At 41.1% G+C, this 144179-nt stretch overlaps 5 protein-coding genes and 6 non-coding genes across 13 annotated transcripts in view; 5 read left to right on the top strand and 6 right to left on the bottom strand.

Moving 5' to 3' along the window:
* The first annotated feature begins 41420 nt into the window (after positions 1-41420).
* Positions 41421-41539, top strand: LOC148098336 (5S ribosomal RNA). The gene has a single exon (XR_015716626.1). It is a non-coding gene; the product is annotated as a 5S ribosomal RNA (ribosomal RNA).
* A 1467-nt stretch (positions 41540-43006) lies between these two features.
* Positions 43007-43125, bottom strand: LOC148098335 (5S ribosomal RNA). Its single transcript, XR_015716628.1, has one exon. It is a non-coding gene; the product is annotated as a 5S ribosomal RNA (ribosomal RNA).
* A 305-nt stretch (positions 43126-43430) lies between these two features.
* Positions 43431-43549, top strand: LOC148098334 (5S ribosomal RNA). The gene has a single exon (XR_015716627.1). It is a non-coding gene; the product is annotated as a 5S ribosomal RNA (ribosomal RNA).
* A 964-nt stretch (positions 43550-44513) lies between these two features.
* Positions 44514-44623, bottom strand: trnal-caa (transfer RNA leucine (anticodon CAA)). The gene is made up of 2 exons: positions 44586-44623; positions 44514-44559 (listed from the first exon to the last, which is right to left on the bottom strand). It is a non-coding gene; the product is annotated as a tRNA-Leu (tRNA).
* Positions 44624-45030: 407 nt separating this feature from the next.
* On the top strand, positions 45031-45149 carry LOC118454802 (5S ribosomal RNA). Its single transcript, XR_004843902.2, has one exon. It is a non-coding gene; the product is annotated as a 5S ribosomal RNA (ribosomal RNA).
* A 2372-nt stretch (positions 45150-47521) lies between these two features.
* On the bottom strand, positions 47522-47630 carry trnal-caa (transfer RNA leucine (anticodon CAA)). Its single transcript has 2 exons — positions 47593-47630; positions 47522-47567 (listed from the first exon to the last, which is right to left on the bottom strand). It is a non-coding gene; the product is annotated as a tRNA-Leu (tRNA).
* Positions 47631-47899: 269 nt separating this feature from the next.
* dhrs12 (dehydrogenase/reductase (SDR family) member 12) lies at positions 47900-53381 on the top strand. The gene is made up of 10 exons (XM_006799147.3): positions 47900-48084; positions 48608-48741; positions 48837-48919; positions 49224-49316; positions 49406-49487; positions 49865-49926; positions 50015-50119; positions 50206-50296; positions 51043-51180; positions 53157-53381. The coding sequence occupies exons 1-10, from the start codon at positions 48029-48031 to the stop codon at positions 53267-53269; spliced, it is 957 nt and encodes a 318-aa protein (XP_006799210.1). The 5' UTR covers positions 47900-48028; the 3' UTR covers positions 53270-53381.
* Positions 53382-54499: 1118 nt separating this feature from the next.
* Positions 54500-81888, bottom strand: wdfy2 (WD repeat and FYVE domain containing 2). 2 transcript variants are annotated; one of them, XM_087830193.1, is made up of 12 exons: positions 81601-81888; positions 79982-80049; positions 73860-73933; positions 72754-72808; positions 70568-70718; positions 67255-67367; positions 65111-65237; positions 63904-64009; positions 61953-62054; positions 59148-59278; positions 58937-59045; positions 54500-57081 (listed from the first exon to the last, which is right to left on the bottom strand). In XM_087830193.1, the coding sequence occupies exons 1-12, from the start codon at positions 81735-81737 to the stop codon at positions 57052-57054; spliced, it is 1203 nt and encodes a 400-aa protein (XP_087686319.1). In that variant the 5' UTR covers positions 81738-81888; the 3' UTR covers positions 54500-57051. The 2 variants fall into 2 exon arrangements, with proteins under 2 accessions (XP_087686319.1, XP_087686318.1); XM_087830192.1 differs by lacking the exon at positions 54500-57081 and having other exon boundaries at positions 57779-59045.
* Positions 81889-84778: 2890 nt separating this feature from the next.
* On the top strand, positions 84779-111136 carry ints6 (integrator complex subunit 6). The gene is made up of 18 exons (XM_087829558.1): positions 84779-85204; positions 85343-85420; positions 86034-86183; positions 90304-90393; positions 91742-91925; positions 95652-95777; positions 96088-96239; positions 97882-98034; positions 99814-99946; positions 100150-100244; positions 100336-100446; positions 104432-104647; positions 104970-105096; positions 105238-105380; positions 105459-105645; positions 107123-107494; positions 108987-109080; positions 109354-111136. The coding sequence occupies exons 1-18, from the start codon at positions 85094-85096 to the stop codon at positions 109445-109447; spliced, it is 2616 nt and encodes an 871-aa protein (XP_087685684.1). The 5' UTR covers positions 84779-85093; the 3' UTR covers positions 109448-111136.
* Positions 111137-111809: 673 nt separating this feature from the next.
* Positions 111810-116980, bottom strand: serpine3 (serpin peptidase inhibitor, clade E (nexin, plasminogen activator inhibitor type 1), member 3). The gene is made up of 8 exons (XM_006799146.3): positions 116716-116980; positions 115776-116003; positions 115065-115307; positions 114276-114474; positions 114068-114168; positions 113893-113979; positions 113726-113809; positions 111810-111965 (listed from the first exon to the last, which is right to left on the bottom strand). Exons 1-8 carry the CDS (start codon positions 116978-116980, stop codon positions 111913-111915), a joined length of 1260 nt encoding a protein of 419 aa, XP_006799209.1. The 3' UTR covers positions 111810-111912.
* Positions 116981-129500: 12520 nt separating this feature from the next.
* Positions 129501-144179, bottom strand: part of fam124a (family with sequence similarity 124 member A) — a 28118-nt gene continuing 13439 nt past the window's right edge. For both annotated transcript variants that reach the window (XM_087830113.1, XM_006799144.3), the window contains 2 exons: positions 139151-139911; positions 129501-130602 (listed from right to left, as the gene is read on the bottom strand). In XM_087830113.1, coding sequence (XP_087686239.1) covers positions 129796-130602; positions 139151-139900 — 1557 coding nt within the window. In that variant the 5' untranslated portion in view covers positions 139901-139911 and the 3' untranslated portion in view covers positions 129501-129795. The remainder of the gene's footprint in view (positions 130603-139150; positions 139912-144179) is intronic.

Genomic DNA, 144179 nt, shown 5'->3' with positions numbered 1-144179 from the left:
ACTTTCATTCACCATGTCAAACAGGCAGTGATTTAGATTAAAGAAGCGTCGAGTTAACCAGTCCAGGACTGTTTGGCAATAAAAATGTCAGTCATCACGTTGAACCTCTTACTCTTGTCCGTTTGAGTGTTCCAAGTCAGATTCAGCAAACTCTCTTAAAGCCACAAACTCGTCATTATGCTTATTTCAGCCTGATGCATGGCACCTCTTCACGAGCAGGTGTTCGTTTGTGAGATTTGCATAAATTAACATAAATATTGACCCTAAATATGCTATACGGGGCTACCTGCTCTGCTCCTTTTCAGACAACTTTAATTCAGAAGGTTGTTACTAGAAATGAACAAGAAGGACTTCACAATGAGGAGGTTCAAGCCCTGCTGTTTTTGCAGTGCCAGTGATAATTCTAGGAGGCAATTATAAAACATAAGAGTTATCATATATTGAAAAGGGAGTGGTGGGATTATGAGCAAAGTCTAGAGAGTTTAAATCTGATGTTGTAGGAAAACCAGAGGCAGCTGTTAGAAAAGTTTTTTTTACCCAACAGCTTACATGTATTATAAGTACGTATTCTCATTATGTCATAAAATTGAATCATAAACTCTGGAAAAACATGGAGCAAATCCTGTGCCCCCCTTGTATCCCGCTACTAGCCTAGCATCCACCTGTGGGCTCATTCACCGCTCCCCAATTTCTTTGTGTGCCACACTGCAGGGAGTGATCAGTCCAAAGCCTCTATACTAAACTAACTCTATTTTCTTACTATCTTGCATATTTCTAATGATCCAGAAGACAGCACGCTCCTGCTTTATTTTTTGTTTGTTTCAGTTCTAATCTTTTCTTTATCATAGATAATATTCATGCATTTAGGACTATTGCGATTCTTAAATCAAATACTGTAAGAAAAATATTGTATGTGTGCTTCCCATTGTCTAAAAAGAGATACAGAAAAACTCATCAACAAGTTGTTTAAGACCACGATCTTAAAGAAGAAAACCTGTAGCATGTTCTTTAGCCTGTTTAAGACGATTCGCAACAACATTTGCAGATGATTATCAGTGCATAATGTTCGTCTAGCTACAGCCTTTGATTAATTCTGCAATCATCTTTTTCACTGGATCACTTTGTTTACATAAAAAAGAGAGTCTGCAGCCATGCTAGCATGTTGTGAGGGGCTTTATTATATTGTTATTTAAGTGCTGATGTTTTTATTCTTCTTGGTCTTAAATAAATAAAGGAACAAAACTTTAATCTGATAGTAGTCTTTACTATTTAACTGCAAACTTCCTCGTGGCTCTACTCATTCAGTCAGTAGGTTTTATTTGATTCAGGCCGGGAATGTGTATAGAGCATGTCATGGGAATCCATCTGATAGCAGACATCCTGGACTGCTAACCCAGACTCACACTAGGTGGTGTAGGTGCTGAAAACGCAAACAGATACACGAGAAAGTCACCAAAGTGCTACTGCACCTCTGTACAGATGTGTAGAGACACATGAGGGCGAAAGGTCACGTCAGTAACATATACTGAATCGTGTGTACCTTGGCTGCCGAAGGAGTCTTCGGGCCCGTGTGTCTCAGGGGCTGGACAGCGCTGGGTTTTGCTGGCCGGGGGCTTTATCTCTACAACAGCTATTAGGAGGTAATTAAGTCCTAACACTGCAGAGCCTCCCATGGTTACTATAACATAACTGCAAATGGGAAGCTTACAAGCTCCTTTAGACGGCATGACAAATTGAATGGAACTCATTGGGCTTCAGCTATTATTCCAGCGGCCCCATCTGGCTGGGAAAAGATAAAGGGGATTTGCTGGAGGTTGTGAGGGGTTGAGCCTCCGTGCTCGGCGTGTTAGTGTGTGTGCGTGAGGGATAAGTAACAAGAAGGGGGTCCCGGACCAGCGTAGGGAGTGTTTTGAGGGTTCCAGGGGGATTTTTTTTCTCTACTCTTTGGTGTGAGCTTCAATTCAACAGGCAGCCTGAGATTTGCTTTGGCCAAATGTTACAAATGTTTCGACAACCTGGTCTCTGATCCTCCGGGGTCACCCAGGAGGGCACGGGGGTACAACAGCTTTACGCCCAGAGATTTAACAAAGCAGCATGGGGATGAATATATTCACACTTGTATTCACTGCCCGAGCCTCCAGATGCTTGTTTTAGGGAGCCAGAGACTAGACTGTGTCGCACTATGCTCAAAGCAGGCCAGCTGGCTATTTGTGTCCATCGTGCATCCATGGCCAAACTTGAGAGGACAAAAAAAAAAGTGTCACGTTCACTGGAGTGAAGCTGTCAATTGTTTATGGGCGGAAAAGCCGGTGAGATTATTCTAAGACTGATTAAAGCATATTTTAAAGCGATTAGAGCATTTTAAATTTGCACAAGTGTTCCATATAATAGTGTAAACATAAATGCATCTCAATGATGCAAATCATCTCAGGACCCTTGAAGCAACTGAGCAAGAAGAGTACAAGATAAAAGACACTGAAGACAAAGTTTATACTAACTCATGTTATTAATTTTAATCTTTTATCCATCATATTTATAACTTTTTACAGGTAGGCTCAATAACAAAAATAGGTCATTGTACAAAGCAATAATGCGAACAGTGTGCAGCTGGAATAAGTGTATCTAACTGAAAACAACTCGTATATGTAAATATATGAATGCGCACATTTCTGGAAATCCTGTGGTTTTATCCATATTATATTAATATTTCCACATTTTTCTGAAATATGTCATTTTTAACCACAGAAACAGCCCACGAATGCTCTCAATGGACTTTCACTTGCTTGCTAGGAGAAGAGAAGGAAATTCAGATTCCATAAAAGCGACCAAGATCAAACAGTTTTAGATCAAGTTATTTGAAGGTTTGGTGTGAATGGACAACCGAAACAAAAAGAAACAAAGAACGTATCTGTGGTTATTGTGGATTTGTCCTCAGTCCTGCTGAAAGCCACTGATAGCCCTACAGTATCCTCCGTGCCGCATCACAATGGGTGTAAAGGGGTCTAATGACGGGGATCTGCCAAGCTTAACAGGCTCTCATTCAGATGGCGATTGTCAGAAGGCAGGAGACAATAGGCTGAGGAATAACAATAGTGTACACAAGCAGACCAGGCCATCCCCGTTCTGTTGCAATTAGCGTCATATGTAGGGACTGAGAGGGCTGGGCTGCATTCCTTCATTCTCCCTACCAGCCTCCTGATCCCATCACACACAAGCTCATCATCCCTAACAAGGGGGTGGAGTACTTTATTGCTACCTCACTACTAACCAGCTGGCAAACCCCCAGCACACACACAGACATGCACTCAACACTGTTGTTTCTTTCTCTAGTGGTTATGTTGAACCAGTGTTGGCCATACCTGAGTCAAAAATATATATGTGTGGTGAAAATTTGACAGAGCACTCAATTGTTGAGCTGCAGACTTTTCCAGATGATGAAGTTAAGAATGTATTCACCAACATGAATATTGATGGAGACATATTCATGATGGGTACATGATTTGTTTCTCTGATGTTTTGCTACACCGAGTATGAACACAGCCTAAAGCTTGATGAGCACGCCTGCATAAGCCTTGGTTCCACCACAGGAACTTTACCCAGGGATCTTGCAGCGGTCTCTGCAGCCTGTGAAAACATCGTTCGATTTTTTGGAGAATACTCCAAATAGTAGTATCACGTACATTAACATTTAATTGCATCAGGTAATTTCCCACAAGCACATTCAATTCAATTCAGTTCAATTTTATTTATATAGCGCCAAATCACAACAAAAGTCGCCTCAAGGCGCTTCATAGATACAGAGAAAAACCCAACAATCATATGACCCCCTATGAGCAGCACTTTGGCGACAGTGGGAAGGAAAAACTCCCTTTTAACAGGAAGAAACCTCCAGCAGAACCAGGCTCAGGGAGGGGCGGGGCCATCTGCTGCGACCGGTTGGGGTGAGAGAAGGAAGACAGGATAAAGACATGCTGTGGAAGAGAGACAGAGGTTAATAACAGATATGATTCAATGCAGAGAGGTCTGTTAATACATAGTGAGTGAGAAAGGTGACTGGAAAGGAAAAACTCAATGCATCATGGGAATCCCCCGGCAGCCTACGTCTATTGCAGCATAACTAAGGGAGGATTCAGGGTCTCCTGGTCCAGCCCTAACTATATGCTTTAGCAAAAAGGAAAGTTTTAAGCCTAATCTTGAAAGTAGAGATAGTGTCTGTCTCCTGAATCCAAACTGGAAGCTGGTTCCACAGAAGAGGGGCCTGAAAACTGAAGGCTCTGCCTCCCATTCTACTTTTAAATACTCTAGGAACAACAAGTAGGCCTGCAGTGTGAGAGCGAAGTGCTCTAATAGGGTGATATGGTACTACAAGGTCATTAAGATAAGATGGGGCCTGATTATTTAAGACCTTGTATGTGAGGAGCAGGATTTTGAATTCAATTCACAATTCACATGCTCACTATTCCAAATCCAGAAGATGGATCTCTCCATGTAGAGCACCCTTTTTAAAGTAAAATTTAATAAGCATGGTAAAGTGATGTATTGCGACTCTTTGTTAGGTATTAACATCAAAGTGACCTGAATTTCAATGACCGAATGGGAGTCACTTCATTATCACAGAATATCCCAATTAGTTTGCATATCTGGAAGACAAGTTTTTTGGTGTGGAAGATGCCTAAAACATAATTTCTCCCTTATAGGTTAAAAGAGTTTTTCCACACTCATTATTCATTAAGAGTCGTGTTGTGTACTGAGGCGACGTGAACAGACTTGGAGGGCCTAGAGAATGGACAGGTCTTCAAGGAGAGGGGCACCGGGCCTATGGGGTAGAAAAGCAGAGAGGTGGGGGTGATTTGGACCCACTTGGCAGCTTACCATACTAGCTCTCCTTCAATTCTTCAGCAATTATGCTGTCATCAAGCCATTTTGCCTTTTTTGAGAATGAAGAGAGCAACACAAATAAGGGCCACGCTGATTTAATTAAACTAATACCAATTCATGTTCGAGCGAGATGCTTGAGGCGTCATTAGGAGGAGACGGACAGAAAGGGTCTGTTCCTGTGTGTTTGTGTGTGTTTGTGCGCACCCGTGAGTCTATGCATGGATGCCCATTATGTATGTGAGAAATTCTGAGCATTTGTGCATGTGAGTGTGTGTGCGTGGGCGTGTGTCCCCTCACTTCCAGTCCATTGAGCTGCTGCGGTGCTGGTGCATGCTCTCTGCTGTCCTGGTTTTGGTCCAACAGAACATAATGTGTGGAGTGAAGGAGAGAGGCGATGGGAGAAAGCAGAAAGGGGGGCGGGGGGTGCACGGAGGGGGCTGTTTGTCACTGTGAATCGGCTCAGGGTGGTTCACATCATCTGGCCATTGATGGCTGCCCCTCCCCTGTTGTAAAACAAGCTCCTGTGGGCCTGCCTGAACACTGGGGGCATTGTGTCCCACCCTTGCAAGAAACATACCACCCAAAGTGCTGCTACCCCCCACCACCACCGTCCACCCACAGCATCTCCAGTCCTTTGCCCTCTCCATCTCGCTCCATCCTTTCCACCCTTGCTCCAGCGCAGCCTTGCGTCAACCTCAAGCTGGCGGCGAAGGCAACAAGACATAATGGTGTAGCACGATCATTTGAATGCAACAGGTAGGACTAAAGAGGATGGAGGGAGAGACGGAGCGAGCAGCGAGTGGAGGAGCCTGAGGGAGGTGCAGGGAGAATGACAGATTTGAAGGGCTGGTGTAAAGGGGGCGTTCCCCGCGGTTTCCGTAAGATGGAGGGCTAATGGGAAGATTGATGGATTGAGACAGCAAAACAAAACAAGGGGTGGTGATAAAATGTAAAGTGGGGGATAAAGCAAGTAGGGCTTGGGCTGAATTGTGTCTTAAAGCCTCGATTCTGAGGTTGTGTGAGTGTGTGTGTCACAAGGCCAGGAGAAGGAGGAAAATTTACTGCCTTTGGGGGCAGGGAGTAGGTGCGACTCGTTCCCTAATTGCCAGGGAGGTCTCGGGATCTTTGGGTACAAGACAAGTGTGAAGGGTGGGAGAATAAGACAGGATACAAGGGGTTAGTGCAGGTCAATGCTGACCACCTAAGATGCCCCTCGCAAAAGGCGCACACCCTCCCCCCATTGCATTTCACCCCTCACCAAGTGCCCTGGCTGAATGCTATAAATAAATATCGTGTCTTCCCCACTAAAAGCTGATAATTTACTGCCCACCCATCCCGTTCTGCCCATCTCTTCTCCATTTCTCAGCTCCGTTGCCAGGCTGTGAATGAAGCTCGTCCTTTGAGATTGGAGAGCCGGGCCTGTGTTTTCTGGAGGGGCCGTCCTCAAAGTTTGGAGCACTCTGGAGTGGACACACACAAACACACATATGCTTATATGTTGAATGCCACACATGCTCCTTTTATCAGCCACCTCTATAACAGCTACCCTCGTGGCAAGAATTTAAGGTTTGTTCAATGCAGGTGAAGAGAGCTAACTCTTTTCTTTTCTAATTAAATGTGAGGCTAACAGGTGCTTCAGGTTGATGATTCTTAACTCTGTGTCAGAGTGAAAGGCAGACTTGCACTCTCTTAATTCACCTGCGTTGTCTGTCTGCACTTTCTTTGCAAAGACTTCACTAGTAAAGTTAGTAAAACTTGTTAACCTAAAAATGTTAATGTGTATGTTATACATGCATGCTTAGAGATGCTTGCAGGTGTTTTATGCAGGTTTAACATGGACAGTGTGTACACCTATTGGTACATTTCTACAAATATGCCCTAAAAGCCCCAGAAACAAGCATGAGAAAGAAAAAAAGGAGATGTTAAACCGCACTAGAGTACCAAGCCTGATCAGGCTACTTAGTCGGTCACTGTTAAGTGCAGTTTTTGAAAATGGACTTTGCATCGGTTGCAGTTACTTGAAGCCTGGTTTCAGCAATACACATTCATGTGAATGCACATTTGACTGGCTTTTTCCTAGCAGCATACACTGTCTTGCTAATTTGAAATTTCTGATTTGTGGAAACTACGGAGCATCAAAGTTAAAGAAAAAGAAATCTCACTATCATTAACACAGGAAAAACACTAGAGTTGAACGTTCAGCATAACTTCAGGTCAGTTTTTTTCATTTTTACCCGCCTTTACCGCTTCCTCCTTCTGCGTGCACTTTGTGGTTCAACCATAATGTAGTAAATACAGGATGACACCCTCCTTGCGACTGGGAAAATTGGTGGTTTGTCCATTGATTGCATTTGATTTTTTTTTACCTTTGGTGAAGGATTGTAAGTAGTTGCAGCAGCCAACTACTTACAACTGAACTACTGATGGCCCAGAGGCTGAGTGTGCAACACCCTCAATCTCTGAGTGTCAACTTTTGATTGATTCGACTCAACTGGTTGTGTTCTGGTATTATTGCTTCATAAAAGCAGGGTTGCCAAGCATTTTTCAGTTGAATTGTCATCCTGCAGTAACTACATCACTATTTGTGAAATTTCAGTTTCACGTCAGTTTCAAATTTCTGTCGTTCAGTGTCTAAGTGTCTCTGAACGAAAGTAGCTAATGTGAATTTCTATCTATGTTGTTGTCTGTTGCGACAGATTTGCAATTTTTAACAACTGATCACAGTTAACTGGTAGTTACCAACCCGACCCCGTTCAATCACAAACCGAGGTCAGACTGACCCTGTCTTATTGCTGTTTTATCACTGTCGTGATCAGAGATGGGCAGTAACGCGTTACTGTTATCCGATTACTTTTTTCAAGTAACAAGTAAAGTAAGGGATTACTATTGCAAAAACAGTAATTAGATTACCGTTACTTTCCCGTAGGAACGCTGCGTTACTGCGTTACTAAAACCGTGATTTTTTTGCGAGAATGTCTCATGACAGTGACGTAAGCGAGTGCGATGTTCGTGACAACAGCTGTGTGCAGATCAACAATGGATCATATATTGATTGCGGGAGAGAGTATGAGCGTGCAGCGTTTAAAGCGTGGAAGTACTGACCTTACTTTGAGTTTGATTCCATAAAAAGTGACAAAAACATTAGTGTCCGTTGTGCGTGGGAAGAAAACTTCTTTTTACAGCGAAAAAACCCTAAACTTCCAAACAAGCACCGAGTAGCTACGACGTAATGGGAAACTCACAGAGAAACTCGCGGATTCTTCCACTGACCGCTGCACACCTGCACCAGGGTAAACCTCCGCCTACCCCACTCCTGCTTTACAGGTGAAAATAGAGCAACAGGACCGCTAGTCTTTGACTTTATTTATTTTCTGCTGTGTTTTACTTGCATCTATTTGAAAGACTGAGTGTAAACACACAAAATATTTTGTTTTATGTGCTGGAATCTGCAGAAAATAGGTTTAAATATTAAACAAATTTCTTCCAGTCAGAGAATGTTGCATATAATTAAATTTTTGCTTGATGCATAAAGTTAAAAGATTAAAACTAATAAAACAAGTTTTAAAAAGAGACTTTTCTATTTGATTACATTTTGTATGATGGATTATGCAGAAAAAGTAGAATTGGGCTGAAAGATCTATCACTTTATCACCTATTCAGGTTGTAAATCGTGTTTTTAAAAAGTAACTAAGTAATTAATTACTTTTAAAAATAAGTAATCAGTAAAGTAACTGGATTACTTTTTGGGGGAAGTAATCAGTAATTAGTTACTGATTACTTTTTTCAAGTAACTTGACCAACACTGGTCGTGACGCACCAAAGTTGCTTTGAAGGTAGCAACTGAATACGAGTGGTCACCAGCTTTGAAACAATCATTTTGAAGGCAACACGACTGCAAGTTCACCGTTTTGCCAAGTGTGACTGTAGCATCCATTTGCTTCCACTTATCCTTTTCAGGATCCCGGGGAGCGCTGGAGCCTATCCCAGCTGTCATAGGGCGAGAGGCGGGGTATACCCTGGACAGGTCGCCAGTCTGTCGCAGGGCTAACACATAGAGACACAGAGAACCATTCGCGCTCACATTCACTCGCACATTCACACCTAGTGGCAATTTGGATTATCCAATCAACCTATCCCCACAATAGGTGGGGATGTCTTTGGCTGCATGTCTTTGGACGGTGGGAGGAAGACGGAGTACCCGGAGGGAACCCACACAAACACGGGGAGAACATGCAAACTCCACACAGAAAGACCCCGGCCTGATGGTGGAAGTGAACTCAGGACCTTCTTGCTGTGCGGCAACAGTGCTAACCACCATGCCACCGTGACTGTAGCAATAACCGTGAAATAAAAGACACCACTGATAAACTAAAAAAAACAAAAGGAAAAATCAAAATCAAGGTAGCCAAGATATTGTTATGTGTCCTTTGAATTCCATGCTAGAGGATGAGGTAAATATTGGCAATTTTAAAGATGAGAACATGAAGGCAAACAATGTTGACAGCTACAAGAATGTGCCCCAGATTAATGTTTGCTAATCATTTTGGCATAAATGTAATTTTAGATCACTTTTGATATTTGGAACATGAGGACCTGTTGCTTTATCCTATATAGTGTTTAGCAATTTCCACAGGATTTCTCCAATAAATTGCTTTAATTGCTTTTTCTTTGGCACTTTTGCTTCCTATTTCTTTCTTGCAGCCATCTGCTTCCCTGGCGCCCTTGCCTGCCTGGCATCCACCTGGAAAGAAAAAAACAAGAAAGAACAACAAAGACGACAAAGACAGATACAAGTATGAAACTGCCAGGGCTGCCATGGAGTCGTTCACTGACCTACTGTAGCTCAAAAGAGGACAGAGTGAAAGAATAAGAGGGAAAAAAGAATCAAAGAGGAGGAGAGTGCGCTGGCAGCCTCTCCCTGCCTCTGCTGCCATGCCAGAGTCAAACAGGCACAACTAAGAAATTGTTACCCTAACAGGGGGCACAGGGAGGGCAGAGAGGGATGGAAGAGGGTCTATTGAGGGAAAAAATAGTGCATGTATTCCCCAGTAAATCAGTGTTGTTGAGAAGATTGGCCTTGCCAATGAAGTGAAGAAACGACAGTGGCAGCTGCACCCAGTTCAGTTCCTGCTGACAGAGATGAGGCTTTTGTTTGGGACACAGTGAACGACATAGGGTGGCAATGCGACGTTACTGTTTTTTTAATAGAGATGGGGTCAAAATGGGGCACACTCAGGGAGCAACTGGGAACCAGATTTTGTTTGTGTGTCGTTATAATACATGTGTGCCATTTATAGCAAGTTCAGTCATAAAGCAAACGCTCCTACTTTAAATTTAAGCTAAAAATAAGCTTTTTTAATGTTGAATGTAAAGTCAGTGTCAATTTCTTAATTTTGAACTGAACTCATCTTGTTGTTGAGTTCCAAGAGAAAGCACAAAAGGAGACACTAAGGCTGCGTTCACACTGCAGGCGAAAGCGCATCAAATCCGATTTTTTTTGACCCTATGCGACCCATATCGATCATGGTGTGACAGTGTGAACGGCACAAATCCGATATTTTCAAATCCGATCTGGGTCACCTTCGTATGTGGTCCTGAAAACGATACATATCTGATGTTTCAGAAAGCGACTGCTGTTTGATGGTCATGTCGCATTAAATCCGTCTTTTACGTCACCGACACAAGACAGACGCCAATTATCAGCTCCGGAGAAGACATCGCGAACGCTTCCTGGCCATCCGGTGAAACTGTTGGGACGACAACGTTGGAGAAACGTTAACATTTTATTTGTACTGTATAATCTGCAGATTCTGACAGAAATCTGCAACTATCCTTTGAAGCAGCGCTCCTCTAAAACAGCAATAAGGATCATTATTAGGTTATTTACATTATTATGTAAATAACAAAATAACTTAAAGCAAAATTTGGGAAACGTAAAGTCCAAAGTCTTTATATTAAGGGCCATCAGTCAAACAATACTGTTGTTCTGGGTCTAAACAGAGCGCGTTGTGTGTGACGTCTTCTTTTGCGCATGTGGGCCGCTTTGAGCGTTCACACTAGAGCGCGTTTGCTGTCGCATTTTATTTGTAGTGTGAACGAGCAGACAAAAAAATCGGATTTGATCAAAAAATCGGAATTGAGCATCAAGACCTGCAGTGTGAACGTAGCCTAACAGGCAAAGTAAAACATGGTTTGGATCCAGAGCTCATCTTAGAGGAAGGGGCCGCTGCAACTCGATTCAAGAGAAACATTTCTATCCTGGCAGGAGGGATCTTTTCTAGCATAATGGTGCCCCCATCCACAGGGCTAGAGATCACTTCTGTTGTAGAAATGCAAGCGTGAAAAATAAAAGCAAAATGTTTGTCTTGTTGCAAGCAATTCAAGTTATTAGAACTTGACTAATATTACATGATGCATTGAACATACAGCCTCTTTACCCTGACGACAGTCAGCAAGTCAACGCGTGACTTCGTTCTCACTGCACCTGCAGTGTGCTTGAGTGTTTTTGCATGTGTGTGTGCAAGTGTGTGTCCCTGCATGGATGCAAGTGTGTGAATTTAACAGGCAGGTGGTAATGAGGCAGACCGAGCTGTGCTGGCTTCTCTAATGAGGAGGCAGGCAGTGAGGGGCAGGGCCAATGCTACTAATGGGCCCCTATAGCCTTTAATAAGCAGTAATTATAGTGTGTCTTTACCAAGTGGCTCCAACCTGGTTGAAAATGGTTACCTTCACTCGTAGCTACTTCACTGCTGGCCCTCCCACCCAGGAATACAACAGAACAATGCTGCACAAAGCTTTTTGTGCACTGCATGTGTGTTGGAATTAGCATGTATGCTAAAGTCCTGCCTTTTGGCGCACTACCATCTAAAGGGTTTTTTTTTTGTATCATTTGTTGAAACGCTGTAATATGTTTGTGCATGATTTTCAGTTTCAGGGAATACCAAAGCATCCACGTTCAAACAGAGCAGGGACTAGCATTCCAGTGTGTATGAACGCACCTGAAGCAGATTTACTCAGACTTCATTCTCATGCTGCGTATTACAATGTAAAAATTGATGTAGTACTTTAATACTTTGTGTCTCCCCTTTGGTTGCACTTTGACCTCTACCCAACCTCTGGCTGACCCTGTGGAGACACTCGGCGATTTGGGGAAGCCCTCTCAGTGACCTCATCAATCACAACACCAGCAGCCAGGCTCCAGGTTCTCCCTCTTTCTCTAGCGGCTGCTGCATTGTCTTCTTTCCGTCTCCTTCTCTACGCTGATGTAACACTCTCTTTCTCTTGTTCTACTTTTCTTCCTATTCTCTCATCACACCCTCAAACCTCACTGTGACTTTGATTAGGGTTCAACTGTCAGACGTTCAAATTAATATCATTCCTGCCTGTCATGCACTCAACCCCTCGGTTTACTAAAACTTCCTTCCACATCGTCTCAACATTTTCTTCTCTCCTTCATTTTCCCCTTAATTTTTAAAAGGATGGAAGTTAGCTAAGGAAAGGCTTGTTCTTGTTTCAGAAGCTATTGAGTTAGGATGATTAACAGGTCGAGCTCTCTCTGAGACACACATACTGTGCTGAAAAAAAGTATTAAACCGCCACCCAGTGTGAGGTTTATCCCACTGCTGTCCAAAATTAACAGTAACAGCTCGTTAACCCTTTAAGACCTACCATAGAACCAAGTCCGCCAGAGCTTATATTATATTTTTACATGCTGTGGAGCCATTTTTGGGAGCATTTCAAGTTGCTATACATCAATACAACCATTACAGCCCATATTTTAATAATATGTCTGCATTAAGTGCATAGTAATTACATAAATTGCAAAAAAGTGCAATAAACTACAAAAAAATGTAAAATCGTTTTTGTTTTTTTAACATATATTTCTAGTTAGAGAAATTTAAGAGGCTTATCCCTCAAAACTGTAAATACAAAAAAGTTGCACAAAATAGTTTCCCACCACAGGAAATTTATTTTGAGTGCCTTCATAGTTTTATTTTTGAAATACACCAATTTTTATATACTGCAGGAAAAACGAAAATAAATATTATAGTGCAAATTTGCAAAAAAGCAGCATATGCATCAAAATAAACTATTTCCAGCAGTGCAATATGAGTCCTAAGCATCCCAGAAACGACACAGAAAGTCATAAAGTCAAAGATAACTTTTAAAAACACCAGTATAGGCTCATGAGGCCCTGATGGTAAAAAAAAACAACTACATTTCTGTAAAAATGACGTCACTTCCGGTTTCTGGCAGGTCATGGCTGACATGTGAAAGTTTGTGCTGACGTCTATTCCAACGTAGGAAGTGTTATGAACAGCTGATCGGATCGGCAAAACGTGTTTCTGGAATATTATGTTTTTGTTGCTGCAAGCGCTTTTTATGCAGTTTTTGCAAAGCTATATGTGGAAGGAAACTGTGACCGAGGACAAGCTGATGGCATAAGATGTAAGTACAACTCCTCCGGTTTCATATGCAAAAAAAATTATTGCGCTAGCTTACGCGGTTGCAGAGCTACCGGGATTTAAAAATAGTTACGCAAAACAGAGCGTGCCCGCTCTGACCGGCTTTAAAGGGTTAATCAACATGATATTTTTTAAATACTAAAATATAATAATATAGTTGCTATGTTGTTACATATTTGTTACTATTTTTACACCAAAATCAGAAAAATGTAGTGAAGCAATTTATTTGCTTTCATTCCTGAACATAAGAAACAGTTTGATGCTTCTCAGAGAAATCCAGTGTGCCGGCTCAATCAGTTTGTAATTTGCCTAATAATTAACAATCTTTTTTTTTTTTAGTTACAAACAAGTTTTTGATAGATTTCTAAAACATGTCATAGCAGGTTTCCACAGCTCGGCTGGTTCATCCAGTTTGATGTCCGACAACGATAACTTTTCTAAACCCTTGCTCATTAAAGCATGGTTACAGATGAAGAGAGATTAAAGCTTTCGTTAGTAAAACGTGAAGATTTTGCATCCTTGCACAACCAAATGATTCTCCTCATTATTTGCATATGATTTGAAGCCTTTTCTCACTGAATGACTTGCCTGGATTTGTTGCTCTGACAGTTCCTTCAGTGAAAACAATACTTTTAAAATATTTGAAGCAGGGAAAATGTTACTATGATTAGTATACATCGGTATATGTGGTCTGTACACAGTGCTCAGCCCTTTGAGAATGAACTTGAACACCTCACCACCACAACACTAGCTCGCTATGGCCGTTATAGAAGCTGATTAAAGCCCACGGTTTTAACTGACAGGCTCTATGGGTGTAATGCTTGGGTGTTGACGTACTTTTATCCATATGGCCTTTATCAATGGGCTGTGTTATGTGTTCAGCTAAACCGAAAAATAAAACACTGAAGTGATTACAAAAAGTTCAAAGGCACCGCAGCGGTTTAATGAGCACAAAGAGGTGGATTTAACGTGATTTTCACACATCAGTCTGCTTTTGTCTGACAAAGATAAGCTTGAATACTTCATTATGTGAGAGAGAGAGGGAGACAAAACTGCCAGCCGGCTTAACAGCAGCCTGATCAGATATCAACCTTCACTCATAAACACACACAAACACAAACACTTGCTGTTTTCTGCTTTTGGACGTCTGATTCAGTAGCAGCAGGGCCTTCGCTCACTTTCAGGGTGGTATTTCTCTGACGGTTGGGCTCATCTTTGATGTGCAGATGAATGCGTAGGATAAAGTTGGTCCACTATCTCAGTGGCCATTCACACGTCATGAGAACAGCAATCCAGTAAAATAACTGGGTTTCTAATCTGGTGCCCATGCTGGGACAGAACCACAAGTTTGCTCACGCCACAGTTTGTGTTCTTTCTGTCTCGCTCTGTCTGTTTCAGTGTGTGTGTGGTGTTCATAGTGCAAGAAGCACCCAAACACCCAAAGGAAACCTGCCATAATGAAAGGTAACATTAAAAATTGCATTGTAGGACCCAAATTTTAGCAGATGACTGTTAAAAAGGCGTAAATTTGGAGGGTAAAACTCAATGTTCCTAGAGTATTTAAAAGTAGAATGGGAGGGAGAGCCTTCAGTTTTCAGGCCCCTCTTCTGTGGAACCAGCTTCCAGTTTGGATTCAGGAGACAGACACTATCTCTACTTTTAAGATTAGGCTTAAAACTTTCCTTTTTGCTAAAGCATATAGTTAGGGCTGGACCAGGTGACCCTGAATCCTCCCTTAGTTATGCTGCAATAGACGTAGGCTGCCGGGGGATTCCCATGATGCATTGAGTTTTTCCTTTCCAGTCACCTTTCTCACTCACTATGTATTAACAGACCTCTCTGCATTGAATCATATCTGTTATTAACCTCTGTCTCTCTTCCACAGCATGTCTTTTATCCTGTCTTCCTTCTCTCACCCCAACCAATCACAGCAGATGGCCCCGCCCCTCCCTGAGCCTGGTTCTGCCGGAGGTTTCTTCCTGTTAAAAGGGAGTTTTTCCTTCCCACTGTCGCCAAAGTGCTTGCTCATAGGGGGTCATATGATTGTTGGGCTTTTCTCTGTATCTATGAAGCGCCTTGAGGAGACTTTTGTTGTGATTTGGCGCTATATAAATAAAATTGAATTGAATTGAATTAGCCTGATTAGTTTTGCACATTCGCTTAATAAGTGAGGGATTCGTGCTGGTTCAAGCTCGGGAGGAGACCCGTTGGGGTTGCGTCAGGGATATTCATTCATGGAAGTGGAAGCCAGAGAATTGTTTTTGAGCAATTAGCAGTGGAGACGAGGACGAGGAAGTATTTTACATTCTGGCTTTTTGTGGAGAAACAGCTGTTAAGTGTAAATCTGTATCTGCAGTAGAAGGTGGTGTAGGATCACTTTTAACTACAGCTGGCAGCATCTCCCCACAAGATTCCCAAAGTAAGACACTCAGGTTATATAAATAAAAGTCAAAGTAATTTTAAATTTGACCGAAATCTCAAGGTTTTAAGAACAATAATCATATCAGAATTATATTTTATGAATTAGTAAATTAACCTCTTTTTCTCACACTACATTCATTTGAGGATTGCACTTCTTTAGTAACTTTTGCACACATCCTGCCTCCACCACTGAGAGAGAAATAGGCCACGTTTGAGTAGCTGCGTTATCATTTGGCCCATCACTGTTTTTCCATGACAATGAAAACAAATCCAGCTTACACTCATTTCTGTTTTCTCTCAGACTCTATGTGTGAGAGAAAGCCTCCCTCTGTCCTCACTCTATAAAGGCTTGATCTCTGCCTCTGTTGAATATGTTAATCCATCTGCTGGTCCCCCTGCTCTTTCTCTCTGCCCACGAGACCCCCACTACCCCACTCTCCCTTCCCAAGTAGGGGAAAGGGAATCTGGGATACTTCAGCAGAGGCTTGGTGGGCCAGGACTTCATCCCCTGGATGATTATTTGTGGTGAAGAGAAGAGGGAGAAGGAGAGGTGCAGGACATAATCCTATTGACCATCCCTGTCCCATATGGTGAACGCACTGGCCTCTCCAGTGGTACAGTCAGTGGAGTGGCAGGGACAGCTTGCCTCTCCAGTCGGGGCACATTTTCACTAAGGCCCACCATCTCACGCTCTCATGCAGGATCACTGAAAAGACAAGGATTTATTTTGTTAGTCTGTCACAGAGATGGGAGTCTAATGCTGCCTGATCACAGTTTAATTACACGTGTACGCGTCTGTTTATCATCATCATCATCAACTTTATTTATAAAGCACTTTAAAACAACCACAGCTGACACAAAGTGCTGTACATTGGAACTGTAAAATAAAATTACATGAGATATAAATAAAAACCAAATAAAAGAAGAGTGAAATCATTAATTAAATAACTACTTCAATTAAAAGAGAAACTAAGTCTCACTGAGGTTAAAAGCCAAGGAATAAAAGTGGGTTTTAAGACGTGATTTAAAAGTGTTTACTACTTTTAAGTTTTAAGTTTACTACTTATATGGTTTCTAGCCATCTTGCTAATAATCGGATAACATATAACTAGAACAGAGGGAGGCTAAAACACACACACACACACACACATATATATATATATATATATATATATATATATATATATATATATATATATATACACACACATACATATACACCTGGTTAAAAATAAAGGCTGAAAAGACAAATATTAGTAGTAAGCTTTTTGTATAGGTATATTTAGATAAATACAGATGTATGAAATTGTCTGTGTGCATCTTTTTTTTTCTTGGCATGAAAAAAATGAATTCAATAACAATTTCTAATCAATATTTATTAATTAATTTGCCAAAACTGGGGGGAAAGAACCTGAAACTACACAAATATAGTTCTCTGCAATTTTGCATTTCTCCCCAAATTTTAATGGCATGCTGGGAAAAGTTGTAAGAACTGCAAAGAAATAAAAAGTCTAAAGACAGTAAAGTGTACAATATTGAGTTTACTCATTTTGTTGATGCATAATTAAAGCTCAACAGCATCATCTGTGAAATCTGCATTAAAATCACTGCAATATCATACCAAAAACTTTTGTGTGTGCGTTTGCGTGTGTGTCTACGTCTCAGTGTCGGTGGGGGGATCTGGCCTTGTGTCAGCGGCAGGCTGAACGTCTGTTCAGCTCTGGTGGAGGTGTGGGAGCCCGCAGGGGGGCTTTTTGTCCGAGGACCACTGTTACAATCCACGTTAGCCATTCAGCCCGAGCCATGTCAATTGGCATATGGTTGATCCAACCCCAATGTGTTCATGTAACCAGAAAATGCTGCCTTTCAGGGACCTGCATTCTCCATCAAGCAAGTGAGATTAAGATGTAATGTTGCTCTCTCCCTCCACAACAGGGGGTCAGTGGAAGTGACGGGGAGAGGGAGACGATTAGGGCGCATGAGCCTGCAGAAGATGCCCCCGGGGCAAAGGAGAATGAAGCCGGAGGGAGCATGGGACACGATGGTGATGGTTTCATGTTACCCACAGCACAAAGAATGGAAATCATATAATTACACTTGGTTGCTTTGAAACGTTAGCAAACAGTGTTGTCAAGGGAATAAGTGAATATAAAAGATTACGAAACACGGAGAACAGTGGAAACTGCCAAACCAATCTTAATTTGAGGTCCATCAAACTCACAGAGTCCTCCAACTAACCAAATTTGTCACCTATGTTTTTAGTGCAGCTTTCAGCTGTGCTAAACTGATTAACTAGCCTTTTGACATGATAAACTTGCATTAGGTAACACGGTGTGCCACTGGAACACTGTTGTTTTCACTTGGCTGTTGAAAACAAATTAAATTACAGTTCATAGAAGCAATTCAATCTAGCTATCGAAAAGCATATATATGTAGATTATTATGAAATGTTTTGCTCGATACATTTTTAACTGCGACATTGCAAGTGTGAATAATTTCACATCTTCTGGCACTAGGTGGTCCATTTGTTTCTTTAAAGGTCTGTTTACGGAACAATATTACTTTATGTGTCTGTGTTCTAGAAATATATTTTGATTTCTATAATCTCCGCGTTAACTCGCCAGACAACCTATAGCGAGTGGTTCCGTGTGCGCCTGCCTATTTTTAGAAGCCTGCCTAATGGGGGGAAACGAAGGGGCTTAAAGAAAACTGCAGAGGAAGGTCACAACTGTGTTGAGATGAGCTTCCACAACGACTCAAAGTGACGGAATAAAAAGTAGCAGAAGTAACGGCGCTTCCCTGCTACTCGACCTAACTTTGAGTTACACGCAGTGGCCGCTAGAGAAGTTTCCGTGCAGCACAATGGCTGCCCAGTGCGACGCTTTAAGCGGATACTTGCAGCAGTCGGACCAGGGCTCCAACAGCGAGCGGAGCACAGACTCTCCTCTGCCGGGCTCAGAGGAGGATCTCAGCGGCCCTCACTCGCTGCCAGACCCGGAGTGGACTGAGGAGAGGTTTCGGGTGGACCGTAAAAAGCTGGAAGTCATGGGGCAGCACGGTGGCCCGGTGGTTAGCACTGTTGCTGCACAGCAAGAAGGTCCTGAGTTCAATGCCTTTCTGTGTGGAGTTTGCATGTTCTCCCCGTGTTTGCGTGGGTTCCCTCCGGGTACTCCGGCTTCCTCCCACCGTCCAAAGACATGCAGCTTGTGGGGATAGGTTAATTGGATAATCCAAATTGCCACTAGGTGTGAATGTGCGAGTGAATGTGAGTGCGAATGGTTGTCTGTCCCTGTGTGTTGGCCCTGCGACAGACTGGCAACAGACAAGTATTAGCTATAAATGAGGAAAAGGCATCGCCCATTCATTTTTGTAGATTCTTATCTAACTTGTAGTGGGGGGGTGGAGCCAGCAGTCGAAGGGTTAACCCTGGGCAGGTCCTGACAACCACAGGCTCACATCCACAACTGAAGCCCGTTGACTGGCTCTGACTCCGAGTTACTCTGATAAGTGCTCCGACACCCTGGTTGTTTCTATTTCTCTTTGAACCTTGCTCTTGTTCTCTCTGCTTTAGTTTTTAGTTCCCACAGTTCAGTGTTCTGAGTCTGATTCCCACCAACTGAGCCACTATTAAGAGTAGCTTATCAGGAAGCCACATTCCCAAAGTAATTCCATTGTTCACCTTATGCGCAACAGCTTCTTACCAAAAACGATTTTGAGTGACATGCCCATACACACAAACACACACTCTCAAATACACACAAATGCACAGAACTTGTCTCTCCTCTGTCAGCTTAATTTGGCTCCAACATGGAGAATAGACACGCCCTCCTCTAATGAGAACAAATCTCTGCCTTTCTCTGCTGTCGCTCAGCTTCCTTTTCCTTCCTTCACTCTCTCCATCTCCTCACCCCTCTGGTCCCACCAGCCTTTGCTTCCTGCCTTTTGATATTGTAGCCATCTTACTAATGCCACCAATTAGCAGCATAATAGACCAGCATGCTGCTGACTGCTTGGACCTCAGTGATCCACTGCTGCTGAAGGGCCACAGGCCAGATGTAAAGTCAAGAGAGAGGTTTTGTACATTTGGCAGGGCAGACAGGAACAGAGGAAAAGAATGGGTGTAATCAAAAAAGTCCCCATGATGCACTTCACTTCTTCACAGTCATTTTTTTTCCTTCATTTTTACATCAATGGAAAACAAAATGAATTAGGAAAACCCCAAAATGTAGTAGGAGGCTATGGTATAATAGAAAATTCAAGCTAACTAAAGAAAAATGATCATAACTCTAATGGAGAACCTTTACAGGGACGTGCTTCAGTGTTGCTCAGATAGTCATTGGCTATTGTTGTCTGTCTACCCTGATTGCTCTACAAGTCAACGCCATCTTTGAAAAAAATCAGTAAATAAAAATAAGGACTAGAACTAATTTGGAAATATTATTCTTTAGCTCTAAAGCTCCCTTTGTGTAAAATGTTTTATATTGTGTGCAGTATACATTCATCTGGGCCATACTACTATGTGATTACACACAGTGCTATTAATTTTTATTGTATTGCTCTATATGTAGGGGGTGCAGAGAATTGTGTGTCAGAAACCTCTGTCTCTCTTCCACAGCATGTCTTTTATCCTGTCTTCCTTCTCTCACCCCAACCGGTCGCAGCAGATGGCCGCCCCTCCCTGAGCCTGGTTCTGCTGGAGGTTTCTTCCTGTTAAAAGGGAGTTTTTCCTTCCCACTGTCGCCAAAGTGCTGCTCATAGGGGGTCATATGATTGTTGGGTTTTTCTCTGTATCTATGAAGCGCCTTGAGGCGGCACCACATAGAGGTATTTTTCCTACACAGATATATTTATTGTGATCTTAATATAAGCGCCTTGTTTATCTTTAACACATGGCCATAACTGCCATAGTTAAATATTAATATTTAGCACTGTGCAAAAATTTAAGCTATCACAATTTCTTTATCCTTTTCTAGGAAAAAATGAAAATTTATTGAATTGAAACATGCAAACAAATATGGCAAAACAGAGTCTGAACTATGGTTCTGTCTGAGGTTTGTTCCTGGTCAAAGGGAGGTTTTTCTTTCCACTTTCACCAAAGTGCTTGCTCATAGTGTCGTTTGATTGTTGGGTTTTCTCTGTTGTCTCTGTAATATTGTACGATCTTTACTTTACAATATAAAGTACGCAGCTGGCAACTGTGACTGACAGGATATAAATAAAATTGAATTGAATTGCATGCTGGATCAAAATCTGATAGTATCTCAGACCCAAAAAATAATATCCCCCCCCCCCCCCCCCCCCCCCCCCCCCACAATGAAATTATGAATTATCTTGCATAAATAGGCTGTTGATTTTCTTTATTAATTTCAGTTATTACCAGCAAAATAGTTGCATGTTTAATCATCTGGGAATTTACCCAGATCTACTTATTTATTTAGACAGAGATCTTGACCCCCCAATGTTCAGCACAAAGTTACGATGATTGGATTTATCCCTTCATAAGACCTGTTAGCAATTATTTTCTGTGCAGTTCTTTTGTAATTTGGCACACTTGAATGACTTCTTTACAGCCACCCTTCCACTGAGACCATTTCTGATGATTCTTCAGTGAAGAGTCGCTGGATCAACTGAAGGACCAGGTTATGTGTCAGGTCTTTGCTGAATTTGACTCTACTTCTTAAGGGCGTGAATTTCAGATACGTTTCATCTACTGTAGAAAGTTGTTGTAGGCCTGCCGCTTGTCCAGCTTCCTTTATTATATTTTAAGAACACAATGCATACAGTGACAAGATATTCGAAGTTTTTTGCTAATGGCCCCCTGAATCATCTTGTTGGTGCAAAAGTACTGTTTTATACATTCAGGTCAGGTACAAGGACTGGACTAAAATGAGTGAAAGCAACATTTTGAGAGATTTTTAGAGAACCATTGCTCAAAACATTTTACATTCCCAGATTGAAGACCTGTCCAGGGTGTAATCTGCCTCTAATCCTTTGGTAGCTGGGATAGCCCCTCCACCACCCTGATAAGGATAAGTGGAAGAGAATGAATGGATGGATAACTCAGCCTAAAACCTTTGTTGTAGATCGTGGGAAGATATGAACTTTACTTTCATTTTTATTGTGCTAAGGGACATGACGGTAAAGTTCTAAGTGCACATAGCCTAGAACCAACTATCTGCTGCTAACACAACATCAGCTCTTTGAAAGAGTTTCCAAAGAGGGTAGCAATATCAGTGACCAGCTGCCAGGCTTTATTTCTACTGTAGCCTTTATTTCTATCAATTTCTATTTCTAACTTTATGGCCACAAAAATGGTCTTTGCAATTGTTTTTGGTTTTGTGTCGTTAGGATAGATATCTGTGTCAGATTGTGAGCATGAAGCCTTTATTAAGGTTTTTATTACAGCACTGTAAATTACAAAAGCATTTGAATAAGTAATGTTTACTTTATAAGATAAGATAAGATAAAGATAAGATAAGATAACGCTTTATTGTCATTGCACAGTCATACATACTACAGTAGTACAATGAAATTGGAAAAGTGTCCTACGTCGGCACTACATATAACACAACACGACACAATATGACACATAACAACGCAACACAAACAACACGACACAGTATAATAACTTAGTAATAAAAAAAGAAGAAGAAGTGTATTGCACACTATTATTGCACATTAATTATTATTGCACCTTGTTATAAATATAAATATTATTATTGTTATTGTTTTAAACATTGTTACCTCCCCCCTAAAAAAGTCCAGGGAGGTAGCCAGTCAGGTCAGCTGTTTGCATTGATCAGGGCTGTAAAAGCTGTCCTTGAGTCTATTTGTTCGGGACCTCAGCAGCCTGAACCTCCTGCCGGACGGCAGCAGCTTAAACACCCGGTGTCCTGGGTGTGTGCCGTCCTGTAGGATGCTGCGTGCCCTCCTGAGACAGCGAGTGCTGTACAGGTCCTTCAGGGAGGGAAGAGGATGTCCAATGATTTTTTGGGCCATGTATATGTTTATGTATACTTTATTGATCCCCATGGGGAAATCCCTCTCTGCATTTAACCCATTCACTCTGTGAAGTAGTATTTTGTTACGTTTTTTAGGAAATGTAACAAAGCATCAAGTAATGAGTAACACATTTCTTTTTTGAGCAACAGTGTCTAAGACTTCCTCTTCCATGCACTGGCTGTTGTTTCAAGCCCAACTATTATTGCAAGTAGAAAAGCCCAAGTGAATATTTTAGTTTTGGAGATTACATTTTAGCTAGTGTGCTCCTCTGTTACTCTGTTTACCTTCATGCAGAAACCAGAAATCCAGCTCTTTGCTTGCAGATAAGCACATACGTATATGTTTACATAGATTAAGCACTCAACAGTCTATAACATATGGATCTGTGTGCTGACACATGTAGGTAGGAGCGTGTTACTCTTAACTGTTTTTGTTGTCAAAATGTCCCATATGCATCTAGGTTGGTTCCCATCAGCCTTGAGCTGAGATCTGTTTAATGTAGGTTAATAACCAACGCTGCAAAACAGCTTTTTCAGACAAAACAGTCCAAACGGTGCGTCTGGCTGCAGGCCTTTTGAATTAGTTCGTTGGGATTCATGTGTCTAAACTTTTTTTTCTCATTAAAACCGAACCAGTGTTTGTAACACTCAACGTAATATTCAGTAATCTGTTAAACCTTATGATTAATAATTGTTTTACATTAGACCATATCACACACGTACACTATTCGCCGCCGCTAACGGCAGCTAGCGTGTCATTAAAAGGAGGCCATTGTTGTCGATTAATTAATGAGTATTTTTTTGTTCATGCTAAACTGGGATTAGCATATTCATAAGGGTAGACATCTTTCAGACAGCTTTGAGCGAATCTGGCAGGTCTGTTTTCTCACTGTGTTCTTGTTTGCGCCCATACATAACCCCGTTTGTTGACCGCGGTCCTACCCCATTAACTCCCATGATCCTCGATGTCAGAGACACAGCGATCCAAATGCACCAGAGAGAAAAAAGCAAGACACACGGCCCCGTTTTCACACTTGAGAGAGCACGCTCCCAGGATTACAGACTAAATTGGTCCGGGTTACAAACTGATTACCATGTCGTGTTACATCTTTATTCTCATACATAATAAACAATGAGAGACTATTAAAACATGTTGCACTCAATGCCCTCTTACCTCCATCCCCACTAGACTAATGAAATCAAAGGAAAAACCGATTAAGAAAAATTAATCACATACTGTAACCACGTAATCTAAAATCCTAGTTGCCAAATACAGCGATAGGTCTAACGTTTTACTTTAAACTGACGTTTTATATCAATAAAATCTTTGTAGTCACAGAATTGCCCTCTATTTGTGTCAGTATCATCTTTGTATTTAATACATTATTTTGTCTTTTTTATGGATGGTATACTTATTTATTTATGTATCTATTTATTAATTTAGGATGTCTAATTGCATCTAACACTCAAAATTGAGTTAATGAAATCCCATTAATGCAAGTGCACAAGAAATATATACCGAAAGTCAAAGTTTTGGAAATGAATGGGGGGAAAAAACTACATAATTTTCACAATACAATTTCTTTAAAAACAATAGTGCTATTATTTATAATTAAATCATGATGGCTAGCCAAGTCCTCCACCATAAACTACCACATACGATGTCCCTGTATATGGTCCGCAAAGGTGTTGCAGTGACCACAGATTTATAAATATATAAAACTTATATAATAATTTATTATATAAACTCATTTTACATCCAGGGACACACACAGCCCACTTTGACCTTACTTGATGAGTGAAGCTCATCTTTCTGTTTAACAACACATTTAATCTCTGAGATATTTTAAAATAATATAAAGAAACGCAAACTGTAAAACTATAAAACTATAAAAAGTCCTAAAATTTGTGCCCTCCTTCAAGGTATGAAGCGCCTTGAGGCGACTTTTGTTGTGATTTGGCGCTAAAATCAATTCAATCAATCAATTTTATGGCGATAAATAAAATTTAATTTAATTTAATTTAATTTTCCAAAGCTGGATTGGAGTCTTTGGAGCCAATTCTGGTCCCCGGGTCTTATGATTGCTTTATATCAGCGGTCCCCAACCCCCGGGCCTCGGACCGGTACCGGTCCGTGAGTCGTTTGGTACCGGGCCGCGAGAGTTGAGGCTCAGGTGTGAAATGTATAGTTTTCAGGGTTTTACTCGGTTTTCAGCGTTATTTTGTTATTGTTTTTATCATTAACTCGGTTTTCCTGGGTCTTTTCACGTGTGTTATGAATAAATCTTCTTTTTTTCGGTACCGGTACTAGTTTTATTTTGTTGTATTTATCCGCGACACCGTAAAGGCCGGTCCATGAAAATATTGTCGAGCATAAACCGGTCCGTGGCGCAAAAAAGGTTGGAGACCGCTGCTTTACATGGTGTGACCACAACCGCGACCTTAAACCTCATGGTTACAGGAACAAACATGACCATAGCTACAGCCGTCGTCTAACACGTCTCGGATGTTGTAACAACGTTACAAAATCTCCTTTCCCTTTGCTACAATAAATGCAACGCCTGCAGTCACTGTCACTTTGTCACATAGCAAGTTTTGGAGAATTTGTGGTGCTCAACAGTGAAATGCAAAAGTGCCTCAAAAACCTGCTCGCAAACACAAAAGGTTATTTTTATGGGACAGTAGTCACCTGTTGCCATAACAACGTAGGGTTACGTGGTAGTGATCGAGGTCACTGTGTCCCAGCATGGGGATTGAGATGCTTATTGTTATTTAATTTAACTTCATTTATTTCAGTTTTTTTCTTATAAACTACAAAATGTTGGTAATATGTTTGAGTTGGCTGTTTCTTTGTGATTTTTTTTCTTTGTACACACAAACTACATCCAAATAACTCAGAATATCGGAATACAGAGCTTTCAATTGAGCCTTTTTGGAATTTTGATTGTTTTTCCCACAATAATTGGAGCATCACTGTGTTCTGGGCCAGTTAATGATGTAGTTAACTTCGCTGCTTGCAGCCTGATGTGGCAGTAAAAGGCCAAGTTTGAGTGACTTATTTTTCCTCCATCACATTTTCTCCCCGCCTCTCATCTTATCTGATCTCTAAGCTGCATCGCTGCCTTATTAGTAACGTCCATCTAACTTTCTCTGACTCGCTATTTCAAGCTCTGGCCACACACAGACACACTCATGTCGGGCTGCACTCGAATACATGCGCACACACACAGACACGTACGAAGAAATGCATACGCACACGCATGCCCCTGTGCGCGGGCAGACTGACACACTTCCCTACTCACCAGCAATTTGTTGCCTGTGACATCACATTGTGTGTTAAAGCCGTACTGGCACCGGGCTGCAGCTTCGTTAACTTCCCTCTTTAATGAGCAGTTTAATTGAGCTGTCTACCAGGCCACCTGTCGGCCCGCAGCCTCATTACCATACTAATGGACTGGGATTGTTGCTGCTCTGACAGCTCGGGCTGCATGGCCCTAACAGAAGCTGAGGAGAGGGAGGGGACAGAGAGAGGGAGGCCAAGTAGGAAAAGGGGGACTGAGGGCCACACTGGAAGAGAGGGATTACCAGACCACGAGATTTAAAAAAGAGGGGAACCTAAACTGGTTTTGAACACTATAAAGGAAACAATATAAAAAAAAAAAAAAATTAATTGTTCTTTCAAGCAAATATTGCCTGTGTAATAAATTTGGTTTAATCCTGATAAATGTTTCCTCATAGTTAAAGCTAAAAACTTTTAAACCCACACTAAACACTAAGCCCAGGTTTGTTTTAATCAATATAACAAGAAAAAGTTTCAATGCTCAATCTAGTTTTTGCCAGCACTTATCAGCAGTTATTCCAGCCATTAAGTATGATTAACATGGAAGTTTTTCTGGTTTTGTTTATATCCCGGCAACTTCACTGTACCATCATTAGTTCAAAATAAAAAATAACATGACCCATAAAAATAGCCTCAGTGATAGTCTGTGGTATCCCCTAAACCAGCGGTCTCCAACCTTTTTTGCGCCATGGACCGGTTTATGGCCAACAATATTTTCACAGACTGGCCAACAAAATAAAACTAGTACTGGTACCGAAAAAAAGAAAATTTATTCATAACACACGTGAAAAAAACCCAGGAAAACCGAGTTAACGATAAAAACGATAACAAAATAACGCTGAAAACCGATAAAAACCCTGAAAACCATACATTTCACACCTGAGCCTCAACTCTCGCGGCCCGGTACCAAACGACTCACAGAGCGGTACCGGTCCGAGGCCCGTGGGTTGGGGACCGCTGCCCTAAACAGCTGGCATCAGGGTGCTAAAACTATACACAGAGTGCATATAAAAGATCGGCATGGGGCAACCACTTTTATAATGAATTCATGATATTGATCATTACTTTCAAGATTTATTGAATGGAAAACAAGGTTCAGATTTTAAGTTACAGTCGAGAAGAAGATGGGATCAGGGTATGTTCTGGGGCAAGCACATGTTGCAGTTGACACACTACTGCCATATAAGCAATCCATATCATTTCTATACATTCTGTGGTCTAATATTGCTAATGTTATCACTTAGATCAGGGGTGTCAACCATAAGGTCCAGGGACCAGAGTCCGCCTGGCAGAGACGTCAGTCTGGGCCCTGTGGACAATTTCAGAAAATATGAAGGAGTGCATAGATTTTGAACGTTTAAAGTTTTACAGCTTTTCTTATTGGTGAAGATTCTCCCCACCCACCACAACCCCCATGGTAATTCTGTGAGTAACTTTCGTAAATATCAAAATACAACCTTTGCTAATAAGCCTTCCAGGACATTCAGTGAAATACTTCAAACCCAGAGTGTCCCTGGAGGATATAAAAAGATTTTTTAATGCAAGTAAAGTTAGATCGTTTCTTACCTGCAAAAGGTTATTCTGTAAGTTTCCGCTTCATAAAAAAATAAGGTATTGAATTAGATCCAGGGTTACCTAATATAAAACACAAAATGAGCTACATCAGTAAAAAAAATCTTCACTGCAGACTGTTGGAACTTGAAATGCTCATGAATTCAGTGCTCATGACTTCAGTCACTTAAATGTAATCAATGACCAATGTTAAATGGGATTTACATGCAAAACATACTTTCTACAGCACAAAATATAAAACTTCAAAGACTGCGGCAAATAAGGACAAACCCAAAGAACCGTGCAGGTTGTGTGCAGCTCACTGTGTTGATGAGCGCTAATGTGACAGGGGAAAGCTGGCATGAGGCGATCTCGGCACAATGGCGGAAAAGGCACCACACTGGGCCTGCTACTTTGCTCTTTTCCAGGCTCATATAGCAGAGACAACAAGCTGAGTGAAAGTCAGCCCGAACAGAAGCTGTGGTAGTCTTCAACAAAATGAAAGAATAATTCAAGTTAAAACGAGTTTCAAATATGGCCTCACAGACCGTGTAGGAGCTGCTGAGTAACATCCGCAGTTTCTGGTCAGTTATTCTCGATACAGTATCAAATTTTTATTGTGACACTGGAAAGATAAGCTTAGAGTGTTAGCAGTGTTGAGCCTACCAACTAGTATGTGACATTTCATTTGTTCCTACATCTAATTAACCAGCTTAATTTGTTTTGATTTAGGATTCCAGGGAGCCTATTCCAGGCAGAATGATGGCATAAAAACCACAAAAGCGACAGAAAAGCTGTAGAAACTGAATGAAAAAGGAGACCAAACAGGGTGATTACAAGTGAAAGGTGGCCATGGGAATGATGGACAGGCTAAGGGGAAGAGAGGTGGGGGTATGGCCGTAGTACTGAAGTAATATGCATTCAAGGAGCCAGTGAATGCACCCCAACTCTACAGAGCCACATGCTAATGATGGCCACTATTTAATGTGTCAAATTCACAACTCCCTTCGTTTTTTTTCCCCTCTTTCTCTCTCCTCCGTGGGGCTAATTGCTCCATCCCCTCCTTTTTGACAGAGAGGCTGTTGGTCTGAATTAAAGCCCATATTGTGCCGTGCGTGCCCAACCTGAGACTCTAAAAGCAGGAGCACATGCAAACAGACACACACAGTGCTGGACAATCAACTGGTCCACCTTTCACATGTCTTCAGCCATGTGCGCATTAATAGACAAAGATTTTTCAGATCACCAGAAAGCTTATTGGACAAGCTGAAATTACTGCTGAAATCTCTAAAATAAAAAACAATGCTTTATGTTTTTACTGCTTAGGTTGGTATGAGAGAAAGCTTGCATCATTTATAAAGGCTGAAGTATAAAATGCAAAAAACAGGGTCAGGAATTGGGAAAATACTCAGTTGCCTTTTTTACATAAAAGATGGAAAAACACAAAAATTAAGGAGCCTAATTTTCTGTTAAATAAAGATTAGAATAACACTGGTCTGTGTAAACGTATTCTGCTACAGCCGTGGTTATTTCTCTTTCCCTCTGATGACTACTTGATAGCAAGATTTTCATTTCTGATCAAATATTTGTCCTGTTTTCTCAACTTCAGGGAATTTAAGAAAAGGATAAGAAACACAAATAACTGCATTAGCTTGTTAAATTAACACTGTTATTAACATTACAGAAGGACTGATAGTGTTTGCTACCTAGCTCCAACATTATCATTTCAGTTTTATTAGTAGCCATAGGCAGTAGCCAGTACCTTAGTGATAACCTTACAATGTCTAATGTGGGTAATTGCTAATTGTTAAATGGTTAAAGTTAACATGTATGCTGGAAAGATTGATATTTAGAATCACTGTTTAACACTTCAATATTGTTGAAACAATAGCTTTACTGAACTCACAAAATTCCCCATAAAAACAGAAATCTCTTTAAGATGCTTCACCAAGTTTGTTGTCTTGCTGTCCACCTGTTTAGCTGCTAGTGAGGGGAGGGGCTGTGCTGATTCAATTTAGGTGCTAGCTGAGGTAGGCAAACACAGCACTGCTGGTATCAATGCTGTTGCAAATGAGCAAATAAAATCTAGTAGTAGTTATTATTATCCAAGTAACAATTTTTTTTACAACCCTACTTTGTACATATGCTGCCTTCGGCGTCTATGGTAGTCAAAAGAAAAGATATTTGGGAGTTTTGGTACCATAAGTATCCGTTCTGGGGAAAAATAAGAGGTACTGCTGTAAGTTTGTCCTCTTTTATTATGACATGGCAGCACATTTATGAGTTCATTTCAGTTTTATTAGTAGCCATAGGCAGTAGCCAGTACCTTAGTGATAACCTTGTAATGTCTAATGTGGGTAATTGCTAATTGTTAAATGGCTAAAGTTAATATGTATGCTGGAAAGATTGATATTTAGAATAACTGTTTAACACTTCAATATTGTTGAAACAATAGCTTTACTGAACTCACAAAATTCCCCATAAAAACAGAAATCTCTTTAAGATGCTTCACCAAGTTTGTTGTCTTGCTGTCCACCTGTTTAGCTGCTAGTGGGGGGAGGGGCTGGTTATGTGCTAGCTGAGGTAGGCAAACACAGCACTGCTGGTATCAATGCTGTTGCAAATGAGTATCTAATCTAGTAGTAGTTATTATTATCCAAGTAACAATCTTTTTTTACAACCCTACTTTGTACATATGCTGCCTTCGGCATCTATGGTAGTCAAAAGAAAAGATATTTGGGAATTTTGGTACCATAAGTATCCGTTCTGGTGAAAAATAAGAGGTACTGCTCTATGTTTTTCCTCTTTTATTATGACATGGCAGCACATTTATGAGTTCATTTCAGTTTTATTTATAAAGCACCAATTCACAACAGCTGTCGCCTTGAGTCGCTTTATATTGTACACTCAAAAAAATCTGTTGTTGGATGAACACAATTTTATCGTGGCACCTATTTCCACGTGATTTAACCAAGTACAATAATCCATTTTTGACCATGTCAAACCAACACATTTGGCATTTGGTGGTTTAATGTAATCCGATTACGTTGGATCAACATAGTATACTTGAATTGACTTGAAGTGATTTATTTAAGTATGTAGAGTGAAATTGGTTTTAATTCATTCCACACAAGTTAAAAACTTTAGGAAAACAGAAATCTTGTTGTTTGAACAACTACTTTATTAATCAAGGACATTACTGCTAGTCTTGCTTAATGTACCAATATGGGGGTGATGATTTCATAGTGACAAACAACCATTTGCACTTACATTCATGGGTAATTTGGAATCGCCAACTCTAAGTACACACTGCAAACCAGCCAGATGGTGGATTTGAACCCAGGCCCTTCTTGCTGTGAGGCAACAACACTAACCCCCACCAACCTGTCAATCCAGGCTTCATAAAACTAGGAAAGCTATGATTACAAGGGTTGATGCAGACTCCAGCGATTTTCCTGCAGTTTGACATCTAATGTGATCTTGTGAATTTCATGGGTCCAGGCAACTAACCACTCTTACTAGATTGTAAGATAGATTGGGGCGATTGTGGCTCAAGAGTTGGGAGTTCGCCTTGTAATCGGAAGATTGCCGGTTCGAGCCCCGGCTTGGACAGTCTCGGTCGTTGTGTCCTTGGGCAAGACGCTTCACCCGTTGCCTACTGGTGGTGGTCAGAAGGCCCGGTGGTGCCAGTGTCCGGCAGCCTCGCCTCTGTCAGTGCGCCCCAGGGTGGCTGTGGCTATAATGTAGCTGCCATCACCAGTGTGTGAATGGGTAAAGCGCTTTGGGGTCCTTAGAGACTATAAAAGCGCTATACAAATACAGGCCATTACCATTGTATCATGTCATCTCAACAAGAACAAATTAAGTTGCTGAATTTCATACAGATGCTACATGATTTAATTACGTTGACCATAGAAACATGAAGTTACAGTTTGAATGCTGTACATGCAACAACCACCCAGTTTCTTTTTTTTTTTTTTTTTTTTTTTTTTGAGTGTAGGTTGCAGACCCTGCGATATTAAACAAGAAATCAGAAGAAAAATGACAAATCAGATCAATCAGAAAGTATCTGGTGATAAAGGGAAGGAAGAAGCCTCTGCAGAAGAAGTCGAGAGAGTGTATGTCTCCAAACTGGGAGCTGGTTCCACAGAAGAGGGGCCTGAAAGCTGAAGGTTACGCCTTCCATTATACTGTTAAATATCCTAGGAAACACAATTAAGCCAGCAGTCGGAGAGTGATGAGCTCAGTTTGGATAATATGGTACTATGGGGTCTGTAAGATATGATACCTTGTATGTGAGGAGAAGGATTTTAAATAAAATGTTTAACTTGACATGTACTGAAGAGATGCTAATATAGGAGAAATGTGATATCTCTTTCTAGTCCCTTTCAGTACACTCGCTGGATTAACTGGAAACGATGGGAATGAAGATCCTGTTAACATTGAATTAAAATAGTTCAGTCTATAAATGCATGAAGTAGTTTTTCAGCATCAGTCTGAGATCAAATGTTTCCAATTTTAACAATATTGAGCAAGTGAAAGAAGGCAGTCCAACATGTTTGTTGAAGGTGTTATGGGAGGCCAAAGTAATGTCATCCAGAGTACATATCTGGTAAGATGTCATATTTCTAAGGCTTTTAATTAATTAAAAAAAAAACAACATTTAGAATACAACCACAAAGTCATATTTGACACTTATGTATGAGCTTTAACCTTAAAGGCTGACCACACTAAACACAAGAAATACCACAGATGAAATTATGCATCTGTTTAATCATTTAAACATCACAGAGTGAATTCGCCAGTTTTATAAAATCTAACATTAAGGGTGGTATTTACTTCTTTTTGGGTGGCTGTAGCTCAGGAGGTAGACCAGGTCATCTGCTAATCAGAAGGTTGATGGTTCGATCCCTGGCTCCTCCAGTCTGCATACCAGGTATCCTTATCATATCTAAGATACTAACCCCAAGTTGCTCTCTGATGCATCCATTGGAGTGTGAATGTTAGACAGAAAGCACTTGCAATGGGTGCTTAGGAGAATGAAGCAAGTTGTATAAAGCCCTGTGAGGTATCGGGTAGAGTAGAAAAGCACAATATAAGAACCAGTCCATTTAGTTTACTGGTAACGGTCAGATGAATGAGTGTTCAGAACATTATCTTATCACCAGATGTAAATTATTGTTATACTTTCTATAAGTGTCCACATTACTGCGGACACAAACTTGCTTTGAGCACCAGGAGTATGCAGTGTACAGACTCTGCTTTATGTGTTACTGTCCTGCTGCTTTCCCTTTATTCACACAGAGGGCCCCCCATGGCCAACACAAGAAGAGCCAGCGACCCCTTCCCGAGCAAGGTCGGTGGTAGCTATGGGCCGGGGTGTGCTCAGCCCACCCAAAAGTGCATCCTGCCCAGCCAATCAAGTTAAGAACTTTTTTCTGTTCAGCCAACAGAAAAATTGCATAGAAAACATCAGCGCCAGCTTTAACCTCTGACTAGGGGGGACAGCCAACGTCCTGCTTTGAAAGCGCCTACTAGGACCGTCATTGACTAAAGAAATCTCTACTGAAATCGGGCCTCTTCAACAAATCATTTAGTTGTGGAGGTTGTGTGGTGGGGGTGGGTGAATTTGTGTGCATGCAAGTTATCGTCGCTCTACCTGCGAGCTTTAGGAGCCTAATTGAAATAAGTAGACATTTCAGCTCATTATTTTATATCAAACTTAGAAATATTCAAGGTCCAATATCAGTGAAACAGGCTTCATGACATAAACAGTCGTGGTATAATTTTTCAGCTTAGACATGAAAGCTGCTTAAAGGTGAGCTGGTAAAGCCCTCATTGGAGGTGCTTGTAGAGTGTAAAAAGATTATTACACAAAACACATTAAACGACATTCTGGTGTGTTAGTATTCAGTGCATCAAGCACAGAAAACAAGCTAACTTAGCTTACAATTCGCTTACAGTTTTTAGATATGTGTTGTTGTTTGTAGAGCTGTGATATGCAGACTGCTACAAAGTTAACACTTGGGCTTTTCTGGTCATCCATTTGAACAAAATGACCATGTGCCAATTAATGTAGAGCTGTCTCTGAGAAAAAGTTCAGAAAATGCAAAAAGGTAAATTAGTTAGACTTCACAGTCTCCCCTAAGAAAGCATATCAGCATAATAATCAACCAGTTGCCACACTATTTTTCTACAATCCTACCCTAACATAGCGTATTAAAACCAGTCTTGTTCGAGAGTCTAATAAACTGTCCAAAGACTGTGTGTGTTTCAGGGCTCTAGATGGTCAGATGTGGGGTTAGGGATAGGATGTGGCCCGCCCAGAAAGAGGCCACACTTTCTTTGCTTCGCATTAACAGAACATTTTGAGCCCTTCTGACCACCTGCTTCCTGATTGATGGGCTGAACCAAAAACACAAAACACGAGAAGCTTCAATGAGAGTCAGAATGTCGGGAGCATTTCTTCTATGACTCTGTAGAAACTTGTGTTAGTGTGTGTTAGTGTGTGTTAGTGTGTGCGTGTTCCTGTACACTGAGTGTGTAATGTGAGAAAAAATGTAGTGTGTTATTTTATCACTATATGTGCCGTTGGACTGTTTTAATGTTTACCTGAAAACTGAGCCCCAGTGTGCAGAGTGATATTTCTTTGTAAGGCAACACAAAATAATTCACAGTTTCAAAATGAAATCAAAACTGAAATTCAGCTTTAACTCAAGATGTTAGGAAAAGACAACATTTTGAAAAACTTGGAACTTCAAGGTGAGGTAAATTGCTTTTAGATTGCAATGTTGTATTAATGAGCTTCCCCCAAAGCACTTAAATAAAAATAAATACAAAATATTCTATAAAATTGTATTCATTTTGTCTAAATGTAAAAATATAAATATGCAAATTATAATAATTTAATTAATTAATTTGAAAAATAAAATAAATGTAGGCATTTAAAAATGTTATTTTAAGGTTTTCTTTTTATATATATGGATTTGTATTTTATTATGATAGTTTATGGGTGTAATTAGGTCAGATTTGTTGATTTTTGTTTAACTCACAGGGGGGTCATTAGTATAGTTTTTAAGTAGTTAGTTTGTGTTATTTTGTTCATTCTTTATGCACAAGAAAGAAAGTAAAAAGTAAATTTTTGTGTCGTTTACTCCTTTTTGTGTACAGTGGTTTCAGAGCTCCGTAGTGAAAAAGTAACTTGTTTCCATGAATGTGCATGCGTTTACGTGCATGTGCACAGAGGCAAGCTTTGGCTTCCATCTGTTGCATCCACCTCCTGATCTGTGTTTCTTCCACTCTAACAAATAGTGTTAATGTCATAATGGGGTCCAAATGGTGGGTGGATGTACAGAGAGGAAAACATTTTGGAACCCAGCCACTCAGTTCACTGTGCCAACACTTTTCATTTCAAGTAGAAAAGCCAGGGACAAATGGTTGGAACGAAACACGGCAGTGTGTGGAGGTTTAAAAAAAATCTTAGCTGAGTTTGTGACTAGATTTGATTTCTCGGGCTTAAACGAGATTTGTGAATGTTGAAGTTATCGATATGCGCCAGAAATAAGAACATTTTTCCGCCCTGTAAGGAGAGGTAGATTGTAGATTCTGCAGCAACTATTTTTTGGCTAATTTCTTTCATCTGTTAATTTTTTTGTAACTTCTCATGTCAGCATGTTCAGATGTCTTAAACTCATGACAACGTACCCCAGTGTACCCACATTTAACATAGTGGGTACATTGTTAAATGTATAAACTGTTATAATTATCTTTATCTTCAAGTATAGCGATGTCATAGTATAATGATTTTAACATTTAGCTAAGAAGCAAAAAAGTGTTGAAACTACAGAAGAGGATTAGGGCCACCGAAATAAAAAAGGTAGGCACGTCTTTTTGTTCCTTTCCCAGAATTCTGAGATTAATGTCAGAATTCTTTTTTTCTCAGAATTCTACGATTAATGTCAGAATTCTGAGAAAAAAAAGAATTCTGACATTAATCCTCTGGGGTTAGGGTATAATTGGCCGTTTTTGACTACTTTTGATTTTACTTCTATATTTCACCTTTAAAATCTGTTTATCTTGCCTTGTTTGGTATCATTATTTTCAGCACAACCTCATATATCTGAAATTGGATTTTTTTTTTCATTTTGACATACTATATTAGCACAATTGATCTAAATTCAGAGAAAAAAATGTAAAATCCGAGTAGAATAAAGTTGTATTTTTTACTGAAAAAACCACAAACATGCTTAACGAATCATTTTCATAACTTGAAATGCAAATAGAAATTGTACATTTCTAAAAATTATGCACAAATTTTGCAAACAACAAAGTTATATGGTACTATTTACCTAAAAATGCAGCCAAGGCCTCAGGCGTTTTTTATAGAATGGCCTGCATTTGTACAGCGCTTTACACTACATTCAGTCATTCACACACACTGGTGATGGCAGCTACATTGTAGCCACAGCTGCCCTGGGACGTACTGACAGAGGCAAGGCTGCTGGACACTGGCGCCACCGGGCCCTCTGACCACCACCAGTAGGCCAACATTATCTTGGGTGAGTATCTTGCCCAAGGATATTTGGCATGCAGCCAGGAGGCAGCCTGGGATCGAACCACCAACCTTCTGATTAGTGGCTGACCTGCTCTGCCACCTGAGCTACAGCCACTAGAACCATTTAAAACTATTTACAGAACAATCAGGTGTGCCGCATCAAATAAGTAGGCACACAAATTATTTGCGCCACTCAAAAACTATAGTTTCTGTCCACTATAAGACAGAGGGGGCAAACTCCTCAAGATGGGTGGTGGTGGTGATGGGTGTATCCATATAAATGGCCCACCCTGTACATCTCCTTCTCATTCTCACACATGTATTCTGCCTTGCTTGTACTAACTTTCATTCCTCTTCTCTCCAGAGCATACCTCCACCTCTGCAGGGTCCACCTGCTCCATACTCCCATGTTGTCTGCAAAACTTGTAGTCCCACCCCAACCTAAACCCATCTCTCACTCCTACCGTACACCTCAGCCCTGCCTTGCTGTCCTGATAGATCTCCCGCACCACCCTCACATACTTCTCTGCCACTCCTGACTTCCTCGTGCAATACCACAGTTCCTTTCTCGGCTCCCTATCATTTGCTTTCTCCAGAGCCACAAAAACACAGTGCACTTCCTTCTGACCTTCTTTATACTTCTCCAACCTTCTCCATCAACACTCTCAAAGCAAACACCACATCTTTGCTGCTCTTTCTTGACATACTGTTCAATTCAATTTTATTTATATAGCGCCAAATCACAACAAAAGTCGCCTCAAGGTGCTTCATAGATACAGAGAAAAACCCAACAATCATATGACCCCCTATGAGCAGCACTTTGGTGACAGTGGGAAGGAAAAACTCCCTTTTAACAGGAAGAAACCTCCAGCAGAACCAGGCTCAGGGAGGGGCGGGGCCATCTGCTGTGATTGGTTGGGGTGAGAGAAGGAAGACAGGATAAAGACATGCTGTGGAAGAGAGACAGAGGTTAATAACAGATATGATTCAATGCAGAGAGGTCTATTAATACATAGTAAGTGATGCTGCTGCTCACTGATCGTCACCTCACTTCTTAACCTCGCCTTAGTAGCTCTTATCCATATCGTCATGATATGGCTCATCAACTTTATCACTCTGTAGTTACTGCAGCTCTGCACGTCACCCTTATTCTTGAAAACTGGTACCAGTACACATTTTCTCTATTCTTAAGACATTGTGTTAAAGTCCACTGCCCTCTCTCCTGGAAATACCTCAACAAATATGTCATCTTTCCAGTCTTCATCCTCTTCATAACACCCTAACTTCCTCCTTTCTAATCATCTGCACTTCCTAATACACTTTCCTTTTTTCCTCTATCCTCCTCCTATTTATTTAGTGTCTATGTATTTGGTTTTTATTTGATTTTTTATATATATACATAGATGCCTGTACAAACATTGCACAACAGAATCGTGGTACCCTCTGCCGACAAGTTGTCAGAAGTACAGGAAGTGTGGTGTGGTCCTTCTTATACCCGTCTGCTTGCCTTCTTGTGTGGGTGCGTGTGAAACTGTCTTGAAACTCGTGTTCCCTGCATGCCTTTCCCTTTCTTCAACGTGCTCTTGACTCGATGCTGCCGCTGCAACCTAATCCTCTGATCAGCATGCTGAGAAGAGCACAGACGGGCTGACTGGGCCAGTGGAGAACAGGGGACTGAGGTGCTGCGTTGCTCCAGCCACTTTCTCAGATTGTTTCAGCCACTTGTGCTGATGCAGTAGGAACTTCGCTCATTGTTGACCAGGGGTGGAGGTGTAAGGGGGGGCACACACCCCACCCCATCTGCTCAGCATCTATCGCCCTACTGTGATCTCTTCTTCCACAGAGGTGAGAGCTGGGTGAAAGAGAACAAGTTGTCCAACCAAATGTTTAGAAAATGCTAATTTGGTACCTGGACACCGCACACAGATCTTTCCAAAGACAGAATTAAAACATAAACAAGGGCAAGAAAGAACTTTTCCTTAGTTCAGTGTGTCAGGTTCAAGATAAACCAGACAAAGACTGGGGTGAATAGAGTGACTTAAGAGACCAAGGGATTGAGGGGAGTTACTTGGCACACAAACAAAAAGCACTCATCCCTGCGTAGCTTGCAGTGGTCCCAAATCCCCACATTTGTCCGGACAAATTGACTGGACCCCAGGTCTTGTTTGTGTAGCTCCGCTGGTCTGCTGGAGAGGACTTGAGGACAGTGGGGGATACCCCTCCAGCAGGCTTGGCTCATGGGAACAGAACAAATAAGATGTTCAGACCGAGTTTGGCAACAGTCTTTAATTCTTTCTATGGTAAAATCAAGAAACTAACCACCAGGGATACAATGTTTAGGTTGTGCCTTAAACGCTTATATGCAGTCTATAGTACCATCCCAATATCAGGAATCTTTAAGGCGGCTGAAAGAAATTTAATGCAACATTTTACAGCCTCTCAGCTTGTTGTTATCTCAGCAGTGTTAGCACACAGTTGGAGTAACCTGTTATTGGGCTCCAAGTGGTACAAAAAGAAGTTTGTGGGATCTGGTCTGCTTGTAGTTGTGTTCATGGAATCATGGGTAAAACAAATGAGTTTTTAACGTTTCAGAATCTACAAAAAAGCAAGTTCAATTATTACAATTATGTTAATTCAAGAATAATTTGATGTTATAATAATGACTGCAGATTGTGCCTATCCTAAGCTGTTATTTGAAGCTCAAGCGCTTAGTGTTTTGGGGTTTTTTCATATACAAAAATGATCATTTTACAGAAATGGAAAGATATCTGATGTAGCTATTAGCCAGGTTTAATATGCAATCCCAAGCCAAGCAAACACAGCTGTCTTTGTAGCGTTAAAATACATTTTCAGAGTAATAGATACAAGTAGGGTGTTATCAAGCATGCATATTTTGATCCACACCGTTCAATCTGCAGATTACTCCATTTCAATATAAACATACATAAAAATCCTACAAAATATATGGACATTTTTTAGAATCACGAGGAAACAATATGAAGACTGCAGCTGTTTTCAGATTATTTTTTGGCCATCTGTTCAGGTAAGTTGTGCAAAACCTTTCAGCAGTGAAGCACTTCGAGCGTATCGGGTTTTTCAAACTTTTCATCTTTTATTTAACAAGTGCAGCACAGTCATCATACTCCTGTGGATAGTGTGAGATGAAGCTGTGGATTGGAGAAACCATCACTGCAGTGACCTTAAAGTTACACTGCTTTGTGTCGTTGGAAGGCTTATGGAAGACTGCCATCTAGTGCACACTGTAGGGTTATAAAACAAGTTTATTTCTGTATAATATAAGTGAGCCTATCTTTTTTTTTTAAGAATCAGAGTAAATCACTTTTAATTGTCATGTTAAAACTATGTCACCTACCCAAGAGTGTAAGGTTGGAAAAAACAGAAGAAGCCAGACAAGCCAAGTCAGAGTCATTGTGTACCTACTAGCGTAAATGCTGCTGCTTACCACCAAACATGCTCAATTTTCAGGAGCTAAGCAGGGTCAGGTCTCATTAGCGCTTGGATGGGAGAATGTGTGCAAATGTGTGTGTATTTATGCACACAGGATACATTTAAGTTCTCATTGACATAGTTTAAAAGACAAGAAAAGCGAAAGAAAAGGTAAAAATCATTGCCCGTGTAACAGGGCCATAAATCACATCTTGTTATAATTACACAAAATGTGTCCTAAACCCCCAAACCGTTCCTTTTATACCTGACTTTCAGGACCTCCAAGCCTGTAGTTATGTTCATTATCAGTTAGAGCCCCTCCTCATTGTTCTTCTTCTTTGGTGCAACCCTATAAATACAGTGTACCCCTCTGGCCTCTTCCCTTTTCTACCATTCCCCTGTGGGAGAGGTTGGTGTCATTTCTTTCCAACACTGTAAAACACACATATAATTCATATTTAGCCACCCTGATGTTTCTGATTGCAATTTTAGTTCAGTTATTGTCATTATTATGCCTGTTTTTTGTTAGATGCTGTAAATGTGTAGTATGTGTGTGCCACATATGTGTTCTAGGGAACGTGAACGCTAGCATGAATAGATAATTCTTGCTAGCTTGGAAGTTGTGGTGGGTTGAGCTAACCCTCTTCCCCACTGTTTGTATTTGGTCATAGGAGCTGGAGTGGGCAAGCTATTTATTTGGAGGTCTTTCTTTCTTTTACCTTTTATCGTCAGGTATGTCGGATTTCGTGTTGTTGGGGTTTTTTTTAATCGTATGTCAAATATGTTACGTGTAAATTCATATTTTATGTTTAATATAAAAAATAAATGCCACCTCTTTTCTACAATTCCCCTGTGGGAGAGGAGCTGGAGTGGGCAAGCTATTTATTTAGAGGTCTTTCTTTCTTTTACCTTTTATCGCAGAACCACACCGGTTACACTCTGACTACTTGAAAACAAAAGCTGTGCCCTTTTTGTTATGTCACCATATTATTTAGTAATTTAAACCATATTTATGCATGCAAACGTCAAGGGGTGCTAGCTTCCCACTTGGATTTGGATTTATCTTTGCCCACACAAAGATGGTAATGGCGTGGCAGTACTAATTCTTCATATATTCTTATCACGTTTGGTTAGAACTCTCAGTCCTGTAAATTAAAAACATTTCAATCCAGTAGAAAACTTCTAATAATAAATATATTTTCAGTTTGAGCCCAGCTGAAATATATTTATCTTAACCTCCTAGGACCTGGCATCCACATATGTGGACATTACATTTTGGGTTATTTAGACCAAAATACTAAATTTTGCTCTACAAGGGCCTGATATCCACTTACAAGGACATTATACTGACTCTGTTCTATCAAAATTTTAAAGGAATATCCTCATTTGTGGCTCTCATTTGTCTTAGAAACAAAAATCAGGTAAAAAAAATAATAAAAATCTGGTAATTCTTTGTTTTTACATTCATCGGGCCCCAATGTGCCCAAATATCAAAGAGAAATTAAAAATGCATGCTGTGGAAGAGTTCGGGTCTTAGGAGGTTAAATAACCTAAACTTTTGGACCAGAAAAAAAAATTAAAACAAAGGACAATACTCATCCAGGTTTCAAAAAACTAAAAACATATAGCACGGAATAGGTGTTTTAGCTCCTCTACGAATCCCAAGTTGATAAAATCTGATTCATTTCAGAAATAAATCAAAATACGCCAACATAGTTCGTGTTTTCTACCATATAAAAGGCCATCTTGTGATGTTAGCAACCGCTTACGGCCATACCACCCTGAACACGCCCGATCTCGTCTGATCTCGGAAGCTAAGCAGGGTCGGGCCTGGTCAGTACTTGGATGGGAGACCGCCTGGGAATACCAGGTGCTGTAAGCTTTTTCATTCATACACCAGGGGGCGCTGTTGCTCTTCATGACAGTACACAGCGTTTTTTTAAAGTGAGACTTAATAAATTTTCATCTTTTCTCTATTGTTTTTTAATTTAGCGGGTAATATTTATTATTACTATATCAGTTATGGGGGTTTTATATTTTCAAACAAAATACACGTCTCACCGGCAAGTAATACTGCCTCCAACCTCTTCACATAGACACATACTGTGCACACACAGCATGCTCAGTTGTTTCAGTTCATCAGCTGCCACAAGACAACTTAACAACGTGTGCATAATAATACTCTTAACCCTCCTGTGTGCTAAAGACTATACACCCTACTTACTGGTTTTTGTTACATCAGTCTGCCACTCAATTCATTTGTGTGTTTGTTCTGCAGCTCCACATCGCCCAGGCTGCAAAACACGTGTGTGCTCTTAATGAGCTCGTTCTCATCTCTCTGCCATCAAGAGTGAGCATTGGTTAATGGTCATCATGTGACCAATGCATGCCAGCTTCTTTTACTTAGCAAAATTGTGATTAAACGTTTTGTTAGGGGGCACGGCAAGACCATACACACACATTTTTTAAAAAATTAACAAAAATGCCTGAAGAAAAGGGCACTTTGGATACCTTAGAAGAAAGGGACAGGTGCTCATGCCCCCTCCCCCCCTGCACATGCATTACTGTTACTAATATTAATATTGATGCATGTTCACGGTGGTATGGCCATAACACCGGGATATTTTTATGTCATGCTGATTTGATTTTTGTTGTTGTTGTTGTTGTTGTTGATTAAAAAAATGGATCCAACCTAAAGGTCTTCTATGTTTTGAAACTCATGACACTCTATAGTCTTCTGTTGGATTTGAACACTTTTAATTTATAGCATTATAACACTGTTATAATCCTGTCATCACTGTCTTTAATTGAATTGAACAGAAGTTAGCAAGCATTATACTTTGATACATAAACAGCCTTTTCATGAGTTCTGCTGTACCTTATACAGTAAGACAACCACCGAAGGACCCAGTCCCTTCTGATCTTGGAAGGTAATTGGAATTAGGCCCTCTACTTGCGTGACAAGCTCCAGTGGGTGTTGTTGCATCTTTTACTGGAGACAATTTTGAAAAGCAGGGATGTCAAAAATCACCAAGGATCGAAATTCACTTATTCACTTAATTTCAGTTATGAATAGTATTTTTAAAAAAAGCAATGATTTTAAAAAACCATCTTTGACAAATATTATCGTTGTCAATATTGTTGTCTTTTAATAGATGGATAAGCACCTCGAGTCAACTGTTGTGATTTACAGTTGATTTGAATTGAACTGAATGTCTCCATTATCACACGTTAACTTTATTTCTTTTTGTTATTTCACCATATTATTTAGTAAAGCAGCAAATATGAAGCACAAAAATTCGGAAAGTACCACTATATTACAGCAGCGCCCCCTGGTGCAGAAAGCAAAAGCTTACAGCACCTGGTATTCCCAGGCGGTCTCCCATCCAAGTACTGACCAGGCCCGACCCTGCTTAGCTTCCGAGATCAGACGAGATCGGGCGTGTTCAGGGTGGTATGGCCGTAAGCGACAGTTTCACCCACGTGAAGTCTATTTATGCATCTCAGTGTTCGTTGCGTTTAGTTTTAGATTGCCACAGTAATCGAATTGTGAATTAAAAACGTGCAAAACTGATTGGAAAAAAAAGATATACAGGTTGAGTCCCTTTTAACAATGAAATGTAGCAGTCAATAGACTTCTCGGGTTTCCCAAAATAAGAATATGGCGGAAAGAACAAAATAATAAACTACAAATGTACATTAAATTTGTTTTAGTTTCCAATTCATAGCCTGTGTTGTTACATATAAATATGTTTCCTGTTACTATGATAGTTGCTTACGGCCATACCACCCTGAACACGCCCGATCTCGTCTGATCTCGGAAGCTAAGCAGGGTCGGGCCTGGTCAGTACTTGGATGGGAGACCGCCTGGGAATACCAGGTGCTGTAAGCTTTTGCTTTCATACACCAGGGGGCGCTGCTGCTCCTCACAGGGACACAGCTATGGGGGAAAAGACTGAGAGGTGAAATTGTATATATTTATCCAAAATGGCTGTTTGTGTGGGTTTTACTTGCACTAAGTTTAACATTTCATTGTACCTCTGATCACATTAAGATCATGAGAGGTGGGAGAGTTTTTCTTTTTTGGGTGGACGTGTTGGGCTGCACATAGCTAGAACCTGCCTCAGTGTAAGTTATCATGTTCAGAAGTAATGATCTGGTATCATTGCTGAAAATATACAGCAATCAAATTACAAATTACATCAAGGGCCACTGTCCTGCAGGTTTTAGATGTGTCCTTGATCCAACACGGATGATTTAAATGGCTAAAAAAAAGCCTCCTCGGCATGTCTTGAAGTTCTCCAAAGGCCTGGTGATGAACTAATCATTTGACTCAGGTGTGTTGGCCCAGGGTGAGATCTAAAACCTGCAGGACACTGGCCCTTGAGGCCTGGAGTTCCCCACCCCTGTCGTAGATGATGACAGAGGAGTGGATAAAAAACTCAACTATCAGCAATGTGGAGGTGAAAAAAGAGTGATTAGAAGAGTGGGAAGATGGTTTTATTGAGGGGGCAGGCCTAAGGAATGAGAAGTGAGGTGAGGGTAAAGTGGTGTGGAGATGGGAGGAGACAGATAAGTAAAATAATCAGTATTTCCACTACAAGAACACTGAATTGTAGAAATGTTAATGTGTGCCTATTTGAGGAAGTCCTTGTTGAAAGAATTTTTCATGTCACATTTACACATTTTTTGTCCTATCCTATCCTATTTGTCCTATCCTATTTTTCAGCTTTAAAAAGGTTTTGATTCGTATACAAAGCAGGATTTGTAAAGTGGTCGTTATTAAGGTACTTAACTAAAGCTAAACTGAATAATAGTTTTTATTAATAATTTTTAAAACGAACAAAAAAAATTATTGTCAGAAGTGGGATTCGAACCCACGCCTCCATTTGGAGACCAGAAGTCCCGTGTTGAGGAAGGTTTGTCACCTTGAGTCTGGCGCCTTAGACCGCTCGGCCATCCTGACAACTGCGATCCCCGGCCGTCAGAAAGCTGTTTCACTGCTGCTAACCAAAGTTTGCAGCTGAGACTTTGTATCACTTTGAAAAGACAAGCGGCATTTTTTTATAAAGAGTTTAGCGTAGATTTCATTAAAAACCTTAAGTTTGTTTGGGTTACGGCTCACTTTTATTTTCTGTTTTTATTTCGTCTTTCCGTTAATAAGAAAAACATAAAGGCACCGCCAGGAAGAGAAAAAACAATACTCAACTAGCCGACCTGTGTTGAGAATTGGACTAAATAGCTATAAATATGCTTCATGTTAGCGCCACACTCGCTTACGACCATACCACCCTGAACACGTTGCATTACATTTGTTTTAGCGTCCAGCCTTTGTTGTTACATATAAATATGTTTCCCGTTACTATGACAGTCGCTTACGGCCATACCACCCTGAACACGCCCGATCTCGTCTGATCTCGGAAGCTAAGCAGGGTCGGGCCTGGTCAGTACTTGGATGGGAGACCGCCTGGGAATACCAGGTGCTGTAAGCTTTTTTTCATTTATACACCAGGCGGCGCTGTTGCTTCGTTACAACAAAGCTTTCAAAGCAATAACAGTACTTGACAATGTTCGTTTTTATCCTTTTTTTCTGTCACAGGATATCACGAGAGCACTTCCTTTTGTACACCAGGGGGAGCTGCTGCTACACCATTGTAGACGACTTTGACAAAACATTTGGCAAGAAGTCTGAAAGAAGGAAATTCATTTATTCATCATTAAATAAATAGTAGAAAAAAATAAAGAAAATCTCGATTGACGAATAAAGATTTGAACGAGAAAAATTTCGTATAAAATGGGTTGTGACCCATGCAAAATCAAGATATTGATTAATAGGTGAAAATTGGTAAACTGAAGTCTTTTTGGGTGGGGGGTTCCTGTTTATTTATAGAATTTTTACATGTAGTTTGATATATCAGGCCTAATAAAACAAGTACCAAGTGATTTTTGAGAACTACTAAACAGCACATAACTAATACCCATCCCAAGGTCCAATCCAATAACAGAAATAAATAAATAAGTAAATAAAACACACAAAGAGAGACCGCCCCTCAATTAAAAAAACAACAACAACAAAAAAAAAACCAAGGTACTCAAAATGATATAAATGATAAATTGCTGCCACAGCTGTGAAAACCTATTAGCATTTCCTCTGAGTCTGAATTTTATTTTCTCCATTTTTAAAAAGAACATAAAATCTTTCAGGGTGAGAAGTTTTTCAAGACCGCAAAATTCTACGTTGTGCCAGCATTGAAGTGAAAGCTATAACGGCTAAGGTTTAGGGTGGAATCGTCAGAAACACAAAAAAGGCAACTAGTGGACAAGGATTGTGTAACACTCAAAACATGAGAGAGCACTTCAAAATAAAAGGTCCAATATAACTGAAGTGTTGGGCAGGTAAAAAACAAACAAACATATGAGTTAATTAACAGGTAGGAGGTTTTGCATCTGTTGCACAGGTCAGGAATGCCGGCGTATATTTTAGATGTGTAATCTGTATACTGTCTTAAACTGAATGTGCACATGAAAATGAGGTATGAATTCTGTTCATTACTTTGTCCCAGTAATCTTCGCCAGACCTAAGAAGTTCCTGCTCCCAGGTGGAAACAATTTTTTTGGTTGAGTAATTACCCGATGCTGTAATTAAAGTATATATTTGTGATATAAGAGCCTTCCTGTGAGGCCTCAGCTCAAATAAGTCTTCCCACCAATGATTGGGGGGCTGACTCGGAAACTCCGGCAAGATAGAAGATGCACAGTGTCTTATTTGGAAATAGCGCAACAAACGATAGCAGGGCAAATCGTACAAAGAATTCAGGGCACGAAAGCTGAGAAACTTTAATACCCTTTCTTGCCCATATACAGAAGGAGGAGTCCACCATGGATGGGGGGAAGAGGTGGTTGTTACAGATTGGGGCCAGAGCAGAGGCAGAGACTGAACTGAAGTGAAGTGACACTGGAATTGTTACCATATTTTTAGAGATGCAATTACAACATTGTTATCTGTAAACTGTAACAGGGAAACAGGAAGGGATGAAAATAATAGTGCTGAAAGTGAGGTAGAGAGACATGATTGAGCCTCGAGGCAACAACAAGTAGCCTGAGGATCATTCAGCGAATAAGTATTCAAATGCTTTTGAATGTTGGCTGCCCAATAATAAAACATCAAGTTGGGTAGAGCTGGACCACCACCTGTTGTAGTGAGGTCATACTAATCCTGGGGGTCTTGTTTGCCCATATAAATGATGAAATCAGTGGGAAAAAACAGTGGGATACACTGAAAAAGAAATTTGAAGAAATTAATATGGGTAGAATATTCATTTTTATAATATTAATCCTACCAAGAAGTTATACAGGAAGGTTTGCTGACCTTTGAAAAGCCAGCCTTACATAGGTTAGCAATGATTAAATGAGCTGGTAATATGTACTCCTGGATATATGAGACCAGAAGACGGTAAACTCAAGTTTTTAAGCGTATATTATAAATTATCAGTTCAAGACCGAGACGGAGATCTAAGTAAGTAAAATACATAACAGTTTTTGAAGCACAGACTCGACTTTTTATTTATTTATTTATGGTCTCTGGTAGCACTTTACATGTAGTTAAACTGACATGTGATTATGAATAAATTACCCTGAAGGAGAAATGTGCGGATTATAAACTACGATTCTATTTCCGTATTTTATTTTTAAACGTAAACACGGTTTATTAGTAGTATTAAAAATGCATAGTAGTCTGTCGTGTTTTTTCATTTGCGGAGAAGGGACGATAATGTGTCCTGTAAGGTAACATGTTATGTAAACGTAGTAGGCGAAGAACGACGAAAGAAAGCAGCATAGCCCACAGTAAGAAAGAAAAAAGTATTGTCAGAAGTGGGATTCGAACCCACGCCTCCAGTCGGAGACCAGAAGTCCCGTTTCACAGGAAGGTTTAACCTTGAGTCTGGCGCCTTAGACCACTCGGCCATCCTGACAACTCTGTCAAACGAGCCGAAACAAACACTCATATAATTACAACTCACTGTGTCACGATTGCGACTGCCAGAGATGCATCGAACAGCCATTTCTCCTTTAGGTTCTTTAGCATCAGTTCAAACTGAGCTTAAATTAGTTTGTTTAAATGAAAGGATGGTTTGTTTCGCAGCTGTTTACGGAACAGCAGTAAGCGAACATTCCCGCCAGGGGCAGTATACATACGTTATGAAATATACTTCCGGTGCTTATACACGTGATTCTCCGCCCATCTCTCGCTACAGACCTTTGCTTACTACATAACAAGCTGCAGTCATCCTTATGAAACGCAAATACTGGACTGTGTCCACTGTTAGGGCGACTAAAGAGCCAATTGTGTAGAGAAGCTGCGCGTATTAAAATGTCCTTTTACAGGAATACTGTGTGGCTCGTCAAAGGACTCCAGGAGTATACAAAGTAAGTGGACAGTTTCCTTTTCTAATAGCACTCTATTATGTAGTCAAATGACTTGTAGTCTTAATTGTTTGCGGTACATATAGGCTACATAACCTTCCGACACGCCGCCCAAAGTTTAACCACATGTTTGCTTTGTTAGTGTAGCACTCGGCTACTGCGCGTTTGTGTCGGACAGCATGCTACAGGTAAACGATTACACAATGCTGCAAGCTTACCGTATAATCAAGACTACAACCTCTTTAAAAGATGTTTGAAACAGTGAAAGTGCTTCTTACATATGTTTACCAAATTAACACAGTGGATAAAGACAAGCAGGAGAGTGTCATATGGAGGAAAACTGTTTTACTTGATAAATTGATAAATTACCCAAATTATTAGTCCGTTATATTTTGTGATTTGCTTATGGTATGCTTATTGTATCCTAGTAACCACACCCAATAGTGATGACACTGTTACATCAGTGCATGTAGAAATATGGGTGACAGTGTAATGTGCTCACTGGATTCCTCTTTGCTCATACCAGGAGTGGCTATGAAGCAGCAGCAAAGCATTTTGTTCCAGCTGACCTGGATGTAAACCTGAATGGAAGGTCCTTCATGGTGACAGGTGCCAACAGCGGGATAGGGAAAGCTGCAGCGCAGGAAATCGCTAAGAGAGGTGAGAGTCTCGCAGCTGACAGAAGGCAGTTTTCCTGCTTCCTGCTGGTATTTGTGTGTGTCAATTGTTGATCATGTTTTCGTTTGTGTCTGTAGGGGGAACGGTTCACATGGTGTGTCGAAACAAGGGGCGAGCAGAAGCAGCCAAAGGTGAAATTGTTGAAAGCAGTAAAAATGAGGTGAGACTTTAACTGTTCATCTGTCTGAGTTATTTCTTTTTTATACAGGAATTCTCTTGTAGTCGCTTTCACCTTGTGCAAATTGAGGTCCCTGAAATAAAGTGAAGCTTTTTCTTTAATAAAAATATGCTCACATGCTTGTTTTTTTCCATCAGATTTTTAAAATGTTCCGTCAAGAAACGTGAATGAAAATAAAGCAATCAAACAAAAACAAAATAGATGAGAATATTCATACCTGCTTTTCCACCCAATTAGATTAAACTTAAAACTAACCCACACCTTTAATTTTCCTGTCTGTTCCCAGAATGTTCACGTCCACATTGTTGACATGTCGAGCGCCAGGCAAGTGTGGGAGTTTGCGCAGAGCTTCTCGCAGAACAACACACTGCATGTGTTGGTGGGTAATTGCAGATATGTTGTGGCTCCTCTGCAGTAAACATATTTTAACGTTAACGTTAATCTCAATCTGTTTATGGTGGTTCTCAGATCAACAATGCGGGCTGTATGGTCAACCAGAGAGAACTAACTGAGGAGGGTTTGGAGAAGAACTTTGCCACAAATACGTTGGGTAAGACGAGAACACATATTTCTGATGGATGTTTTAACAACAAAAAGGAAGCCGGAGTTTTTAAATCGTAACTTTGTGTAAAATTATAGTTTTCAACATTTTCTTTCCTGCAAAAATGAATTCTCAGGACTGACTGTAATTAAGATGGTCTTAAAAAAAACTTCCAAAACAGGCAAAATGTAAGATATTAACATTAAAATAAGCATTTTGTATTTAAATTTAGGGGAGGTGACTGTAACGATCACTGGTTTTGGCCTTATTTGGCAAATTATGTTGTTATTTAATGTAGTTTCTGCAAATTTGCAACAAAAAAAGTATGTGAAAGACTAATATTGGCTATAAATAAAAACTCTTTTGTGCGTAACTTTGTTTTTCAGGTACATACATCCTTACCACTGCACTGATACCTGCACTGAAGAAGGTCGAAGACCCCAGAGTGGTGGGTTGAATTACAACAGCACAAAAAAATAACCAGGATGTACAATTGCATGACTGAAAATGAACGATTTCTTCTGTTTCCACTCCAGATTACTGTGTCTTCAGGTGGCATGCTCACACAGAAATTGGACGTGGACGACCTCCAATTTGAGAAGGGGACATTTGACGGGACCATGGCCTATGCTCAGAATAAAGTAGAGTGACTGAAAGACGTAGCGGTCTACAGAGGAATTGTTGTGGTATTTATATTGATATGCATTTTTTTTTCTTTGTCTGGCAGAGGCAGCAGGTGATCCTGACAGAAAGATGGGCTGCTCAGCACAAAGAGATCCACTTCTCCAGCATGCACCCTGGCTGGGCAGACACACCAGGTAAAGAAAAGAAAGATACTTAAAACTTAAGAATTTAACTGGAAGACAAAGGTTTTTCATGGAATAACACAACCTTTGTGCCGTTATGGGTGCATGTCTGATGCAGGGGCGTTAACACCTTTCTTATATCACCACTCTGAAGACCGATGAGCGTTGTCAACAGGTTTACTGACATTCAAAAGGGTAAAACTAAAAACATACATATGTGCAGCATAATATACATTTATATACCACAATGCTACTACATAGCATATGTCTAATTATGTAAACTTTTTAAACTACTACTGATGCTATCCCAGACGACCTCCAAAATCGCGGGTAGCTAGCTTAACAAAAGGACTAGCTTTACAGCCAAATACTGCATTAGCGGGCAACATATTGTAAAAAAAAAAAAAGAAATTTGCAATTTATACTTTAAGTACATACCGGCGATACAACCATAAACCGAAGATGAGAACAGTATTTTTTCCAACAGGACACCATAAACTGTGTGCCGATATGTTTCCCTTCTTTTTGCCTTTCTTGCGCCGACTTCCTGTTCAATAAAGTTGTTTCAAAATAAAACCGTTTCTAAAGCGCATTACTTGGAGCAACCACAGAGGGCGCTGTAAACACATAATAAATAACAACTGACTGAGAATGATATTTTAGTGATACAACATTTTACAACTTTTAGTGATAACAGAACAACCTTTAACAAGAGAATGTTGTCTCTGCGACTCAAGTTTTGAATTGTCTCTCTGTAGCGGTCCAGACCTCCATGCCTTCATTCCACGCTAGGATGAAGTCCAAGCTGAGGACGGAGGCCATGGGAGCTGACACCGTGGTGTGGCTCGCCGTATCCGCAGCAGCCGCCAAGCAACCGAGCGGGCTCTTCTTTCAAGGTCAGAAAAAAACTTGCAAATATCTAACATGGTTTTCTCTGTAATCACAGAGAGAAACTAAGGAACTTGAAGGGTAGCAAAAGATATAAATTATGTATTAAGCACTTGCTAATACTTTGCTAATGCTTCATTTGAATGACATCTGTGTCAGTTTCAACTGGATTCAACCAGCAGCAGCATTGACTGTTCCCACAGCTGGGACTTGAATATTGAGGCCACAGAAACGTTGTTTCGTAGTAACATGTCTAGAATTAAACTACGCTTTCAATCACATATAGGGAAATCCCTCCATATTTCTTCTTAACACTCAGATTAAATTCGATGGATAGCCTATGATGAGGGTTTTACACCCGGTTCTATGGACCAAAGATTTAAACAGTGGATTCCTACTGGATTAACAGCGATGTGTACACTAATTAAAGATGGGAATTTTATGAGTTTCCAGGAGATTAAACAAAAATATGACCTAAGTAATCAAGATCGCTACAGATATTTACAGATTAGGGACTTTTTAAATAAAGAAGTAAAACATAGTGTAGATCTGTATAAAAATTCGATAATTAAAACCATAACTTAAGTTTACAAAGCAAAAAAAAATAGAGTAATCTCTACAATTTACGAGCATATAATGGAGGCAAGAGGGTGTACAACAAAATATGTAAAACTGAAGTGGCAGAGAGAGTTGGGAGTGAACATATCTGATGAGGAATGGTCACAAACCTGGAAAATACAGCAGTCAACAACATCATCACGTGCCTGGAGACTGCACTGCTGGAAAAATGTAATTAGATTTTTTTATAACACCCAAAATTAAGAACAAACATACCTCATTACCACAACCGTGTTGGAGGGGCTGTGGAGAGGTAAATGTGAATCATTCCCACGTGTTCTGGTTCTGTCCCAAGATTACAAAATTTGGGGAAGATATTCATTTAGTTATAGGTAAAATTCTGGGTTATGCTGTAACTAAGACTTGTACATTATTATACTTTGGTGTCATTACGGGAAATGTGATGAAAGAAGATAGATACATAATGAAAATTATGCTTGCTGCCTGTAAAAAGGCAATTACAAGAAAATGGAACAAGATAGACCCACCATCACAGGACGAATGGATCAAAAATAGATGAAATACAAACCATGGAACAACTGACCTACAGAATAAGGACTCAGGAAGATCAACACCATAAAAAGTGGGAGAAATGGACTGAGTACATAAACCCAACAGGATAAAGACCAACACATTGATAATGAGAAATGATCAAACTGTTGAAACAAAGAGATCCAACATGTTTTTGTTTGTTTGTTTGTTTGTCTGTTTGTTTTTTGTTATCCTACTTGTTGTATTTATCTTTTTGTTGTTGTTGTTTTGTTGTATAGTGTTTAAAGAAAAACAATAAAAAGAAAGTTTAAAAAAAAAAACCACTCAGACTAATGGACTTTTTTGGGTCCCTGTCCACCCAAAAAAGTCTGGGAATTATGAGTCTGTCATAATCTCGCTGTAACGAGACTGGCGCCTTACAGCTCACCAGACTCATCCATACTGTTGTCCAAACACCTCACGTTTCCCGTGATGATCAAGATGATTGCTGGAAAAAGCTCCAGCATTGAAATTCAGTTGTTTCCTCTCTAGCTCCTCCACGATAGCGGACGTTACTGCAGGCAGTAAAACTGTCTGCGCTCTATCAGCAGGTAGAGACTGTCTGTTGCCAAGATTGTAACATGCAGAAAAACCAAGTGAAATCAACTCTGTCATTTTTACAGTCATAAATGACATTTTTAATCACAGGTTATTTAGTTTGTTGCAAAAGTTTAATCTTCAATAAAGTGATTCATGAGCGTAATTGTAGCTTAATAGTATTGATCAAAGATGTTCATGTTTTTGTGATGCTGCAAAACTCATTTTTATAATCGATCACTTAAATGAAACACAGTTTTGCGTTATGTCTCATGTATTCGCATAAAATGTCTTTCAGATCGTAAAGGAGTGGCGACACACTTGCCCCTCGCCGCCTCCCGGTCAACACCGCAAGAGGAGGAGAAGCTTCTGGCAGCGCTGGAGGAGTTTGCCCAAAAGTTCAAACCTTAATACCTCAAAAATAGTTTCTGTAAAAGGAAAAAAAACAAGCACTCCTCACAGATTACTAATGTTTACACAATCTTTTTTTAATATGCAAAAAAGCTTCAACCTCCAAAAACAACCTTTAGTTAAAATAAACAAAAAAAACAAACATGTCCACACGTACCGGGTATTTTTGAAAACGCAGATTTTTCTATGCGTTTGCACCTTTCGTCCACACGTAAACGGCGTTTTCGGTCACTGAAAACGGAGATTTCTAAAAACTCCGGCCAGGGTGGATATTTTCTAAACCTCCGTTTTTGCTTTTACGTGTGGACGAGAAAAACGGAGAAAACGCAGCGTCAAAGATGTGCGCCTTTTTTTGACGTCACACTGTGCGCCACGTTATTGTTTCGGTGAAATGAATTTCTACAATACTGTTACTGTTAATTGTCTCTGCAGTGTTTAAATGCTTACATATACACACACAGTTACTGTCCCTCCACACATACAACTCGGTTCTGCTTCTATGCCCCAACTTTGTTTACTTTTTCCCACCGAGGCTTCCAGACTTCTGATTGGCCAACATTTCTACACGGTTAGGAATATAGCGCCACCTGCTGCTTTGGCATGTTCCTAGCAGCGTTTTCCTTCATTTCTGCCTTTACGTGTGGACGGGATTATTTTTTAAAACGAAAACGGAAAATCTCCGTTTTCAAAAATACCCGTGTACGTGTGGACGCAGCCCTAGTGAAGTAAATATGGTTGTTTATGGAAAGATGACTTGTACTTTATTTTTGCTCCTTGGTTAATCCAAAAAAAAATTATATACTTCCTATTTGTAAAGCTTATGAACATTTATACACATATGTACACACTAACAATTATGCATTTTAATTTATGTTGAATTTCTTATCTGATTTCATTAAATAAGAATTTTACCTGTTTACTTGCAGTTTATTCATAAGGGGTTGTGTGCACCTGTGTTTCTGGTGTATTTTGGCTACTTTCAAATGTAATTTTTAAAAACGTTTCTTCCTGGGTGGATCGTCTCCTTTTGCATGTGTCATGTGTTGCAATACCTGGGAAAAAGGAGAAAGTCTGTGTTGCCGAGCAAAGTCCGATGAAGCTGCTGAAACGAAGACTCCAGTTAAAGTCGTCGAATATCTGCCGGTTTCAGTTTGCAGTTAAAGAACTCAACACTGCAGCAAGAGCCCCAAAATCACAGCTGCGATCCAATAAACAAACACTGAACTCAAATATAGTTGAGCAGGTGAATACCTCCTCTTTTAATATGTAATTTATACACATAATTACATTGAAGGACACAACAACAATTGTTTTCTTTCCTGGGACAGAAACACAGACCACTGGCCAAAGACGGATTTATTGCATCCATTCATTTTGAATGCAGAAATCCTGTATTAGTATCTAGAAAGACGTGCATCTCCTGTGCAGTCTGGGTTCTCACATCATTGTGAAAACCCAGACTGCACCAATTATCACTTCCACGTGCACTTCACATGATGCCAGCAAAGAAAAAAGCTGCTTTGTTGCAGTTCTTTGGATGTTTTTGTACTCCTGTTCCACGCAGGCACCACATTACATTAGATTCAATACAGAGTGACAATAAATGAGCTTGCTGTGCATTCGAAATGACACCATTTCTATAACGGAGCTGAAACACTGGTAAGGACCTTTAAAGTCTTAGTACCCAAAGTTTCACATTCACAAGTAAACAGCTGCTATACTTTTATTCGTGGCTGTAAAGTGATCGTCTGTAGTTGTAGAAAATCTCATCTTTGGGCTTGAACTGTACGAACATTAATAGTTATCGGCTGAGCAGATCATTAAAGCACAAGTGTAACGATAACTAAAGACATACTTAGTCTTCACAGCATGAACTTGAGATGTTTTTGCTTGTTGATTCCAGTGCATCGACAGTAAAGTCAGTCAGTATTGAGACGTTTAAAAAACAGTAACAATGGGGACAAATCAACGCCGTGTTCGTTAGCTTACTTTCTATTCTGGTACACGTGCATGCTGCCACTGACGAGCTTGATGATATGTGCTTTTGAATGTCAAAAACGTTTAAACCACACTTACAATAATAAATAATCTCAGAAAACAGTTCTGCTGTAAAGGACAGGAAGTAGAAAATGTCAGCTGGCTTCATGCTAGATTACACAATCTGAAAGGTGCGCTCTGCACATCAGTGGGTTGAGATAAACACTGTGTGGGCTTACACTACAACAAGAGTCTGCAGTATCATTAGTATCCTTGAAAACTTCCCAACCTTGTAAACTTTGGATTTCTTGCTCATACTGTCAATTTGTTACAAATTTGCTTGTTCTGACATGATACAGAAGCGCGGTGAGGTTGCAAACCAAAGAGCATCACCAGTATGAAAACGCCACGAGGTCTGCATGATATCCAGTCTTTGAACACTCAGTGGACTGAGCGCATCTACATCTGAGGCCTCCGTGTGTTTGCACACCAGCATTACAGAGAGTACAGACGACATAAAGCTCCTAATGTAGGTAATGTAGTTTATGCAGGGTTTTTTAAGCGTTTTATGCTACTTCTTCCCTCTAGTGCTTGATATCGGGTGTTGCAGCCTAAGAAAAAGTCTCCCTCGGATGATACTGTCAGGTCAGACCAGACGAAAAACAAAAACAAAACATGATTTGTATAATAAGCGCACACAGTGTGAGTGATGTGAAGCACCTGAGAAACAGCACACCTGCAGACATTAATGCTCACGAGCAGCATTTACAGGCAAGAACTAGAACATCTACACGAGTGACACATGTTTTATTTATTTTTGCTGCTCGAGGCTATTTAAACCTGTAAAACACCCAAATGTTCAGTGCTTACTATGAACATGTTGTATTTTCTGCTCTTAGGACACATGTGAGTGCCATGCTGCGTTGATGATTATACGAAAACAATAAAATAAATGAAATAGTTGGGAAAACCTAAAAGAAACTAAGTTTGTGAGAGAACTGGGCAGTTTGGAGGCTCACGCTTTGCTGCTATTTCAACTACAAACATTTTTTGTATTATCAGCCTGTATATACAGACAACAAAGCCTAGTGTCTGAGGGTTGTGTCAGTATGTTATGCCAAAAAGACGACATTTGGTGTTAAACAGGTCAGTTTAGGTTGTCACTATAACAGGTGGCAGGTACCTAATGTTGAATGGAATATAATAAAAGCAGCGTCACGTTTAAATTCTGTCTGCAGAAGGTAAAAAACAACACGTGCAGGTCTGAACAGCTGCTGGTGCAAATGAAAATCACAAGCTCCTGTTTTGTTAAGGATCTGCAGCCAGTTCAGTAGGAACGCACGTTTGATTTCGCCGGTCTGTTTAACAAGGTGCTTCACATCTACAGAAAGTAAAGTCTGGGTTTGACAAGTTCCCGCAGTGCAAGCAGGTTTCATAAGACTGTTTCATGAATTTCCAGTTTGAAACTGGAAAGGAATGCGTGGAAATTAAGTAAATGAGGTGTGTCGATAACTTACAAAGGGAAATGCCTCAACCTTTCGCACACTGTACAGACACACATGCACAGAGAGAGACCCGCAATCCACCGGCAAACAAAGCCTGTATGGTTCTCAGGCTTCACTGGCCTGCAGTGTCCTCGCTGTAAATGTTCAACAGCCACCGCTGCACGTTAAAAAACTGCTAAATATTATCCAGATGACATCGATCCTGCTGGAGCTCTCACCCCGTTTCTCTTCCCAGTGGCACTGGCACCTCGACAGTTTGTCAAACAGAGATTTCTGCTGACTGCTTGTTATCCACAGATCTCAGGACACCACAGGAGTCATGTCCCAGAGCTGCAGACAAAACACAAGTAACCATCAGTCCGTTTAAGCAGAAACAGTTAAAGCTGTGTTTCTGTGAACCCCCCTATAGCTCAGACATGTGCAACACTATCATCATCTGTTTGAATCAGATACTCCATGTAATTTGTCGACTTTAACTAATGCAATTTTTAAAAGACAGTAATTTAAACGCGTTTTTGACTAAATTAACATTAAAAATAGGAGAACAATATTTGACCCAGTAGCTAGAACTGGTAATCAGCAGAGAGGCAGTTACACAGTCAACAGGGTGGGTCAAAGAAGAAATACTGTGACGTACATTATCACTTTGTTTTAGAATATGATTACTGACACACTGGGGTCAAATATAAATGTTTTTATGAAGGAACATGCGGGCTCTAAATCGACTTTCCAGAGTGGCTACTTAATGACTCTCTATGGTGGAGCTCAACAAATAAATGACAAAAGGGCAGAAAGCAAATTAGTTAACTGAACTGCATGAAATGCATTGAGTTTTTCCTTTCCAGTCACCTTTCTCACTCACTATGTGTTAACAGACCTCTCTGTGTTGAATCATATCTGTTATTAATCTCTGTCTCTCTTCCACAGCATGTCTTTATCCTGTCTTCCTTCTCTCATCCCAACCAATCACAGCAGATGGCCCCGCCCCTCCCTGAGCCTGGTTCTGCTGGAGGTTTCTTCCTGTTAAAAGGGAGTTTTTCCTTCCCACTGTCGCCAAAGTGCTGCTCATAGGGGGTCATATGATTGTTGGGTTTTTCTCTGTATCTATGAAGCGCCTTGAGGCGACTTTTGTTGTGATTTGGCGCTATATAAATAAAATTGAATTGAATTGAACTGACACGTTATTAAAACCGAGACCAGAACGGAGAAAACCTGATTTTTGCTATTTTTGATTATATTCGTGCAATGTATCGAGTACTGCAGAATAACTCGGTTGTGATTACAGTTACTCTGCTAGTCATATATAAAAATAGACAGTTTAATTCTTCTAATTAAATCTTTTTCACTGTGTATTATTTTACTAAAGGGGAAATTACATTAGTGCACAGCGCAAAGAACTACCTGTTCACATACCAGCCAAACGCAGTGTGAAAGCTCAGTAGTCACCACTTTAGTAGCTCCCTGTAAGAGGCGTCTGACTCTTAAGTAGCAAATATTCTCCAGCTCACTCTTCACCAGCCAGTCTCCAACGTTTGCTGCCCGAGAGGCTCAAAACAAATGTGTTCCCTCTGAGTGACTTCGATTCTCCAAGCATTTAATCTAAATACGCAACACATCCTGATGTAAGGTTTATTAACGGGTGTTAGACTGACAGTCGCAGTGTAGCACACCGTTTCCAGCTACCTGCAGTGTTTTATAATAATAATAATAATGGATTGGATTTCTATAACGCTTTTTAAGGCACCCAAAGCGCTTTACAATTCCACTATTCATTCACTCTCACATTCACACACTGGTGGAGGCAGCTACAGTTGTAGCCACAGCTGCCCTGGGGCAGACTGACAGAAGCGAGGCTGCAATATCGCGCCATCGGCCCCTCTGGCCATCACCAGTAGGCGGTAGGTGAAGTGTCTTGCCCAAGGACACAACGACCAGGACAGAGAGGCCGGGAATCGAACCGGTGACCTTCCGGTTACAGATACGCTTCCCAACCCCCTGAGACACGGTCACGGTTATAGGCTTTCACATGCTCTGGATTTCCTTAAAATAAATAAATACTTGAAAAAAGACTTGACTACGACCTCGGACACTGGGGCAGCCCCCCCTAAAAGAGCAGTTATTTTAAGAGCAGGGATTGTAGCATAAACAAGCACACGCAACAGACACTCGTTGTATTTTTCCAGACCTTGACGAGCTTGTCAGTGCCAGAGGTGAGCAGATTCCCAGTGGTGGGCTCGTAGTGCATGTAAACAATGCTGTGCTTGCTGTCGTGGAAGGTGGCTGTGGGTGCTCGACTGCAAGACACAAAGGCAGCGCCAGCGGTTATAGTGTGCGAATCACTGGGAAAGCTACAAAGGCTCAGTATATGACAACAACAGAAGCTGATTGTTACTCACTCCTCGTCACTGATGGACTCGTGGCAGCTGTCACACACGCGCACCTCGAACTCGAATCCCATGAGGGGGATGGTGGAGCGTTTGGACGAACATTTGCCGCACACTGCCTGGCCGCACTTCCTGCAGTGGTGCTGAGCACACAGGAGGACATGAACACATCAGCTTTAATTTAACATCTTATTTCTCATCAAAGAAATGGAGGTGGTGTTTTGTTTTGTTTTGTCTTACGATGAAATTAGCAAATTTATACGCCGAGTCAAGGCCAAGTTTTGAACTTTGTGTTTCGAAAGCTACAAGAAGATACTGGTTGTGATGCATTTTGATAATTCCTATCCAGCAGACAATCTCTCTCTCTCTAGGAGACGGTGTGAGTCTGCAGACAGCTGCAGCACACACACTTCATCACAGCTGTAAGTCTGGATGAGACTTTGAGGAACGTTAACATAACACTGACCCGTGTCCAAATAACAGAATCAAACTAGCAATGTTAACTAGGGATGCAACGATACCAATTTTTTCAAACCGATACGATACCGATACTTGGATTTGAGTACTTGCCGATACAGAGTACAAAAAACGATACTTCTACCACACACACACAAATGCAATGAATTGGAAGACAGGTTTTATTTTATTCTCTGCCGATAAAAAATAAAATCTTAATAAAAATGACCACAAAAAAATTTCAAGTGAAAAATAAGCACTTCTGTTAAATTATTGCAGAGTCTCCACATTGTAATTTTACAAAATATCACTGAACTATTGGCACTGTCTCGAGCTTTCAGAATAATAAATAAACACTTCTGTTTGGAATAAAATAAATACAAATTAGGTTTGAGAATAAAATAAACTTTTAAATTATTGCAGAGTGTCCATATTGTAAACAAACAAACAAAATAATTATTATTAAATAAATAATAAATAAAATAATAATTGGCCCCCTAGTGGCCAATCTAAAAAACTACAACAGAAATGACAAGCCACCCTCTGATTAATGAAATAAGTTGGTATCGGTTAACTTTTACGAGTATGAGTACACACACATTTTACAGTATCGGCCCCGATACCCGATACCAGTATCGGCATCGGTGCATCCCTAATGTTAACCATCCAACGTCTGAAACCGGCTTAAATCAGACCACTTCAATTCATTTCCAAGAGTCCACACACGCGTTGAAACTTCAGGTAAAATGTTCTCGACTTCTCTTTTTATCATAACATCTGTATCTGCATTCAGCATTAAAATGCGAGACCACCAACCTGCTAAATTTTCTTGTTTTGACACTGAAGTTTTATTTCATCGGCTGCATACAGCTTGAAGCAGTCTATACACATTCCTCAGTGATGCTGAAACATTTTTGTGTACAGTCAAAAATCTGTGTTTTTCCCCCCTCCAGTGCAGTGAAATAGAAACACCAACATTACAGCGCTTTGTGTTTGGTTCTCGCTACACGATGTTTCAAAAGACTGCTGTGCAGTCAAAAAAAACGCCCATTGCTGTATCTTTGAACTGTGATTCGCACACACACTTGGAATGAGTAACCACAACATAAAGCAGTTTCTGAAATTGAGGCAATAAAACAGCCACAGGATGTTTGCTTGCCATTAGCGTGGCAGAAGTGAAGAGTTATAGAGACTTGTTTGTTAGAAAGCTGTTTGGGATACGTTTGGAGTGCGGCTGAGCTACACATCACTGAATCTGCTGCAGCAGAGAAGCTGAGTTATGATTAGGGATGGGTATCGTTTAGGTTTTATCCGATACCGGTGCCAAACCGGTACTTTTGAAACGGTGCCGGTGCTTAAAGAATGGAGAACACAAAATTGGTCCAAAAACCTCTCATGTTCAGCTGTTTTTTTTTGTAAAAAGATAACAATGTTAGCCTTTTCTGCAGCTATGGGGCATATATGGTATCACTCTTGGCTGGAAGCAGCTTAAACAATGGAAAAAACACAAACTTTGTCCAAAAACCTCTCATGTTTAACTGTTTTCCACTTTTTCTTTGGTCATTTTAGCCTTTTTGTCCAGGGTGAAGGGAGTATCTGCCATCAAACAAGAAGACAGCTGCATGTAGCTATGATGATGTTTGCTAGTTCACCTTACATGCATTAATGTAATAACGTGGTTAGCCTACTCAACGTAAATTACACACGAACAACATTAAGCTACTCACGCAGAGAAGAACGGCTGCTGCTGCATCATCATCCTCATCATTTCTGCTACACTGGCAGGGCTAGGGGCCAGGACTCTCCTCTTCGGGTTTTTTGGGGATGTTGCTAACTCCGGGTCTGATAACAGGCACCACACCCGCAGTAGATGTGCTCGGTGTGAGGTCTCGCAGCAAGCTATCAAATACGGCGCATTTCCCGGCTTTAACAAAATGCTATACGTTGCCAGGTGTTTCATCAGATTTGAGGTGTTACCTCCTTTGACAGTATCACAGTATCAGCTTAAAGCACTTGTTGCAGCTGCTGAGTTTGCATCTTTTGCTGTGAAGTACAGCCAGACTTTTGATCGCTTCGCCTTGGGCACTTTTAATCTGTAGCTCTGCTCTAAAAGAACGTACGTACCTGGACCCGCCTACTATCCTCGGAAACGTAAAATGATTGGCTAGAATCCAAAGTGTATCACAGCTCAGGAAAAAAAAAGCACCGAAATGTGCGCTGCTTTTCGGTCTGGTTACTACCGTTTATGTCAGAACCCACCGGTACCCATCCCTAGTTATGATATATTTGATATATAATAACTTGTATTTTTAAAGAAGAGTGGAAATAAAACTGCTCGGCTAACAGGCGCGCGCTCAGTACCTGTCGTAGGCCGATCTTCTTACTGTCCCACATCTGTTTGAAGTTCCAGAAGAAAGGCTGCTCACACTTCTGACAGGAGTCGCTGTCCAGCCATTCTGGGGTCTGTGGAAACGCACATTTCAAAACTCAACATAAACACTGGAGAAATATTTAAACCTGCCAAATGAATTATTTTTTCTTATATTGCTGACCGAAGAGAGACTGAAGCATCTTTCTACAAATTGAGGGTCAGAAGATGGTTTAGCCCAGTTTAAATGTCGTGTTTATTCAATAGATCCCAGTTACTTCCGTTCCTACATAAATAAAAGTGTAAAAGGATCAATTATACTCAGGGAGGGATGGAGCTGTTTATATGTTTTGCTGTACAGCAGAAATAAATCCAAATTCACTCTGACAACATGACATCAGGAATCAGGATACTGTTATTACATGAACCTTAGTCTGTGTAAAACATGTACCGTAAATCCCGGACTACAGAGCGCACCTGATTAAAAGCCGCATGCTCTAATTGTAGAAAGGAAATTAATTTTGTACTTGTACAGGCCGCACCGGATTTTTACACAGAAATACTAAGGTAAGGTAACATAAACTTTATGGTAACATACAAAAATAAATACTGCAAATGCTTTTTTCCCCTCGAACAGCGCCTGTAACACGGCTACCTGTAAGTATACGTACGTATCGGTAACACACAAATTACGTTGCTTGTGGTTTTTTACGGAAAAGTGCACAAACAACATTACAACGTCTCTTAACAACCGATAAAAATATATACCTACTTAACATTTTGATTGGTCTACTGTTACCAGGCAAAATGTTTTTGGCCGCATGAAAAAAATATGCATTAGCTGCACGTCAGTATAAGCCGCAATGTTCACAGTGTGGGAAAAAAGTAGCGGCTAATGACCCGAAAACTACAACGTATTGCACATTCACCCAATGTATATACTATATATATATATATATATATATATAATGTTCTTCCTCTACCCCCCCATTTTTGCACATGTCGAAGAGCGTGTCAGGCTACATTTCACTGTGTGTTATACTTGTATAACTATGCATGTGACAAATGAAGAACCTTGAAGAACCAGTTATTTATTTGTAAAAAATGTCATGTATGATTTTGGTTCCACTTCTCACGTGTGCACCACTTTGTGTTGGTCTTTCACGTGGAATTCCAATAAAATTGATTCATGTTTGTGGCTGTAATGTGACAAAATGTGGGAAAGTTCAAGGGGGCCGAATACTTTTGCAAGCCACTGTATATATATATATATGTAATATGAAAACTGAGCTTTTTACTGAGCCACTGCATGAACCTCTGCTGTACAATGATGTGCTTTAACTGAACGTAACATAAACACAGCCCCCCATGCATTTACAAAGTTATCACAGTGTGTCAATAACTGGAGAGAGAAGTATTATCAAGAAATGTAAGGAGAGCCACACAGTCAGAACAAGCCTGGCAGAGGGAGGAAGTCAGAGATTTCAAAGACTCTCCAAAGAAAACTAAAGACCCCAGCACAACTGCCAAGACTCCGGTGAACGACTTAGTCGAGCTGTTATTTTAAAGACGAAAATTTGGAGCAAATTACAGAGACTGTGGCACAACAGAGCAGCGAGGCAGAGTGAAAGTGGCTCTGATTGAATATAGAAGCAATTAAAGCCTGAGCAAAGAGGGAGACGCCGAATCTAGACTGTGTGAGCATCTGAACGACAGAAAATCAAAGAAAACTCTGCTAATCAGGCGACCTTTAATGGAGCTCTAAAGAGAACTTTTTGCCCCCGAAGGATCTGAGAGAGCAAACATCAGCAGTTTATCCTCTGAGCCGTGCTTCCCTGTAAAACATGCAGGGAAGCACTAAGGGAAACTGTTGCAGTTCACACATCAAACACAAGCTTGTGTTTGTGCGCCGACGTCACGCTGCTTCAGTCTGCTCTCTCTCACCTCTTGCCGTGTTACATCCATGTTCCAGATGACGATGCTTCCATCTGAGCTGCAGGAGATGAGCTGCCGGGTGTGTGAGGCGTAACACAGGCCCTGAACTTTGTCACTGTGGGGAGAGCACAGCGGTGAAGTGGGTGTCCCGGTATGCTGACATAACCAGAAGTGCTTTGCATTAAAATTCAAGAAACAACAAGTTAAAATACAAGGCAGCAGCTACACTGAGTGGGTCCTCCAAGCTTTCAGTGGCTGAAAAGCTTGTTTCAAAGTCAAACAACTTTCTAACAAAGTGGAACAATTGTCAGAAAAATGCATTGACTTGGAAGGGCGCTCAAAGAGGAACAATATAAGGATAGCCGGGGTACCTGAAGGCAGAGAAAATGGTCAGCGTGTTAGAGATTTTGTGGCAAAGCTGTTACGAGATCTATTGGACCTGGATGAAACTCCGCTGTTGGACCGAGCACACAGAGCCCTGCGAGCAACCCCAGAAGATGAAGCCCCGCCACGACACTTGATTGCGAGGATACATTACTACCACACCATGGAAGAAATACTACGAAAAGTCTCTACCAGAAAGAATCTGAAGCTTGGAGATATTCGCGTTCAGATTTTCCACGATCTACCTCAGGCAGTGTAAGTAAGAAACCTGCTTCGAGACCAACCCGGAGTCAAATATGGACTTCTATACCCCGCTAAACTCAGGGTGACATACAATGGAACGGAGCTGGTGTTTATGGATCCTAACGAAGCACGCCGCTACGCACAAGAAAAATTTGGATCTTAAAAAGGACGGCATAAGGTAGACAAATCAGAGCTCAGCCTCTGGCCTAGTGACACATATTTACTTTGATGTAAAGAGACTATAACTTGTTATGGAGCTACGTTGGATAGAGGAAGTTTTGAGATAAAGTATTTTGGTAAGCTTTTAACTTTTGAGAGTCAATAAATGTCTTTGTTCAAAAAAAGTGTGAGATTCCAGAATCTGTTTATCGTCCTTTATGAAGTCAGAACACTGTTTTTCTTTTACTGAAGTCTGCTCTCCTGCAGCCTTTATGTTAACTTCATAACATTTGAAATAGTCGTTCAAGCTTGAAGTGAGTGCGATGAAATGAATGAAACTGAGTAAACACGACAAAAAACACAATTACAATTCCATCAATACAAAACAGCTGAGCGTATGTATAACTTATTGGCTAACGGAGATCCTTACTTGTGTCCTTGCAGTTCGATAGCGGTGCCTTTGCGTCCGCCGATGTCCCACATGATGATTGAGTGGTCCGAGCTTCCGGAGAACAACACCCTTGTGACCGGGTCCCAACACAGCGCCGTCACATTACCTGACAAAATTACAACGGAGACAAAAGTGCCTCCGTCAGCTTCGCCACATTATCCTGCAAGGTTCACTGAACTTTAATGAAAACCAATTAATTAAAACCAACTTTCACTGGCTTGAAGTCACTGTTGTTGGACCTCTCTCATCTTTAAACTCATTTGGATGTCTCTTTATTGTTAAATGGTAAAAACACATTTTTCTTTGGCCTTCTCTGTTGAAGCAGACTGCATCATGACAAGTTCCAAAGATTTTCTCGAACATTTAAAACCACCGGGGACGCGCAACTCTGTAAAAATCGATGCTGAGCTGCGTCAATAAATCTGCAACCTGCTGGAGGACAACAGGCGAAGACAAACGAGGATACTGTGTGAACACCAGTGTTGGTCAAGTTACTTGAAAAAAGTAATCAGTAACTAATTACTGATTACTTCCCCCAAAAAGTAATCCCGTTACTTTACTGATTACTTATTTTCAAAAGTAATAAATTACTTAGTTACTTTTTAAAAACACGATTTACAACCTGAATAGGTGATAAAGTGATAGATCTTTCAGCCCAATTCTACTTTTTCTGCATAATCATCATACAAAATGTAATCAAAGGAAAAAGTCTCTTTTTAAAACTTGTTTTATTAGTTTTAATCTTTTAACTTTATGCATCAAGCAAACATTAAATTATCTGCAACATTCTCTGACTGGAAGAAATTAGTTTAACATTTAAACCTATTTTCTGCACATTCCAGCACATAAAATAAAATATTTTTGTGTTTACACTCAGTCTTTCAAATAGATGCAAGTAAAACACAGCAGAAAATAAATAAAGTCAAAGACTAGCGGTCCTGTTGCTCTATTTTCACCTGTAAAGCAGGAGTGGGGTAGGCGGAGGGTTACCCTGGTGCAGGTGTGCAGCGGTCAGTGGAAGAATCCGCGAGTTTCTCTGTGAGTTTCCCATTACGTCGTAGCTACTCGGTGCTTGTTTGGAAGTTTAGGGTTTTTCTTCGCTGTAAAAAGAAGTTTTCTTCCCACGCACAACGGACACTAATGTTTTTGTCACTTTTTATGGAATCAAACTCAAAGTAAGGTCAGTACTTCCACGCTTTAAACGCTGCACGCTCATACTCTCTCTGCACTCGATATATGATCCATTGTTGATCTGCACACAGCTGTTGTCACGAACGTCGCACTCGCTTACGTCACTGTCATGAGACATTCTGGCAAATAAAATCACGGTTTCAGTAATGCAGTAACGCAGTAACGCAGCGTTCCTTCGGGAAAGTAACGGTAATCTAATTACGTTTTTGCAATAGCAATCCCTTACTTTACTCGTTACTTGAAAAAAGTAATCGGATTACAGCCCATCTCTGGTGAACACACATTTATGATAACGCTCCCCCAAATACAACTGAATTCTAAAATAAAGATTTAATCATCATACAAAGAAAAGCTGTGACTCAACTGCTACATAATCGTTTTAAAGTGGGTTTTGTTTAAAGTTTACAGATCAGAAAGTAATCACCAAATATTGAAAATATCTGCTGCTGTGATCCACTGTAGAGGCTCCTCTCTCTCAGATCAGTGAAGAAATAAGAAAACCACACAAGCAAAAGATGCTGGCTTTTTCTCATAAGCTAATATTCAGAGTCGGGAGCGAACTGAAAGCAGAAAACTGAGCGAAAATGATCCGAAACATCGCTGGGAGACAATTTGTAGAGACAAAATTGGAATAAATATTTAACAATGTTGTGGCGCAGGCAGAGCCGGCAAGAGTTCAGAGCTTCATCACGATGCTAGGACTGCCACCAAAAATTATTTTCATTTTTGATCAATCAGTTGAACATTTTATCAATAAATTATTGAATTATTTATTTAATGCTGGTAAATGTTAACAAAAATCCCTCTAAGCTCCATGTCATCTGTTAAAAATCACTCAAACTAACAGTGACACTATCAGAGACCTGATCAGCTGACCGATTAATTAATCATTTGTGCTTCAATTAGGACACTAGGTGCTTGTGTGTGGGTACCAGTGTGTCCTTTGAAGGTGGTGACCAGGCTGCAGACGTCCTGCTCCAGCTTCAGGATGGTCACCTGACCAGACTGATCCCCTACGAAGGCGTGTCTGGTCTCCACGTCGAACCTGGGTCAAAATTAAGGTCATGCTTTCCTGCTAAATGTGCACTCACTCAGATCCTGTCACACAGACCAAACAGATTCACAACAGAGCTGTAAAGTTCACTGCTCACCAAAATGCAGAGCCAACTCTGTAAACTACTACATGAAAGCTTTGAATGAATTCGTGCAGAGGCAGCACCACAGCGACTGTCAGCGGAGGACTCTCAGCTGTTTCACCGGCTTCCTTCAAAGCCCTCGTCTGACCCGATTAAGTCACGACTGAACCAAATCATTACGTCGGGATACAAAGACGACGAGGAAACCCAACAGTGGAAACAATAACCTAAAGATCCACTTCCACTGATTTGTCCTTTTCTTTCTGGAAATCTGAGATTTCACGTTGTGCATAACTCCCAGTAAGAACAGAAAAGATGATTTTAAAGTGAAAGGATATTACAACACACCACAGAAAACCAATGAAATCTTTATTAAACATTAAAAAGGGCTGTAGCAGTTTTTAAAACTCCCCTGACTGTCTGTTTAACCATTTTTCAGCCTTAATGTTGCTACAGCCAGTTAGCCACATCGAGCTGCGGTGGTTAATGCCTGTTTAAAGTATGCTGAGCTGGTGAGAAATGAAACAGTTACACGCTGTTAAAAAGTGAACAGGAAACACGTGAAAATAATCTGATTCTAGGAAACTTAAGTGATCAAGTCATATTCTTATTCATTACCCTAAAAGGAAAAACTAAAGTACAAACTGTGCATCTAAAGAATCACTGCACACTTGACTATTAGGGGTGGGGGAAAAAATCGATACTGTGTAGTATGGTGATATTTTGTTTGCTAATAATGTATGGATACAGGGACAGCAGAAATCGATATTTTGTTACAAAAAAGGTTTTTGTGCTCTGACTTCAGAGCATGTTGATCCTTTTTCTGAGCAAGAATCCTGACATTCCTTCACTGTCCAAATGTGTTTAACTTGTTTTTGGCAGCAATAAACATGACAGTTTACTTATTTTAATTTAAGACATGTTTTATTTTAATTAAGTTTAAAACTTTTTTATTTAATGTAAAATTATATTTTGTTTTAATTTACTTTCAAATTCTTCAGTTGCTGAAGGGGCTGCATAGTTTTCATAAACTGCATAGTTCAGAATAGCTATAATTGTACCAGATGGTTGATTCAGTTAAGTTGGACTAGACTGTAATACAAACCGTTCAGTTTGTCAACAATAAAACTGAAATGAGAGAAAGACTGAGTGTGAGACTTTGATATTAGATAAAATGAATATTGATAAAGTTTACCTTTATGTACAGAATCTGAATATCGCAAAATATTTTAAAAAATTGCAATAATATCGTATCGTGGGATGTATGGTGATTCCCACCTCTAATGACTATTAACCATATTTTCAAAGTTTGTTGAGTAAAGTAGATCCTCTACATGAAACATTATAATTTCTTTTGCTGCTCTTAGGTTTATTTTCAGCGTAGCACCGTTTTTGTTTAATGATGGCTTTTGTACTTTAATGATAAAAAGAAAACACTTTGTCAGCTCCAGAGTTTAGCATAAAAAATCTGCTCCTCAGCAAGTCTTAAAATTAGGCAAACACAATCTCAGGTGAACAATACATGTCATATTACATCGTCATTATTTATTTAATATCTACTAAGAACAACATGTAGAAGCAGTGTATGAAAAACTGATTCAGCAGCTTGTAGAAACACTTTTAGCAGCACTAACTGTTTGACTTTATCAGTCTCTCTCTGTGGTTGTGGAGACGTATTGGCCCACTTTTCTTCACACCTCCTTTTTTAGGCTACGCTGAAAATAAAACTGGGAGCAAGATAAGATGCCTCTTTTTATCTTACTTCATATTTATCAGAGCTACAGCAAAAACACGTATAACTAATGGTAAACAGCATGAGGCACTTTTTATTTGTTCCATCCATCTTCATCCGCTTTATCCGAGGCCGGGTCGAGGGGGCAGCAGCCTAAGCAGACCTCCCTCTCCCCAGCCACCTCCTCCAGCTTATCCAGGGGAACACCAAGGCGTTCCCAGGCCAGCCGAGAGATATAATCTCTCCAGTATGTCGCGGGTCTGCCCCGGGGCCTCCTCCCGGTGGGACATGCCTGGAACACCTCACCCAGGAGGCGCCCAGGAGGCATCCTTGTCAGATGCCCAAACCACCTCAGCTGGCTCCTTTCGATATGGAGCAGCGGCGGCTCTACTCTGAGCCCCTACCGGATGGCCGAACTTCTCACCCTATCTCTAAGGGAGATGCCAGCCACCCTTCGGAGGAAGCTCATTTCCGCCGCTTGTATCCGCGATCTCGTTCTTTCGGTCACTACCCACAGCTCGTGGCCATAGGTGAGGGTAGGGACGTAGATCGACTGGTAAATTGAGAGCTCAGCTCCCTCTTCACCACGACAGACCGGTGCAGTGTCCGCATTACTGCAGCTGCAGCCCCAATCCGTCTGTCGATCTCCGGCTCCCTTCTCCCATCACTCGCGAACAAGACCCCGAGATACTTGAACTCCTCCACTTGGGGCAGGAACTCATCCCCGACCCGGAGTGGGCACTCCACCCTTTTCCGGCTGAGAAGCATGGCCTCAGATTTTTTATTTGTTGTTTCCAAATAAAAAGCTTTCAGCCACCTGCACAGTATCAAAAGGGTTGCTTTAGTTCAAATAAGCGCAGATTTGGCCATTTGAACAACAATTTTTTTGAACAATTTTTCAAAAAAAACTTTTAAATTTAGACTTTTCATTTTCCACACGGTTCCTTTTTCATTATGTCTAAAATCCCTGAACAAATAAACGCCGCTGCTGCCGCTGCTCTGAATCTCCTCTGGCCATGTTATGTAGACAGGTTAGCATGTTGATGCTAAGAGGATACCAGCAGTGCGATGACCTAATAGCAGGCTCATTGGTATGGATCAGTGCCGCTGCTGAGCACTCACACAGCCTTTCATGTGGCCATTACAGAAACCTACTCAGACCGTTTCCTTGACAACAGCATGACTGATGCCTATTGTTAGCCCTTCCCATTAGTAGAAACTAACTGGAGGCTAATTTCAATTGCCCTGTCTTATGTTGCACTGACCTAAAAATAGACGGTGTCATCAAAATAAAAAGACAAAGGCTAAAGAATCAAAGTTGGCTCGTCACTTCACACTCGATCCACTCCAAAGACAAAGCTGGGTGCAGAAGGATACTGTAGTCCTGAGACCCAGGCTGCGGTGCGATATGTCCCCAGCTGCTGGCCGCTCTCTGAGCAGTGCCACGTGAAGCTTTTATCCTGCCCCGTGCTCAGCAGCCACTCCATCTCCAGCACAAACAGCACCACTGTCACCCTGCCCTGATGAGCTGCACACATAAAAAAACAAATTAATTAAAACGAGAGTAGTCTACAAGAAATCGTGGTTATCATGAAAGAAGACGATCAAGCACTACCGCCTCCTTCAAAGAAAGCAGACAAATGAAGAGGAAGTTTGTGCTCGACACTGATGAAGATGAATTTTTATACATTTGCACTGTTGCACAATACACTTAGCCTTACGTGACACAAAGATACATCTTCACATATGATCAGAGAAACATTTCATAAAGGTCAACTATAAATATTTCTCTATATCCATGAAATAAATAAATAAATCTTCTAAGGGTTGTTTTGGACACCCACGCAATAAAAAACATGCAGTATAGTGGAATCTGTGGAGGATACATATAGAGATTTATCACTGGTGCTCTGATCCACACTTAGTGAGTTATGCTCCACAGAGAGGCATGAATTATGAACACAGCCAGAGAGCAAATACTCCTCAGGCTACAAAGCCTAAAGTACAAGGATGTGAGTGGACTTTATTAACTTTGAACTGCCCAGAATTGGCAAAAGTAACAATAAATAACAAGTAACAATAAATGATAGTAGAAACAAAGCTTAAAAAATTCACTTTTAAAGTGTTAGACTTATATTTTTAAGGCATTCTAACACCGACTGCAATAATAATAATAACTTTTTTTCTTTTTCTTTTTTAAATGGGGCAAATCATAATTTATTTATAGAGAAAGAAAAGCCCCTTGTCAGTCTTTTCTGGAGCAGTGGGGAAGCTTTAGTCGGGGTATTAGTCTGGGTACAAGGCATTAAGAATTTTGCCTTCTGAATGCAAGTTTCAGCTAAACCCCATTCGCTGTCAAAATAAAAGACACGCACCAGATAAGAAGTTGCAACGCGCGTTTGGGTACATACGATTTTCTGGAGGAGGACAGACATCTGTTTAGAAGATGTCGAAAGAAGGAAGCTCCTTTAACCCTTTAAGACCTACCATAGAACCAAGTCCGCCAGAGCTTATATTATATGTTTACATGCTGTGGAGCCATTTTTGGGAGCATTTCAAGTTGCTATACATCAATACAACCATTAAAGCCTAAATTTTAATAATATGTCTGCATTAAGTGCATAGTAATGACATAAATTGCAAAAAAGTCCAATAAACTTCAAAATAATTGAAAATCGTTTTTGTTTTTTTAACATATATTTCTAGTTAGAGAAATTTAAGAGGCTTATCCCTCAAAACTGCAAATACAAAAAAGTTGCACAAAATAGTTTCCCACCACAGAAAACTTATTTTGAGTGTCTTCATACTTTTATTTTTGAAATACACCAATTTTTATATACTGCAGGAAAAACGAAAATAAATATTATAATGCAAATTTGCAAAAAAGCAGCATATGCATCAAAATAAACTATTTCCAGCAGTGCAATATGAGTCCTAAGCATCCCAGAAACAACACAGAAAGTCATAAAGTCAAAGATAACTTTTAAAAACACCAGTATAGGCTCATGAGGCCCTGATGGTAAAAACTACATTTCCGCAAAATGACGTCACTTCCGGTTTCGGCCAGGTCATGGCGAACATGCGATAGTTCGCGCTGATGGACGTGGAAGTTTTATGAACAGCTGATCGGATCAGCAAAGCGTGTTTCTGGAATATTATGTTTTTGTTGCTGCAAGCGCTTTTTATGCAGTTTTTGCAAAGCTTTATGTGGAAGGAAACTGTGACCAAGGACAAGCTGATGGCATAAGATGTAAGTACAACTCCTCCGGTTTTATATGCAAAAAAAATTATTGCGCTAGCTCACGCGGTTGCAGAGCTACAGGGATTTAAAAATAGTTACGCAAAACGGAGCGTGCCCGCTCCGACCGGCTTTAAAGGGTTAAGTAATTTCTTTGGTGTTCCTCCACCTCCAAAGAAGCGCGTATTCTCAGAAAAGTGGTAGCAGGATTCGAGCTGGCTGCAAACAAATGATGAACGCACAGAGATGTGGTGCAGAATGTGCACCTGCGGACCACTTATGTGCACCCCTGAATATAACAGCATTCTTGCTCTTTCTGTCTCACCCTGGTAGGTGCGTGCTGGGGTTATCTTGTTGTAGTCTTCTGACAGAACAAACTCCTGAAAGAGAGGAAGTGGAGATAATTGGTCACTGACGAAAGTTTCCAGCAACTTGGTAAACATCGAAAAAAAATTATGTTGCTGTGTTTAAAATTACATTTGGCTCAGTTCTCTGCACATCAGAGGATGCATGCAAAATGTGCTCTGCATAGCATGTATAGGTGAGAAATAAGTACTACTTCCTCAAAAACGTAAAGACAAATGACTCATAGATCAATAAATACAAGAAAGGTTCTTGTTCTGAAGTTTCAGCTGAGGTCAACACCCTTAATAAAACACTTATGGGAACTTATGGTAAGTTATGCTGGCTTTATTTTAGGACAGCAACAAAACAAGAAGTGCACAGCAAATAATGCTACATCTAAAAATAGAGTGACCTGCACTGCGTCCGGTCAGAAATGAAACTGCTGTGTTGCTGTTTATAAAAAAATAATGGTCACTTTTTTAGAGCTTTAACTGTACGGAGTAGACCAAAAGGAAAGTCTGGTAAAGAGGTGTTGCCCTCTGGAAACAAAGAATCATATTAATAAATTGCATTATGAGCTGCGTGACGCACTATAGGAAGGATTATTAAGTGACCAAGATCACAAGGATTCTTCCTCTGATGAGCATGAATAAAATAAGTAGATATGGTACTGTGTGAGAAAAGCAAATAAAAATGAGATTTATTCTCTGGAGAGCTTTGCCACAGTTTGTCACAAACGAAAGCTATTTGTTGCCACTGTAAGAAAGATCAGAGGGGACAAAATTGCTATAATGATGATGATTTACTGGAAGAGATGAATTCACATTTAAAAAGAAAAACATCTCGGCTGAGTGGCTAGATAGTGTGCTTCAGGTGACATGAAATGACTTCAAAACACAATCAAAGCAGATCAGGTTTGTGAACTAGGGCGCTGACATTTCCACTAAAACAAAAGAAATACAACTACTCCATTCATTTGATTATAACATCACCGGCAAAAAAAAGGAAATCGTTTGTCACAGAGGAAGGAGTGAAAAAACCAGAGGTCTGCATTTAAAAGGGAAGCAGGATGTTGGCTGGACTTACACAGATACTCCCAGTGTCCATCCCCACAGATAGTCTCCTGGTCTCCGGGTTAAAGGACATACAGGAGCTTGATGCTGGAGACACAAAAACACACAACAACAAAGGTTACAATTATTACTGACCTAACAGATTTCTGTGAGGCAATCTGTAAGACATCGGTAAAATCATAAGGATACTCGTGCCTTCTTTCTTAACATTGATGACATTTGTTTGACATTGTAGCAAGTGTCAAGGTTAAACCACAAGCTTTTTTTAGCCTATCAACTGCATCTCACAGTCCTTTCTCAGCTGACTGGGTCATGTGACGAGATGCAACTTAAAGGTACAGAAAGCTGATGACTTTCTTCGGCACTGTTAGCCAACAAACCCTCAAATACACTGGAAAAATCCTGACAATGGTTACAGCAGCTATCGATACATGTGAGAGAAACTTGTGCCATCTAACACTGAGATTACAGACTGTCATCAGCTCTATTCGCTCGCGTCAGAGTCCTGCGTGTAGTGTGTCGGTGAACCTCAGCGGCTGCCACCTCATTTTAAAAATCCAAACCATTCCAGTCTATAAAGCTGAGCTGGCAAACTTCACTGAACAGAAGTCTCTCTGTAGGGAATCGAACCTAACACAAATAATGGACACTTAGCTTATTGTGCCATGTTTTTCTTATTTTTTATTTGAATACAGCATGAGGTTCATAAGGTCTGATTTCGGCCTCATCAATTGTTAATATGCATCTCATGTCTGATCCAATCTACACCAGGAAACATTGTTAAATCATGTCCTCAAGCTATTAAGCTAGACTCTGGTGCTGTACTGAATCATTTCCATTGTGTTCAAAGGCTTTCAAACTACCATAGGCTTCTCTCTGAAATGAACAACACGTCGACATTCAGAGCTGAACAATGGTTGCTGCACAAAATACAAATCACCAGTTTCAGAGGTTTTCATCTCCCGTGTTCTTTTCTCGTCTCATCGTCGGCATAACAATTAAAATGAAATAAACAATTGTATTCTCGTTTATATGGCTTTCAAAAACAGCAATTTTTACATTTAAATATGACAGAGCAGAATAAAATGCAAGATGCCAGCTGCATCAGATTAAAAAGAAAAACTGAATCTTTGTATTGTCAAGAACGACAATACTACTGTCAAGACATCAAGCCGCAGTTTATTTATTATAAAAAACAGAACATTGCGAGTTTGAGTGAAACAATGTTTATTTTATGTTCTGTCTATCCACCCATCTATATTCTTAACTGCTTGTCTAACCCAGGGTTTGGAAAGGGCTGGAGCCTTTCCTGCAGGAGGGTACACTCTGAACAAGTTAGCAGTTTTATTTGCTTAATTTCTGAGAAATTACCATTTTAAATCTAAATATTTAAAACCCACAGTGTGTTATTTAACCCAGGGAAAATGAATCCAGAATTTATGTATTGTAGATACTTTATAATGACTGTCTAACTACTTTGGAAAACTGTTTGTTGCAATTTCCTGGAAGAGCTGGCTGAAAGTTTTAAAAGCCAAAAAAAGAAGAACGAAAGAAAGAAAGAAAGTGCAAACAAAGTCCCTGCAAAACTACCCAATTTAGGTTTCCAGAAAGCACTGGAAATATCAAAGTGTTGGAAAGCAACATAGGGATGCATAGATGCAATCAGTTTATTCTACCTTTTTGCACTTTAGCCAATAGTCGCTTTCCTTTGCAGTGATTACTGACCAGTTTGAAAAAACTCATGTCAGGGTTGGTAACCACAAATATTTAACTAGTGCAGCCTCTGGCACTGCTATTGTTAGTGACACATCTTGCTGATCACAGCATGAGAGTTCCTTCAGTTGCACAACTAAAGAAAAAAAAAAGGGACCAACCGTCACAGTCATGCACAGAACAGAAACCGAATATTGGCAATCAATAAGCAATACTGTGTGTAATAAAAATGAAAAGAATGCTGTTATTGTATGCTTTATCAATCTATCATAAGGTAATAAGTGATTTTTGAAATTAAGCAGAAGCCACTAACCACAGACTGTATATAAAAGATGGTCATAGGCATTGCACCATCACTCATTGATTTGTGTACCCTAAATTTTGAAGCCTAAACATTAGTGGTTTGGCTACTGCCATGTTGTATTTTGCCATAAATGATTAAGTTTGGACAGAAGGGTAAACTACGAAATTATCAGCTAAAGCTAGTATGGTTAGCGTGCTGTGTTCATAAACCGCATTCAACAACGACAGAGAGTATAAAACAAGGATTTTCCTTTCCAGTCACCTTTCTCACTCACTATGTGTTAACAGACCTCTCTGCATTGAATCATATCTGTTATTAACCTCTGTCTCTCTTCCACAGCATGTCTTTATCCTGTCTTCCTTCTCTCACCCCAACCAATCACAGCAGATGGCCCCGCCCCTCCCTGAGCCTGGTTCTGCCGGAGGTTTCTTCCTGTTAAAAGGGAGTTTTTCCTTCCCACTGTCGCCAAAGTGCTGCTCATAGGGGGTCATATGATTGTTGGGTTTTTCTCTGTATCTATGAAGCGCCTTGAGGCGACTTTTGTTGTGATTTGGCGCTATATAAATAAAATTGAATTGAATTGGATGTAGCATTCGAGTCAGAAAAATTAAGCCAATAAGGAAGCACCTAAAAACCTGCATTCTGTCTGGAGGCCACCAGATGGCGATAGTTGTGGTCGCAAAAAGACTTCAGTCCTGTAGAAGTTTATGGGAAAACTGCTTTCTGACTTGATCTCTGTAAACACTTTCATTATGAGTTTATGGGCACAGTCACTCATTTTGGGTCATACAAAATAAAAACTGTTTTGTAAAATACACCATAAGTCATATCCATGTGTTATATACAGTCTATGGGCGCAACACATAGGAACAGATACCCTGTTAATTCGTGCCAAGTAAGAGATGAATAAAATCACCAAAACTGGTAATAGCAAAACCTCTTGTAACATTTTTTGTCATGATGTTATTTATCAATAATTCTACTAAAAATGCTCCAAATGCACCACAGACGTGCACTTCAGTGAGGCTGCGCTAACAGCTGGAGGCTACAGCTGGCAATGTTGGCAGACCCATTAATCAAAGCAGCCACTCACTAACTGTAAGCCACAACAAAAGGGGGGAGTTAGAAGAAGAAGAAAAAGACTCAACACCTACACAACTGCAAACCCATCTCCAATAATGCTGAGATGCTGTTTAAAGTGTAAATAAAAAACAATACAACGAGCTGCAAATCTCATAAACACATATTTTATTCACAATAGAACATTACTAAACATCAAATGTTTAAATCGATACATTTTTAGAATTTCATGAAACGTATTAGCTCATTTTGAATTGACGGCAGCAAAATGTGACAAAAAAAGTCGGAACAGGGGAAACAAAAGGCCGGAAGTGTAAAAGGGAACGTTTTGGTGGAGGAACATTTTGCAACTAATTAGGTAAAGTGGCAACAGGTCACTGAGAAAAAGAGTTTCTCTGAAGTAAAGATAAGCAGAGGTTCACCAGTCTTTAAAAAAAATTGCAAATTTGCACATTTTGAACCAATTTCAGAATGTTTGTCATAAAATCATTAAACGATTTAGTGAATGTGGAGAAATCTAGCAAGGAACATGGCCCAGAATCAATACCGGATGCCTCTGATCTTCAGGCCATCAGGCGGCACTGCATTAAATACAGACATAATTCTGTCATGGAAATCACTGCATGAGGTCAGGAACACTTCCACAAATCACTCTTGAGAGCACAGCTCACCAATCCATCCACTAACGCAGGTTAAAGCTCAATCATGCAAAGACGAAACACTGCAGTCTTCTCTGGGCCAAAATACATTTAAAATGGATAAAGTGAGGCAAAGTGAAAAACTGTTTTGTGATCAGATGAGTTGAAAACACTGACACCATAGCCTCATAAGTATATTAGCGCCTAATACTGAAAACTATATACAGCAATTGAAAACTATATAAAACCTGTATATACAGGTTTTAGAGCAACATATGCTTCCATCAGGATGACATCTTTTTCAGGGAAGGGCTTGCATATTTTAGCAAGACAATCCTACCCAGCATACTGCAACTATTACAACAGCATGGCTTCATAGTAGAAGAGTGTGGGTACTGAACTGGCCATCCTGCCATTTCACCAAATGAAAACCTTTAGGGCAGACTGGAAAAACCCAAAGACTTCCTAACAGCTAAAATCCTGTAAAAGACAAGAATTTGCCAAGATTCCTCTGCCCACGATCCAGCAGTTACTCTCCACGGCAGACTGTTGTTTAAAGAAGAAGGAATGCTGCACAGTGGTCCTGTCTCAACTTTTCTGAGACGTGCTGCTGCCATCAAATTCAAAATAACAGAGGATTTTTCTTAAAATGGTATATTTTTCTCAGCTTAAACATTTGGTATGTTTTCCATGTTTTATTATCATATGAAATATGACATTTGAAAATCAGTGCGTTGTGTTTTTGTTAATATTTTTTACAGTGTCCCAACATTTTTGGAAAAGGACTAGTAGGGCTGGGCCATATCATACCGTTCATGGTAATACCGGTATAATGTCGGGCAACGATTAGAAAATGAAATATCGCAATAGAATATGGGTAAAATTCCGTCAGATACACAACAAAACACTATTTTTGGTAGAGCATGCTAGCGGGCCGTCGTTATTACTGTGTGTTTTGGAAAATACGGCACACTTAAAATCAATCTTTTGATTTTTCTGAAAATCGACAGAGCCCCTTATAATCCCGTGTGCCTTATGTATGAATTCTGGTTGTGTTTACTGACATCGAAACGATTTTATGTACACGGCGCTCGAAAATCTGTCAAATGTTTCAGTACGACTTTGCTAAGCTACGAAGCCACACCGCTTGATGGATTGACGGAGCATTACGGCTATCGTAGGCAGGAGCCTCGTGGAGTGATACGTACTGTGCTTCAACATAATATTACGGTATTGTGTGTGTTTAACCTCTTTTTAAGTTTTGTGGATATTATACATGGTTATGCTGAGGATATGTCGGCCAGTTTCCACTGGAAATGCCTTTTGGTTAAACTGTCAGCAAGGAATTTGCATTTGCACTGTTGCACAATACATTGATGTTTTGGGTTTTTTGCACTAATAAAGTTGTGGAGTTGTAAAGTATTTTGTCTAGTGTCAATTATATCGTCAGTTATATCGTTATCGCAAATTTTCAAATGTATATCGTGATAAATATTTTAGGTCATATCGCCCTGCTCTAAGGACTAGTGTTATGAAAAAATAAATTAGATAAAGAGATTTGTTTTAAAACACAACAACAACAACAACAATCTGTTGTACCAGCCTGTCAAAATATTAATTTCACTGCTGGTATTGAACATTTTTACATGGAAGTCTAATGGGATTGATTCTGTTTTGGACAGCGCCTCAAGTGGCCACTATTGGAACTGTCTCTCTCTTCTTCTTTTTTTAGCACTTCCATGTTGGCTTCACTTTTCAGCGTCAGAGCTTGCCACTTTCTGCTGCCTTTACCTTTGAAACACAGCTCCACCCACTCATCCAGGCCGCTCCAGTCAGCACATGTGGTCATCTGTGCATTAAGTGTTGATAGGCTGTTACTCGTGAAGCATAACAAATATAATAGTGCCTGACACCTCAGGGTGATGACAGCTGCCAGAGAGAGGTAGCTTTTTACAGTAACGCATTTTACAGCTAATCTGTTTTATCGAGACTCGGTGGAAACAAGAATGTTCCGATAATCTGAAAAATGTTGAGCATCAAGTCTGGTTGATCCCAAGAACAGAGTGACCTCCACATTTTCATCGGTCTCTGAAAGGAGGGGTGTGTGATTCATTGTGTCCATCATGTTGAGTCAGTACACTCACAGGGGAAGCATGTACAGAAACGGGAGTGAACACGGGCCTTTCACAGAAGAATGTGTCAGCTGAATAACTGCTGACAAAAGTGCCATTCTTGTGCTATTTATGATTTCTTTAATTATACTAAACAAGCCAGTCAACCAGCTTATTCATAAATAAATATTGCCTTTTTTAAGCATACAGCATACTGACAATTTACTGATAAGTACTGTTATTCAAAAGAAATGTGCCAGTAGACATAAAAAAAGGAAGGAATACCTACATGGCATTGTGTGGTAGATGCTGGGCCAGTACTGACCACTGTCTCTCTTCAACCATACCCGAATAGTCCTGTGGGATGAAACCAACAGAGATTAGTCCTCAATGCATTTGAAGCGAGTTACATTCTTGGTGTCAACTTTATTACACTGCAGGTAATCAACTCTAGTTTGCCAGAATTTCTGAGAAAACGGAAATATATGTGACGTATTCGTAGGTCTCACTACCACTGATAAGGAAATCAGCCTGTTCTCCAGCAGATGCAACTGCCACTTCCACCAGAGGAAGTACTGACATTTCCCCCAAAAGGATACATGCATTCATTATCCCCAAAATATCATCACCACCCATCCTTAAAATGCTGCTTAAACCTCACCAGATCCGTTAACTCCGGTAAGTTGCACCTGCTGCATATCCAGCAGCTTCATCCTGTCACTGGTTTGTGGTTTGACTCTTGTCAGCCCAGTGTTAGTAGGCCTCTCACAAGGAAGAGGTGCTAACTTCGTTATCTGACCACAAAAATCTGGATCTTATCAGACTTGCTCAGGTCTTTACGCCTGACAGTCTGCACAGCCCAGATATGAGACAAACAATGGTTCTAATGTTTTGTCTCTGCTGTGAATGCAGGTAAAAACTTTCTCCTGTGACGCTGAACAACAGCCCGAGTTCTGAGATGACTGACAATCAACTCACTGATGTACTTTGAATTTTTACTACACCACTCAACACTTCAATTTACAGCAATTATTCTTCACTGTTCTCTTTAGGGGTGAAATGTAATGGGAATAAAATCATCTGTGCTTTAAACTCAATCACAGAATCCACTGAAAGGCTCATTTCCCTCGCAAATCCGCATGGCCACTGGCACAAAGACTTAAGACGCTTCTATTTCACCACCTCCTTTTCCATTTCGGTGGGTACTTAAACGCGGTTTGTTCTAGCAAATTCCATATATCTTATTTTAAGCATATCCCCTGCTTAAACACCCCAGTAAATAGCCATCTAGGACTACAATAGGTAAGTCGCCATGGATCAGGGATATGCATCATATAGCTTAGGTGGCATATAGGACTAAATTTGCAATTGGTGCAATAAGTTACAAGGACATTTCAGAACATGCCGCCTCAGCATACACAGGCTCACCATCACCCTCACATAGATCTAAGTGGGATAGACGCACACTCTTGGTACCCCAAAACAGACTACAGCAGCTTTAATGCCTCAAAGCTGAGACATTCTGTTATATATAGCAACTCCTGGTGCCATAATATGCGAGAAACACTCTAATAACACCAGTGTTTACGCTGGGTCTTTTTTTAGTTATGTCTAGCTAACGTTAGCACAACTAAACTACGTGCTACTGGCTTGGAGCTAACACAAAAAGAGTATAATTTACAGCCGTTAACTAGCATGTAATGGTGTGACTGTGTCAGCTGACACTTTTGTAAAAATGTTATTGAACCCTTGGACTGTTTCAACATGTTTGGAAACGTTACATGACACGGGGGTGGGGGTCCACTCAATGAGTCCAATCAACAGCAGCAGATTAAGTGGCATTCTTGTGTCGAATGTTATTTCTGGGGGTTAATTTGTGCTTTAGCCAGCGTGCAGAGCGCAGCTTACCTGTCTTCAGACACGCTGATAACGCCGTCTTCTTTGGGAATTATCACCGCTGTGCTCACCACCTCCTGGAAAGCATCGATTTTGCTCAGGAGGCAAGGCTTCCGAGCCTGAGGTTGAGGCTGAATTTCAGCCGCCATGAGCTGGTGGTGCACAAACCTCCGACTACGGTCCTGGCTCCGAGAAACATAACACACGGCGGTCCGACAGCAGAACCTCGGCTGCTAGCTAGCTGTCAGGCAGGCAGCTCTCTGTTGTGACGGCGGGCAGAGGCGGTGCCAGTCAGCTGACAACAGATACGCCACCTACACTCCTACACATACAGCACTTCCTTTGAACAAAATAAAAGTCCTTAGTTGAGTTCCGCTTTTGGATTTTCACAACAAAATATCATAGATATTAGATAGATATGCTTTTATTAAAATATAAAACGATACGATGACAATATCTCAAGTCTTGTAAGCAAAAATAATAAAATAATATCAACAAAACGTTTTCTAATGAGGCCCTCTGCAAAGTGTGGCTACACTACTACAACGTCTGCCATACAAGAAAGAGTTAATCATTTTGAAGCAAAAAGAGCAAATAAATCAGTTTTAATTGGCCGTGATGAAATATATAGAGCAAATACTGTTATGTTAAAAAGTGCAAATTATGACATGTCAATTTCCCTTTACCAAAGGTTTATAAAATGTGACAAATGTCTTTATTAAAAGGGTGCCACAGTGAGGTCGACAAAAGACGTTATCCCGACTTTTAGACACCGGTATTGGATCAGGGTGAGCTATACTTTATTATTAGTCGCATTATTTTCCATAATGCGACTTTTTTCAAACTAGTTTCGTATTTTTTATACGCCATAGATATGGTAGTATATGTATAATGTTATTGGTTACTATAAATAGCCAGTTTGGACATGAGTAGAGCTAATCTTGATGACTGAACTGGACTTTAGAAATAAAACCAGATTAATAGTTGGGTCACTGATAACTTCAGAGAAGAAAAACTCTACCAACATTACTTTTTTCACGAACCACTTACTTTCCAGGAAAGAGCTGCAGGACTGCCTAGATCAAAAATGCAATTATAGGTCGTTTATTTGAACCTCAGAAAATACTCATAACACTAAATCTACAACTTTCTAAAATCTATTGAGTGGAAGGCTATACCACATTTCCATTGCATTTAATAATAATGTCAATGATAATAATAATAATAATCGTATATCTAACTATCTAAGGCGATGCTTTTGGATTTTAACATGCAGCACTAATACTAATAGAGCAACAACTTCCTGTATGAAGCAGCTCAGACATGGACCGGAAATTTGTGTTTGGCTTGTCCAAGTAACTTCACATATGTTCTTGACTCACCATAGATTGTGATCAAGATTCCTTCATAGTAAAATGTAGCATTTCCGGTTCTGACTTTCACAGTAAAACTACAAACTATGGAGGGGGGGGGGGGGGGGGGGGGAGAGAGAGACTTTCATAAGTGGAGAATTACCACTACCCTAATAATCAATATCCATTATGTTTGGAAATGACGCTTTGTGCTAAAATCAACCAACACAAGAATGTGTTACATATAATATATAAGTCTGGGAAACTGTTTCGGAGAAGCAGTAAAACCTGTAATATAACAGTTGAACAATAATGTGTGTTTTAAGTGTACACTTAATACATTTTTAGTTACATAATCTTTGAGCAAATGAAAAAACACTGCAATAGTGGGATGACAAAAAGAAAGTTGCGTCAGTTAAACCTGCATCAGTCACAAGATAGTTGAGTGTTTTGCTTGTTAAATTGGGTCTCTTAATTGTGAAAGAGGAAGAATGAATGAATGAATCTGTGGAAAGTAAATTAATCCGTCAAATAACAAAGTCAGAGAGGCCCAAACAGAACAGAAGTGTCTCAGATTGGTGCTTAACCAGTTACTGTGCTGCTGTGCAAGCTGCAATAAATAGCTGGTTTATAATGGCAATAAATGTTATTGCAGCTGCAACTACAGTTTATCACACCTTGCACAGTTTCGTCGTTAAGATCGCCAAGCCACATGAAAGATTTTATTGTGAAAAACGTCAGTGACACACCGGAAGTTAAATTGTGTGTGTGTGCGCGCGCGCGCGTGTTGCTTCACATCAAATAAGAAGCACACAGACGTTCCTCCGCTTTGCTATCGCAAGCCACCGGATGGTTTCGTCTTGTTTTTGCGGAAGTGATGATATTTTCCAGTCAACTACATTATGTAAATTGTATTGCACAATCGTGCGCGTGTGGCTGGGTGTCATGTAGCATTAAGAGTGAACTCTAATCTGTCAAAAGGCTTATGTGTAGCACGTTTGATGATATTCTCTGTGCAGTAACAGTTGAGGCATTATCTCACATAACTACAGATCAACAATAGCAACAATAGAAGTGTGATTCTTATTAGCGACATCTCTCTTTGTGTTTGTTTGATTGTTTCTGTGTCTTTTTCCTTCCTTTTACCAGCAAGTATGTCGTTCTTTGGCTATGGAAAATAAAGACAAAGTACAGACATTTCAGAGCTGCAGGGTGTGTGAGTGCGTGTGCGCGCATGTCAATCCCAGCGACTATTCAGCTAAACCTGTTTTCCTACAGAGAAAACGGGAGTCTTTATTTGGTCATCACATGAAAACTGAGTGCCATAACACCCGCGAGTAGTTTCTGTTTGCCCTAGGTGCATTCCTTGGTTGATATTTTACAGTTGTTTTTATATGATAGTGCCTCCAGTTCTCTCTCTATAGTCTTGAAGGGTTGTCTTTCACACTAGCCCACGCCCGCGCATAGGATGAAGTAAATGTTGATTATGTAATCAGATCTAAGAGCAGACACATGCCTGTTCCTGAATAACATCACCTCAATAAACTGCGGTAAGGCTCCGATAAAAGAGTGCATCGCCACATATGCTGTATTCTTTATCACACAATGTATGTACAGAATATTTTCCTTGCATTCCTGCCTCTCGGGCAAGCAAGCATGCGCATGAGACGGTCTGCTTTGGCCTTATTTGGATATGGTAATGAGGAGCCTGAGACCGCCAATAAGAAGAGAGTGTATATACACGTGACACTGCAAGACCGCTTGGGAGGCGGGGTCAGGCGCGGAGCTTAGGTTAAAACCAGTGGACAAGACACAGCGCATTCAGTGTAGGGAGAAGCAGGGACTCACTGTGAGGGGGAACTTTGTTACTATGAAACTTAGGAATATTTACAAAATATTGTAAAAATTATCAAAATCCCTCGTGAATCCATAACCTGCCCCTAGGGTTTGAGGTTTTTAGTTTAGTTCGCCCGGAAAGGGCTTCTACACTCACTATTCTTACACTTTTTTGAAAGAATGTGTGAGACAGACAGTTAGCCAGCTAGCTAGCTAGCTGAGAGGTGATACAGGCGGCAGGAGAACAAAAGATTTTTTTCCGTTTTGGCCGGTTGTACTGACACCAAGTCCATGCAGAACGTGTCATTACCATCACAATGCCCGTTTTACTTTTTCTGATAGACACGTCCGCTTCAATGAACCAGCGCACCCATCTGGGCACTACCTATCTGGACATAGCAAAAGGCGCTGTTGAGACTTTTATGAAGGTACTGTAACCACGGGACACATTAATATTGAGAGATCCCGAGCGGGAATGCAGTTCAGTTCATCGTTTTGCTGTTGCAAGCTCGCCTGTCAAAGCTGATCTCTCGATAACCGTAAATAATTCTCTACTATTTCCACAGCTCAGAGGGAGAGATCCGGCGAGCCGAGGGGACCGGTATATGTTGGTAAATTTTGAAGATGTTCCGTTCGGGATAAAGGTAGAGTTTGTTTTCGGGTCATGTCCGGCTTTACATTGCGCAGATTGACTGTCCTTCCATCGCTGCACCACGTTGTGATCACTACATCAACTGTGTAGAGAAAAATCTTCAGGAGGAGCTTTCATACCCCTTTTAAAACATGGCCGACATTTTGTTTCAATGTGAGCAGCAAGGAACTCTGGGTGTTATTTATACAGCGAGGTGATATCTAGGAGGGAGGGAGAGTAGAGGAGGAGGAGGAGAAGCGGGGATGACAGACTAGCCTACTTTACTTCTTTAGACCAAATTGCCACTTTAGTCACTGCACACATTGCGACTTTGCTACTTTGCAATTTTCTGATCTGGAGCCGAGCGCAGCAGCCTGGTAGAAACGGATCAACGTCCTGTGGCTGCAGTGCTGTCAAATTATTAGTCTGTGCAGATAGAGAGGAAGCGACCTATTTAGATATTTATTAGCTCAGACTCTCAATAAAACCACTAAAGTTAACCACTAGTTTCCTTAGAAGTTGCCTGCTGGTCACAACAGTGGGGTAGTTATTTAGCTTTGTGCATGTTATTAACCAGCTGCTATGTTGTGTTTGTTTGGGTTTGTTTTTGTTTTTTTTATATAAAGGCTGGATGGAAAGAGAGCCATGCCACATTCATGACAGAGTTGAGGAACCTCCAAGCAACTGGACTCACAACTATTGGCCAATCCTTGAGGAACGCTTTTGATTTACTCAATCTCAATAGATTAGTGACTGGGATAGACAACTATGGACAGGTATGTAGCAATGAAACAGGTGGAGAAGAAATCAGGCTCATAAAGTGCTAAATGCCCAAACAGACCCACTTCACCCACCCCCCCTCACCCCTTTCTGCTATCTCCCAGTCTTACAAGCATCAACCACTTTCATACTGTGGACCCACACATCCTCAGCCATACGACACAATCATGACAGCAAGTCCAAGCAGCAGGAGCAACGTAGCTTTCTTATTTTCTTTCTCCCCCCCGTCATTGATTAGTAACTTTAGTTTGTGTTACATATGTCACTGCTCTCATCAAGGACATGGAATTATTACACCTGAAAATGAGCTTTTAAGCAAGAAAATGCGTTATGTTTTGAAACTCTAAGGATCTATTGCAGGCTCTGTCTGCACAAATATGCACTGAAAGCTAGCTGCTTTTTAAAAATATATAGTTTAGTTGTATTTAAACTAAGCTTTATGGCCAGTTAAAATGCACTGGATTATTATGAGAGGTGGTGCTAATATTTATATCCATTATTTAGTCCATAAATGGTCTGGCCACTCTGGTGTGTGTGTACGTAAACACAAAGCTAAACATAATTTTAATCAAGCTGGGATTTATTTTAGAGCTTTGGAATAAGAAGTTTTAACCAGGTCAGTCTAAATTATGTCGCTTCAAGCCTGTCAGAGGACTTTTGTGCTTTCATGATGAATCACCGGGCGAGGCGGTAGAGCGGGTCATCTACCGATCGAAAGGTCGACGGATCAATCCTCCCGTCTATGTGTCAAAGTATCCTTCGGCAAGATCTTGAACCCTGTTGCCCCCGATGCATCCGTCAGAGTGGGTGTGCGTGAATGTTTGGTGGAAGTGCTTAGCTGTAGATAAAAGCACTGTATGAATGCATGTTTCTGATTGGGTGATTGACAGATGTAGTGAAAAGTACTTTGAGTGCTCAAAAGTGAGGTGACAGCTGTCATCTGTACCATGATGAACACACTCTTTTGTTTTCATCTTTTGGTTAATGTGAAAGCTCACTGATGCTGAGGTTGAAGACTGTCGCCCTTTTCTTTGTTTCGCTCAAGTCTGCTTCAAAAATGGGGATCCATCTAACAAGACCACAGATGTGAGGATATTGAAAAAAGCTCCTGGATACACGCTGACGGAAAAATGTGGTTTACTTTAAAATGATCGATGTTATTCCAGTTCCAGCTTAGAAAGATTTCCATACTGCAGCTTTACGACACAGTGGGCCTAATTTACAGCTGTAAGCTATTCACATAAAACTCATTCAGACTCAGTATTGCTAAGAAATCTCCAAGCCCACAAAGTCTGGAGCTAGTACAGCGTGATGCTGGCCAAGTTCCCTCTTCAATTTAAATCCAGTATTAGTAGCTAAACGTATATTTGCACGATAAAGCCCACTGACTCATGTGTAACAGATGTTCGGATCTGCCTTTAGCTGTGCAGGGTTACACAAAGTGACCAGAGAAACTTGACTTTTCTTTTTCTAATGAGACTAAACCAAAGCTGAAGCCAACAGAAAGCATATTGCTTGCGATTCAGCATCTCCCCTTCTTGAGATTTTCTCATCTCCTGGCCAGCGTTGAAACTGAAATGCAATTTTTTTTTTTGCATATGAAACAAAGTGGTCATTAACGTAAGCTGTGAAGTCTAGCCCATACCCAGTTAGAGTGGTAGGTGAATCTGCACGCTTGTGGTTGATACAGAATCTGGACATCTGTTTTCCTGTGCGGAGGTAAGTGGGGGAGTATGGGAGCAGTAATGAATGTTTAATTAGGCATTTCCTGAGTAATAAACAGAAGATCCCTACCAGCCCAGGTAATGCATACATGCAGCATGCATAATGCATGTCAGACACTCTTTGGTCGTTTGGAAAAAAAAAATACCAGCGACACGGTCGGACTGTCCGATTTTAAACAAACAAGCCAAGGTCGAGGTTAGTGCGTCCCGCGCTGTCACTGCTGACCTCTAATTACAGGTTGATTTGACAGCGGCTATAATTTAATGACTAGTTCTCCTTCTTCTGCCTATTTCCAGCAGGAGGCTTGGCAATTACTAGTATGTAGTTTATATATGCTTATTACAAAAGTGGAGTTATTGTGAACATTTAAAATGTGAGCTGGTGTCCCAATAGCCCAACACAAGTGTTTGGTGCTCCTAGAGGATATTTTAACGTAACAAATGTGTGTGGGCAGGAAATGCTGGTAACACTGAAAGCTAGAGGAGTGAATGAACTCGAGTCAAAATCTAAAAACCTTTCAGTACATCATCTAACTGATTACACAAGTGTAGTGGTGCTTAATAACTCCCGTAAGCTGTTTCTGCTGTCTTCTGTTTAGTTACCGTTTCCTTTTCAGTGAGCGTTTACCATTTAACCAGAGAAGCATTTCAAGGAACTAGGAAGAGGGCGCTTCCGCATGAAAACACATCTAAAATGACTGTGCGTGCGCTTTTCTTCTGTTTTCTTATTTAAAGGGCCCTTTGTATCATAAGTCAGCGCTCCACGTCGTCCAGCGGGTGGAGCCCCGGGGGGGAGATGGGGGAGTTAATATTGCCCCGGAGTGCTTCGGTCTACAGTAACAAAGAGCGCTCCAGGTTGCCAGGCATCTGAAACAACTCTCCCCTGGGAGATGAAGAAGGGTATGGGGGTAGAGGGGGGAGACGGCCGGCGGGTAATCCTGACACTGATCAGTTTCATTAAGAGCAGAAGAAAGGATGAACGTGAAGAAATGATATGGCCGGTGTTGTTTGGTGGTAAGTTAGGGTGTCAGCTGGAGTGATGGCCGGCGCTTTAATGGATCTCCATTATCATGGCATTGTGGGAAGCACATCAGAGTAGCGGGAGCTGACTGCATAGACGGGTCTTAAACATGATGAATTACCGATTATTTCTCCGTTTACTAATGTAATATCTCATTATCATCATTAACCAGTTATAAGAAATGCTCACTGTGTTTTCTTCTCTTTGAAAGCACAAAGATGTCTTCAGATTACTTGTTTTTATCTTTCAAATTACCCAAAATATATAGATACTGTCTTGTCTTTTACACGAAAAGCAGCTGGGCACATTTTGAGAAGTTGTCAAAAGGCTTTATTCTTACACCGGCTCTCCTGATAGGCTGTCGTCATGCGTCATCTATTTTTAATAGTCGCATTTGGCTTTATTTAAGCTCAGGCAGCTGATATGACAGGGATAAATTCATGTCAAGTCAGCATGCCAGCAAAGTGCTCGATATCATGAAGGAATTTTTGAGGTGGGGGGGTTGCCAGGTTGTCATGGATACCTGCAGCACAGTGGGGTCTTGGTAGTATCCTGCTCTGTTTACTTTGGGCCGTTTATGTGACCGGACAGATCCATCATTCAGCAGAAAGCGCAGCCTACAGGTAGAGCCCAAACAGTGTGGCTCCACGTCCATTAATAACGGCTCTGGAGGCCCTTATGGAGTCACTGTGACTCTGCAGCGAAGTCCGGTTTGCTGGCAGCACTTGTCAGTCTTTGAGGGGGTTTTTTTTGTTTTCTTTTACGCTGTTACCTCACCTAGTGGCTCCGTGGAGATCCCACAAGGCTGATGCACAGTGATAAATGCAGCGCTGCTCCAGTTTAATTTCATCAGAGCGGAGCGCTGATGTCAGGAAATATCACGGGGTCCAGCAGGAAAGAGGTTTTCGTGTAGCTCCTCGGATAATGAGCTCTGCTGTTGTGGAGTATAGAGTGAAGATATGCTGCAGACACTAAAGACTGAACTCTTACTGTTTGTTTTCCCTTTGAGTCAAGGTTTTCTATTTCACACACGCTCCTTAAATATGTCCCGTGTCATTTATCTGCTGTTTGTAACGATGCGTTCACGGTGCTTATTTATGCGTCGGATCGCAGAAGGCCATAAAGCCACACTTTCTAAATACAGGTATTAATGGTGATCACGTCTTTTGTAAGCACAGTTTTAACACATGTGAGAGCAGCCCCGCTATTTTTTGTCTTGTTTTTTATAGCTTGTTTGTGTCTTTCTCATTTCTTTGTGCAGCGTGACCCTAAGTTGCCTCTGAGAGTCTGAATGCTGAATTAATTCGGCATGGTTTCTTTTTCATTTAGTCTTTAATATGTCCTATTTTTTTCTTTTGTTTTGTTTTTTAGGGAAGGAATCCTTTTTTCCTTGAACCTGCCATCATCATCGCAATTACAGACGGCAACAAGTTGACCAGCAGCGGCGGTGTCCAAGATGAGGTCAGCCTGCATCTCCGACCAGTAGAGCGTTCTGATTGGTTGGGTGATACTTTAGGAGTGTAACCGCACCACGTCAAACTTTACCAAACCCGTCCTTTAACTGTGATTAAGATGGCTAAAGTTTAAACCTCAGAAGCTCTACTGTGAAGTGCTTTATCATATTGTCCACTCACATAATAACAAAGCTACTTTTCATGCTTAGAAGTGTTATCAGTAGCTTTGTTATTGTCTTAGAAACAGAGAAGTTTGATGTACTTACTTATTGATTAATCATTTGGTCCTAAAACATCAAGGAAGACAACTTCCCCAGCTGACACATTCAGCAGAAAAAAAACAAAAACCTTAATTTATTCTCATCAAAATCTAAAAATACCAATGAAGAGTCTCATTTGAGTCCAACACCAGTAATGTTTTTGGCGTTTTTATTAAAACGGCTACTTTTTAATCATTGATTGCGCTTCCTGTTTCGACTGATTAAACACTTGATCTTGAAAATGTAGAAAATAAAGAAAAATCATTGCTCAGTATGAAAATGCACTATTTTTTTCAGTCATGTTTTCAACTTATGCAAACAAAAATTATAGAGGCAATTACTTTTAAATTCCTTTAGCCCAAATTATGACAAAGGGTATAACTGCAAGGTTAGAAGTGCGAGCTGAGCCCTCCGTGCCACTTTAATACCCTGTAAATGAAGACACTTTATCAATACTGCTGTAAAATTGTTGTTCATTTATTCCCCAAGTTTCCCCGCAGTAGCCTAAAACAAACGGCAATATTAAAGAGAACAGCAACGCAGTAAATCTGTTTTTTGTTTTTGTTTTTTTTGTTTGTTTTTTTTTTTTTTGCCTGTCCCATTTGGTTCTTTAGCCGTCAGAATTGTTGTCTGAAGACCAACAAGGATACCCAATGGATTTATTTTTCCAAATGGATCATCATGGCATTGCCGTATTGGTCCATTTGATCGACCTTTGTTTTTATTATTTATTTTATTTTATTTTCAGTTGTTACAGACGGGACAGACATGAGTGAGGGATAGGAAAGGGAGAAAGAAAGAGGAAGGAAAAGAAAAACAGAAGGGGAGAGGGACAGTGAGAAAGGGGGGGAAAAATATCTCCGGGATCACCTGTTGAGAGAAAAAGAATAGAAAACAAGCAAAAAAAACAAAAAGACAAAACAAAGCAACATACTATACACAACACCATCGCATTAATCTAGCTAAGTGTAAACAGCAGTAAATACTAAATATTGAATGTTGTTGTGCAGCACGCACAGCAAGAGAACAGCAACGCAGTAAATCTGTTCTAACGCAGGTCTGTCATCTCATCCTGTCATCTGTTTCCTTGTCCAGCTACATCTACCTCTGACCACGCCGCTGCCGGGCAGCGAGCTGACGAAGGAGCCGTTTCGCTGGGACCAGCGTCTGTTTGCTTTGGTGCTACGTATCTCCGGCAACGCTTCGGTGGAGCCCGAGCCCCTCGGCGGCGTCCCGTCGGACGATTCTCCAATCACCCCCATGTGCGAGGTCACTGGAGGTAAGCGGACTGATACGAGCTGCTGGTTGTTGTGTACTTACAGATCAGCTCTGATGGGCATTTCTCAGCTTTTAAGTGCACTCGGTTTGCCTTTTGTAGCTCTGGAGTTTATGTACTGATTTATATGCCGAAGAGCATTTAAAGGCAGGACAAGTTTTATGGAAGAGCTGCACCATGGGTAATGCAGTCTGAAGTGCTTGTCGGCAGCCTCCCTTCTGCCTCTGCTTCAGCATATCTCGTACATAGCTCAGTGGTTTATGGAGGTTCACTTGCTTTATGTGTATTGCTTAGTGTCTTTAAATGAAGAGCAATATTTTCACTTTAAGTTGGTGATGTTAAGGAGTTGTTGATTGAATTATTATTATTGTATCACGCATGGAAACACGACCAGCATACAGCACTGTCTTCCTTCTCTCACCCCAACCGGTCGCAGCAGATGGCCCCGCCCCTCACTGAGCCTGGTTCTGCCGGAGGTTTCTTCCTGTTAAAAGGGAGTTTTTCCTTCCCACTGTCGCCAAAGTGCTGCTCATAGGGGGTCATATGATTGTTGGGTTTTTCTCTGTATCTATGAAGCGCCTTGAGGCAACTTTTGTTGTGATTTGGCGCTATATAAATAAAACTGAATTGAATTGAATACAAGGAATTACGCAATTAAACAAAATAACATAAGCCAGGTAGAGCAGGCTGTAGACATATTTTAAATGACCGCATGAACAGCCTAAGATTAAGAAAACCATTTTACTGCTTCGGTTTAGTCTACAGAAGTAAAAGCTCCTTATTTTGAGTGAAAAATAAACAGATCAGAAGTTTTCCTCTTGGAAGTGTCAGAAGCCTAAATTTTAAAGCAGAGCCCACTTCAACAGGGGACAGCCCTGAGCGGTGTCGAGGCACTGTCATGCTCAATATTCAGAGTTGTGCTTAAGGATTGCCAGAGAGGCACCTTTAACAGCCCAATGCAACTACACTGTGCTCTTATTTTAACCCCTGCTGGAGCTATTGCGGAAGGGTTAAGTGCTTTGTTTGAGTATACTTGGGTAGTAATTGCTGATTAAGGTTAGAATGACTAGATTTTCCCACCTGGTCCATAATCGGACTGCCTTTGTCCTGCCTAAGTCCTGTCAAGAGACTTCCTAGCCAGCGATTTTGATCTGTAATCCCCCCATCTCCAGAATAAGCCAAAGTCCGGCTGCCAGAACATTCACTTATAGAAGCAGACTTTTATCCCCTCTGTCTCCATTCCTCACGTAGCTTTGTTTTGGAAGCAGCTGGCAGGAGGAACGAACTAGAATGATGCTGATGGCAGGTTAAGATTAACCCATGCACACGTATAGAGAACAGAGGACTCCAAAGCTGCGCGTCGCAGCCGGTGGTGCTGAATGCAGAACATGACACAGGTCCATTGTCAGCGGCAGTCTACAGTACATGCTGCCTGTCCATTACTGCTGATGGCAGACCTGACACAAAGCCACAGCCTATTGAAATGAGCGAGTGAATGGGTGCACAACAAGGTCACTCGAGGTGAAGTTGAGTGACAGGAAGGCTAAGTTAGACCAGTCAGTTGTAGCTTTGAAAGATGGTTTTTCTGACTTTTTTTAATTTTACACATGCGATTGAAAGCTCAAAATCTCTCTTTGCTGTTTTTGTCACGCCATCAGAGTCACATTTCATGCAAATGCACTATTTGCATGTAGTGTAAAGGGCTGATATGGCTGCACAAAGACGAGCAATGTGTAAAGAAGAGAGCTCTTGAAGTTGCACTGCACCAGTAGCAAAGCGCTTCATAAACAGTGTAATGTAGTGATCCTTCTTAACCTCTTTTATTCTCGTTCATTTGATTTCTCTGACATTTAGGTGCATTACATAAACACCAAACTGCTGCTGCTGCAGTTTTTGGTCTTTAAACACAAGTTTTAGTGGGAACTTTTAATCCTCTGTGTGTCTATCTGTAAGATTAAATCTAGTCCTAGAATGAGGGAAGAATTCGATGAAGCTCTTCATTGGAAAAAGAGCTGAGAAATCTCAGCTCAAGTTATTTATAATTTTTGGTTAATTGTGCTACAGTCACACCAGAGAAATCAGTTAGTGGAGACTCCGGCATGACTAAACGTATTGCATGCAATGAACTTGAGATTGTGTCTGAAAAGACGAGGACGAGGTGTACAAACACTTCAAAGAGACTATGCTGTGTCAACGTAGAGATAAAATGTAATAAGATGGAGTCGGTCTGCTATGAGTTTGTGATTCAAGGGGTTGAAGTTAAAAAAAGAGAGACACACTGCAGACAAGTTGCGTTCATTGTTGCAGACTGACTCGGATTGATGCAGTCTGTCTGCATCGATATTATTTCCAAACCTTTGGCAATCTCTCTGAGATTAATTGCAGTCAGTCCGAGTCGGAGAGCAATTGTTTGGAGACAAGTTGCATCCCACTAGGTAACCTGTGCGATCACCATGTGTTTGAAAGTCATCACCCAGAGACTGAGGGTGGTGCATGTTCGACCTCTGGACGAGTTGGTCGCCAAATGCAAACATTTCAATGAGATGACCCAGCAAGTAGCAATTTCTTTTTCCCCCTAGTTTCGGTTAGATTGTTTTCCTATTTTTACCCAGGCACCAATCAACAGAATTATCTAGGGAATCACCGATACCGATACTGGTATCGGGTATACCGATACTGTAAAATGTGTGTGTACTCATACTCGTAAAAGTTAACCGATACCATGAACCGATACCAACTTATTTCATTAATCAGAGGGTGGATTGTCATTTCTGTTGTTAGTTTTTTAGATTGACCACTAGGGGGACATCTCGCGCTAAACAGGCACAGGGTTAGACGAGTGAGACTGGCAGCTCCAGATAAAAAAGAGAAACTGGAGGCTGCTGTAGCTAGGCTAAACAAAATGTCAGCAGTGTGGACCGGAACAGCCAACTTTAACTCAGGTTTTGGAAAAGCGATGAAAAATGTCAAGAGAAAATCCACTGGCAGTTTAAATAACAGAGGCTTGTGTGTGTGTGTGTGTGTGTGTGTGTGTGTGTGTGTGTGTGGGTGTGTGTGTGGTAGACGTATCGGTTTTTGTACTCAGTATCGGCAAGTACTCAGATCCAAGTATCGGTCTCGTATCGGTTTGAAAAAATTGGTATCGTTGCATCCCTAGAATTATCAGACTTCTGTATTTTCCCTCTTCTGACTCGTTATTTTTTTATGGCTCATTTACTCTGCGATTCAGTCTTAACCCTGTTCCAGCAGCAGCATGCAACTTTTAGCAAACAAGCTCTAATAGACCCACCGTACACTGTCTGACCTGCACCAAACAAAGCAAAGAAGACACAATTAGAAACTAGCTTACGAAAAACGTGGAACATTTAAGCCAGATGTTATTTTTTTAATTTGGTTTCTAGTATCTGCTCTAAAAAGTACAACAAATTATTATTAATTAGGAGGGAAAAAATCACATTATAATGTCAGGATCTAAGTGGAAGGGTCTAAATAGACAGCTTTTTGCTAGGAAATGGATAAAATGTGAAAGCATGGTGAAAATGCATCCTGTGTTGTTTCTGCTGCTTCCAGTTGGCCCACAAATTCTATTAATTAAGCTTTTAAACGACTAAACCAAAAAGCATTTGAAATGATCCACAGTCAACCAAGGAAAAACATTTAATTTTAGCAACACCACTGACTCGCTCGTGTTTTGGGATCTTTATACTTACAGACATGTCTTTGTTGCAGGTCGTTCTTACAGCGTGTTCTCCCAGCGTATGTTGAATCAGTGTCTGGAGTCTTTGGTGCAGAAAATCCAGAGTGGAGTAGTGATAAACTTCGAGAAGACGGGACCTGACCCTCCTCCGCTAGAAGGTAAGAGACACCTCTGTTTGTTTGTTTTTGGGTTTTCTCAAGTTGAATTGTCTTTTATTATAAAAGGAGCTTTTTGACATGTGCGTGCGTTTGATTAGTAGAGGAGCTCTTTGCTCTCTCCCACTTGGTGTTTGTTTGAATCCATTCTGAGGTTTTCTTTCCTGTTTTTCATAAATGTCTGGTGGGTGTCACTGTTTAAACTCCTGCTTTCATATTTAACTGCTGACACACTTGTCTGATGCGTTTTGTTTCATGCTGCATTTCATAAACCCCTTGTTTTTTGTTTTGCTTTGCTTATATTCCTGCACAGACACTCCAGCTGAAGTGGTGAAGTCTGGTCCGCAGCCTTGGCACTGCTGTCACAAGCTGATTTACGTACGACCTAACCCTAAAACTGGTGTTCCCATCGGGCACTGGCCCATCCCCGAAGCCTTCTGGCCAGACCAGAACTCCCCCACATTGGTAAGAAAGTATGGTGGAACACATAATCTGTGTTACTGCAGCAGATTAATGAAATGACAACCTAGCTTAGTAAAATAAATACAATGTCACAGAACAAAAGAGCCCAAAAAGGTAAAAATAATATTAAAGAAGCGACTTTAAAGCCCTATAGTTCCTTTCTTATATTTATATTTTGGACAGTTTTACTCTTGACAGCAGAATACACTTATAATTCTATAAAACTTAACAAAGATGTACTTTATTCCTAATTATTTTTTAATAATATGAGTCTTAATAGCCAAAAAGTGACCATATTTACAAGACTGGTATAGTGTTATTAGCTACGGCTAGCATGCTTGCTTAGCATGTTAGCCTTAGTGGTGCGCTAACCAGTGTCTGGCTAGTTTTATGGCTAATTGGTGCTAAGTAACAGACTAATAAGTTTTCAACATTTCACTCTCTAAAGCTGAAGTACAAACTTCCTGATAAATAAAATACTCCCTGAGCCTGGTTCTGCCGGAGGTTTCTTCCTGTTAAAAGGGAGTTTTTCCTTCCCACTGTCGCCAAAGTGCTTGCTCATAGGGGGTCATATGATTGTTGGGTTTTTCTCTGTATCTATGAAGCGCCTTGAGGCGACTTTTGTTGTGATTTGGCGCTATATAAATAAAATTGAATTGAATTGAATTTAAAAATGTTCTTAAGGTCTCCAACAACAGAAAACATCACCCAGAGGTTCAGTTCATTGACTTATATTAGCTGAGGTGAGGCCTAGCAAACAAGCAAGTACTCGGTAATTTTGTTATGAAGGGGATAAATGGCTACAGGGTTTGTTCTGTTTGTTTTTTTGTTTTAATTTTGTATCAGGCTTTTGTAGATGTGATAATTTAATTGCTAACACTGGTTATTTTAGTGGGAGTCAGTGGGGACTGACTCTTTTAGAAGCAGCCTGCAGCGATACAAAGTAACCGTATGCTCGATTATGACTCTTAAAATAGAAAAAATGTGAGAACAATAAAAAGAAAGGCACTTACTAAGTTTATTTTTTCATGTTTATTAAAAGGCAAAACAAATCCGTTATAGCTGTAATGTGCCTTCAGTGGCCATTAGATGATAACTCCTCTACAGGAGTTACAGGATTCAGCCCCACACGTTGTCACTTTCATTAAACAGCTTTTCTTCTTCCTGTTTGTTTAACAAGAATAATCAGTCACACTCATGTAACAGTAACTCTTATTAACTTTAACCATTTATTCCATAGCAAACAATGACTAACTCGTGGTAACAAAGGGATGACGTCAAACCGGCTGCTGTGATGTCACAGCTACACGACTGTGCAACAGCCCAAGCACAGATGAGCTGTAATCAAAATTAAGCAAACAAAGAAGTACTCGTTATGATAGGTCATGCATTGCATGTTAGCTATCATTCATAAGCTTTTCCTCTGCACACACACATACTCTACACTTTCAGTAGAAATAGAAGCATCAGCAGCCAGACGTGATTCTTTTTCCCCGAACTCTATTCAGACGGTCAACTTTGCGCATTGCTTAAACTTAGCTTAGATTAACAACACCTACTGGTGTTATTAGGCGCCAGCAGGTGTTGTTGATCTTCTTTAATATTTACCATAACATCGTGTATCTCTTTCTGTGTACCTTCCCAGCCTCCCCGCTCAGCCCACCCCCACGTCCGTTTCTCCTGCGTGGATGCTGAACCCATGGTGATAGACAAGGTGCCCTTTGATAAGTATGAGCTGGAGCCGTCGCCCCTCACACAGTACATTTTGGAGAGGAAATCACCGCACACCTGCTGGCAGGTACAGCACCATCACAGAAACCACAGAAAATACCAGCTGTTGAGAAGAAAGTTTGACATTAAAGCAGAAATCTGTGTTTTTAATCTTTACAGCCAGGTAGACAAAGAGGATTTTAATCTCTCACACATGTGATAAGTACTTGATTAGCTGTTCAGACATATTGAGACATTGATGTGTGGTTTCAGGTTTTCAGTGTACCAAAAAAATAAGGGTGGCAGCAAATGAAGCGATGATTCTAGGGATACACCGATACCACTTTTTTGGAAACGAGTACGAGTACTTGCATTTCAGTACTCGCCGATACCAAGTACTTAATAAAAACATGATTTAAATTTACAGGTAACAGCTTTAGTCCTATAATTTAACAAAAAAAACACTAGTTTGGAATTAAGAACATTTATTTAAAATGAAAAGCATGTTGTATGCAACATAGTACAGAATAAATAATTATAAAAAACAACATTTAATTTTAAATTTGTTCGTCTGTTTCTCTGTTTAGAAGTCTCACTAGCACAGTCACAGCTGGGATGACATCAGAGGCTAGTGCGTCGTAGCTGCTCACTTTTTTAGTTAGTTCCTCAAAGGGGGCGAGGATGGCAACAGTCGTCTCCATAAGAGCCCATTGGTGAGCGGTGAGATAGTCAGGGCGGTCGTGCTCGGACACGCCCAGCACTCGCTTTTGCTCGATGAGGGACTGGAGCATGTAATACGTGCTGTTCCAGCACGTCTGTACGTCCTGCTGCAGTCTCTTTATTGGCTGGTTGAGCTGTCCCTGAATGTCCTCGAGGCGGGAGTAGGCTAAGGCGGAATGTTTAAAATGCCCAACTATTTTCCGTCCCACTGCTACAGCATCATCTATGCTCCTCTGTGCTAATAAGCGTGGGTAAATAAGCGTGGGTAAATAAGCGTGGGTAAACTCTTTGTACTCGTTGTCGTGTTGGGATTTTGGTGCTTGATTAAATTACTTGTGTTAAATGCGCTACCTTTAGAGCCTCTGGACAATTTCGCTGAGCACAATTTGCAGTCCGCCTTTGTTTTCGCGTCTTCGTTCACTTTGAAATAGTTCCACACGCTGAGTTGTCTCGCCTGCCCTTCTCTCAGCTCTGAGCTGCAGCCGGGGCCTGTGATTAACCCCTTACATGCCGCTCAAACATGGACAGGTCTCAGACCGTGGTATCGGTCCCCGGTATCGGGGGACTTTTAACGAGTACGAGTACTTTAGAAAATGTGGTATCGAGGCCGATATCTGTATCGGTGCATCCCTAGATGATTCGATAGCACATCGGCATGCACAGACTGAGCTTTCGCACATGTGATTAGATCGAAACATCTTGTCTGTGCTGGTACCCGCACACCAAGCTTTACCTGGTTTGTAGCAGGAACCTGAAAGTAAAGGTTGTCTCTGTATTCATCACTCGTATATTGATTTTGGCGTTTTTTTCCCCCGTGTTTGGCATGAGTCATCATCAGAGATGAGGTGGCAGACTTTCAGAATGACTTTTATATCAGCAATTACAAGAATCACGCTGTGAAAATATTTTCCTGACACTGACCAGATGCAGCGTTATGATATTGAAGGGCTAATAGTAAGTGGTAAACAAGGAAGTGAGATTTACTTCTGCAGGATATTTAAAACCAAAGCGGCTTTAGACTAAAATAAAATGAAACCGACTCCTAAAAACAATCCAGACAGCATCAGCTGGTTCTGTTTTGGTTTGCTGATTGAAAAGTTCAAATGTCACAACTCACTTCCTGATTTGTCTCTTTCTGTTTTTTCAGGTGTTTGTATGTAACAGTGCCAAGTACAGCGATCTGGGGCAGCCGTTCGGTTACCTGAAGGCCAGCACCGCTCTAAACTGCGTCAACTTGTTCGTAATGCCCTACAACTACCCCGTACTTCTTCCGCTTCTGGGTAAGACCTGTGCATCCACCTCATTTTTACTCTCGCTGTAGGTGTTGATGGGGAGTCTTTGTTTTGGGCTTTAGTAAATTTAAATGACCTGCTGCAATAGCAAAACAAATGACTATTTCCTTAAAAATTCAGTTTTCTTAATAAAACATGTTCCTAATTATTGAACTTTCTTTGTGTGATCTGTTTTTGATCGTTTTCCACAGATGACTTGATTAAAGTGCACAAGTTCAAGCCTACCATTAAATGGCGACAGTCCTTTGAGAACTACCTGAAGACGATGCCTCCGTATTATATTGGGGTCAGTGGCCTTATTATAATGGCTTTTTTTGTGGTTGTTGTTGTTAATGTACAAAGCCTGCACCGTTCTTACTGCTGTGTTATTCTCACAGTCGCTAAGAAAGGCTTTAAGGATCATGGGAGCACCGAACCTGCTAGCTGACAACCTGGAGTACGGTCTGAGCTACAGCGTGGTTTCCTACCTGAAAAAGCTCAGTCAGCAGGTTAGTTGTTAATATTAAATCTACTCCACAAAGCTGTGCTTGTTGCAGTGTCTGTCAGTTGTCAAGCCTTTCTGTTTTCACTCAAGTCCACATTGATGAATTTTTATAGTGTAATTTGTAGTTTTGGATTGTTTTGGGGTTTTTGTTCTAGTTTTCTTAATTTAAAAAAAAGATAAACACCAGTCTAGTTCAAATGTTTTATCTCAGTTTGATTAGTATTTTAATATCTTAATTTTGGTTTACAAAAGTAACTTGCAAAGAAACCTGGTTTTATCATGACATTTTTATACTCACTGGTCACTTTGTTAGGGATATCTGTTCAGTAAGGGATATATCTAATCAGTAGGGGTGCAACGATACTCGTATTGATATTGAACCGTTCGATACAGTGCTTTCGGTTCGGTATGCATATGTATCGAACAATACAACATTTTTAATTTATTTGATCAACTTTCCTTCTGACGATGCTGTCTGTGTTGAGCGCTCAGTGGATCTGCGCTCGACAGTGCAGCCTAGGCGGAGTAGTCGAACACAGATTCACTGAGCGCAGCACAAGCTAGCAGACAGAAGCTAAGCTCGTTGCAACATGGCAAATTGAACCTCCCCCACCCTCATTCAGATCTGGCGTTTGGAACTATTTTGGTTTTCATGTGACGTATGACCCTGAAGGTAAGCCTGTCATGGACTAAAGTAAAACAGTATGTCGGATGTGCCACGCAACGCTCAATTACATTGGTGGGAACTAGTGCGTTAGCGCAGTTAGCTCGTTAACGTGCCCCCACGCACGGGGCGATGCGCGGTAGCTCGTTAACGGAGATTTGCCGTGTTGTGGCGTTAACGTCATTTCAACGAGATTAACGCTGACAGCACTAGTGGGAACACAACGAATATGACTGCACATTTACTCCGACATCATCCTAGTGCAAAGACAAGTGGAAACAGACAAAAACAACAAGCACCCATGCTACAAACTTTACCTGAGTCATTTAGACAGCCGTTAGCACATGATTCTCCTTATGGGGACCTGATATGTTTAATATGCTGCTGAGAATATAGCCCAGAAGAAGCGTATAGTATAGCTTTTATTTTGGAAAGAGCCATTTCTCTGTAATAAACTCTCTTTTCCAAAGATGAGTGATTTCTCAATCAGATTTTTTTTTTATTACTTTGTTGTTTCAGCAACATTAAATTTAAAAACTGTACTTTTGAGTTAAAATATATATTTATAATTTTAATAAATGACAAATTAAAAAGGCATGAACATTTTTTTTGTATCGAAAAAATATCAAACCGTGACACCAAAGTATCGAACTGAACCGAACCGTGAATTTTGTGTATCGTTGCACCCCTACTAATCAGCCAATCACATGGGAGTACCTCAGTGCATTTAGGCTTGTAGACGTAGTCAAGGCAACCACTCATTATTATCAGGGTATGCAGAAGAGCATCTCTGAACGCACAGCACGTCATACTTTGAATCAGATGGGCTACAGCAGCAGACGTCTGCACTTGATGTCTCTCCTGTGGCTAAGAACAGGAAACTGAAGCTGCAGTTCACATGCACTCACCAAAACTGGACAATAGAAGATTAGGAAAAGGTTTCTTGGTCTAATGAGTCTCTATTTCTGTTGCGACAGTCACTGATGGTCAGAATTTGACATAATCAGCGTGTAAGCGTGGATCCATCCTGCCTCGTGTCAGTGGTTCAGGCTTCTGGTTGTGGAGTGATGCCTGATTTGGACTTCTTCAGGGAGTCTTTGTAGTGCCTACAACAGAACTTACATAAGTGGCTGATGTCATTGCTGACGTTTATGCTCGTGTATCCCAGCAGTCTCCCTCCAGGAATTTGCTGAGATTATAGTCCTTATATTAATGCTTTGATTATTAATCCTGACGATTGTTGTGAAAACTCAGCTAAAAACTGCACAGGAGTCGTCGACTGCACCAAGCAGCCCAGTCATAATAGTTGTGGGTCACGTCGACCGGGCATGTTGTTGTGTTTTTCATGAGGTTACGCTCTAGATCATAAATCCTCTGTAATGGTGTAGGAGATATTTTCTTGGCTCACTTTGAGGCCGTAGTACCAACTGAGCATCGTTTAAACACCACAGCCTGCAGGAGTGTTGTTGCTGAGCATGTCCATCCCTCCTCCTGACAACACACAAGCTCAAAACATCTCAAACTGGGATCTTGAGCATGAGTTCACTGTAATGGCCTATTTGCATTGTCCTAATTTTCTTTAGCATTGATTAAAAAGTTAAAGAAAAAAAGAACAAATGGCTTTAAATAGAAAATCGATATCCATGTCAGTCAAATTATTTCTTTCATTCATTCACTTATTCATTCAGTGCTTTAAATTGCACTCAAAAGACATCACAGGCATTTGCAGAGAGCGTCTGTTACCACAGTTATACTTGATAAATTGAACTGAAAATGCTCCACTAGATTTGGACTTTGCATCAATACACTGTCAACTGAAACAAAGTCTCTTGGCTGAGTGGGGGGCAGCTTGTGTACGAGTCCACGGGCTGATAAATCATTTTGTGCTTTGTGCTGCTTTTCTCTCTGTGTTCAATTCTCTGTCAGCGGCTACATTTTATGACAAAAGAACAAAAATGTTTATTGTGTTGGACTGTGTCACAGCGATACATCACATCCTTAATTTCTAACTTACTGTTATTTTAATGGTTATTTGGTATTAGGCACCAGCTGTTTTTGTTGTTGTTTTTTAATACAAATATGTTTTATGCTATTTAGGGCTGCCACAAATATTTTGATAGTCGACTAGTCACCGATTAGTTTTGCGATTAGTCGACTAATCAGATCATCATCCATTGGACCTAAAACATACAGCTTATTGCACCAGCAGCATCTGCTCTTATATAACTATTATTAGCTTACAGCTTTAAGTGTTTAAGGTCTGTGCTAACTAAAAATAAAGACAAGATGATAGTTTATTAAATTTTAATGAAATTTGCAGATTGTTTCGGTGAAGTTTAAGAAACTCCTTGCTATCTAAAATATAACAGGACACCGGAGTAAATTCTCGAGCATCTCACACTTCTGATAATCAGCTGTCTGCTTGAGTTTATTCAGCTGTGTAAAAACTATAACTTTAATCTCAGCCAAACTGATTTACTCAGGAACAAATAAAATACCAAAAAAAAGACAAACAATAACATTTTTAAGTTATCTAAGTGACTTATATATATTTAACCTGAGTAGCGAAAGACGGCGGTGGGTTTGAAAATGATTTGCCGGGAGTCCGGTGTTCGCACGGCTCCAGTGAGCCTAGCCCCCGGCTAGCTATCGAGCTAGTGGCTAACAGACGTCTCCGAAAACGTCGGAGCGCTTTTGAAAATATGTGGTGTCTTGATAAACTGAGCAGATATTTGAGGTTTACACAGCTACATTCTCGCCTGAAAATATGTTAAACGTTTATTTTGTGACCCAGAAAGAATAATAAGAGTAATATTAAAACTAACTAGCTGCCGCCATTGTTGTAAACTGAGCTGGGCTGCGCTATGAATTCTGGGACACAGCTTCTTCTTCTTCGGGGTTTAACGGCAGCTGGCATCCTTGTACATGCAGTGCTGCCATCTTCTGTTTGAGTTCGTTATTACACTGTTAAATCCTACTACTTATTCCTGCGTCTTTTGTGATCTTACAAAGCTTCAAACGACGCGTCGACTATTTAATCAGTCGTTGATGATTTTGATAGTCGACGTAATCGTGGCAGCCCTAATGCTATTACAGCTGTCTTTCCTTGTGTCAGTCGTTCTTTGTACCCGCAGGATAAACACTTATAAAGGAGCTTATAGCTTTGCACAGCTGCATTGTAATGCATTTTAAATCTTCTCTTTAGTTTTACGTGTTGCTTATAAATCATTAAGTTCCTGCATTTCCCTTTTTCCTGCTACAATAATCAAGACACCAAATAGGAAGGCATTTCTGACCACAAAACCTAATTTCCTCATATTTTCAGACAAAAATCGAGTATGACCGTCTGATCGCTTTGATTGGGAAAAAGCAGCCGCCGGAGCCTGGCCTCAAGGTGCGATGGCGAGGCGGAAGTATATCTCTAGCCCAGCGTCGGGACTTCATCCAGCAGCTACAGAATCTCACAGGAGAGGCCCCAGCTCTGCCCATGGAGCTTAACCCCAAAGAGTTTCAAGGCTTTCACCTGGCACTGCTCAACAAGGTAGGGTTGGATTATTATCTGCATTTCTTCAGCATAATCACATTCATCATCGGGAGCTGTTCTGACATGATTACACACATGAGCATCGTTTTTACTGTCGAGCGACTGTTTAGATTCAGTTGGCGAGGAGTTCCTTTTTGAAATCTCACTCTGTGCTCAGATTCTTCAGGCTTCTCCCCCAGCTGCCCTCCTGAGGCTTATAGCATTGCTGTGTTTTTATGTAGTTGGTTTGAGCTCTTGAGGGCTTTTGAAAAATGGTCCACGCTCTCATAATGCATCTGTATATCCACTCTCCGGCGTTTCTGTCTGCTGTCGTCCTCAGAGCCTGAAGCCTCAGAGTTTTAGGAATCCATACGACATCCCCCGCAGCCACCTGCTCGACCAGCTCAGCCGAATGAGGAGAAACCTTCTCAACACCAGCGTCTGCACTGTCAGAGGCCACGACTCCGGTAACCCGCTGTGCAAATCATTTCCCCCACACTTATTTGGCTGTGATTATGCTACGTTGTGAAAATAATTTCAGCGTAAGAAGCAGGTTAGATGTATTGCTGTTCTTTCCATTTTTGACAAGGCATCTGTTTCCCTTGCAGACCAGCTCCACAGCGTGCCAATCGCCCAGATGGGAAACTACCAAGACTTCCTTAAAGCTGCTCCCCAGCCCCTTCGAGATGCGGACCCCGAACAGCCCAAACGGTTGCACACATTCGGCAACCCCTTCAAACTAGACAAGAAGGCAAGTCTCCTTTTTACTCTTCTCGTTTTCTTATTGGTTACAATGACAAATGTACCATTTTCCTCACTTTCTTTACAGGGCATGATGATCGACGAGGCAGACGAGTTTGTGACTGGCCCTCAGAACAAGGGCAAGAGACCTGGCGACAGCAACAATGTGCCGGGCGGAGGTCCAAAGAGACGCCGGTGCATGTCACCTCTGCTGCGATTGGGTAGAGCCTACACCCCTCCAGTGTCCCCGTCTGCGAGCCCTCGACACTCAGCAGGTACGATCTAAGAGACAGTCGCGCATCTTTTCTACTAATATTGTAATTCTTAATAATGACTGATGGCATGCTTCTAGTGCCGAGTGTACAACCAAGTGTACTGGCCTAATAATGATTCAGTGATTATGGTATCTTAAGAAAAAAGCACATTTTCTTTTCATAAATTTAGGGAAATTGGTCAACAGGGTAGATTTAACACACAGAATATAAAACACAAGGCAGGAAAAATGTTGTATTAAACTGGAAACTTCACAATAAATCCCCGTTTCCAGCTAGCAGAAACCTTTAACCCTTTAAAGCCGGTCAGAGTGGGCACGCTCCGTTTTGTGTAACTATTTTTAAATCCCGGTAGCTCTGCAACCACATAAGCTAGCGCAATAATTTTTTTTGCATATGAAACCGGAGGAGTTGTACTTACATCTTATGCCATCAGCTTGTCCTCGGTCACAGTTTCCTTCCACATATAGCTTTGCAAAAACTGCATCAAAAGCGCTTGCAGCAACAAAAACATAATATTCCAGAAACACGCTTTGCCGATCCGATCAGCTGTTCATAACACTTCCTACGTCCATCAGCACGAACTATCACATGTCCGCCATGACCTGCCTGAAACCGGAAGTGACGTCATTTTGCGGAAATGTAGTTTTTTACCATCAGGGCCTCATGAGCCTATACTGGTGTTTTTAAAAGTTATGTTTGACTTTATGACTTTCTGTGTCGTTTCTGGGATGCTTAGGACTCATATTACACTGCTGGAAATAGTTTATTTTGATGCATATGCTGCTTTTTTGCAAATTTGCACTATAATATTTATTTTCGTTTTTCCTGCAGTATATAGAAATTGGTGTATTTCAAAAATAAAACTCCTGTGGTGGGAAACTATTTTGTGCAACTTTTTTGTATTTACAGTTTTGAGGGATAAGCCTCTTAAATTTCTCTAACTAGAAATATATGTTAAAAAAACAAAAACGATTTTAAATTTTTTTGTAGTTTATTGCACTTTTTTTTTTTACAATTTATGTAATTACTATGCACTTAATGCAGACATATTATTAAAATCTGGGTTATAATGGTTGTATTGATGTATATCAACTTGAAATACTCCCCAAAACGGCTCTACAACATGTAAAAAAAGAATATAAGCTCTGGCGGACTTGGTTCTATGGTAGGTCTTAAAGGGTTAATGTCCACATTATGTTGATAATTCAACCATTGTTGATGTGCAGTGCTCGGCAGTCCAGTCTTTCTTATACATTTGAGCACTTCAGCTTATGTTACAGCCTCAAGCTCGACAGATTCACTCCAGGCTCACTTACAAATTTGATCCCTCTGGCTCTTAAAAATGTGCCAATGTGTAAAATTGGTCCCGTGTTCAAAGAGCTTTGGGATATCGTCTGCAGGGGTTATGGCACGACCCGTCCCACACAGCCGATCTGGATTACAGTGAATGTTTTTGGTTTTTTCCACCTTTCTGTAGACATGGACGTTAACGACGGCGCACCAGAAGCAGACCTGATCATCAACCACGTGGATCAGAACCACTACGGCTCAGACCGGAACTCTGACTCGGAGGCGGACCGTCCCTCAAGTCCCGCCGATCTTCAGGAGAACCACACTGCTGCGGATCCTCAGGTGACGCGGCACGGGGATGAGGACGAGAACGGGCAGACCCATCCAAGCGAGCTGCCGCTGGGCAGCGAGGGAGGAGCGGAGATGGTGCTGATGGACGACCAGGTGCAGCACTACATTACGCCTTCAGCTCTGAAGAAGCACATTCACACCGAGACGACGAAGGTCAACAATGAGCTCAGGTCGCTCATCACCAAGGAGATCAGAAAACCTGGCAGACGTATGTATCCAAACCTGGTCTATAGGCAGGGACGACAAAATAATAGAAACGGAGAGCAGCTACCACTAACTTTAAAGAGCTTTTTTTTCTCATATGTAACCATGGTAGCATCTAAAAGTCACAAGTGTGCTTTAAGGATGCACCGATACCGATACTGGTATCGGGGCCAATACTGTAAAATGTGTGTGTACTCATACTCGTAAAAGTTAACCGATTCCATGAACCGATACCAACTTATTTCATTAATCAGACGGTGGCTTGTCATTTCTGTTGTAGTTTTTTAGATTGGCCACTAGGGGGACATCCCGCGCTAAACAGGCACAGGGTTAGGCGAGTCAGACTGGCAGCTCCAGATAAAAAAGAGAAACTGGAGGCTGCTGTAGCTAGGCTAAACAAAATGTCAGCAGTGTGGAACAGCCAACTTTAACTCAGGTTTTGGAAAAGCGATGAAAAATGTCAAGAGAAAATCCACTGGCAGTTAAAATAACAGAGGCTCTGACTCATTTTATCGCTCTGGATGACCAGCCAATGCCGGTCGTGGAAAACATAGGATTGGACCGTCTTCTCAGCATACTCGAGCTGCGATATGAAATATAATAAATAAACAGAAGTGTTTATTTATTATTCTGAAAGCTCGAGACAGTGCCAATAGTTCAGTGATATTTTGTTAAATTACAATGTGGAGACTCTGCAATAATTTAACAGAAGTGCTTATTTTTCACTTGAAATTTTTTTGTGGTGATTTTTATTAAGATTTTATTTTTTATCGGCAGAGAATAAAATAAAACCTGTCTGCATTTGTGTGTGTGTGTGGTAGAAGTATCGTTTTTTGTACTCTGTATCAGCAAGTACTCAGATCCAAGTATCGGTATCGTATCGGTTTGTAAAAATTGGTATCGTTGCATCCCTAGTGTGATTGAATCATCACCTAAACAGATTCGAAGCTTCAGCTTTTATTGCAGGGCTGCTAAATTGAAGATGCTGCTTTCTATTTTATTCTTCCTCGTTACATCTTTGTCTTGTTTTTGTTCCAGAAGAAACCACATAAATGTGGTTTTTCATGGCACTTAAGCTTTGGTTTGCCCAGAAACAAAGCTGTTTTTTCTTAAAAAACAAAGCTGTTTTTCTTAAAAACAAAGCTGTTTTTCTTAAAAACAAAGCTAGGAAACAGCAGGTTTGCATATCTGTGTGTAAATTTAAAGAAGCAAACTTTTTGTTTTTCTTTCGTTATCTCCTCTGTTGATTTGACCGTACACGTCAAACTAACATTGGACGTCACTCTGGACTTTGAAAACGTGCTGTGGAGTGTTTTTCTTTTCTAGTTTCCTTTATTGATTAAATGATTGTCAAAGAAGTCATTCAGATATGAGGGAGAACGCCTTTTATCTCGTTTATTATGAACATTCAGCTGTACACATACAAAGGTTTGATTCAGTGGATGTGCTCTCCTTGAATCGACTGAACCTCATTCGCTTTGCTTTTTCTGTTTCAGACTACGAGAAGATTTTCCTCCTCTTGAAACAGATCCAGGGCACTCTCGACACCCGGCTCATCTTCCTCCAAAACATAATCAAAGAGGCAGCCAGGTACAAAGTTCAGCCTTCCTCTGATGTCAGAGCGTTATTACCTCTCCCCTAATTTTTTTTTTTTTAACTTAAAATGAGCTGCAAACAGAAAAAGGGGGACTGTCTTTCTTTATAAGCTCTCTTAAAGTAAAGTCTGCATTTAAAACATCTGCAGTTTCACGAACTGAACAAAATGCAAAGAAACAAAAATTGTCTGTTCATGATCTCCTTTGCTACAGAGTTGTTTTTAAAAGGCAAATGTTAACACGTGTCGTTGCTTCTTCTTCTGCAAAGGTTCAAGAAGCGCGTTCTCATCGAACAGCTGGAAAACTTCCTCGAAGAGATCCACAACAGAGCCACTAACATGAACCACGTGGACACGTTCTAACGCGAACTCATTCCCAAACTGAACTTACTGGTAACCAAACCAGGCAACCCTCCACGTCCCCCTCAAACCACCACTCCTACTGTACCAGGGGCCCCTGCAGAGATGAGACGAGGCGGCATCCAGCTCCCAAAGCATCGCTTCTTCACTGGACTCCTTCATTCATTTAATGAGCATTATGCTTGTGTTGTTTGCACAGTAATCCTCAAAGACAGTACTGACCCTGAGTAATGCAGATGCATTTTTCAGACTTGCAAAAAAAAAAAAAAGGAAAAAAAAGATGAGCGAGGAAGCACATATCGCTGCAGGTGTGAAGGTGAAGGCCTATGCAATGACGTGTTTGTCCTGTGGACAGTTTGTACAGGAAGGTTCTCTGAACCCGTCCTCAGATGTTGCCCTTTAATTATTCAGCTGCCCTCATCAGATTTTTCTTTTTAACAAATGTGAGTGGTTATCTCTCAGACAGGGGTGCTGAAGTAAACAAGGGCATCTCTGCAGAGGGTCAGATGACAGCCTGTGTGTGGATGTAATGTCATGTGACAGTGTGACTGGACTGATAATATATAGGAAGGGTATATCGGCACGTGTGGTTGTATTTTCAGACAACTCAGGGTCAAATGGGATCCAGCGGAGATGCTCATGAGAGACTTTGCTCAAAGTCACGATTCAACTTATTATTTTCCCCCCTGTGGTGTTATTTCTGATTTGTGGAGGATAAGAGTCCGGCTGTTCACTTCTCAATTGTTAAAATTGACCGTCTGCGTTCCACCAAATGGACCGCTGAGCTCTCGAATCGGAACAATTGGGCTTGAAACATTGAATCTGATAACGTGTCGTCTTCCTGGCAGACTGATGCTATATCAGTAGTAGCTTAACTTTTGGACTAAACCACCAGTTCCTGTTCCCTTTGCGGGGCGGGGGGAGGGGGGGCGGCGAAGAAAACAGATCCACAGCGATCGTTGCATCTGGAGACAGTCAACTTTAAAAAAACAAAACTGTCTTTTGCAAAGTAAAGTCATCAATGCGGGAAAAACAAAAAGCTCAGGAACTGACACATTAATGCATCACAATCAGCAATAACATCGGAGCCCTCCTCCCTGCCCTTTCACTTTGTTTTAGCCCGAAACAGCTGATATGCAACACAAACGTCTCGTCTGGCGGAGTGTAGATGAACCGAGGTGTCGGATGCCAGCCTGTCCCAGCGTGCTGGCTGCTGCCAAATAACTTAACCCAGCCCCTAAACTCCTTTTCCCGCCATGAATCTCAAAGCAACTTCTTACCACTTAAAAGCAAATGCACTTGTGTACATTTGAGAATCTTTATTTATGTAATTTAAAATGAAAAAAAAAACAGCCTTTAAACTTTTTTTTTTAGGTCAGGCTTGTTTAATGTTCTCCAATTTACACAAATAACGTCTAGAGGTCAGGAGTTGGTTTCAGACTCAGAGGGCAGCCCTCTTCCGCTCCCTCCCTCCTTGGACAGGGACCAAAATCTGCCATACTTGTCTTTGTTTGTGAAGAGGCCGCTACCAAAAGAGTATTTTGAATACACTGTAAAGATGTAAATAACCCTAGAGTACTATTTAAAGAGAATGTTCAGTGGAAAAAAAATGGCCTTTTTGTAAGTATTTCCATGAATAAAGCTTCTATTTTACACTGTGAAGGGCCATGTAAATAAAGTGTTCTGTAAACATGCGAGTCTGCCTGCTTTTATTTACGCACGTCGGCCGTTTCGGTAACGTCCCTCTTCTGTGGAACCAGCTTCCAGTTTGGATTCAGGAGACAGACACTATCTCTACTTTTAAGATTAGGCTTCAAACTTTCCTTTTTGCTAAAGCATATAGTTAGGGCTGGACCAGGTGACCCTGAATCCTCCCTTAGTTATGCTGCAATAGACGTAGGCTGCCGGGGGATTCCCATGATGCATTGAGTTTTTCCTTTCCAGTCACCTTTCTCACTCACTATGTATTAACAGACCTCTCTGCACTGAATCATATCTGTTATTAACCTCTGTCTCTCTTCCACAGCATGTCTTTATCCTGTCTTCCTTCTCTCACCCCAACCAATCACAGCAGATGGCCCCGCCCCTCCCTGAGCCTGGTTCTGCTGGAGGTTTCTTCCTGTTAAAAGGGAGTTTTTCCTTCCCACTGTCGCCAAAGTGCTGCTCATAGGGGGTCATATGATTGTTGGGTTTTTCTCTGTATCTATGAAGCGCCTTGAGGCGACTTTTGTTGTGATTTGGCGCTATATAAATAAAATTGAATTGAATTGAACGTCGCATCAAATGGAAAGAGGATCGAAACACCGAAAGTGTAAAAACATATTAAAATTTTATTTACAAATATGTACAAAAATAATGTCCCTCTTCCTGACGTGTCTGTGGAGCCTCCGTTTGGTCCACAAATAAATACCAGTAGTGAAATGGGCTGCTGTGGAGGTGAATGTGAGTGGCGTTTAGGTTGGACGCTTTCAGGATGCTTGGTCTGCTGGGTTCATTACTCGGCCCATGAAGAGGATGGATCCTGAATTGGAAAGCAAATAAATATTATGCATTAAAGGATCATGTGGAATGCTAGTTAAGCAATAATAATCATAATTAAAGAGATATATGATGCAGTCTTTGTAGATCAACTTAGTGTGTTTTTTGATATCACCACTAGAGGTGGCCATATCAATATATTCAAATCCTTCACGATTGTTTGGAAAATCCTGCAGAGAGCAAGACTGGCCTCAGATAAACAGAGGTACCTTGCAAAAACTATTGCTGTAATTTCATATCTTTATCCATATTCATGACACTCAGTTCATGTGATCATTGGTCTTTTCGTCCCTTGACGCTTCATGTCAAACTCTTGGCTACATGTTCCAGTCTGATCTCAAGGGAGCTGGACCAGTAACGCCACTGCATCCTGAACTAATGCAAAATCCACAATATGCATACTGTAAATAAGCACGAGTTGGTATAGCTTACAGTCATACCAGCCCAATTTTGTTTGATCTCAGAAGCTAAGCAGGGTTCGTACTTGGACTGGAGACTAACTGGGAATACCAGGTGCTGCAAGCTTTGCGAGCAGTTGTGCTTCATGCGCTAGTTTACCAATTGGAAGGTCACGGATCAATTCCCCAGGTGGTATAGAAAGAAGTGCTTGTACGACTGGGTGAATGAGGCTTGAAGTAAAGAGCACTTTGAGTGCAGTTACTGTAGAAAAGAGCTATAAAAGTATCAGTCCATTTACAACTATGGTGTTTCAGACAAATAGATCCCTAAAATTGAATTCAAAATCCTGCTCCTCACATACAAGGTCTTAAATAATCAGGCCCCATCTTATCTTAATGACCTTGTAGTACCATATCACCCTATTAGAGCACTTCGCTCTCGCTCTGCAGGCCTACTTGTTGTTCCTAGAGTATTTAAAAGTAGAATGGGAGGGAGAGCCTTCAGTTTTCAGGCCCCTCTTCTGTGGAACCAGCTTCCAGTTTGGATTCAGGAGACAGACACTATCTCTACTTTTAAGATTAGGCTTCAAACTTTCCTTTTTGCTAAAGCATATAGTTAGGGCTGGACCAGGTGACCCTGAATCCTCCCTTAGTTATGCTGCAATAGATGTAGGCTGCCGGGGGATTCCCATGATGCATTGAGTTTTTCCTTTCCAGTCACCTTTCTCACTCACTATGTATTAACAGACCTCTCTGCATTGAATCATATCTGTTATTAACCTCTGTCTCTCTTCCACAGCATGTCTTTTATCCTGTCTTCCTTCTCTCACCCCAACCAATCACAGCAGATGGCCCCGCCCCTCCCTGAGCCTGGTTCTGCTGGAGGTTTCTTCCTGTTAAAAGGGAGTTTTTCCTTCCCACTGTCACCAAAGTGCTGCTCATAGGGGGTCATATGATTGTTGGGTTTTTCTCTGTATCTATGAAGCGCCTTGAGGCGACTTTTGTTGTGATTTGGCGCTATATAAATAAAATTGAATTGAATTGAATTAAAAAACAGGGTGATTTCAGCTGCATCTACATATACACAGAAGTATTTTACTTCTTTATGATTAATAAATTATCTGCAATTTTCCCACTGCAAAGCCAACCACAGTCTCCAGGTTCTGGCCCCAGTGGAAGGCTTTTGTTTTGTCGACCATACTTGTGTATAAGAAAACGTCACTCAAGCATAAGTAAATAGTGCTTTTGTTGGAGATTACGTCAGACAGTACAAATCTGATTTGCAACACTGTGCCAGTTTTTTGTGTTTTGCTCAAATGTGCAAAAAAAAAAAAGGGATAAATACCTGTTTTAATGTGTCGAAGCAGAAATAAGAAGGGTCGGTCCGCCTTGAAAACAGGAGCGCGGGATCTTTTGAGTAGCACCATAGCTGTGTGAGTAAAGAGTGCGTTTTAACAACCTTATATGATAAGCACTCGTTTCTGTTCCACTATTGTAGCAGACGTTACTCACCGGTAGCAGCAGCTGCCTTTGTTCCATCCTCTGTGACTTCTATTCTTACTTCATGGAAGGCATCAGACACATAAAGACCCTCCTCTGCTGCAGGGAGTAAAAAATATTGAGCAGCCGTTTGCATGAAACATACAAAAAAGCTTTTGAAACAGGTATTTTGAACGTACAAGCTGACCTGATACTCCAGTGAAGTCAGCTGCTGTCGGGTTAAAAGCGTCACTGACGCCCAGAGCAGGAAGCACCGACCTCAGGTTGAATTTGTTCTGCATTTTAAATCTGCAAATACCAGACGGAGACTATGTAATCTGCTGTTTTATTTCTCGTTTTTTCTAAACGAAACCTGAAGATGGTTTTCAAGCACAAAAGTCTGTGATCTGCTGCACCTCGGCAGGAAGATGTCCATTTTGGTTCTCCGCAGGCCGCCGTCCCAGGATGCCAGCTGGCGTGCGGTGAGCTGGGCCTCGAGGGAGGACAGCGGAGTCTTCCTCTCGCTGGGAAGGACCACCTGCAGACTCAGGGAGCGGCCCAGGTACGGCAGCTGCAACACGGTGTAGCGCTGTTCTGACGCTGTCCTGAATTGACCTGCCAGAGAGGTGAACAAGTTCAAGTGTTTTGTTTACAGTTTCCATCAGATCTTTTGGTCATTACATGCTTTGTTTAGCTACACATACACATACATAGAAATAAGTTATTTTTTAACTAAAGCTTTTATTAATAATATCAAATCTGACGGGTTGAGTGCAATGATAGCAAATGATTGATGATGAAGTTCTTCACTTCCTTTAAAGTACACGATGGAAAAGGTTCTCATGAAAACAGATACAGGGCAAAGCATGAAACAAGCAATCCAAGTGATGATCGGGACTGCAAATGTTCCAAATGTTAAAAGAAGTTTGGTCATCAGTAAACTCCTGAGGGGACTTTTAAGATGAGTTTCACCAAACTGCAGTGGTGTTTTGTCTTAGATGCGATTATAATTATAGCAGCAACAGTACTTTTTCAAATTTCTATCAGCAGACCACATGGGAACCAGTTGTAAACAAAACACTGATATATTAGCCCCTCATTAAGGTTTAGCTTTTAAATGCATCTGCACCTGGAAACAGGGTGGGCAGATAAGAGAGTGGGTGGGATCTGAAGCCTGTAAGTGTCAGTGAAACATCGCCTCTTACCAAAGCTGACCTCTGCGGCCTGATACATCATGGGCACCTTGATCACATTCCCATCTGAGAGCACAAACGGCAGATTCTGGGTGTTGGTGAACATGAACTGCTTCTGCCAGACGCCCTTGAAGGCCACTGTGTTGACCAGGGCCACCTGCGGCCGGTGTCCCCACCACAGAGCCTCTGCTTGGGCCTCGCCCGAGCCTGACAGCTCACCGCTGACGCTTCCTGCCAGGAGATGCCATGACTCATCTGAAACGCACAACCGAAGGTCAATGTACAGACCACCTGACCTACAGGCCATACAGCAGATAACACAATCTGTAGAAATGTCTAAAAATGGGTTAGAAATTCATGTTTTTTCTCAAAGAAACCTCTGCTTTGAAAATTGGAATTAAAACTGCTTTAATATATTTTCTAACACCAGGGGGCAGAGGAACGCCACAAGCTAAAATAATATCTCTTATGTTTTTATTGCCAACATATTAGGAAGCCGCTGCCCAGCAGAAAAGGATTGTCATCATCTCAGTGAAGTCGAGTTTTAGTTTGCTGTTGTGTGGTCAGTGTGAGAGGACTTGATCTAAGTGTGCTTTCACAAACAGGATGTGCATTAAACCAAAGCGCTCTGAAAATCTCCACATCAATGTTTATTTTTCTCTATGCCACCCTGATCTGTGTCAGCATAAGAGTAAAAGTTAGCGGGAGCTCTGTCTGGGTTACCTTGCTGGTGTCCCGCTCGCTCCGGTTGGCTGTGGGTTTGATTGGGCTGGCTGAAGTTGGCTCGGACCACGCTGGTGTTGGCCCACTCTGATGCAAGCTGTGTGAACCCAGGCAGGAGCTGAACACCACTCTGGATGAATAATGTGCAGGTCTGCTGCAGCCACATCCCCTGGCTGTTGTTGTTCATGTTGGCCTGGGAGTGCGACAGGAAGTCTTGTACGTGGGCATCTGCCGAAAAGGAAGACACAGATGTTTTTTCTACCCAGCTGTTGTCAACTACAGCCAGATGAGTTAGTTAGTTAGTTAAAATGATCTATAAACAAGTCAAACACCGCTTTTCAGCGCTTGCTCTGAAAAGAAACCCTTCTGGAAACACGTCTTGAATTCGAGCACCTTATTTGTGCACCTGTTATTGAAGCTTTTCATGAACTTTCACTGCAGTGGTCACAATGGCATAAAGATATGCATGTAGAGAATCACACCTCTGGGGATTATAATTCAGGATTCAATTCAATTCAGGATTCTTTGATGACCATGTGTTTCGGTGTCGTGGAAATCCTTTTTATTTCATGATGGAAGCTAAATTAGAGCCTAAAGTCATCACTAGAATGAGGTGGAGATAAATCCCCAGGTGTAATTTTCATTTTGTTTGTAAATTAAACACCTAACCTCTTGACCCAAAGGCCGAGCTGAAGAAGTTGTTAATGAGATTAGAGTTGGTGTAGAGGCAGGTATTATGGCTCCAGACACCACTGTGCTCTGCAGGGCGAACAGCAGCAGGAGCACTGCTCCACACCACCTGGTACCAACAGCACTGAGGGCCACCCTCTCTCAGCCTCTTTCACACAGCATAAGGAGCCTCTAATGCCACCTGGATAAAAACTTACATTTCCATTCCTATATTTAAAAAATGTTAAAAGAGGAAATATCAGAAACCTACCATTCACATTGTAGCCCAGTGTTCCCTCCAGCTGAGCAAGTGTGTTGCCCCTGGCGCCAAGCTGCAGGAGCGCGAGAGACAAGGAGACGCTAACTGGCGACACGATCAAGTTGGAGTTGTCCTCCGTCTCTGTGAGAGTCCGGTAGAGGCTGATGGCGAACCTGGTGTGCAGCTCCCTCATGCTGTCCTGAAGGCTGTTGTTGCAGTAGCTTCTCTCCACCAACCAGAAGCAAATGATGAGTGAGGCCACTGGCAGCCGACACATCTCCTCAGTGCTGCACGAGAGGATGTGTCCACAGGGTGCGACACGCAGACAAAAACACAAAATTCTGGAAGATGAAAAAAAAAAGAATTGCAGCAATGAAATCAAGCAACATGCAACTATTTAAGGGTTTTATGTTTTATAGGAATGAGTGGGACACATTTTAACCACTCTATCCATCCCAGACAGGTGGATCCGCTGGGATTCCTGCATCCTGCTTGTGGATCACTCAGTTATCAAATGTGGGAGCCTGCAACAAGCTGGCATACAGCAAAGCAGACCTGCACCACTCAAAAAGGGAAGCTTTAATGTTACCTTTTCATGATGCTCAGTGTAGTACTTTCTCCATATAAGGGTAAGCAGATATGGCCTATCCTGAGTGAAAAGCTGTTTCTGGCAAGCTGCCACAATAAAATGATTTTCACATGTCAATACATGACTACAAATAATAACGAAACCCTGTTTAGTTAATGTAGGATTAATACTGCAGATTTCTCTCAAATAAAAAGTAAGGTTTTAAATTTAGGACATTCCTTTTATTTGGAGATCAAGGTGTTGAAATGCATCTTTCTCTAAGAGGTAAAGGTAAAATATGTCAGTGCTGCATTTTTAAGGTACGGCTCAATGCATTTAACATGATAGTTTTCTGTTGTGATGATAACTATCGGTGCAGCTGTGTGTCGTACCTGCGGACAGGTGAGGTAGTTTCCGTTCAACTGTTCTCTGACTGGACACAGACCATTCAGCCTCTGCAGCGGACCTGTGTCCTGTCTGTCCCCTGCCGTCAGTCACTGTCCCCCGGCTTCCTGTCAGTAGAGTAACCCGTCTTCTGCTCTCGGCTGTCAGCCTCTGGTTCAGTCTGAAGCGGTCTGTAGTCATAAGACCGTGTTTAAAGGGGAACGCTCCGCTCCGTGTTTGCGGTCTCCGTCGGCGATGTCCGTACCACTCGTCCGGGATTCCTACCTCCGCGGGGCTATAAGGAGCCAGGCGGAGGGAGGCATGTCACCGACCAGCAAATCCCAAACCAGGCAGAGAGGGGAAAAAACACCCACACACGAGTGCACAGAGGGGCAGGCATGCATCTGAAAATGCTACTGTGGAGACTCCTAATTGGTTACTACTAATAAAAGTCAAACACATTGAGGGATAAACCGTTAAAAATGTATTATAAATAAGCTAGAGGCGAAACAACAGGCTGTTTAAAGCATGTGGGTTACGAATAGTTCAGCATTTTGGGAAATTAAAGTATTTCTTTGAGTTATTAGTTCTTATATTAGTAGTTAACATTGATAGCTTTCATATTTGCCCTTTAGCTTAGCTTAGCATAACTGGTACAATAAACAGCTAGCCGTCCTCTGTCTAAAAGTAACAAAAACTGCATGGCAGTAACTCTTTAAGACCACCAGTGTTACTTTTTATACCACACAAAAACGTTTATGTTAGCAGTAAGTTTCTTTCTGATTCACCCTAGCTTCCTGAGTCATTAGTTTAGGACTTTTTGTGTGTTTAGCGTTTTTATATACCTGTTAGGACAGCTAATTACATTATGATTGTCACAGTGGGGTGAAAGCTTTTTCATTGGCAGGTGTTTCTACAAAGGCAGTTCACTATTGTTGTTATCTGTACTACATGGACATGGCAGAGTTGGTTTTCTGTGCAATACAAGCCAATAAAAAAGATTGTGCTCGAGGTCTGTTACTTTATTATTCTGTTTTTTTTTTTTTAGCACAGAGTGAATAAGCAAAAATACCTTCTACAAAGTGTGTATGCTAATAAGCATAGAAAGTATAAAACATGGTTGAAACAGTCATGGATTGGCCTCCCCAGAGCCTTGACCTCAACATTAATAAAGCACTGTGGGATTGACTTGACAGAGAACAGAGCAAAAGACAGCCAACATCCAAAGAAGAGCTTTGATTGTCCTTCAAGAAGTCTGGAGAACACGACGGTGGCTATACCAGTATATAATATTGGTATAGCCACGGTGGCTATACCAATATATAGGGAACAGAGCAAAAGACAGCCAACATCCAAAGAAGAGCTTTGATTGTCCTTCAAGAAGTCTGGAGAACACGACCGTGGCTATACCCTATATATTGGTATAGCCACCGTGGCTATACCAATATTATATATTGGTATAGCCACGGTCCTGTTCTCCAGACTTCTTGAAGGACAATCAAAGCTCTTCTTTGGATGTTGGCTGTCTTTTGCTCTGTTCTCTGTCAAGTCAATCCCAATACCAATATTATATATTGGTATATACTGTATACCAATATTATATACCGTATTTCTGTGTATGTTTGCGCATGTTTCAAAAGAATCACTGCACCTTTTCCCCATTTTCCTAGAAAAATATCTCAGCTCGCACAGTACTATGATTTGATCATATCACATCGATCTTGAGGTTATAATGTTTGTGTAAGGGGCTGACTACTGCAAACACCTGCTTGTTCTTTTTTAAGGTCACACAGACACACTCACTAAGACATCCATTCTGTTATACAAGTCCTTTGGCCTTTTGTTGTGATGATCAAAAGACATTTTTGCTTTGAGCGTCACACTACTGTGTCAGCATTTTTTAATTGGCATCGCTCTGTGAGATGTGGAAGCGTTAACATAACATAACAGCATCTCAGCCTTCAAGAAACAACATTATATGTTGTTGAACAGACTTTGAATGAGGTTTTAAAAAGTGTTTGGACATAATATTGTAGGGTTACAATGTAAGTACCTTAAGACAACTGTTGTTGAGAGAAGTCTTAGTAGTTATGTTATGAAACAGATTCTTCTTCCTCATCCTTATACCTACACATTACCTATGTCGTGTTCACATATGCTTACAGTATGTTTCATTACTAACATTCACCATGACATTATTATTGCATTTTGATTAAAAAAAAACAACCCAAAAACATGAAGAATTGCAAATATTTGATCACGGTGTGCCCTTTTCTTCACCTAAAATCAGTCTGCCCTGGAGTGATCTGCCCCTCAACTGTCCCTCTTAATTGGGGAAATGAGAGTCAGCAAAATAAATTGTGGGTATTTTTCCCATGAAGACAGAGCATGATTGGTAGCCATCAGGTATTTGGCAGCTTTGACTAACAGCGGATTCCAGCCATTACTGGACTTGACTAATTAGTGAAGCCGTGGCTTGGCTTCATTAACCAGAGTCAACGCATTCTTTAAAACCCAACTCTCCGACTCTGAAGGCAGGAATTTGGAATTTTAAGGACTTTGTTGGAGAACATGAGACATCACAGTGACTGACCAAAGACAATTCTTTGTAAAGATGCCACCATTGACAGCAGCTTTCATCTTGGTGGACAAGGGGCCTTTGGTGCAAGTTCACATTGGTGAAGTAGAAATACTGGTTTGTACTCTCTACTTCTGATCCCTGGACATGCTAAAAATCAAGCTTCAGCTGCACTCAGAGTTCAGGATGCAGGTCAACTTACTCTACAGTGTCGCTGTAGAGTAACCCCCGAAGGGTTATATTCAAACTTTGATGTTTTATGCTGATGTCAACAAATCCTCAATAATGACATCTGGATTGTTTTCATGGCATCAACATCTCCCACCCCATGCAGGAGACTCTGACAGCACTGAGCAGCTCCTTCAGTGGGAGACTGCGGCACCCACGGTGTGGGACGGAAAGATTTCGCAGGTCTTTCCTCCCCACTGCTGTCAGACTCCACAACAAAGACTTTAACTGATCAAACACACACATCCACAATTGGCAATAACACTAATGTGCAATAATCTTTTCTGGCATTGTTGTATTTTTACTTCAGTTGTATATAGCATTTGTATTCTATTTTTATCTTATTGTATATTTTATTATATTTTATTCTACTGTATATATTATTTTACTTTATTCTATTCTGTACAGTTGTGTACTGTATTTATTCTTATTGTATTCTAATTTTTGCTTCATAACTTTTGCACTGTCCACTTCCTGCTGTGACAAAACAAATTTCCCACGTGTGGGACTAATAAAGGTTATCTTATCTTATCTTATGGCTCATTTGTACTGAAGTATAATGATTAACATATTGCTTTAAAGTTTGGGGAAAACAGTGAAAACTAAAGCTTTTTCCCTGTCATTTGACCTTGAAGCATTACTAAAATGGTGTTTGTTGCAGCTTTACAGTACGATTGGAGCAGAATTGGATTCTATAAGCTTTTTTGTAAGAGTGTTATTCAGCTCTCTCAAAGTTTTTATTCATTTTGCCACTTGGTGTGATCTTAACCTTGATCCAAGTTTCACCAAAATTAAATCTGCTTGAGCTCTTATTAGCATCTAGCATCACACAGAGTTTGAAAATGATATCTTGAAAACTGTGGAGGCTAATAAAGAGACTGATGGGCAAACAGGCAGATGGATCCAAACACTGATAACACAGTCATCATCACTGCTCTTTGAGTAAGCAGCTACTTGGTCATTGAAGCAGCGCCCTTGCATGACAGCTGGCTTGTACCAGGCTACAGTGAAGACGACACTACAAGGCAAAGCACTTTAAGTCTTGCAGTTCTTATATTAGTGCAAACCCTAAGTTCATGCTCTGTCTGAAACTAGCCATGTTAGCTCTCTGTTTAAGTTTTCTTTTGATTGGCTGTTGCTTGCTTGGTTTTTAATGAAGTGGTGATCTTGTATGGGAGGTTGTTTCCTCCACTGAAAATATTTTTGGGTTGTTTTTTTTGTTTTTTGCCATCCATAAGAAAAAGATTTGGCTTAGTATGTCACAGTTGTGAGATAACAACTCAAAAATATTATGTAGCTCTGCCTAGGTTTATTTATTTATATATTTTTGAGTAGTGGGAACAAGTTTCTATACTTTGAGCCCTGGGTGTCCAACTGCGCGACAAAGATGCCCAATCTACCCTGGACCACAATCCCCAAGGGAGCAGGCCAGCAGCCGCGCCAAGACACCCAGCGAGCTACTCTGGAGTCACCAAGCGCTTAAAGATATCTGCTCTCTTTGACATCGTAGAGATCAAAGAGTTGGGGAAAAAAATTGCAAACTGAGCATTCAGAGCCTTCTGACACATCATTCATTCACTGACACACACGAACACACACTTTGCAATCATTTTCAGTTTCTCCTTGGTCACTTTATATCTCTTTGTGGTTGTTTTTCACCTATTTATGCAGAACTCAAATGTAGTGCTATGCTAACTGAAAATGTAGTTAATACTCGAGATGAAGAGAAGCTGTTGATTCCTGCAGATCTACCTGACACTCCTTTGCACACATATTATATTATATAATAAAATTAATGATGTAAGAGGCGCTCCCTTAGGTTCCTGGGCACATATCTGGTTGGTTTGTTCAGGTAACGATCCATGCCAACGCCTTTCATGTGCACATGCATTCAGCTTTTTGTTTCCAAGAGCTTAGAAATATTCAATAAAGTTTTTTTCCTTACAAAAGCAGCACCGTTAGTTGATGAGTATTTGTGCAACTCTGTGATATCTCTGCCTTTCTCCACATAGCAGCAACTTAATCCCTAACTAGTGGAGGCTATCCCCAGGCTCTCCATTCATATCCTTCACTGCAGTCTTCTCTCCACCCAGTGACTTTTACCCTTGCAGGGAAAATAAAGGTCATCTGAGGTCACAGTGTAGAAAGCAAAGGAAGAGGAACTATTACATGAAAATCAACACAAGAAGACAATAAAATGAAGGTGACAAAGGATTGAGAGGAAGCAGCTTATATGTAGTTGTAGAAATGATGTGACAGACTCACTCACTCTGCTTCACCTCCAGTGGCCTACTTCCCTTCGGGCCCCGGGGCCTCGGGGCAGTTCATTAGGATTAAAGGGGATGCGGGTGTGTGGGGCCGGGCCAGGCTGCAACAACGCCGGTGTCGCCAGAGCGATCTGCCAGGTACGCCACGGCGGATTAGAGCCAGTAGTGCTGGCACTGGGAGAGGGGCGACGTGAGGGGACGTGTCCCGTGCAAGCATCACCTCACGGGGACATGAGCGTGGCTCTGGAGAGTTATGGGAAAAATCTCGGTTTTACTTTTTAATTTTCTTTGAAGCACAAGAAATTGGAAGTGGGTGAGGAAACAGCAGGTACTATGTGGGAAACTGGAAATACCCTAAATGTTTAAGAAAGTATCCCATGCTGCAACAAAGAAATAAAACATCAATGACAAAAAAAGCATCATTTTTGAAGCTTTTAAGAATCAGACAAAGTAACTGTAAAGCAGCTGTACGTGTAACTTTTAAAATCCTACTTCTGTTTCACTATAGCGCCATCTGCTGCCAGTTAATATAATCTCTTCACAGCCTAGTCAGACATCTGTTAACATTAAAAAGTCATAGTGGGACATAATTAAAACGAATTCGTTAGGGAAGGCACAGATAATTTGGTATATTTATATCGGTTGGTCAGGGTTTGCACACCCGCCTAAGGTCACAAGGCTAGTTGGTACAAAGAGTGCAAATAAAATAAGCAGCCCAAACTGTTGATATAAAGAAGGATGAATCCATGCTTTCGTGTTGTTTATGCCTAATTCTGACGCCACCATCCAAATGTCACAGCAGAAATTGAGGCAGGCGTGGCACCTGCACACGTTGGTTCTAATGAGCGGATATTTGAGTTACTGTTGCCTTCCTGTGAGCTCAAAGCAGTCTGGCTATTCTGCAGTGACCTCCAGTAACAACCAGGTATTTTCACCAAACTTCCACTCACTGGATATTTTCTCTGTTTTGGACCGTTCACTGTAAACTCTACAGACAGTTGTGTGGGGAAACTGCCAGTAGATCACCCATCTGCCACCAACAACCACGCAACGGTCAATGTCACCTTAATAACTTCTTTTCTATTCTGATGATTAATTTCAGCATGGGCTAATTAGATATGTGTGTGAATGAGTAGCCAGTGAACGTATAATTAAAATAGTAGTTATTATACAATACACTGTAAGGAAAACTACACCGTTCCCCTTTATGCTAATAGCTTTATTAAACATACTGTTAAGTGGTATACTTATGGATACATAATAACTGGGCACTTCTGACTCATATCTATAGGGCTGATTACCAGTGATAACATCCATCCAATCAAGTGATAGCATTTGAATCTGGTAATCAATAATCAGTCAGACCCAGGGGCGATTTTAGCCCATTTTTGGGGGTGCTTCAGCACCACCCAAAATGAATCAAAGCACCCCCAGAGATTTCTTACTTTTCTGACTTTTTTTTTTGACAATATTTGCTGTTTGTGTGAGACACTACTAAAAATATAAAAAGCATACAGTACATGGTTGAGACGTAACATTTTAACAATAAAAGTATAGATAACCCCCCTCCCCCACCTCTCCCAAGTACCACTATGAAAGCATGAAAGTCATAAATCTTACAACACAAAATTAGTATCTGCAATAAAGATTTGTTCATACATTTTATACATTCTACCACAGGCAAAGTTGCCTCCATTTTTATAGTTTTTTTATTAATATTTTGTAATAATTTATTTGTAATAATTTATTCTGTTTTGGGAGTGTTTTTTTATGTATCTGTATTATATTATACATACACATTAAAAGTGAATCATGCAAAAAAAATGCAGTCAGTTTACTTTTTACTCACTATGAGCATCATTCATTATTCTTCCCCAGTAATTAAGGTTAGGATATGTATTTTTTATTCCAATCCATTCTTCTTTTGCAGAATTTAAATAACCTTTATCAGATTTGATGGTTTTGTTACAGACTTTTCAAAAAAGTGTTTTGTTTTTCTTTCACAAATGTGGGGATTAAATTGTGTTAAAATGTACAAATATATTGAATTTAATAAAGAAATTTGCAGACTTGCACAGAGATGGTAAAATTATGATGACTCGTAATGGAGAAGAAGACAACAGACGACGAGGACAGGGAGGAACAGGGAGGAACAGGGGTTTAAATGCACCAAGGAGACAGTTATAGAGAACTCGGGACAACTGGAGACATTTAAGGATGCAGGGACTGACAGAGACAGGGAAGAAGTCTCATCATGACGCGTAAAGTTTATCTTGCCTGGCTGGGCAGCTCTCTGGGTGCTCAGCACCCCCAAAGCTCTAATCCTAGGATCGCCCCTGGTCAGACCTATAATCAGGTTTTCTTTTTTATATATATATTTCTAACCCAATTTGAAAATCCACTATCCTCCTTTTTCTGTCTTCCCTGCCTCTACATTGTGTCTTCTCTATATTTAAGTAATTTTCAGATCTTTGTTTGTTTTTTTGTTTGTTTGTTTACATGTTGCAGAGCCCTGTAGTCCAACTATTATTCATTTCATTTTATCCTAATATGTCCAAATGTTTCCTTGCACAGATTTTTAAAATTTTATACATTTAATCCAAGTTGTTGAACAAATTTTCCAAAACTGTCTGGGATCTCAGGATCTCAGCTTGCAGACTGATCTATTTTCCAGACTTGGCCTGAAGAGGTAATATATTACACAAATCTCTGTGTTGATTGGTGGATGATTACATCACCTCCTCAGGGTTGCAAGGTTTCACCATGACAACCAATGTGCACTAATGTTGGATTTTTCTTCTTCAGACTGTGGACCACACAGGCAGGCTCGCACCTGCGTAAGTGCTCAAGCGGTGCAGAGAGACAGCTTTCACAGTTCGAGCTGAAACGAGAGGTCGTTAAAGATTTTCCCGAGACGCAGAAGAGAGCTGCAGACCTCAGTGAAGGCAGGTCTGACACGTGCAGATACTGTTTCAGTGAGTCCTGGAAAACCTGTGGAGAGATTACCTGAATTTATTCATATGGAGGTTACTTCAAAGGCGAGACCCGACTCTTAAGTAGTAATAAAAAGAAAATCACTAGAAGTGAAACTCTTGTACTCAAGTTACTTCTTTAATCTCAAAGTTCAGCACAAGGGGGCAGCACTGCGTTGTATTGAAATACTTTATTGTAGTCGCCACATTCCAAGAAAATTCTCTTAAGAAGATATCTTTTTCATTTTTTTGCAAGTATTTTTTTTTATTATAACAATGCTTCTTATACTGCTGGAAAGCCTTTCTGCATAAACTGCGCCACATCTGCAAGGAAAAATGCATTTGAAGGTTGAACAGCAGATTGAGTATTCAGTTTGAACACGTGAGAAATTTGCCAAATCTCTTCTGCCAATGCCAAACAACTTATTCTGCTGTTGACTCTTATTTTGAGGTTCTGGTACCCCAGGTGCTTACAATCGTATCCCTTACGAGCAGCACCTGTGAGCATGGACCCTACTACAGCAATCAGTTGGTGTCTGCGCCAAGCACACCGTGTTTGACTGATCTGGATTCAATTCAATTCAATTCAATTTTATTTATATAGCGCCAAATCACAACAAAAGTCGCCTCAAGGCGCTTCATAGATACAGAGAAAAACCCAACAATCATATGACCCCCTATGAGCAGCACTTTGGCGACAGTGGGAAGGAAAAACTCCCTTTTAACAGGAAGAAACCTCCAGCAGAACCAGGCTCAGGGAGGGGCGGGGCCATCTGCTGTGATTGGTTGGGGTGAGAGAAGGAAGACAGGATAAAGACATGCTGTGGAAGAGAGACAGAGGTTAATAACAGATATGATTCAATGCAGAGAGGTCTGTTAATACATAGTGAGTGAGAAAGGTGACTGGAAAGGAAAAACTCAATGCATCATGGGAATCCCCCGGCAGCCTACGTCTATTGCAGCATAACTAAGGGAGGATTCAGGGTCACCTGGTCCAGCCCTAACTATATGCTTTAGTAAAAAGGAAAGTTTTAAGCCTAATCTTAAAAGTAGAGATAGTGTCTGTCTCCTGAATCCAAACTGGAAGCTGGTTCCACAGAAGAGGGGCCTGAAAACTGAAGGCTCTGCCTCCCATTCTACTTTTAAATACTCTAGGAACAACAAGTAGGCCTGCAGAGCGAGAGCGAAGTGCTCTGGATATGGCCCTTCCTACAAAAGTTGCAGCATTGTTTGGTGTGAAACCTGGTACCATCTCTAATGGTGGATGTCAGAGACAGGCCATGAAATTGGCATCTCAAGAAGAAAAAGAAGACACCACAGGAAGACCATTTCCTCACCGTGTCATCACTCAGGAACTGTAAACTGTCTTCTACAGATTTGCAGGATAATATGGCTGAGGGCTCTTTACCCAGACAAGCCGCAACAGACTGCACACAGCTGACATCCAGTCTCATTGGGCTGCAGGAGGCCTCCTGTGACTGCCCTTCAGTGTCAGGTGCTGGTGTCTGCAACATGTGCACTGGAACCTGAACATGTGGGGAACGTTACGTTATAATTTGTGCAGATTCTGTCTACGGCAGAACACATAGAACATCACCTTTTGGTGGAGACGTGATGGTGTGGGGAGGGATCTGCCTCACTAGGAAACCGAGCCTTGTCATCATTGAAGGAAATCTCAGTGCAGAGATTCTGCAACTAGTGACAGTCCCATATCTGAACTCTATCTTCCAAGATCACACCCACCTCATAGAGCAGGTTTATTGGAGACTACCTCCAGAATTTAAAAATGGAGAGGATGGAATTACCTGCCTGCAGTCCTGACCTCAACCCTGCTTATGGGATCAGCTTGGACATGATGTTCGTGCCAGAGTGACCAACACAATCACATTTGCCTACTTGTGACACAGCAATACTACCGAGGCCCCTCTTTGTTAAAAGAATAAATTATTAATTTGCCAATTTGTCTTTCGTCTTCAAATTTCAGTTATCCAGTCCAGTAAACAACACCAAACAAGAGCCAGTAACAGAATCTGCTGTTTGGCCTTTTCATGGGCGCAACCTACAAATGCATTTTCCTTACAAATGTGGCACCATTTAAGGGGAAATAAACAGGCTTTCCAACAGTGTAAGATTTATTGCCAAGAAGCATCACTACAAAAAATAATTTCCTTACTTTTAGTGCCAAGTTTAGATAAAACGCTCCCTTTGAACAGAAAGAAACTTACAGGAGAATCATGTGTGTGTTATTGTTCCTGAATCGTATATCCTATTCTGTGGTGCAGCTTTCTGTACCTCTTGCACTTTTTATATTTACACAAAATGTCTTTATTTTCACCATCTGGCTTCTTTTTAACATGCAAATGATCTTGTGCATATTTTTTTTAAATATACTTACCACACATCTGACCACATTTACATTTGTCAAAGGAGCTGGCAAAGAAAAGCGTCTGGACTTCTTTAAGTTGCTTGAAGACGTTTCACCTCTCATCCGAGAAGCTTCTTCAGTTCTAAGGTCAAATGGTGGAGAGTCCCAGATATAACCCTAGTGGGAGTTTCCCCCCACAGAGGGACAAAAGGACCTCCTGATGATCCTCTAATCGCCTGAGCCAAGGTGTGAAACTGGGTGTGGGTCAGGATGTGAGTGGGCATTAAGGCGTCTGGGGAGGGAACTCAAAACTGGATTATAGATGGCAGACAGTTGGTGTCGTAAACCACCGCCTCTGTTCAAAGATGGTCGCTCACAGTGGCCTCTTTGAACAGAGGCGGTGGTTTACGACACCAACTGTCTGTTGGTGTCGAATGGGTGTGCCCATTTTCCCACCTTGGCTCAGGCGATTAGAGGATCATCAGGGGGTCCTTTTGTCCCTCTGTGGGGGGAAACTCCCACTAGGTTTAAATCTGGGACTCCCCACCATTTGACCTTAGAACTGAAGAAGCTTCTCGGATGAGAGGTGAAACATCTTCAAGTAACTTAAAGAAGTCCAGACGCTTTTCTTTGCAAGCTCCTTTGACTACGATGACCTGGATGACTGAGAACCTTCACACACACATTTACATTTACTCTTCATGTTTGAATTAAGGTTAATTTAAGGTTCTTAACCACTAAATTACAGACTATATGAAAAAAAGAATGAATGGGATCTTAAGTACAAATCAAAATAAACACATCCCCAGTTTGTGTATCTTAAAATGTGGAAGGAATTTAAAGCATGTCTCTTAACTGGAAGGATTGCTTTCCCTCTCATGCTTCTCAAATTAATTTATGGCTACATTTCTTTGACCATTTAAGACCATATGACTGTACTCTAACTTTTAGTAGCTTCTGCTGCTTTCTCTGTGATAACTTTACATATTTTATCCACCAACAAGTTTGCAGATCCATGTACTTTTCAGTACTGTTAGTGTGTCAGTCTTATTTTGGACAGTGGCAGGCCGCTAATTTAAGAAAACTTTTTTTTAGAAGAGCACTGGTGACCAACCTACTACCTGCACGGCAGTTTATGTTTAGCTTAAAGAGCTTTTTCTAAGCATTTGGCAGCTTAATATTTGAAGATGCACAGTCTTCCAATTTTAAACCCATCAGACGAGGCATCCAGGCCAAAACGGTCTGACTTCACACAGGACTGAAATGCTAAATGTCTGGTGAAAGCATTAGTGGCAGAAATCTTCTTTTCCTTTATATCATGTTGGTTTTTAATGTTTGGTTAGGCCTACACAACAAATCTAATTGGCTATGATCAGAAAACGTGACACCTACCCTACGTTTAATGGAGTGTTAAGCAACACATTTGAAAGGGGACAAACAATTTGCAATTTTATTAAATGTGTCTGTACACAGATATGCAACTTCTCCATTAAATGCGTGAAAGTACATATGAAGTAGCATTTACAGAGTTTATATATACACACACACATGCAAAAAAAAAAATGCAGCATTCACAAATATTTCAGAACAAACTTTGTGCTTTGCTTCAGTTTGCCGTTGTTGTTTTACTATCAAACACCAGGGGGCAGAGTAGAGCTTACATGATTGTCGCAGCACTAAGGTTTGATATTACTGACCAGAGTTAAGTCCTATGAGCCTTTAGCAAAAGATCAGATGTAGAATTCTTGTTCTTCCTCTTCTGTCGAGTCTTTCTCTTCAACTGGAGCGCTAATTATGCTGCAGCTGTCTGACTCGTTCACTGAAGCTGAGGACAGTGTGTTTGCACTGGTGCTTTGGAGACATAACAACTGCAAGGCAGACCGAGAGCTTTTGATGGAGAAGCTGTTTGGAGTCCGGCCCAGAGTGGTCGATTTGTAGGTGCCCTCTTGGGTGACGGGAGAGAGGCGGGGTCCGATGTCTTCTGGTGGGGCCGATAATGGCCGAGGAGTCTGTGGGAGGCTCGATTTGACGTACGCAGACACAACTGTGAGGTCCACACTGCTACCTGGATTTACCTTGTTTCCCGTGTCTACATCCGTCTCCTCTGCCCCGATCAGAGCGTCCACATTGAGGCGGAAGGGCGGGATGAGCGAAGAACTCCGGTGAAGGGAGTGGCTCCTGTAATTGGGGCTGGGACAAGGACCTGGAGAGGAACAGGCAGAGCGGGAGCTGGCTGAGCCCATGTTGGGTAGAGAGAAGAGGGATCCGGACCGATTGCCCGTCCAATGGGACCTCCAGCTGTCAGGATGTTGTTGGTCTGGCCACAGCTCCTGCTCATCTGGCTCCTCACATGCCAGAGGCATGGAGTAGTGGGAGGTGGGGTGGACTTTGGAACGAGGTGGCATCCGTTGATGGTAACGGCGGTTCCTGTGAGAGGTGGCGCTGCGGGTGAAGGTGGACGGAGCAGAGGCGGATTCGGTGACGGTGCATGATCTGTAGCAGGGATCATGTCTGTGTTTGCAGTATGCACCCTGGACCTGAATAGGAGGGAAAGAAAAGCAGTGAAAATATAGCAATTTGGGGTCAAGGGTCATATCACCATGTGGGATAGGTGGTAGGGCAAAACAATTGTAGCTTATAAACTGCTTCCTTTAACCTGCCTATTCTGATAGCAGACTGTCTGTGTGCTCCATTTGTTCACATGGGATCTGTGGGTTCAAGACCATTAACCTCCCTCTGTGCAGGGCTTCCATGCAACAGGACACTCCTCACACAGCATACAGGCAGCAAAGTGAAGGAGGAAGAAGTACAAGGGAACCCCGGGGTCTCCAAACACACCCCCTGCTCTCACCCTGGCCTCTGAATGCTGATGACTTCTCCAGCTGTTGATGTGCTTCACAGAAGAACCCCCTATGTGTACATATATCCATTCAGGCATCTTAAAATCAGAGTGCGCTGTTCAGACAAATCGATGAAATATTACAAATCCAAAAAGGAAATTGTGAGAAGCAGGAAACACATGAAGCAACACTCCCTGTTCTGACATACAGCGACTGCTGTAGCTTTAAACATGTAAGGCAGCTGCAGCAGCAGGTTCTCGTCTATGATTTCCTCCTCTGTATATTTTGAAATCCACAGCTCTCCGCTGATAGTTTCTCCATGTTTCTGTTCTCTTGTCCGCTCCGTCATCCGACTTTCCAACAAGACAATACAGACAGAAGCAATAACTTCCCACACAGCAGCCCCCAGACAATTTTCTGAAGCAGCACATGGACTGAGGGGAATCTGCACATTTCCATATGTTGAACAATAAATATATAAAAAGAAGTTCAAAGTGATTTACAGCTTCCTCACAACAATCTACAGTCTGTTCAAGAAATCACTAAGTCTCTATTTCTAACATCTATAAATACTGTCTGATAATGATAGGTTGAATCCAGTGCAGCAAATATACACTCACCAGTCACTTTATTATTGGGTACATGGCAGCAACTCAACGCATTCAGGCATGTAGACACTATTAAGGCAACCTGCTGAAGTTTTAACAGTCCATCAGAATGTGGATGATTTGAGATTTCCCCCACAAACACATCTAGGGTTTAAACAGATGGTCAGAAAAAAGGAAAATATCCAGTGATATGGATCATGTCTCGTTGATGCCAGAGGTCAGAGGAGAGTGACAAGACTGCTTCGTGCTGATAGGCAGGCAACAGCAACTCAAATAACCACTTGTTATGACCAACGTAGGGAGAAGAGCATCTCTGAATGCACATTACATCAAACCTCGAAGCTGCTGATGAGCAGAGGAACCGACTGAATGACACTCCTGTCAGCAAACGACAGAAAACTGAGGCTATAGTTCAGGAAGACTCAACATACCGGACAACAAAAGATTTGGATGATAGTTTCAGACAATATGTTACTGCAACATAATTATAATGCAAAAATACTGCTCAGTTCAAAGCATGCAGGCAGCATTTCTTGAGATAATAAAACAAAAATTACAGTTACATAACACGAGCATCTGTATTTGCATCTCTGAAACTGTAATGTTTGGAAGTAACACACATACTTCACAACAGTCATACATCTTAATGACCTTGTAGTACCATATCACCCTATTAGAGCACTTCGCTCTCGCTCTGCAGGCCTACTTGTTGTTCCTAGAGTATTTAAAAGTAGAATGGGAGGCAGAGCCTTCAGTTTTCAGGCCCCTCTTCTGTGGAACCAGCTTCCAGTTTGGATTCAGGAGACAGACACTATCTCTACTTTTAAGATTAGGCTTCAAACTTTCCTTTTTGCTAAAGCATATAGTTAGTGCTGGACCAGGTGACCCTGAATCCTCCCTTAGTTATGCTGCAATAGATGTAGGCTGCCGGGGGATTCCCATGATGCATTGAGTTTTTCCTTTCCAGTCACCTTTCTCACTCACTATGTGTTAACAGACCTCTCTGTATTGAATCATATCTGTTATTAACCTCTGTCTCTCTTCCACAGCATGTCTTTATCCTGTCTTCCTTCTCTCACCCCAACCAATCACAGCAGATGGCCCCGCCCCTCCCTGAGCCTGGTTCTGCCGGAGGTTTCTTCCTGTTAAAGGGAGTTTTTCCTTCCCACTGTCGCCAAAGTGCTGCTCATAGGGGGTCATATGATTGTTGGGTTTTTCTCTGTATCTATGAAGCGCCTTGAGGCGACTTTTGTTGTGATTTGGCGCTATATAAATAAAATTGAATTGAATTGAATTGAACAGTGACATGCTGCTTGCAGGGCTGGTTCCTGCAAACTGGAGAAACTGTAAATGTTATCCAACACTAAAAACTACATATTTTATTAGCTGTAACATGCTGGAGTTTTACTGATGCAACTCGGTTTAGTAAAATTACTCTTTGAACTGAGGAAGGGTTTTATTTTGAAAGTCTTTATGAGACAAAAAGCTGTAATCCAGGTTTTGAGATTGGTTTATGGCAAAGAGGGTCCTCACAAGACTAAAGGTGCGTATGTGTGTGTGTGTGTGTGCGTATAAAAAGTGTAACAAAGCCGCCTGTGTTTTCTTCTCTCCCTGCTCAGTGTCTCAAAGTTGACTCTTTTATAAACCATCTCTCTCCTTTGTCTCCGTCCTGCTCTCTGCTCTCAGTCCACTTCATCCTGTTTATCTTTTCCTTACTCTTCTTCTCTTTGTTTTTCTTGGTCTGCTTCTGCTCTCAAGCAGTGGCGTCACCTTTTCCTTGCATGATGCCCATTTATTCCTCCACTAAAGCACCAACCGAGACAAAGGTGGAGGACCAGCTACGTTCTATGTCAGGTACCATCAGTGAATGCTGACAGTAAAAGAGTTTAGACTGCACTGTAGCACAAATAGTGACATGGAAACACAATAACCTGCACTCATTTTGTGTTCACTAGGTTCATATTAATCCCAAAGCTTCCACAATTTCCTTTTTCCATCCGGACATTGGATAAAAATGTAACATTAGCTTCATTGTTTGGCCTTTAGTCATTTGTTGTGATTGTGATTGCTTAGACATTTGACAGATAGATGTGAGGCTCTAAGAAGAACAGCAGTTGTTCATTCTTCGTTTGTGGCCGATGCCAAACGAGTCTCGGTGTGCAGATCAGCTGCACACACTCGTTATTTACTAAAACTATTTTCTGTCCATGTGTGGGTGAAAGTTTCAATCCTCTGCCTACTATTAATACACGACAGCACGAGTTCAGCTTTCTGTGAGGACAAAATGCCAGTGAGGAGCCACAGCAGGACGCTGGGTAATGAGGCTGTTGACATGGTGATTATCAGACCCTAACTCTTGTAAGCTTTAGTTATCTGGGATAAGCCAGGTCAGCCGGATATATGACCTCAGGAAGGCAAAACCACGACAACAAGACACTAATCCTCAACAATGCTGTGGAAAGCAACACTTGGACTGTATTTATGTTTATAAGCAAAACTCTTCACATGATGAGCTTTTGCTTATGTGTGGCAGTGTGACTGTGGTTTTCAAAACTGCGTTACTGAGACGACGCTCTAGATGATCAAATAGGAGACCGTTTTATGTTCCTGTTCCTCAGACCATGAAGAAAATAGAATCCGATTATAAGAAAGGAAGATTTCTTTTCCAGACTTGCAGCATTCTGGAGACTAATTTTACTAGAAAGCTGGAGCCTTTTTGAAGCTGGCATGGTTATAAAAACTCCAGTTGATCAAAACTCGTATTAACTTGGGTACCGGTATCCGGTGCCATTACGGTACCGGTTCTGACATAAACGGTAGTAACCAGACCGAAAAGCAGCGCACATTTCGGTGCTTTTTTTCCCCTGAGATGTGATACACTTTAGATTCTAGCCAATCATTTTACCTTTACAAGGATAGTAGGCGGGTCCAGGTACGTTCTTTTAGAGCAGAGCTACAGATTAAAAATGCCCAAGGCGAAGCGATCAAAGTCTGGCTGTACTTCACAGCAAAAGATGCCATATCGCGCCATCAGCCCTTCTGGCCAACACCAGTAGGCGGTAGGTGAAGTGTCTTGCCCAAAGACACATCGACCGAGACTGTCCGAGCCGGCAACCTTCCGATTACAAGGCGAACTCCCAACACTTGAGCCACAATCGCCCGGTTAAAAGCTGAGAAATGCGCCGTATTTGATAGCTTGCTGCGAGACCTCACACCGAGCACATCTACTGCAGGTGTGGTGGCTGTTATCGGACCCGGAGTTAGCAACATCCCCCAAAAACCCGAAGAGGAGAGTCCTGGCCCCTAGCCCTGCCAGTGTAGCAGAAATGATGAGGATGATGATGCAGCAGCAGCCGTTCTTCTCTGCGTGAGTAGCTTAATGTTGTTCGTGTGTAATTTACGTTGAGTAGGCTAACCACGTTATTACATTAATGCATGTAAGGTGAACTAGCAAACACCGTCGTAGTTACATGCGGCTGTCTTCTTGTTTGATGGCAGATACTCCCTTCACCCTGGCCAAAAAGGCTAAAATGACCAAAGAAAAAGTGGAAAACAGTTAAACATGAGAGGTTTTTGGACAAAGTTTGTGTTTTTTCCATTGATTAAACACTGCTTCCAGCCAAGAGTGATACCATATATGCCCCATAGCTGCAGAAAAGGCTAACATTGTTATCTTTTTACAAAAAAACAGCTGAACATGAGAGGTTTTTGGACAAAGTTTGTGTTCTCCATTCTTTAAGCCGGTGCTTAAACGGTGCTCGAACCGTTTAAGCACCGGCACCGTTTCAAATGTACCGGTTTGGTACTGGTATCGGATACAACCTAAACTATACCCATCCCTACTTATGAATATGGAAAAGCATCTCCTATGGAGCACTTTGTGCTTTGAAGTGTCCAGTCAATAGTCATCCAAAGCAGGTTTTGTTAATGCATTAAAAAATATTATAAGAATTTGTAATTTAGTAACAAATTGATGCCGAAAATTCTAAAAAACACGATGCTACTGTCTCTCAAGGAAAGCAACAAACATATACTGCATCATATGGATAAAAATAAAGAGAGAAATTGTTACAGTGCTGTGCAAAGTCTTAAACCAGCCCTCATTTCTTTATATTTTGCTTCTGAGGAGCCATTGTAGCCTTGTACCTGACCATTTTCAGAGGAAGGTTTTTTTTTGGTTGATAACCCACTCAACACTGACCTATGAATCATCTAAGTATAAAAAAAGGCACTTAACTCAAGTGATGAACCAGTGTTGTATCCATGCATAACAGACACCTTAAGAAGGTATCTTTAGGCCCTTTGTTACCAAGCAGCCCGTCACAAAAACATAATTTGTTCCCATTTCTGTAGTTCAACCTATGAAAAACACCAAAGATATAAAAAACACAAAAAAATAAAAAATTTTGAAACAAGTGATTTTGAGTATACTTATTTTGTTTTGCAGAATCGGGAGGCCAAAACATTATCTACAGCAGATAAACAGTCTCTGAAAGTCCTGTGCTTATTAAAACAGGAAAAACAATCTCATCACTGAAGCCTCATCAGAAATGGTCTCAGTGGAAGTTTGGCTGTCAAGAAGTTAAGGAAGGGAAATGGGGAGTAAAAGCTGAGTCATGTCAAATTACACAATAACTGGGAAAAAGAATCTGTGGTAACTGGTCTGATGGAGTGAGGAATCTTAATTTTTAAACTTTGGTTCATCCTGTCATCAGTATGTATGGTGGAGGTCAGAAGAGAGGTGAGCATCTACAGCCATCCGTGGCTTCATTTTTCACCATGGCAGTGATCCCAAACACACTGCCAATGCAGCAAACGCATACCTGGTTAGAAAAACACTGACTGGAATACTCTGAGTCATGGACTGACCTCCACAGAATTCAGACTTCAACATTTCTGAAGCAGTGCGGGATCATCTTGACAGAGGACGGAACAAAAAGCAGCCAAATTCCAAACAAGAGCTTTGAATGTCCTTCAAGAAGCCCGGAGTAATATTCGTGTACATGTACAAACTGTTGTTGCCTTATATACTGCATTTCCATATTTGTTTACACATTTCAGTAAATTGTTGCACATATTTCCAATTTTCCCAGCAAAATATAAAGAACTGAGGGGTGGCTTGAGACTTTTACACAGCACTAGATGCATGTGGTGATTTTTATTAGAGAGCCAACGAAAGAAAACAAAAATAGACAGAAATAAGTTTGACAGATTTTCACTATTACTTCAACACGTCAGAGTATTTATTATATACTGAAACGTTACAGCTGCATCTGTAGTTCCAGGTTCCCAAGAGGCTTGTGTTTTCTTGTTGGGAGCTGGGTGTTGCCATTATCCCAGCCTGACAAAATATACATACACTGTGCACAACTTTCTGTGAATAAAAACACTCCCTCTCTGCTTATCTGTACAAAGAGTATTTTTACAGAATGTAGAGATAATTTATTCCTTTCATATCACTGTGCCTCTGTTTCACTTGCCTACATTTAATATATTTAATGTATTGTAGTCGCTGCAGTGTGGAGGTCCATGTGACTTGATTCCAGGTGGCAGCTAAGCATCATGCATATGGCCCATTGTCATGATTTATTAGCTTATTGTTTCTCTCTGTGCCGTTCCAATCCCAGTAATGGACTGAAGCTTAATCGGCTTGAACTTTCAACACTACTTATCTCCGACCGCCTGGGCACATATCCCCCGTTAGGTGATACCTTTCCAACAAGGGCCGCTTGATTCATGTGAGTCTTTATGTGGGTGTTTATATTCAAACCCACACAGGCTTTTCTAGCAGCTTTAAATATGGAAAGATGGAGGAATTAAATTAAGGACCTACAATAAAATAACTGAATCCTTCTTGTCTGCTGTGTGATCTTGTTATTTCTGGATTGAGAGTCAGTCTGAACTGCTCTTCTTTTTCTTCCACCTATAAAACTGCCACTTTTGTCTGCTTCTCTTTTACACAATTAAACACAGATTCCAAACACTGCTGCACGCCCAAGCCCATTCTCAGTGTGTTTTTCATCTTTCTTTTTTTTTTTTATTCTTTTAATAGCATACAGTCGTACACAAAGGAAAGACTTGTGAATCGCTCCTTAGCATCGTGTTTCAGGAGTTGAGCAACAACATAAATCCTTTTACATGAGACCAGCTGGTTCCAACAACTAATTATAAACTCGCCTCATTTCATCAGATTCAACTGAAATTACTCGTGTAGGTTTTGGTGTATCTGCAGGTATAAAAACACAACACACTCTTTCAAAATAAATCACACCATGCAATTGTGTTGAGTTGTACTTTTCCTACGTTAAAGTTACAGTTCGGTGAGGGCCACTATATTCAAAAGAAGATTAAGAAGTTCCCATTTGCAGGATTGTGTATTTGTCACCATGCCTCCATTGTGACACCTCCCCACCGTCCCAGATGCATATTTAGTGGAGACTGACTCAGCAGCTGCAAGACCCCCAGCAAAGACCACAGCAGGCATCATTAAGAGATCGATGTAACATTTATTAACCCTTTAAGACCTACCATAGAACCAAGTCCGCCAGAGTTTATATTATATTTTTACATGCTGTGGAGCCATTTTTGGGAGCATTTCAAGTTGCTATACATCAATACAACCATTATAGCCCAGATTCTAATAATATGTCTGCATTAAGTGCATAGTAATTACATAAATTGCAAAAAAGTACAATAAACTACAAAAAAATTTGAAAATCGTTTTTGTTTTTTTAACATATATTTCTAGTTAGAGAAATTTAAGAGGCTTATCCCTCAAAACTGTAAATACAAAAAAGTTGCACAAAATAGTTTCCCACCACAGGAAATTTATTTTGAGTGTCTTCATAGTTTTATTTTTGAAATACACCAATTTTTATACACTGCAGGAAAAACTAAAATAAATATTATAATGCAAATTTGCAAAAAAGCAGCATATGCATCAAAATAAACTATTTCCAGCAGTGCAATATGAGTCCTAAGCATCCCAGAAACGACACAGAAAGTCAGAAAGTCAAAGATAACTTTTAAAAACACCAGTATAGGCTCATGAGGCCCTGATGGTAAAAAAACAAAAAAATCTACATTTCCGCGAAAATGACGTCACTTCCGGTTTCGGGCAGGTAATGGCGGACATGCAAAAGTTCGCGCTGACGTCTATTCCAGCGTAGGAAGTGTTATGAACAGCTGATCGGATCGGCAAAGCGTGTTTCTGGAATATTATGTTTTTGTTGCTGCAAGTGCTTTTTATGCAGTTTTTGCAAAGCTATATGTGGAAGGAAACTGTGACCGAGGACAAGCTGATGGCATAAGATGTAAGTACAACTCCTCCGGTTTCATATGCAAAAAAAATTATTGCGCTAGCTTACGTGGTTGCAGAGCTACAGGGATTTAAAAATAGTCACGCAAAACAGAGCGTGCCCACTCCCACCGGCTTTAAAGGGTTAATACCCATACAGCACAAAAGAGTGAAGTGAAGGTGGGTAGCAAAGTGGTTTGCAGATGTGCAGCAACTGTGACTATGTAAATAAAGTGGTCCTTAATGAGATGGCCAAATGCGTATTTAGGCTGATGTGGGCAGGAAATTTTAAGGCACATATATATTTAAAAAAAACAAAAACAGAATGAAAAACACTTACCTGCAGTAGGATCTTATTTCCATCGTAGTCCTCCGTTTGCCAGCGCACCTCACTGATTGGGCTGCAAGGGTGTGGCAGCAGGGGCACCAGCACTCCGACGTCCCGGACCCTCACCTCCATTACTGCCGAGTCCAACACCAGGGGACTGTGGCCTCGTGGGAGTCTCTTAAAGGACAGCTGGATCTCCATATCAGGGTTGGAGTACACCACAAAGAAGCAAAAGTCATCCTTCTTTTGTGCAACCCTCCGCTGAAGCAGCAGCTTGTACAGCCGCACCATATCAACATAGTTTTCATGGCGGCAATAGACTGTGAAACGCACGATTTCCTTCCCGTAATGGACCTGCCGCACGGCCCAGAGCGGCGTGCCAGGAGACAGAGTGAAAAAGTCCTGACTGCATGGGGTCAACGGTAGCATCCGCCGGCCATTGCTGACTTTTTCAGTATGGTGGTAGTGCCAGGGCGGCCGCTGCAGAGCGCGATGCAGCATCAGTATGTGCTCATCACCGCCGTAGGCCTCCTGGAGGAACAGGATGACCGCCAGGGCTGGCTGGCAGGCTGGGCTTCCATTTTGATGCCGCTTTGCCCGAGGTCGCTGAGAGACGGAGGCTCGCTCTGAGACCCTGAAGAGCTGCAGTTCAGGGTGAACCCACGCCAGCACGGCGTCGGCGGCATGCTGCAGGAACTTGCCCTCGCCGGGGTCAGCAATGAGGTGGATGCTGACAAGGAAGGGATCCTGGAGCTCACCCATGGATAAGTCACCTCCACCAGCACACATGGAAGACAAAGTAGAAGAAACAAGGAGGACAGGAAGAAAATTAGATAAAATGGGTATTTTTGAACTTTATATAGAAATAAGAACAATGTGAATTCTTAAATAAAATTAATCTGTTGCTCCAAACTGTCGACATCTATCCATCCTTCTGCTAAGCTATTCCCTTGGACACTGGGAACATTTTTTCCTGACACATTCACTCTTTTCTTTGTTTACTTCTTTGTTCAAGTTTTCCCATATTTTCTCACTCGCCTTCCCCATTCCCACAGATCTCTAGATCTCAGCTCTCCATTTCACTCGTCCACATCCAACTCCATCTTTCTTACAATTCTGATGTTTACCTTTTCTCCCCTCTCTCCCTCCCTCCTTTCTACCAGACTCATGTGGAGCAGGGCTTCTCTGCGGAGGCTCATTAGTGCCATTAGGAGTCATTACTGAAGCCCAGAGGAATGTTCCAGACCGCAGCGGGAGCGATGCATTCAGGTGTAGCCTCTCCCTGAACCCCCCGACATGGAAAAGCTCGGCACCGTGATGCAGGTGCTGCAAATCCACTTTTCCTATGCTGCCGACACATTTACGTCAATCCGTCTTTTCTTTCTTGTGTGTTACATGTAGAAACTCACACGGCTGTCTGTTATCTCCATGTACACTCACTCTTTGTTTTGCTACAGTCTTTAATCCGAGTTCTCATGGGACTTGTCCCATTTTGTTTGTGCTTTGGGAAAGGACACGCAGGCTACTTTCCCTGGCACAACATACTGTTTCACCACTGCCAAAAATCCCTCCGTGAAACCGAGAGGCCAAACAGAGATGGGTTTTGTCTCTCGAGTCCCACCGGCCTTTGTAAAAGGACAGTTTCAACTTGACCGAAGAAGTGACATTTTCAAAATGTCACTCTGTGGTTCCAATGAAACAGACCTAAATAATAGGTGTAGAGGTGCTATGAATGTAGCTATTAAATATTAAAAGGTTCAGTAAAAGCAAGATGTGGTGGGAAGTATACATTTTGGTACAGTTAATTTATTTTATACACGACCTGAGGCTCGTGTCGGTGATGTTCCACCACAAAACTAATGTTGGTCCAGGCTGTGATTAATTTTGTGGCATGTAAACACTGAGGATCTATAAGCAGATGTGAAGGCAAATTTAGTTTTAATAAAATGCAACGAAGCCTCAACTGTGACACAGAGCAGCCCTAAACGGCTCAGTTTGTCTACAGCAGTAATGACATCCGGATCAAGAATGTTCCACAGCAGGTTTAAGCGGGATGTCGGCGCACTGACATCCTGTAACACACATCTACGCGCCTACACAAAGAGAGACGGAACTGCTGTCATTAACGTCACCCTGATCCCCTTACAATCTGTTAACATGTTGCTGGCATTAAAACACCAAACAAGTGGATGATAGGGCTCTTTAAGGGTATTTACTGCACAGCACATTGTGCCGACACACAGACAGCTTGACGTCTTCGCACTCCTGCTGCTCACAGCTCTCTTGGGATCAGTTTTCATGAGTCAGAGACCTTTGCCCTAACCATCTTATTTCTGCCTCATTAGAAAACAAACAAAAACAGTAAAAGAACCTAAAAAAATAAATTAAAAATCTCAGTTTCTTGCTTTTACATTAGTCTTTTTTTCTCCATTCCCCACCCCCGCACTCTTTCTTCTGCCATTTTTACACATGACAACTTTTGGGGGAATCAAGTTGGGATATTTTCCACAGTTTTCCTTTCTTTTGTAGCACGCAGCAGGAAGCAGCACGCCCCGGCCGTGTGCTCACTAATGGAAATACTGCATGTGGTTTAGGTAAGGAAGCTGGACAGAGCATGCAGGAGGCAACATACACCGACATCCAAGCAGAGAATGGAATATTAGTCTCTCTCTGTGTTGTGTTTCTTGCACCGGTGCATAAAGCTACTAGCTACATGCTTGCAAAAATCCACTGAAAGGTCAAGATGTCTACATACTGACTTGTTTAAGGGAGACAGATTAGATCAATTAGAAAATTACTGAATAAGAAGCCGTTTACGGGTTTTTTGTCCACTGTTTAAGTTCAAAAATCAAAATGTGTTAGATTCACAGATTTCCCTGCGTTAAAAGCAGCGGAAAGATAATCTGGCAAGCTCATAGACGAGCTGTATGAGCTGCAGTGTTTTGGCCCACCTTTCTAAAATATTTTCTTGGCAATAAGGGTTAATGTGGAGCTGGAAAACAAGAGAATAAATCAGAGATTAAGTCTCCCCAATCCTGTGAAGGGAACGTAAGGCGTTTGTGAGTAAAGCTCTGGAGAAGTGTGTCTCTAAGCTCTTAATCCACTTGAGTCTTCAAGCTAACTGACTCGATTGACTACATACAACTCATGCATGTGCATACCCATCCTCAGCACACACAAAGGATAAAGTGGTGTGAAAACGTGTTTTCCTCCCTTCTTGATTTCCGTGTGTTGTGCATATTTGTCAGACTTACATGTTTTAGATTATCAAAGTGTTTTTTATGTTAGACAAAGATAACGCAATTAAATGCAAAATGCAGTTTTTAAATGATGGTTTTATTGATTAGGAGAGAAACTTTGCCCAAACCTAGTGGGTCCTGTGTGAAAAAGTAATTGCCCCTCTTGTTAAATTGTGAATTAACTGTGATAGAGTTTCATTAAACACACTTAGGCCTAATTATTGGCAGAGGTCTTGAATCAAGAAATCATTAAACAGAACTTGTTTGACAAAGTAAAGAAAGGCTAAAAGATGTTAAAAAAAGAAGAAGAAGAAGAAGGAACACATCATGGCATGATCCATGGGAGAGTTCAAGGAGAAAACTGCTGTTGACCAGTGGTTTTCTCCTTGAATGCTCATGTCAGTTTTTCCAAAAAACATCTTGATGATCCCTTGATGATTCCCAAGACTTTTGGGAAAATATTCTGTGGAGGGACGAGACAAAAGTTGGACTTTTTGGAAGGTCTGTGTCCCATTACATCCGGTGTAAAAGTAACACAGCATTTCACAAAAGGAACATCATACCAATGGTAAAATATGGAGGTGGTAGTGTGATGGTCAGGGGCTGCTTTGTGCCTTGGGACCTGGAAGACTTGCTGTGGTAAATGGAACCATGAGTTCTGCTGTCTACCAAAACATCCAGAAGGAGAATATCCGGCCATCAGTTCTTGTTCTTGTGAAGCGCACTTGGGTTCTGCAGCAGGACAATGATCCAAAACACATCAGCAGGTCCACCAAGAAAAACAAATAGAAGACTTTTGAGTGGCCTAGTCGAAGCCCTGAACTGAATCAGATTGAGATGCTGTGGCATGACCTTAAAAAGGTGGTTCATGCTCAAAAGCCCTCCAATGTGGCTGAATTACAACAATTCTGCAAAGATGAGAGAACCAAAATTCCTCTGTAGCGCTGTAAAACTGCTTAGGGTGACTAACCAGTTATTAGGTTTAGGGAGAAATCACTTTTTCACACAGGGTAGGTTTGGATTTTCCCCCCAATTAATATCAAACACATTCACTTAGAAAATGCATTTTTTTTTCTTTACTTGTGTTATCTTTGTCTAATATTTAAATTTGTTTGATGATGTGAAACATTTAAGTGTGACAAATACACACATAAAAAAAAAAAGGGAAATCAGGAAGGGGGCAGACACTTTTGTACTCCACTGTAAAAGTGCCCATTTATAAAGGGGACGGTCTTGTCCAGTTCTCAGAGACTTTAACCTTGTCTCTGTGGATACGTGTTAACCAGGAACACATGCTCGCTGCCGTACCCGCAGATGACGACGTGAGATAAAACAACACGCCTTCCAGCGAGCCCCTCCACATATGAGAGTGATTAGCAGCGAAAACTCAACCTCTCCTCGATGTGTGTATGTGTGTATGTGCGCAGAAGAACTCCAGTCGCAGCCAGGCCTTCAGTGTAAAAACAAAACAACTGAACTTGGAAATTCAAGATGTGGGCCCCTTTTGTCGTCTGCTAAGAAAGAAAAAAAAAAAAAAAAAAGAAAGGGGGGGAGGGGGAGTTCCAAATCTCATACATCACTTTGAGTGACTAGTGCCAAAACATAATAAATGTAGTCTTCGCACTAACATAAATCTTTGACTTATTTTTTTCTGTCATTTCAAAGTGTTGCTCGCACACAGAAGCTGTTCTCTCATTTAGATTCAAATATCCTTTCTCTCAAGTCTCAAATGTGTGCAGTTTTCCATTTTCTGATAACTATAGAGTACACATACAGTCACAGTGGGGGATGCTGATTTTAAA

The sequence above is a fragment of the Neolamprologus brichardi genome, chromosome 16 (assembly GCF_056152115.1).
Source record: "Neolamprologus brichardi isolate AB-2024 chromosome 16, ASM5615211v1, whole genome shotgun sequence".
Classification (NCBI taxonomy): Eukaryota; Metazoa; Chordata; class Actinopteri; order Cichliformes; family Cichlidae; genus Neolamprologus; species Neolamprologus brichardi.
Note: the sequence above shows the minus strand (reverse complement) of the source record. Positions and strands in the feature narration are given on the sequence as shown.

What these genes read in the sequence shown, in the direction of transcription:
- dhrs12 (XM_006799147.3), top strand. Translation starts at nt 48,029, where the DNA reads ATGTCCTTTTACAGGAATACTGTGTGGCTCGTCAAAGGACTCCAGGAG. An exon ending in TGGCTGGGCAGACACACCAG is followed by an intron (nt 50,297 to 51,042) that starts GTAAAGAAAAGA and finishes GTCTCTCTGTAG; the next exon opens with CGGTCCAGACCTCCATGCCT. An exon ending in GAGCGGGCTCTTCTTTCAAG is followed by an intron (nt 51,181 to 53,156) that starts GTCAGAAAAAAA and finishes AATGTCTTTCAG; the next exon opens with ATCGTAAAGGAGTGGCGACA.
- wdfy2 (XM_087830192.1), bottom strand. Translation starts at nt 81,737, where the DNA reads ATGGCGGCTGAAATTCAGCCTCAACCTCAGGCTCGGAAGCCTTGCCTC. An exon ending in ATCGAACTGCAAGGACACAA is followed by an intron (nt 64,010 to 65,110) that starts GTAAGGATCTCC and finishes CTCTCCCCACAG; the next exon opens with TGACAAAGTTCAGGGCCTGT. An exon ending in AGAAGATCGGCCTACGACAG is followed by an intron (nt 59,279 to 61,952) that starts GTACTGAGCGCG and finishes CTGTGTGCTCAG; the next exon opens with CACCACTGCAGGAAGTGCGG.
- ints6 (XM_087829558.1), top strand. Translation starts at nt 85,094, where the DNA reads ATGCCCGTTTTACTTTTTCTGATAGACACGTCCGCTTCAATGAACCAG. An exon ending in ACCTGGCACTGCTCAACAAG is followed by an intron (nt 104,648 to 104,969) that starts GTAGGGTTGGAT and finishes TGTCGTCCTCAG; the next exon opens with AGCCTGAAGCCTCAGAGTTT. An exon ending in GATCAGAAAACCTGGCAGAC is followed by an intron (nt 107,495 to 108,986) that starts GTATGTATCCAA and finishes TTTCTGTTTCAG; the next exon opens with ACTACGAGAAGATTTTCCTC.
- serpine3 (XM_006799146.3), bottom strand. Translation starts at nt 116,980, where the DNA reads ATGTGTCGGCTGCCAGTGGCCTCACTCATCATTTGCTTCTGGTTGGTG. An exon ending in AAAGGCAGCTGCTGCTACCG is followed by an intron (nt 113,810 to 113,892) that starts GTGAGTAACGTC and finishes TTACTCACACAG; the next exon opens with CTATGGTGCTACTCAAAAGA. An exon ending in GCTTCGACACATTAAAACAG is followed by an intron (nt 111,966 to 113,725) that starts GTATTTATCCCT and finishes TTTCCAATTCAG; the next exon opens with GATCCATCCTCTTCATGGGC.